At 35.7% G+C, this 144,179-nt stretch overlaps 2 protein-coding genes, 3 non-coding genes and 1 pseudogene across 10 annotated transcripts; 5 read left to right on the forward strand and 1 right to left on the reverse strand.

Annotated features, from left to right (window-relative positions):
• Positions 1-2,811: 2,811 nt before the first annotated feature.
• Positions 2,812-2,916, forward strand: LOC113853370. The gene has a single exon (XR_003502543.1). It is a non-coding gene; the product is annotated as a small nucleolar RNA R71 (small nucleolar RNA).
• A 19,467-nt stretch (positions 2,917-22,383) lies between these two features.
• LOC113853362 lies at positions 22,384-22,491 on the forward strand. The gene has a single exon (XR_003502535.1). It is a non-coding gene; the product is annotated as a small nucleolar RNA R71 (small nucleolar RNA).
• A 6,730-nt stretch (positions 22,492-29,221) lies between these two features.
• LOC113853355 lies at positions 29,222-29,327 on the forward strand. The gene has a single exon (XR_003502528.1). It is a non-coding gene; the product is annotated as a small nucleolar RNA R71 (small nucleolar RNA).
• A 26,649-nt stretch (positions 29,328-55,976) lies between these two features.
• Positions 55,977-63,710, forward strand: LOC113870518 (methionine S-methyltransferase). Of its 2 annotated transcripts, none has more exons than XM_027507089.1 (12): positions 55,977-56,312; positions 56,385-56,578; positions 56,650-56,856; positions 56,980-57,075; positions 57,533-57,721; positions 57,796-57,984; positions 58,076-58,312; positions 59,406-59,540; positions 60,675-60,995; positions 61,107-61,286; positions 62,069-63,037; positions 63,141-63,710. In XM_027507089.1, exons 1-12 carry the CDS (start codon positions 56,072-56,074, stop codon positions 63,462-63,464), a joined length of 3,282 nt encoding a protein of 1,093 aa, XP_027362890.1. In that variant the 5' UTR covers positions 55,977-56,071; the 3' UTR covers positions 63,465-63,710. The 2 variants fall into 2 exon arrangements, with proteins under 2 accessions (XP_027362890.1, XP_027362891.1); XM_027507090.1 differs by lacking the exon at positions 55,977-56,312 and having other exon boundaries at positions 56,438-56,578; positions 56,650-56,679; positions 56,811-56,856; positions 63,141-63,684.
• Positions 63,711-66,845: 3,135 nt separating this feature from the next.
• On the reverse strand, positions 66,846-78,551 carry LOC113851953 (annotated as a pseudogene).
• Positions 78,552-136,251: 57,700 nt separating this feature from the next.
• On the forward strand, positions 136,252-141,776 carry LOC113863123 (PHD finger protein Alfin1-like). Of its 5 annotated transcripts, none has more exons than XM_027496568.1 (5): positions 136,252-136,552; positions 136,661-136,693; positions 139,726-139,954; positions 140,995-141,124; positions 141,227-141,776. In XM_027496568.1, exons 1-5 carry the CDS (start codon positions 136,456-136,458, stop codon positions 141,497-141,499), a joined length of 762 nt encoding a protein of 253 aa, XP_027352369.1. In that variant the 5' UTR covers positions 136,252-136,455; the 3' UTR covers positions 141,500-141,776. The 5 variants fall into 5 exon arrangements, with proteins under 5 accessions (XP_027352369.1, XP_027352395.1, XP_027352388.1 ...); XM_027496594.1 differs by having other exon boundaries at positions 141,254-141,776; XM_027496587.1 differs by having other exon boundaries at positions 140,995-141,121; positions 141,242-141,776.
• The last annotated feature ends 2,403 nt before the right edge of the window (positions 141,777-144,179 follow it).

The following is a 144,179-nucleotide window of genomic DNA, read 5'->3' on the forward strand; positions in this document are numbered from 1 at the left end:
GAGTTGCCTCTCACAGAGCGCTTCTTTAACGTCACTAGCTTGACGTGCAAAGTGATTTACTCATGACAGGGGTCTTGGTTGAAGGAAATGATAGGGGAGTACACATCCACCTCTTCAATCTCCTCCAAGGGAACTGAGTTCTCCAAAAAATGCTTCAGGCAATGTCCATTCACTATGAAACATTTGTTAGTGGAGTCACTCTTGATTACCACTACACCATTAGGAAACACTTGTGTGACTATAAATGGACCAATCCACCTTGAGCGAAGCTTTCCAGGCATAAATTTGAGAGAGGAGTTGAATAGAAGCATCTTTTGACCTACACAGGACTCTCCTCTACCTATCAATTTATCATGATACTGCTTGGTTCTCTCCTTGTAGGTTCTTGAGTCTTCATATGCTCCTAAGTGCAGCGCTTCTAGTTCTTGGAGTTGTGGCTTCCTTTTCCTCTTCCTCTTCCTCTTCCTCTTTCTTTTCCTCTGAAGCTGCTTCACTAGTTCAGTCCCCTCTTTCAACAGAATTTTGTGCATGCACAGGAGAGGGCTAATACCAAGAATGTCAGCTAAAGTCCATCCAATAGCTCTCTTGTGCCTTTTAATTACTTCTAACAATAGCTCCTCTTGATCATCTTCAAGCTTGGTGGAAATAATGACTGGGAGCTTCTCATAATGTTCTGGTAGGGGCTTCAACTCCAATGTGGGAGGTTGCTCCACAGAAGGAAGTGATTTGGCACTTTCATTTGACAAAGTCTCTGCAATATTCAAACCAAAGGCGTTAGATTCAATTGTACTTGTTATACTCAATACATCACATTCTAATCCTATGGAATTTTCAGGTTCATCAACGTTGAAAGTAGTAGAATTTGCATTCAAATAATCAGAAATCTCAGCACAAATGTCACATAGAGAAGAACTATTACACGATTCACAATTGGAAGTATCTACACAATCAGAAAAATTAAGGAGAGAGTCTTCTCCTAGAAATTCAGACAAATTATCATCTATTAATTCATCAAGATGGTTAATATAGATAACAAAGTGTTCTTCATTTGGGTGCTTCATAGCATCAAGTATGTTAAAGCGGACAACACTGTCTCCAAACTCCATTGTAAGTGATCCGGCATACACATCAATCTTCGTTCTTGCAGTCTTTAAGAACGGTCTTCCCAAAATGATTGGTGCAACACTATCCATTGACTCTTTCATGTCAAGGATGTAAAAATCAGCTGGAAAAATGAGGTCATTCACCCTCACTAACACATCCTCCACAAGTCCAGCTGGATGTGCTGTGCTCCTGTTTGCTAGCTGGATGATGACACCTGTGGGCTGCAATGGTCCAAGAGACAAAGATATGAAGATAGATAAAGGCATAACATTAATAGATGCACCTAAATCAAGCATGGCATTATCTATCCTATTGTTTCCTATAATGCAGGGAATAGTAAACGTCCCTGGATCTTTGTATTTCTCAGGCATGGAAGTTTTCTGCCTCTCAAAAAGAGCTGATACATTCCTCCCCATGTTCACTCTTTCATTACCCTTTAGCCGCCTTCTATGAGTGCACAAGTCCTTAAGGAATTTGGCGTACTTTGGGATTTGCTTGATAGCATGTAATAAGGGGATATTGACTTCAACTTTTCTGAAAGTATCCAGAATTTCTTTATCAACCTCTTCTTGCTTCTTGCTGGGCTGAACCATTCTTTGAGGGAAGGGAATAGGAATGAACCTCTCCTCTTTGTCTACCACTTTTGGTTGACATGGTGTAGGCATAGGTGCAGGCTGCTCTTGGCTCTTAATCTCTCCTCCTTCACCTTCTGCAGCTAAAGTGCAACTAAGATCCTTCTCCTTAGGCATTTCTGGCTCTTGCATCACCTTACTAGATCTCAAGGTAATGGCACTCACATTCTTTGGGTTTGTTACAGTTTGTGCAGGGAGATTGCTTGAACCTTGAGATTGAAGTTGATTTAGGGATGAAGCAAGTTGACCCATTTGATTCTCCAAGATCTTGATACTTGCTTGAGTCTGTTGTTGGAAGGCCTAACTCTGTTGCTGGAAATTGAGATTACTCATGGTGAGTTGCTTCACAAGGTCTTCCAAAGGTGACTCATTCTTTTGAGATGCAGGAGCTAGTGAAGGGGATGTTTGGTGGTGTTGTTGAGATGAAGATGATGGATGGTGATGTTGTTGGGCTAAATATGGCTTGCTTTGTCCAGCTTGATGCGGTTGGAAATGGTTGTTGGATGGTTGGCTAGAGCCTTGATGCTGTGCATTTCCTCCTCACCTTAAGTTAGGATGGTTCCTCCAACCGGGATTATATCTATTGGAAGATAAATCCCAGCTTTGTTGTTGCTGTGGCTGCTGAAAAGGGAATTCATTAGCATAAATATTAGCAGCATAAGCTTGAGGATTACCTTCCGAAGATTCAGTTTCTTGCAACGTGGGGCAACTATCAGTGAAGTGATCCGTAGATGAACAAATCCCACAAAGCATTACTGGAATGGATGGAGGTGGAGGTGTATATGCAGCAGAATTCTTTTGGATGGATGCCAACTGTTTCACTATAGAAGCCAACTCATCTAGCTTATGCTCCAGCTTGTGTGAGTCTGAAGTTTGAATTTCATTGACACTCTTGGACATGAGAGAATTTTGCCTTGTAGCAAACTGTTGAGAGTTAGCTGCCATATTTTCAATGAGGTTTCTAGCGGCAGCGGGAATCTTGTCAACTAAGGCTCCCCCACTAGCTGCGTCGATCATGCTCCTATCCATTGGGTGTAAGCCCTCATAGAAGTATTGGATTAGGAGCTGGTCACTTATCTGATGATAGGGGCAGCTAGCACAAAGTCTCTTGAAACGCTCCCAATATTCATACAAACTTTCCCTTTCCAGCTGCCTAATACCACATATTTCCTTTCTTATTGAGGCAGCTCTTGAGGCAGGAAAAAATTTTCCAAGAACAATCTCTTGAGGGTGTCCCAACTTGTAATAGAGCCAGGTGGAAGATAATACAACCAGTCTTTAGCCAAATCCATAAGAGAGAATGGAAATGCCTTCAACTTGACATGCTCCTTCGGAACACCTTGAGGTCTCATGGTGGAACATACAATGTGAAACTCCTTCAAGTGTTTGTGAGGGTCTTCACCTGCAAAACCATGAAATTTAGGTAGAAGTTGAATTAATCCAGTTTTCAAAACAAAAGGGGCGTCCACATCTGGATATTGGATGCACAATGTTTGGTATGTGACATCCGGTGCAACTAGCTCCTTAAGAGTCCTCTCATCACCTGTCATTGCTTCAAAACTAGAGTCAAGTGAAAATGTAGAAGAGTAAATAGAAATTGGTGTCACAGATTGCAAAGATGCAGTAGGAGATGATGGTTCAGAGTGTTCAGAGTGATCCCTATGTGTTCTAATGTTCCTATGAAAAGTCCTATCAATCTCCTGGTCTAATGGATACAAATCCCCAGGGTTTGATCGGGTCATGCACTAGATATCAACAAACTAAATTGAAAGCAAATTGAGTAAATCAAATAACAAGAACAGTTTAAAATCTCTCTGCAGAATTATGCGGCAAAAGTGCAGAAAAACAGAGTAATATGCAGCAAAATGAATGCAGAAAATTGAAAGTGAGTGGTTGAAAAATTTGCAGAGAATTGTAAGACATGAATATGCAGAATTCTATTTTGCAAAAACTGCAAAATTTGTAAAAATGAAATGCAAACTTCTAAAACAATACAAAAAGCTTAAAATGAGTTAGAAAGGTGAGTTGCCTCTCACAAAGCGCTTCTTTAACGTCACTAGGTTGACGTTAAATGTTCCTCACTCAAGAGGAACTAATTTGACACATGAGATATTCCTTGTAAATTCCTCTCCATGATAGACTTTCAATCTTTGGCCATTGACCTTAAATTCTCTCCCTGTCTTTTGATCCTCAAACAAAATTGCTCCAAAGGGAGATGTTTCTTTTATCATAAAAGGTCCAGACCATCTTGATCTCAATTTTCCAGGAAATAGTTTCAGCCTAGAATTGAACAACAACACTTGCTGTCCAGGTTTGATTTCTCTTTGCAGAATGAATTTGTCTTGAATTCTCTTGGTTCTTTCTTTGTACAACTTTGCATTCTTATAAGCTTGCTGTCTAAACTCCTCCAATTCATGTAATTGCAGAATTCTCTTCTTTCCAGCACTTGGTAAATCAAAGCTCAGCCACTTTGTTGTCCAATAAGCTCCGTGCTCTAACTCTAAAGATAAGTGACATGCCTTTCCAAAGACTAATTGATATGGTGACATACCAATTGGAGTTTTAAAAGCAATCCTGTATGCTGATGAATCCATATTTTTACTGATATTTTAGCATAATTCTAGCTCATTTAATAAGAAAAATATATGAAGAAACCAGAAAAACTCAGAAAAAGAGAATGATTGAAAGTTTTATTTCAATTTGTAGTTATTTTTACATTTGTAGAATTTATGCTTAGTTCTTAAGGAATTTATCTTGTTTTCAAGGAATAAGCTGAGCAAAAGTCATGGAAATGGAGAATCAATGGAAAGGAAGAGGAAGAATGGCAATGTTGGACTCCAAAATACAAGAATTAAGGGTTGCAGCTTGGGCGTGATCACTATTGTTAGTGAAAGTGATCATTCCAGAGCCTAAAGGAGAAGAGGAGCCTGTACGTAATCACTTTTATTTACAAGAGTGAGCATTGCCAGTGTGCGTTATCACTTTCGCCAACGAAAGTGAACGTTCCAGAGAGACTTCATTCCTGATGAACTGCGCGTTGTCACTTTCGCCAACGAAAGTGAGCGTTCCAGAGGCACTTGTATCAGGCCAGCTTGCGCGTGGTTACTATTACTCACGAAAGTGATCACGCGCAGCCCTCGACCTCCTGCGTTGCCACTCTTATGAATAAAAGTGAATGTTCCAGAGGAGCCTTCAACTCTGCAAGTTGCGCGTGGTTACTCTTGCTCTTGAAAGTGAACACGCACACTACATAAAGCTTCTGCGTGGTTACTCTTGTGAAGAAAAGTGACAACGCGCAGAACTGGGTTTCTATAAATACATGATTGAAGCGCGAAACTGGGATCTTTTTGCTCATTTTCTGTTTTGTTAGTTAGAGTCTCGTTGAGAGAGAGTGGAGAGAAGATTGGGGTCGAAGCTTGAAGCTCCAAGAAGAGGGATCGGATTGGAGCTCGTGGCCATGGCTGCTCTGCATTCTTCTTCATCTTCTTCTTCTTCTTTCTCTGTTTTTGTTGCAATGTGTGCTTAATTTCCCATAGTTAGGGGTTTATGGAACTCGAATTGATGTATTGATTCTAATTTATCTTCTGAACTTTAAGTTCTTGGATTAATTGAGTTATTAATTCTGCTTTTCATGCAATCTCTGAATGGAAATTCATTTGATTAATCAAGAGGAATCTTTACCAATGGGAATTGGATTGTTTGCTCCGATCTGAATTGGCAACCAGAGTTTAGGGATTTCTTAGGGATAAGGAGACCTAATTCTGCAATCTTATAGTTCTAATTCTTAATGCAACCAGAAATTGAATCTCACCTAAGGGATTAGGGAGGTTTAGTGGATTGTTAGGGTCAATGAGTTAAGGAATTAACCTTTGGCTAGATATATGTGAAACTGATTGTCAATTATTCAATTGCTTGAATGTTCAGAGGATTTAATTGGATTGATATTGATATTCTTGTGAAGTAAATTCCTAACTATCCTTCATTGCTATTTCATTTCATCACAAATCTTATACTCTGTTTCTCTGCAAGTTCTTTGCTTTAATTGCTTTGGTTTATTGCTGTTATATGTTACAAATCTCCTTCAAAAATTCGTATGGCTCAAATGGTTATAATTCTGTGAAGTGGTACTTGAAACCTAAATTCCCTGTGGAGACGATATTCTGATCTTAAATTTACTCATCACTTGCTGCAATCCTAGTGCACTTGCTAGTGTTAGATTGCAAACAACATATGCCCATAGAGAGTCATCTTGCTTCTTTGACCAATCTTTCCTTGCATTATTCACTACTTTCTCCAAAATCTGGTTGATTTCTATGTTTGACACTTCCACTTGTCCACTTGTTTGTGGATGATATGGAGTAGCATTCTTGTGCTTCACACCATACTTCATTAATACTGTGATGATGCGAGATTTTGCTACTCGTTATGCACAAAGATTGTCGTTAATCCTCATCAAATATGCAAAGAAATGTATGCAATACTAGGGTGTTGTCCTAGGTTGTCTCCAAGGAATTTTTGGTTGGGAACATACATCGAACAAGTGTAAACATATATTTTAAAGCAAGTAAATTGGGGGGAGGTTTGTCAATTTTCAGATTTTAATCAAGAGCAAAATGTAAACTAGTAAAATTCAATCAATTAAGAAGAGTAATCCCTAGTCAATCAATGACTTCTATCACTATTCTTCCAAATGATTCAATAATCCCCTATTTTTTCCTTGAATTAAGTTAATCTAACAAGCGAAAATTAACTTTAGCATCCCAATTAAAATTAAGCATCTTAATGGGCTCCAATCTCTATCCCTAAGATTAAGCAATCTCAAAGATTAATAAAATTAAGCAATTTTGGATTAGAATTTCGTTTGGGTAATTTAGGGTTCATTAAGCAATGTTCCCCTCATGTAAATTTCATTTCATTCAGAGATTGGGGTTAATAAATCCAAGGAAATAAAGAGTAATATTGCCATTAAACCCAAGAATTCAAAAACTATGTGAGTTGACTAGGAATTACAAGAGAATTTAGCCCTTCATATGGATGGGCTTCACAAATGAAAGAAGGAAATGCAAAAACATAAGCAACATCAATGTAAAATCAATGAGAATCAAAGGGAAATTGGAAATTAAAAACCTATAATGGACCCCTGGCTGTCACCCAAAGATCCTAAGCTCTGTAAAATGCTCCAAAAGTGGCAAAAAAATCTAAGGAAATGTAAAAAGCTGCGTACCCTAATTTCTCAAATTCTATTTATAGTGCAGAAATTTTCGCCCAAAGTGACAACTATGGTTTCATAGTAATAATGCGCAGCGTTCCAAAGTGATTACGCACATTCCATAGTAATAAGGCGCAAGGTCTGTGATTTTGGCCTCTCTGTAGTTAGCACTTTGGCTTCATAGTGATAACACCCCAAAGTGATTACTCTCGCTTCATAGTGTTTACGCGCAGGTCCTGTATTTTTTCCCTCTCTGGAGTTGTCACTTTGGCATCAGAGTGATAACTTTGGCTGCTCCAGAGTGTCTACTATAGTTCCATAGTAGCTACGCGCAGGATCTTGTACTTTTTGGCCTTTCTGGAGTTGTCACTATGGGTTCATAGTGATCACTCTGGTCTACCTTTCTGGAACAACCTTGCTGTAGTGTTCACTATGGACTCCAAAGTGATCACTTTCACCTCAAACTTTCTCGAATGCTAAAAATCCATGGAAAAAGTCTAGAAACTCTTGCACAATTATTCAAATGATCAAAATTACAAACTATATCTATGTAAATCAATGTAAATTAATCTAAAATTAAGAAATCTATTATAAATTGACCAAAATGATATTTTTATGTTATTTACAACCCTAAGTTTACTTTTTTTCTATTAAGAAACATTAAAATAACAAGTAAAAATCCAATAAAATATGGATTCATCACAACCCCAAACTTAAACTTTTGCTTGTCCTCAAGCAAATCAAAATTCAATAAAGTCAATTGTAAGATGGTTGGATTTATCCAAAAATTTTCTTTCAAAATTTTCATTCCAAAATTAAACTCTAATTGACACTTCCAATGTTTCCACAATCATGGATTCATTCAACAAAGAAATCATGCCCAATTCAATTAATTCCAAGCAAAGTCCCACTAAATTGAGCCAAAAATCTTGCAAGGTTTCATGTAATCCACACAATGCAAAGAAATTATCTAACTCAAAAGATGGTGTTTCACTCTTCACTCATCCATATTTCAGGCTAAGTGTTTTCCCTCAGTTCATGCAGTTTGCCTCACCCTACCATATGCTTGCCCATGTTCTCAATCTCCTTTGCCTAGATACAAGGAACCACCTATCAAGAGGACTTCGTTGGTCACAAATGTATTAAGTTAGGTCAAAATGTTGATCAAGGAGGGTCAAAAGTTCAAGTGGGTTTTTAAGAGGAGGGAATTCCTTTAAGTGAGTGAGTACAATAACTAAGAGTGGAATGCATAAAATGATGCAGCAAATGATATTCAAGCACTCTTTCACCATATTTTTCATTTACTTTGCCTTATGTGGAGAATTCTTTTTCTATCAAAATGACTTGCTATATTTTTCTTTTTCTTTTTCTTTCATCATCATTTTTTTTAGACTTTGACAATTATTCTCTTCTTCAAATTCAAGCAAAAATTTTTTTTTTGACATGTAATATTGACATGTAAAATCCTCACCACCCCAAACTTGAGAGCTTGCTTGTCCTCAAGCAACTACAATCATAATCAGCACCCTAAACTTAATTTATTGCATTCACTCTTGATGCAACTCAAAAGAAATACCTCTATTAAGGGAAGGAAGATGTTTTTGCAGATTAAGTTTCGCAAAAGAAGGAATGTAAAACAAGGGAAGTTAGGTGTAAAGGTGTTGAAGGGTTGGTGGGTGCGTGCAAAGATGGCCTCAATCAGCTAGATGGAAGATTGCACAATGCATATTCAATTAAGAATTAGGGCAAGTTCTAGAAGATGAATGCAAATACACATGTAAATTGCACACATAAAGGAATTTAAAGGCTCAATTCTCTACCATGGTGAAAGGTGATAATTACTTAACAATATGTGATTGCAATACACCTTATAAGAAAATATGCGCAGCATGGTAGGAACGAAAATATTCAAAAACAGAGGATGATCATGAGTTGAATGGGAAGTGCAATCAAAATATAACTATGGAATTACAAAACTGGACTATATTAAAAGAGAGATAAGGAAAATATTTTTGTATTTTCATTTAACACTGTGCAAGAAAATTAGACTAAGAACAATGGAAACAGAGGTAAAGAGATCACCCCCTTTCATAGAAAGTAGAATCACAACTCAGAGGTCAAATTCATGCTCCTTTTGATGGAACTGAAGGCACTTTCTGCACAAATATACATAGAATTCAGTATAGGGAGCAAATATAAAGCCAGAAAATAGAAAAGATATATATAAACGAAAATGTTGGAGATGTTCAGATTAAGAGGAACAATAAGAAAATAAAGCAGTAAAGGTGGAAACTGAAATGTACGATATTTACAAGGAATTGATGGTTAGCAGTAAATGCAGGGAAATAGCAGAAAGTAAGTGAAAAGTGAGTGCAGTGAAAAAGAAAAAACTCAGACTAGATAGCATCTTCATCAGAGCTGGAAAAGGAAGAATCATCATCATCATCTTCTTCTGCTGCTGCTGGAAGGTCATCATCTGAGGTACTGGAGCTGTTGTCATCGGCTTCAGATCTAGTAGGGGCAGGTGGAGGAAAGGGTGGAAGGTCACTCTGGACTGCTGCTCGCAGGTAAGGGGCACTGAAAGTAGGAGCTTCATAAAGCTGTGTGGTAGTCATCCCCAGCTTTTTCCCTATATTCAGCAACATAGTGTCCATCAAAGTCATGAGGGCCTCCTGCCCAGCATGAAAGGAATCCTGCCTCAGAGCAAGCTGCTTCATCTGCTCCCTCATCCTCATTGGAGTATCCCTCCTGTAATCAGCTGGTAGAGATAGTCCTGGGTCAGCATTCTTTCTGGGTTTGAAGAAGTCCTTCACCATTGCAGTAGTAATAGGAGGGGCTGCTCTAATCTTCTGCAGGTAGTCCCCAAAATCTACCACAGCGTCTTGGCACAGCACGGTGATGATGGATGGGAAACCCATGGAATCTCTGCTTTTGCTCAAGATGTCCATAATGGCACTGCTGATTACCTCACCCACATGGATGGGCATTCCTGTCAGAATGGCATAAATAAGCTCTGCTCGCTTCACTGCTAAGGTAGAGGAGTGGAGGACTGACATGAAAGAACTGAGGATGAAGACACTCCAGATTTTTGCTGCAGGGATGAGGTGCTTGGTGGTCAAGTTCTTGGGTTGCATCTTGCAGTCAAACTCTCAATTCTCACCTTCTTTGCAAACAGTTTCAAGGATAGGCTTGTAGTCCTTATCCTCTTGGGTGCTGAAGGTTGTAAAGTTCAGTTGGCCAGCTGACTTATGCACAGCTGGGATATTCAGAACTCTTTGGATGTTGGAGGGGGTGAAGTTGATCAGTTTTCCCCTCACCATGCTGTGTCTGGGAGGGTTGCTTTTAATCATCATTGCGTTGGTGAAGAACTCTTGGGTGATTTCCTTCCACCCATTTCCAACACAGGTTGTAAAAAGGTCCCATCCTCTTCTCTGAATCTCCTCCTCAAATTGGGGATAGGTGCCTTCTTGAATCTCAAAGTTACGGTCCTGTACCAGCTTCCTTCTCAGGATATTTGTTTTAAAATATTCTTCATGTTCCAAGGACCTAAACCTCGGGTCATGGTTAGGAGGAGGTGCAGAGGAAAAGGCACCAGCTGTTTTGGCCCTCTTGGACCTTGGAGTGCTCTTCTTTGGTGTGTTGACCATTTTTGCTGCAGAGAAAAAGAAAATCTGTGTGAGATATTTGCAGCAACGATGTATATCAAACAAAATAATATTTAACTAACTGAGACAGCAAACCAGAACATCAGGAATAGGATACAATGCAAGGTGATCACATTATGGTTCAGGCAAAACAACATTAAGACAACCAAATTGGACATAGGCAATGATGCAGCAAACTAAAATTAAGTGCACATGAAGCAAACAAGTGGTAACAGACCATTCTGTATGGCAGCAAAATGTCAAGAACTATGCAGACAAATACAAATAACGAAATATGCATGGGGGTAATCTAATTAGCCACTTTCTATTAAAGTAATGTGCACAACAAAATGAAAGTGATTAATTTGGAGCAGCAAAGATCAGCAAAGTGTGTTCAGAGTGTATCAGAGGTGAAGTAAGTTTAATAGAGTGCAGTCAGGGCCAGACATGCATTAACATAATAGCACAGCAATGCAGAGAATGAGAGTATGTAGTAGATATGCATACGCTACGTATGTCAAAGTAATACAGAGTGAATGAAGGGCATTTCATGGTTGTACACTAATGGCTGTAGTGAACTAGTGAATATCATACAGGCAGAAAATTAAATTAATCCTTATTGTATTAAACATGCAAGATAGTCACTACTAAAAATGGAAGTAGGCACCCTATGATGCAGCAATAGTACAGAACACATATAACCAAAGTAACAACGCTCAATCCCTTTTGATCAAACAAGTGTCGTTTAGAATTGTCAACACAATTGTTATGCATACAAGGTTCAAGCACAGGAAGGGCAATCTTTAAATTCTAGAATGCAGAAATGAAATAGAAATACGTGGGTGTGCAAGAGTGAAAATGGCATTCTGAATTTACCACTATGCAGTAAGGCACAGTGAGAATTATAACAGAAGAATTGAAAATTTGGGGATGCAAGTATGCATGGTGTGACAGTTGTTAAAGTTTGGCAAATGGGAGTATAGAACAATTGTAACAGAGTGTTATTCAAGGCAATGTATACACAGGGGAATGAATCATTAAGTAAGCACAAAAATTTAATTCCTTTCTACAAATAATTCAGATTGCAAATAATAAAGTGTTAAAAATAATTTCAGTGCAAAAGCTCAAAACAGAATTCCCAATTTACAGTAATTATCCATGATAGGACTTCAGACCTTGTGCATGTGAGCATAGCTAAAATCAGTGGATTACAGGCCTAGAGTGGTTGCCACTACATCAGAATTCACAGTTATCTATAATTTCGAACAAGAGTGACTACCCTAGGGGTGATAATGGTGGAACACCGAATATTTCCCAATTGAAAGTACCCCAACCCCTTCAAACACATAATCATGATCAAGTTGAAAGTATTTTCATGAAAACCCCAACAAACGAGAGTTAAAATCAAAGTTTCCAATTGACAGGGAGCAAGTTAGGGCTAGAGCAATGGTGAAATGTACAATTCATCACAATTAAGCACCCCTAAACCCTTTGAATCAGTAATCCTACATCAACTAATAGGATGCACGCAAAAATTTCAAAGTATATAATCCCAGATCAAAATCCCCCAAATTATGCATTATAAACCCTAACACAGAAAGAGATGAAATTGGAAAATTTACCTGGATGGAAGTTCGATATTGTTGTAGAAATGCAGAATGGAGTAGGTTTGAACACAAAATAACAAAGGGAAAAGGGGAAATCAAGGGTGGGGGGAGATGAGAGTGAAAGTGAACACTTTCAGTTTAGAGAGGGTGAGTGCGAGAGTGAACACTTTCAGTTTATATAGGTTTTGAGCGTTATCACTTTCAAACCATAGTGAACACGCGCATTTGTATTTGGCAAGTGAAGTGGTGCGCGTAATCACTATGGCGTGAAAGTGATAACTACAGAGAAAGGTTTTGGTGAAGTGGCTTGTGCGTAGTTACTATGAGATGGGAGTAACTATGCGCATCAACGTTAGTCTAGGAGGTGCCTCTGTAGTTATCACTATGGAACCAAAGTGATAACTACAGAGAGCCTTCTATATTCCAGTCATTTGCGCGTGTTCACTATGAACTGGGAGTGATGACGCGCAAACCCATGACCCAAAAACCTCTTCAAAGTGATCACTATAGGCTGAAAGTGAAAACTACAGAGAGTAGATTCACTTACCTTAGCATGAAAGTGACTACTATGAAATGGAAGTGGACACCTTGGATAGGACTAGGTGCATAGGGACTTTCTATGGTCTCTGCATGAATCAGATTCAAAATTTAAAACTGTCCACTGTGACAAGAATGAAGAATATGTAATAGAATCATGTTTAATGCATCTCAATTCACAGCTCAATCATAAAAAATGCTTATTGGATGAAAAGAACCATAAAGAATAAAAGTAGAAATAAAAATAAATACAAAAAATTCCTAATCAACTTGTGAGTTGCCTCTCACACAGTGCTTCTTTGATGTATGAAATTATTTATGGGAGCCAAGGAATGGAATGGAGGTTGGTGCATGGTGATATCAAGTTAATCTCTTCAACTTCTTCCAAGGTAGCTGAGTTTTGCAAGAATGGCTTCAAGCGGTGCCCATTCACCATAAAACTTTTGGTAGTGGAGTCACTTATGATCTCCACTGCACCATGGGAAAATATCTTTGTAACAGTGAAAGGTCCAAGCCACCTTGATTTGAGCTTTCCAGGCATGAGTTTAAGACAAGAATTAAACAAGAGAACCTTTTGACCAACATAGAACTCTTTGCTTGAAATCTTCTTATCATGGTATTGTTTGGTCTTTTCCTTATAAATTCTGGAATTTTCATATGCCTCTAGACGTAACTCTTCCAACTCTTGCAATTGAAGCCTTCTTTGCTCGCCAGCTGAGTCATAGTGCAAATTACAAGCCTTCACTGCCCAGTATGCCTTGTGCTCTATCTCCACTGGTAAATGGCAAGCTTTGCCAAAGATTATTCTGTAAGGAGACATGCCCAAGGGTGCTTTGAATGCAGTCCTGTGTGCCCATGAGGAATCATCTAGCCTGCGGCTCCAATCTTTTCTGTGTGGTTGCACAACTCTTTCAAGTATTTTCTTAATTTCTCTGTTAGAGAGTTCGGCCTGGCCATTCATTTGCGGGTGGTAGGCTATGGAAACTTTGTGCAGAATTCCATATTTTCTCAGTAGATCTTCCATTGTCTTATTGCAAAAATGACTTCCTTGGCCACTAATGATGGCACGTGGGATGGCAAACCTGCAAAATAAATTGGAGCGAACAAATTCTGCAACAACTCTAGCATCATTACTCTTGGTAGCTTTAGCTTCTACCCACTTTGAAACATAGTCAACAGCAAGTAAAATGTACAAGAAACCAAAGGAAGAGGGAAAGGGGCCCATGAAGTCAATACCCCAGACATCAAAGATGTCACAGTATAGGATAGGTTGCTGAGGCATTTCCTGTCTCTTGGTGATCATTCCTCCTGACTTCTGGCAGCTCTCACAGACAGAATATGTTCGCCAAGAGTCTTTGAAAATGGAGGGCCAGTACAATCGTGAGTCCAACACCTTTCTTGCTGTTCTTTGACTTCCAAGGTGTCCTCCCATAACCGAATTGTGGCAAAACTGCAATATGGATGGGATCTCTTCATCAGGGATGCATCTTCTGATCACTTGATTATTACAGAACTTCCATAAGTAAGGGTCGTCCCAAACATAGTGCTTGGCATAGCTCTTGATCTTGTCCCTTTGAATTTTTGATGCATTTGTAGGGAAAACTCCTACAACTAAAAAATTAACCAAATCAGCATACCAAGGTACATGTGATGTGCACAACTCTAAAAGTTGTTCATCAGGGAAATCATCCTTGAGGGGAATGAGTTCAAGGACTCCCTCTATTCTGCTTAAATGGTCTGCTACCAAGTTTTGTGCTCCACTTCTGTCTTTAATCTCCAAGTCAAATTCTTGAAGTAAGAGCATCCACCTTATTAGCCTGGGTTTAGAATCTGTCTTTTTTAGCAAAAACTTCAAAGCAGAATGATTAGTGAACACCATAACTTTTGATCCTAACAGATATGATCTGAATTTATCTAATGCAACACTATGGTCAACAATTCCTTTTCAGTTGTGGTGTAATTGGATTGTGCAGTGTCTAAGGTCCTAGAAGCATATTAAATAACATGAGGGACCTTACCAACCCGCTGTGCAAGGACAGCTCCCACTGCATAATTTGAGGCATCACACATCAGCTCAAAGGGTATTGACCAATCTGGAGGTTGGATAATTGGTGTGGTGGTTAAGGCTTTCTTAAGGAAGTTAAAAGCCTCCTTGCAGTCCTCATCAAACTTGAATTCAACATTTTTTTGCAGCAGCTTTGAAAGAGAAATCGCAATCTTGGAGAAATTCTGGATGAACCTCCTGTAAAATCCTGCATGGCCCAAAAAAGAACGAATCTTCCTCACGCATGAGGGGTAAGGAAGCTGTGAAATAACATCCAATTTTGCAGGATCAACCTCAATGCCTTTTTCAGAAATTATATGGCCTAGAACTACACCCTGCTCTACCATGAAATGGCATTTCTCAAAGTTAAGTACAAGGTTAGTTTCAATACACCTCTTCAAGACTTTTTCTAAATTGACTAAACATGAATGAAAGGATGTGCCATAAACTGTGAAATCGTCCATGAAGACCCTATGCAATGCTTCACTAAATCAGAAAAAATACTCAACATGCACCTCTGGAATGTGCCAGGAGCATTCATAGGCCAAAAGGCATTCTTCGATAAGCGAAGGTGCCAAAGGGACATGTAAATGTGGTTTTCTCCTGGTCCTGAGGGGCAATACATATTTGGAAATAACCAGAGTAACCATCTAGAAAGCAATAGTGGGACTTACCTGCTAATCTTTCAAGCATTTGATCGATGAAGGGTAGTGGGAAGTGGTCTTTCCTTGTTGCCTGGTTCAGCCGCCTGTAGTCTATGCAGACTCTCCAGCTGTTCTGGACTCTTGTAGGTATCATTTCATTCTTCTCATTCCTTACCACAGTAAGTCCAGATTTCTTTGGGACCACTTGCACAGGGCTAACCCAGGTGCTATCAGAGAATGGGTATATGATCCCAGCTTGAAGCAACTTGGTGACTTCCTTCTTCACCACATCTAGGATGATGGGATTCACCCTCCTTTGAGGTTGTCTCACCGGTTTAGCATCCTCTTCCAACAAAATTCTATGCATGCACATGGAGGGGCTAATTCCTGGTATATCAGCAAGTGTCCACCCAATGGCTCTTTTGTGCTTCTTGATCACTTCTAGCAACTTCTCCTCTTGATCAATATCAAGCTTGGTGGAGATGATAACTGGGAGCTTCTCATTTGGTTCCAAATAAACATATTTCAGATGCTCCGGTAGAGGCTTTAACTCCAATATGGGAGGTTGCTCTATAGATGGAAGTGATTTAGCATTTTCATTTGACAAAATTTCTGCAACATTCAAATCAAAGGGGTTAGATTTAACTGTATTTGCTAAATCCAATACTTCACATTCTACCCCTATGGAATTATCAACTTCATCAACACTAAAAATTTCAGAACTTTCATTCAAATAATCAGAATTTTCAGCACAAGTATCACACAAAAAATTTTCATATGATTCACAAACAAAAGCCTCTACACAATGGAAAAAATTAAGGAAAGAATTTCTCAAAATTTCGGTCCAGCTCTCATCCACTAATGCATCAAATACATCAATCTGGAAGACAGAATGTTCTTCAATCGGATCTTTCATGGCATCCAATATGTTGAAGCGCACAATGTTCTGCCCGAATTCCATGGTGAGTGAACTGCATGTACATCAATCTTCGTTCTTGTAGTCTTCAAGAACGGTCTTCCCAAAATGATCGGTGCAGAATTTTTGAGTGACTCTTCTTCTTGCATGTCAAGGATGTAGAAGTCAGCTGGGAATATGAGGTCATTCACCTTCACTAACACATCTTCAACAAGTCCAGCTGGATGTGTTGTGCTTCTATTGGCCAACTGAATTACTACACCTGTGGGCTGCAAGGGACCAAGAGATAGAGAAGAAAAAATAGACAATGGCATAATATTAATGGATGCTCCTAGATCTAACATTGCATTGTCTATCCTATTATTGCCAATGATGCATGGAATAGTAAATGTTCCTGGGTCTTTACACTTCTCAGGCATTGTGGTTCTCTGTTTCTCAAAAAGTGCAGAAACATTCCTACCCATGTTGACTCTCTCATTACCCTTCAGACGCCTTCTATGTGTACACAAATCTTTCAAGAAATTGGCGTACTTGGGTATTTGTTTAATTGCCTCCAGCAAGGGTATGTTTACCTCAACCTTTCTGAAGGTGTCCAAGATTTCTTTGTCACTCTCCTTAGCTTTCTTACTTGGTTTAGTGATCATAACCCTTTGAGGAAAAGGTGGTGGAATTGCCCTTTCAGCTTCTTCTATCACTTCTTGAGTGGTGGGTGCATTTTCTTCCTCCCTTTCATCAACCAAGAGGCGTGGGATCTCCTTTTCCCTAGGCATTTCAGGCTCTTGCATTACCTTCCCAGACTGCAAAGTAATTGCACTGACATTCGTTAGGTTTGTGACTGTTTGTGCTGGGAGGTTGCCTGAACCTTGGGACTGAATTTGATTTATAGAGGAAGCCAACTGTCCCATCTGATTCTCAATTGTTCTGATACTTGCCGCTGTTCGCTGTTGACAATTAATGTTGCTCATGGCCATTTGCTTCACAAGCTCCTCCAATGAAGGCTTATTCTTCTGACAAGAAGAGGTTTGGGATGAGGACGCTTGCTGCTGTTGGTGGGGCTGTTGCCCATGTTGTTGATCATTCCATTGGCGTGGCTGATGTGGCCTGCCTTGACCAGCTTGGTAGCTGTTGCTTTGCTGATTTTGCTGGTTGGAATTTCCTCCCCACCTCAAGTTTGGATGATTTCTCCAGCCCGGGTTATACCTGTTTGAAGAAAGATCCCAGTTTGGTTGTTGCTGCGACTGCTGAAAAGGAAATTTGTTAGTGTAAATATTTGCAGCATAGGCTTGGGGGTTACCTTCAGGAGTGTCTGACTCCTGCAATGTAGGACAGCTGTCTGTGTAATGATCCGCAGCTGAGCATATTCCGCAAAGTGTAGCTGGAATTAGTGGTGGAGGTGTTGCAGAGACAACACTCTTTTGCATTGCAGCTAATTGCTTTACCATGGAGGCTATCTCATCAATCTCGTGCTCCAATTTGTTTGGTTCTGTAGCTTGAACTTCATGCACACCTCTAGTAACACAGGAATTCTGTCTAGTTGCAAATTGTTGGGAGTTGGCGGCCATGTTCTCAATCAAGTTGCGAGCTGCAACCGGAGTTTTGTCAACCAACGCCCCTCCACTTGCAGCGTCTATCATGCTTCGGTCCATAGGGTGCAGTCCCTCATAAAAGTATTGTATCAACAATTGATTACTAATCTGGTGATGGGGGCAGCTAGCACACAACCTCTTGAATCTTTCCCATTATTCATAGAGGGTCTCTCTTTCAAGTTGCCTTATCCCACATATTTCCTTTCTTATGGACGCAGCTCTTGATGCTGGGAAAAATTTCTCCAGGAAAAGCCTTTTCAAGTTGTCCCAACTAGCAATGGATCCTGGAGGGAGATAGTAAAGCCAATCCTTGGCTGCATCCATCAAAGAGAACAGAAAAGCCTTTAATTTGACATGCTCCTCAGGCACACCTTGTGGCCTCATGGTTGAACAAACAATGTGGAATTCCTTGAGGTGCTTGTGCGGATCTTCACCTGCAAGGCCATGAAATCTTGGCAACAAGTGTATTAGTCCAGTTTTTAGAACAAAAGGAGCATCAATATCAAGATACTGTATGCATAAAGTTTGATATGTTACATCCGGTGCAGCCAATTCCTTTAATGTTCTTTCATTGTCAGCCATTTTTTCAATTTCAAATTCTAATGAATGGGGTGATGAATAGATAGATGAAGGAGATGAAGACTCCTCACAATGTTCAGAACTATTCCTATGTGTTCTAATGCTACTATGAAATGTCCTATCAATCTCTGGGTCAAGTGGATACAAGTCTCCGGATTCGATCTGGTCATGCACTAGAAACTAATTATAAGGAATGAAAAGAAGTAAGCTAGATGAAACAGCAAAAATGCAGAGAAAATCAGATGACAAATATGCAGAAAACTAATGTCTATGTGTAGTAAAATGAAGCAAAGAAGTTAAGCAACAAAAACAGAAAAGAAATTACAACTAATTGCAAGAAAACGCAACACAAGCTAACAAATTCTGCAGAAATGTGCAGCAAAAATCGAGTAATAATGTAGAAAAACAGAAAATAGAGCACTAAAACAGAGCAACTAACAAGTTCAATGCAAAATTCACATCAAACATTCCTCGGCAACGGCACCAATTTGATGATGCGAGATTTTGCTACTCGTTATGCACAAAGATTGTCGTTAATCCTCATCAAATATGTAAAAAAATGTATGCAATACTAGGGTGTTGTCCTAGGTTGTCTCCAAGGAATTTTTGGTTGGGAACATACATCAAATAAGTGTAAACATATATTTTAAAGCAAGTAAATTGGGGGGAGGTTAGTCAATTGCCAAATTTTAATCAAGAGCAAAATGTAAACTAGTAAAATTCAATCAATTAAGAAGAGTAATCCCTAGTCAATCAATGAGTTCTATCACTATTCTTCCAAATGATTCAATAATCTCCTATTTTTTCCTTGAATTAAGTTAATATAACAAGTGAAAATTAACTTTAGCATCCCAATTAAAATTAGGCATCTTAATGGGCTCCAATCTCTATCCCTAAGATTAAGCAATCTCAAAGATTAATCAAAATTAAGCAATTTTGGATTAGAATTTCGTTTGGGTAATTTAGGGTTCATTAAGCAATGTTCCCTCCATGCAAATTTCATTTCATTCAGAGATTGGGGTTAATAAATCCAAGGAAAGAAAGAGTAATATTGCCATTAAGCCCAACAATTCAAGAACCATATGAGTTGACTAGGAATTACAAGAGAATTTAGCCCTCCATATGGATGGGCTTCACAAATGAAAGAAAGAAATGCAGAAACGTAAGCAACATTAATGTAAATCAATGAGAATCAAAGGGAAATTGGAAATTAAAACCTATAATGGACCCATGGCTGTCACCTAAGGCTCCAAAGCTCTGGAAAGAAAATGTCCTAATTTGGCAAAGAGAATGAAAGAAAAATAAATGTTCAAGTCCCTGTACCCTAATTCCTAAAATCTATTTATTGTGGGGGATATGTCAGCAAAGTGTCCACTTTTGCCTTTGAAAGTGTCCACTTTGGGCCTTGAAAGTGCCCACGTGCATATTTACGTAAGCTTGCCAATTCTCTGGAGTTGCCACTTTTGGACTTGAAAGTGGCGTCCTAGAGCTTTCTGGGGTTGCTACTATTGGACTTGAAAGTGGGAACTTTGGATGCGCGTAGCCACTATGAAAGGCAATAGTGGCCACGCGCAAAATGCTTCTCAAATGGCATCCCTGAAGCTCTCTGGAGTTGCTACTTTGGAGGTTGAAAGTAGCTACTTTGGAACCTTTAATGCCCAGACTTGCTGTAGTTGCCACTTTTACTCCTGAAAGTGGCTACTTTGGGGGCAACTTTCATCCAAGGGCCAAGATATCTCAGAATTAACTTGGGGACTCTGCAAAATTATCAAGATAATTAAAATTGCAATCTATATCTATGTAATTAAATGCAAATTAACCAAAAATTAATAAACCTATGATATTTACTCAAAATGTGATTTCTATATTATTTGCACTATCTAAGTCCATTTTTTCTATCAAGGAGCACCAAAAAGGCAAGTAAAAATATAATAAAAAGTGGATTCATCAATTTTGATCTTCTTTGATTTCCTTTTTCAGCTCTTCTTTAACTGATTTTTTTTGCAGGATTTAGAATTGGTAAGGCTTCTAGTTGCTGCTCAATTTCCATCATTTGTTATGTTTTACAAATCTCAGAATTTGTATTTCCTGCAGCTATGGTTTCTCTCAACACAGAATTTTCATCAAATTCATTAATAGGATAGTGTGTAATAAGAGAATCCAATATATCTACTCTCATACATGAATTATCTTCAACTGGATATTTTAATGCTTCAAACACATTAAACACTACCTTCTCATCTTGAACTCGAAGCATAAGTTCTCCTTTTTGCACATCAATAAGAGCTCTCCCTGTTGCAAGAAATGGCCTTTCTAGGATCAAAGGTATGTTTGCATCCACCTCCATGTCCAGAATTATAAAATCTATAGGAAAAATAAACTTATCAACTTTAACCAATAAATCTTCAACTCCATATGGATAAGTGTATGATCTATCAGCTAGCTACAGTGTGATGTTGGTAGGTTTCACTTCTTCTATGCCTAGTTTCTTCAAAGGCATCAAATTTATGCTTGCTCCCAAGTCACACAATGCTCTTCCAACAGTGCACTATCCTATTTCACATGGAATGCTAAATGATATTAGATCTTTTAGTTTTTGAGGAAGCTTTCTCTTGAGAATGGCACTGCACTCCTCTGTCAAGGGTACTGTTTTGTCATGCTCTAGCTTCCTTTTTTTGGAAAGTAGTTCTTTCATAAATTTTGCATATGAAGGCATCTGCTCCAAAGCTTCTGTAAAAGGAATGTTAATCTGTAATTTTTTAAAGACATTCATAAACCTTTCAAATTGTTCCTCCTATTTAGGATTTTGGACCCTTTGAGGATAAGGTAGCCTCTTGTATTTTTCTGAATCTATTGGCTTGCAAGCATCTTCAAAGAGTTGTTTCTTGGTTTTCCTCTCAAAATTCATAGGAACTTATACTTTTTCTTCTGAATGATCTTTCTTCAATAGCTTAAAATTTCTTTGTTGCAGATCTTGTTCAATTCTCCTTTCTTTTGCTGCATTATTAACTTTCTTTTCTGCAATTTTTGGACTTTCAACTATAGCTCCACTCCTTGTAGTGATGGCTTGACATTGCTCCTTAGGATTGATCACTATATTGCTTGGAAATCTTCCTTCATCCTTACTGGATAATTGTTCAACTAACTGTCCAATTTGGGTTTCCAACTTCTTCATAGAACCTTCTTGATTCTTGAAGCTTGTTTGGGTCACCTTCATAAATTACAGCATGGTTTCCTCTATCTCAGTCAACCTTTCATTCATAGGTTTGGAAAATTTCTAAGTTCCTTGAGGTTGAGTGGATGGATTCCTCTGAAAATAAGACTGTTGTGTTGCTGGACCTATATTAGAAAAAGGTAAATTGGAGTTAGAATTCTTTGCAGCAGAATATTGATTATTCCAATTAGAATACTATTGATTTCTATTATTCAAAAATTGAAATCCAAGAGGATATGAGGATTGTTGTCTCTGAAAATTGTTCATATAATTCACTTGTTCCTGTGGTTCACTTGTAGATGCATCGCATGCACCATTTGCATGGTTTCCTCCACAGAAATCACAATTTAGCTGACTGATAGGCATACTCCGTACTTGAAGATTGCTGATTTGTTGAGTTAGAGCAGCTATTTGTTCTAAAAACATCTGATTTTGTAGCTGGTTCTGTGCAAGAAAGGTTTCCAAAACCTTAGCTTCATAACCAGAGTTTCTTCCTTAATTTCTTAAGTTTGAATTCTGGTACATTGATGATGCCATCATTTCAATAATTCTCTGGGCTTCTTCTAAAGATTTTGTATTTAAGGAACCTCCAGCAGCAGCATCAACCATTGTTCTTGTTGATGTGTTCATTCCATTGTAGAAAGTTTCCAATTGCATCTAGTCTGGAATACAATGATGTGGACACCTTCTCATCAATTCTTTGTATCTTTCCCAAGCTTTATACAAAGATTCTCCTTCTTACTGCACAAAGGATGTAATTTCTCACTCTCAGCTTAGCAGCTTTGGATGGAGGAAAGTACGTGGTTAGAAATTTATTCATAGCCCTGTCCAAGTTGTGATGCTTCCTTGTGGTTGAGCTTGTAACCAGCATTTGACTCTATCTCTCAAGGAAAAAGGAAATAATCTCAGTTTGATGGCTTCTTCACTAACCCCATTCATTCTTATGGTATCACATAACTGCAAAAAGTTTGAAATATGTAGGTTAGAATCATCAAAATTTCCACCAGAAAAATGATCCTGTTGGACTAAGTGTAATAGGGCAGGTTTAATCTCAAACTGGTAAGCTTCGATAGTTGGCCTAATTATAGAAGAATTAAAACCTTGCATGTTAGGAATAGCATAGTCCCCTAATGTTCTAATTCTATTTTGCTCTGCCATCTCTATTTTTGGATTTGGTTGTCTCAAAGATGTAGGTGTTCTTTTTACTCTAGGAGTATTCTGAATTTCTGGAGAATAGACAACTTCTACTTGACTATCACTTCCTATGAATTTTTCTGCTCTAGCCTCTCTTCTTAATCTTCTTAAGGTTATGTCTATGTCAAGATCAAAGACCAGAATTGATTTATTTTTGTTTTTACCACACATAAACAAATCAAAATGCAACAAGATTAAACTACAACTCGATATTCAGAAATGCACAACAAAGATTATGCAGAACATATCAGCAAAAGCATATAAAATTCAAGTCTAGCAACTACAAAATTATATAGAATTCAATAGAAAATGATGCAGAGAAATGAAAAATGAAATTATGCAGAAAAATGCAAAAAATAACATAAAATAGTGCAGAAAACTACACAAAATGTATAAAAGAAAATCATGCAGAAATACTTAAAAGCAAAACAACAAAAATAAATGCTCAATCTAGCTACCTCTCTACTACTAATGATATTGAAACACAAATTCCCCAGCAACGGCGCCAAAAACTTGTTTACAATCTCTAAACACTAGCAAGTGCACTAGGAATTGCAGCAAGTAATGAGTAATTTTTAAGATCAGAATATCGTCTCCACAGGGAATTAGGAAATCAATTATCACTTCACAGAACTATAACCATTTGAGCCATACAAAATTGGAAGATTTGTAACATTCAGAAGTCAAGAATAGGAACAATTAAAAGGTAAGTGATGATTGCCGTACTCAGTCAAAAATATTGCAATTAAATGCAGCTAGATGTCGACCTAGATTGTCTCCCAAGGAACAACGGATTTGGTCAAAGATTCAACAAACCAAAATTAAAAACGGCAAACATAGGGGGTTTTATCAAAAATTTTAAACAAAACTCAAACAAAATTCAAATCACACAGTTGTTGGCAAAATTGAATGAAACACTAACAAATCTAAAAATGCAAGATATTGATTTACTTAACAAGATTACGAATTGCTTGCACCAGATTGACATTAATTAATTTCATTCACTAATCTTGCTCCTCAACTCAATCCACTAAGCGAGAATTAAATTGAGAAATTACAATTAAACATTGCATAAGCTAATCCCGGGTTTAATACATGGTTTTACCAAAACAACATTTACTAAGCATAATTATGAATTCGATTTCACCATGAATCCAACTGAAATAACATTCTGATTCATTAAGCAAGATTTAGAAAATCAATTAAGCATTAAATCAAGAGATTAACAACAACAATTGGTGAAGCAAAACAAGATACAATCCGAGCATACAATTCATAATCCAATTAGTGAATCAACTCAAAATCTACTCCATAGCTAATCAATTAGAACCGGAATATAAACAAAATGTAAACTTACAAATTCAAAAACTAGAATTTATAACCAAGAGATCAAAACAGCAATATAACCCAAAACTATAATCAACAAGCAAATCATTAAATAGCAAGATTCAAAGATTTGAAGGGAGCAAAAATCGAAAATGGAACCAAGAACAAAGAACAACACCCAATCTAAAAAAAATGAAAATATTTAAAGCATAAATTGAAGGAGGAAGAAGAGTTACGCGAGCATAAATTGGAGAACCTGAATTGGAATTAGAAATAAAATTTGAAAATTATCCAAGAAAAACAAGAAGAATCCGAGAGCTATCCATTCTCATAGAGAAGTTACGTAAGAAAAATATCTGGTGAGTGTGCCCCAAAAAAATGTTGCTGCGCTGGCACTTTTTTCAATTAGGGTTATTCCCCCCTCAAAATCTGGACCCACTTATTGGATCTTCTAGAAGCATTCCAAATTGGGCCAAAACTAAAAATAAAATATGACAAAACAAAACCCAAATTCCGACATGTGCAAGGCAGATTCCGTGGTGATTTTTCGACCTCAAGTTTTGCCATCTTCCAGTTGGATTTGGATGATACACGTGAGAGAGACATTTATAGCTTTGCCCCTTAGATTTACAACGCATTTGGAATCGTTTGATTTGGAGTCCTGTAGCTCCAGATATGTCCTTAGCACTGAGCAAAGGTCAAACTGCCAATAAACATGAAATTTCATTAGTTTTGCAATTAAGTCCACAATTCAAATGACAGTTAACAAACATTAAACTACCACAAAATTAAGCTTAAATGTGACAGTAATTAGGGCCATAATGATATGTAATTACACAATAAAATATGTCCCATCAGTAAGAAACTTGCAGTAAAAATAGAGTATGAAAGTTGTGATAAAATGAGATAGGAATGAAGAATAGTTAGGAATTTATTTCACAAGAATGTCAATATCAATTCAATCATGCCTTTGAAAATTCAAGTAATTAGTTAATTGCCAATCAATTTCTCTTATTAATAGTTAAAGTTTAATTCCTTAAATCATTAACCCTAACAAGCAACTAAACCCCCCTAATCCCTTAGGTAAAGTTCAATTTCATGTTGCATTAAGACTTGGAACCTTAGAATTGCAAAATTAGGTCTCCTTATCCCTAAGAAATCCCTAATTCTGATTTCTAACTCAGATCAGAGAAGCAAATCCAACTTCCATTGGTAAATGTTCCTCTTTGATTAACCATGCGAATTTCCATTCACAGATTGCAATAACAGTAGAATTAACAATTCAATTAATCCAAGAACTCAAATTTCAGAAGCAAAAGTCAAATTAATACATCAATTCAAGTTCCATAAACTCCTAACTATGGAGAATTAAGCAAACATTGGAACAGAGAAAGAGAAAGAAGGAGAAGAAGAGAAGAATTGCAAAGAAGCCATCTCCACGAGTTCCAATCCAATGCCTCTTCTTAGAGCTTCAAAATTCGACCCCAATCCTCTCTCTCATTGTCTCCCAACTAGAATCTAACAGAAAAAATGGAAAATGAACAAAAGACCCTGAGTTCTGAGCTTAAAACATGTATTTATAAAAATCCCGATTTTGTGCGTTATCACTCATGCTGATAAGAGTGGCTACGCAGAAGCTCATGTGGTTTCTGGAAACTGGAACTATCACTTTCGATGCTAAGAGTTGCAACGTAGGAGGTCGAGTGGTTGCGCGTGATCACTCCTCTTTGGAACATCCACTTTCACTGGCAAGAGTGGTAACGCAGAGCTCGCTGAAATTTTGCCTTCTCTGGAACACTCACTTTCGCTGGTAAGAGTGACCACGCCCAGACTCCCTTCTTCTTTGAAGCTTTGGAATGATCACTTTCACTGGCAATAGTGATCATGCCCAGTGTGTATTCCTCTTTGATGTCTGGAATTGCTACTCTTCTTCTTTCTTTCCATTGATTTTACATTTCTATGAACCTTACTCAGATTATTCCTTCAAAACAAGATTAAATTCTTAATTTCTAATCAATCACACCAATGTTGAAATAACTACAAATTGAAATAAAACTTTCAATCATTCTATTTTTCTGAGTTTTTCTGCTTTTCTCATGTATTTTCCTTATCAAATGGGTTAGAAATATGTTAAAATATTAGTAAAAATATGGATTCATCACCACTTCCATTCCTCTTGCTGAAATCTTATGTCCTAAGACTATTCCTTATTGTACCATAAAATGGCACTTTTCCCAATTAAGCACAAGGTTTGAGTCTTGGCAACGCTGCAAACTAAGAGATAAATTAACTAGACACTGATCAAAATAATTAGTCATCCATAAACACTTCTATAATTCTTTTAATCATATCAGAAAAAATGGACAGCATACACCTTTGAAATGTAGCTGGAGCGTTGCACAGTCCGAATGGCATCCTTCGGTATGCAAAAACTCCCAAAGGACATGTGAATGTTGTATTTTCTTGGTCCCTTAGGTCGACTGCAATCTGGTTGTAACTAGAGTATCCGTCTAAAAAACAGTAGTAGTCATACCCAGCTAATATCTCCAACATTTGGTCAACAAATGGAAGAGGAAAATGATCCTTTCTTGATGCATCATTCAATTTTCTATAATCAATGCACATCCACCATCCAGTTACTGTTCTAGTAGGTATTAACTCATTTCTCTCATTTGGTACAACAGTTATACCTGCTTTCTTAGGCACTACATGAACTGAACTGACCCATTGACTATCCAAAATAGGATAAATAACCCCTGCATCCAGTAATTTCATCACTTCTTGCCTCACTACCTCTTTCATGGTTGAATTAAGCCTTCTTTGAGATTGGACAACCAGTTTGCAATTTTCTTCAAACAAGATTCTTTGCATGCAAAAAGATGGGTCTATACCTTTCAAATCAGAAATATGCTATCCTAATGCAGATTTGTGCTCTCTCAATACTTTCAAGAGCTTTTCTTCTTGATCTTTCTTCAGATTGCCATTTATTATTACAGGTTTGTTATGCCCTTCATCAAGAAATGCATACCTCAAGTTAGAGGGTAGTTGCTTGAGTTCCACCTCGGGCTCTTCTTTCTTCTCTTCTTCTTGATGTAATTCTTCCTTAAGTTGGTTTAGTGCTTTAGTAACACATGGAAGAGAATCTAGTTGCAATATGCATTCTTTGACTACTTCATCTTGTTCCTCCTGAATACAACATTTTGCTGTAGCTATTATGTCTTCCAAGACTGCACTTTCATCATTTTTCTCCAAAAATGGTGGTATCACAACATCTATTACATCAATTTTCATGTAGCTCATATCATCACTTGGATGTTTAATGGCTTCAAATGCATTGAAAATGAATATTTCCTCTTGGACTCTTAGCATCAATTCACCTTTCTGCACATCAATCAAGGCTCTCCCTATGGCTAAGAATGGCCTTCCTAGAATGAGAGGCATATCAACATCTACCTCCATATCAAGTATCCCAAAATCTGCAGGGAATATAAATTTGTCTACCTTGACTAACAAGTCTTCCACTACTCCATAGGGATATGTATATGATATGTCCGCTAATTGTAATGTTATCCCCGTTGGCTTCACCTCTTCAATTCTCAGCTTCTTCATAATGGCTAAGGGCATTAGATTTATGCTGGCCCCCAAATCACACAGTGTTTTCCCTACTGTGCAATTTCTAATTGAGCAAGGTATGCTGAAGGACCTTGGATACTTCAACTTTTGGGGCAGTTTTCTCTATAAAATTACACTACACTCTTCAGTAAGTGGTATTAATTTCTCCATATCCAGCTTCCTCTTTTTAGACAAAAGTTCTTTCATAAATTTTGCATAAGAGGGCATTTGTTCTAATGCCTCTGCAAATGTAATATTAATTTGGAGCTTCTTAAACACATTTATGAATCTTTCAAACTGCCTTTCTTGTCTAGGATCCTATACTCTCTTTGGAAAGGATAGCCTCTTAAATTGCTCTTCATTAATAGACTTGCAAGCCTGTTCAAATCTCTGCTTCTTTCCCCTCTTTTCTTGTTTGTTATTGCAGTTTTCTTTCTCTTTTCCCCTCTTCAACATGGTATGTTTTCCACTTTCAAAGTCTTCTTGTTTTAACTTACTCTCTTCATTAGAATTGGGGACTTCATTCTTCTTTCTTGGGCTAGAAACCACTACTCCACTTCTTATGGTTATGGCTGGACATTGCTCATTTGGATTCATTATTGTATTACTAGGAAACCTTCCTTCATCTCTGTTAGCAAGCTGCTCAGCCAACTGTCCAATTTGTGTTTCTAACTTCTTGATAGAGCTTTCTTGATTTTTGAAATTTTTTTCTGTCACCTTCATAAACTGCAGTAATGTTTCTTCTATTCCATTCACTTTCTCACTCAAGGGTCTTGAATACCCTTGATTTTTCTAGAACTCCCTTGGAAATATTGTTGCTGTGCTTGAGAAGCTACACTTGGAAAAGGTGCAGAACTTGCATTTCCTCTTGCATTTGAATTCTATGGGTTCCACTTGTAGAATTGTTGTCCTCTATTATTATTAGGCTGAAATCCAGGTGGATAAGATTGTTGTAGCCTTTGGTAATTGCCTATATAGTTGACTTGATCAGATTATTCTACAACTGTGAGATCACAAGCTACATTCACATGGTTGCCACTACAGAAATCACAACTCAATTGTGAAGTTGGAACAACACTAGTCTGCAGATTGCTTATTTGTTGATCAATGCAGCAATCTGTTCAGAGAATTGTTGATTCTGCAGTTGGTTTTGAGCAAAAAAGGCTTCTATGGATTTGATATCATAACCTCCTCTCCTTGAAGCTTGTCTTTCATTCAAATTCTGATACATTGAAGAAGCCATCATCTCTATAATTTGTTGGGCTTATTCCAAAGTTTTTGAACTCAATGAACCTCCAGCTGCTGCATCTATCATAGTTTTGGTTGCTGCAATCATTCCATTGTAGAATGTTTCAAGTTGAATCCACTCTAGTATGCAATGATGAGGCACTTCCTTAATAGTTCCTTGTATCTTTCCCATACTTCATATAATGGCTCTCCATCTTGCTGAACAAAGGATGTGATTTCCCCTTTTATTTTTGCAGCTTTTGAAGGGGGGAAATATTTTGTTAAGAACATGTTCACCAAATCAGCCCATGTTGAAATGCTACCTTGTGGCTGAGCTTGAAATCAGTGATAACTACGTCGCAATGGTATCAAACAAACTAGATTTTCTTAACAATTTTGCAATAGAAGGAGTAAACCTATGTCATCTCACAAGGACATAAAATGCATTCTGTTTTTGGTTCCATCATATAATTTTAAATTAGCTTAGGCAATGATTGTTTTGAATTAAATTGTAAATAACAGAAAAAGAAAAGAACAAAGAATAATTCCAATCAAATATGAAGTTCAAACAATTCAAAATCTCAATCACTACAACGTAATTCTCATTGTTACACAAATACAATTCCAACGAATTTCCAATCAACACTAATTCAATACGACATTAACAACCCGAAATCTAAATCTAGATTATGAATTCCATCAAAACAAGAACTGCAATTGCAAATCCAATGCTCTAACAAAATTCAGAACAATTGATTGATTGAATTAGGTGAATTCCTTTGTTTCAAATCTGAAATTCTCATTCTTTGTTTAGAAGGCAAACGAAAATTCAATATCCTGAAAAACATAATTATTCTAATTAGAAAAGAGGAGGAAGAGAGAGAATTCGATACAACCTAATCCGAAACTCAAATGCAATGTAGTTCTTGAAACCTTGAACCGATTGATGGATTAGCCTTGCTTCATGATCATGCTTGCTTCGGCCAAAACCAGAAAATACGAAAAGATGAAAGGTAGAGAGATGAAAATAAAAGAAGAAAGAATTTAAAATAGAGACTTCTTTGATTCCTAAAAAAATTGCGGGAAAAGAAAAACAAGGATTCGTACATGGAGTCATAACCTCTACTTAAAGATAAAATAATTGGGCTTAAATAAGGCCCAATTCCCTAATGAGGTTCCTAAACACCTAACTAAGTAAAATCAACAATAAAATTAAATTCTGAAAATTTCAGTGTAGGGCGGCAACATTGTGACGCAATTTTGGACCTTATCTTTTCAGGGACACCAATTTTGTCCAATTCCGAGTAGTGTAACTCCAAATATGGTCTTTGCAAGAAACTGTGTCAAAATAAGAATTTATGGCGGTAATTAAGAAAGAATTGCATTTAAATCCTAAATGACATACTAACACAAATCTAAACTAACACATCAAAATAGTGCACTAATGAAGCTTAATTTAAACCAAAAACATGGAGAGAAAGATGTACTAAAATATGATTTAGAAACATCTACTGGGGTAACTATATCTGCTGCTGCACTTGCAACATCAACATTACAAACAACACAAATAGATGAATTATCACAAGTACATGATGGGTTAGTGGAATCTGTGAAATCAGCAAATAAATCATTAAAATTTGTGCAGTTCTCAACAAGCAAATCAATAACATCCAAACTGAAAATAGAATGGTTCTCTGTTGGGTGTCTCATTGCCTCAAAAATGTTGAACTGCACCAAATTGTCACCAAACTCCATAGAAAGGATTCCTGCATGCACATCTATCTTTGTTAGTGTCGTCCTCAAGAATGGTCTCCCAAGGATCAATGTAGCATGGCTGGGTTGGTCGTCCTCCATCTCTAGAATATAAAAATCGGCAAGAAAAAGGAGGTCCTCAACTTTGACAAGAACATCTTCCACGACACCATGTGGCTGCATAGTGCTTTTGTTGGCTAGCTAGACTACAATTCGAGTAGGAATCAAATCTCCAATCTGCAATAATCTAAAAACAGATGCAGGATAACATTAATTGAAGCACCTAAATCCAGCATAACATTTGTAAGAACTTCCTCTCCAATGGTACAAGGGATGGTGAAAGTTCCTGGATCTTTGCACTTCTGTGGTAACTCAGGGAGCAAGTCTTGTGGAATGATTGCAGACACATTCTTATTCTGGAGAAGTGCAGAACCATTTCTCCCCATACTCACTCGCTCATTACCCTTCAGCTTCCTCTTGTTAGTACATAAGTCCTTTAGAAACTTTGCATATTTTGGAACTTGTTGGATGGCATTAAGGAGAGGAATATTTACTTCTATTCTGCTGAACATGTCCAGCAACTCATTATCCGACTCTAGTTTTTTTCTTGCTACTACTGGTCTGTTCGGGAAGGGCAGTGGAACATGTTTCTCAGTGGCTGCATGACTATTGTTTTCAGAATCTGGTGTTGCAGCTGCAACTACTAGTAACTCTTTTCCACTTCGCAGTGTAATAGCACTCACATTTCCTTTTGGATTCATGACTGTTTGGAAAGGCAGATTACTGGAACCTTGAGACTGAATCTGACTCAATTGAGTTGCTAGCTGTCCAACTTGAATCTTCAAATCCTAAACAGTTGCTTGCATGTTTTGTTAAAACTGCAGATTGTATGTAGCCATCTATTGCATCATCTCCTAGAATGATGGCTCACTGCTTTGTGCAGGAGGGGGTGGTGGAGGTGGCTGTTGCCTGAATGGAGGCTAATATTTGCCTACAGCAGGTTGAAATGAAGGTTGTTGACTTTGTTGCTGCTACTGCTGTTGCCCCCCCCCATTTCAGGTTTGGATGATCTCTCCAACCTGGATTATATGTCTGGGAGTATGGGTTATAATTCTGATGCTGCTGAATTGGAGATCTATATTGCTGCTGTTGGTTGGTGTAGATTCCAGAAACATTCGCATCTGTCTCTTGCAATGTAGGGCATGAATCCGTAGGGTGTTCAATGGAAGTACATATGCCACAGATTCTTACTGGTTGCTCACTTACTGCACTTACTTGTTGTTGACCAATTGCCAAATGCCTCACCATGGTCGTTAACTCGTTGATTTTGTTTTGCAGCCTCTGATTTTCCACACCATAAACAACACTAGTACCAGCACCAAGTGCTATCTCATTCACTTTCTTAGCAGCTCCTCTAAATTTGAATTGTTGAGTGTTGGCTGCCATGTTAGTAATAAGTTGCCTTGCAGCCTGTGGTGTCTTATCCATCAATGCTCCTCCACTTGCCGCATCTATCATACTCCTGTCCATTAAAGTTAGTCCCTCATAAAAATATTGAATTAGTAATTGCTAACTTATTTGATGGTGGGGATAGGTAGCACACAACTTGTTGAATCTCTCCTAGTAGTCATATAAAGTCTCCCCATTCAGCTGCCTTATACCACAAATCTCTTTCCTTATTGCTGCAGTTTTGGAGGCAAGGAAGAATTTTTCCAGAAATAACTTCTTCATTTGATTCCATGTAGTGATTGTTGAAGGTAGGAAGTAAAGCCAATCTTTTGCAACACCATCCAGAGAGAAAGGAAACGCCTTCATCTTGACATGGTCTTCAGGCACTCCCTGAGGTCTCATGGTTGAACACACCACATGGAACTCTTTTAAATGCTTATGAGGATCTTCACCTGCAAGTCCATGAAACTTTGGCAACAAATGTATAAGTCCAGATTTAACCTCATAGGAAGTTGTTTCATCTTCAGGATATTGGACACACCATGACTGATACACAACATTAGGTGTGGCCAATTCCTTCAAAGTTAACTCAGGGTTATCAGTCATATCCTCAATTTCAATCTCAGATTCACTAACAGTAGGATTAACAGTTTCAGAAACACCAAGTACACTACCATTATTTTTGCTAGCTCTTATCCTACGAAGTGTTTTTTCTATCTCAGGATCAGGTTGATTCACTACACTAGGGTTGGCCCTGGTCATGTAAGGTTAGAACCAACAAGAATAACAAGTACTCAATGAATGCACAAAGTAGGTTTACAAAGCAAGTACCATCCAAATGCAAGATATGAATGAAGTGGGACCATGATAAATCTCTTTTTGGTATACGAAAACACCATAAAAAATTTCAGATTTTTTTGAATTGATTTACTATGGAAACTAGAAGCCTAAAATCAAGAAAAATAGGTCAATAAATGATAAAAAAAAACTTTTAGAAAACAGGCGATTTTTGAAATTCTAGGCAGCCTCAACCAACAAAGTGGGTTGCGTTGGATAGGAAATTTTTTTCTACCCCAAATGCATATGCAATATGCTCAATTCTGAGTTTCCTAGGAAAAGTTATGCCAGTTTTAAGTTTCACAAAAATTTTCTTGGCCACCACAATGTATCTCTTTTTCTATTAATGATTTTTACATTCTACTAACTCTAAACACTAATAGACACTAAAAGAAATGCAGACACAAAAATTCAGATCAAAATTCGATCTCTAGTTATTTTTTTGGAATTTTTCAAAATCTAATGAATAGTGCATGAACAGTAAAATTTGATGGCAAAATATGCAGCAACTATGTTTTCTATTCCTACTAGTCCTCTGTTTTTTGCATGCTGCAGCCACACACAATGGAACCAAATCACACACTCAATTGCAAATTGAATTACAATGAAACAATGGAATAGACAATCAAAGGAACACCACTAAACACTAAGACACGAATTGATCGACACACACATACGAATTGAATTGCAAAACTGAAAAAAAAAACACGAAATATAGAGATGAATCTGAATCAATTATTGAATGACAGAGTTTGCAAACGAACACAATATGCAGAACGGAATTGAGCTCAAACACAAACACAGAGACACAGAATCAGTTAGTACGCATGATGAAATACAAAAAAAAATGACTTATGTCCCCGGCAATGGCACCATTTTGATAACCACGTCGCAATGGTATCAAACAAACTAGATTTTCTTAACAATTTTGCAATAGAAGGAGTAAACCTAGGTCATCTCGCAAGGACATAAAATGCATTATGTTTTTGGTTCCATCATATAATTTCAGATTAGCTTAGGGAATGATTGTTTTGAATTAAATTGTAAACAACAAAAAAAGAAAAGAACAAAGAATAATTCCAACAAAATATGAAGTTCAACCAATTCAAAATCTCAATCACTACAACGCAATTCTCATTGTTACATAAATACAATTCCAACGAATTTCCAATCAACACTAATTCAATACAACATTAACAACCCGAAATCTAAATCTAGATTATGAATTCCATCAAAACAAGAACTGCAATTGCAAATCCAATGCTCTAACAAAATTCAGAACAATTGATTGATTGAATTAGGTGAATTCCTTTGTTTCAAATCTGAAATTCTCATTCTTTGTTTAGAAGGCAAACGAAAATTCAATATCCTGAAAAACATAATTATTCTAATCAGAAAAGAGGAGGAAGAGAGAGAATTCGATACAACCTAATCCGAAACTCAAATGCAATGTAGTTCTTGAAACCTTGAACCGATTGATGGATTAGCCTTGCTTCATGATCATGCTTGCTTCGGCCAAAACCAGAAAATACGAAAAGATGAAAGGTAGAGAGATGAAAATAAAAGAAGAAAGAATTTAAAATAGAGACTTCTTTGATTCCTGAAAAAATTGCGGGAAAAGAAAAACAAGGATTCGTACATGGAGTCATAACCTCTACTTAAAGATAAAATAATTGGGCTTAAATAAGGCCCAATTCCCTAATGAGGTTCCTAAACACCTAACTAAGTAAAATCAACAATAAAATCAAATTCTGAAAATTACAGTGCAGGACCGCAACATTGTGACGCAATTTTGGACCTGAAGATGCTCGAACTGGGATTTGCTCAAAACAGAGAAGTTGTAGAACTTTGTCTTATCTTTCAAGGGACACCAATTTTGTCCAATTCCGAGTAGTGTAGCTCCAGATATGGTCTTTGCAAGAAACTATGTCAAAATAAGAATTTATGGTAGGAATTAAGAAAGAATTGCATTTAAATCCTAAATGACATACTAACACAAATCTAAACTAACACATCAAAATAGTGCACTAATGAAGCTCAATTTAAACCAAAAACATGGAGAGAAATATGTATTAAAATATGACTATCACCCAACACTTGGCTTTATCTCTCAATGAAAATGAGAATAATCTAAGTCTAATTGCATCCTTACTTACCCCATTGATTTTGATTGTGTCACAAAGTTGTAAGAAATTTGCAATGTGCAGATTTGGATCTTCTGAATGGCCTCCTGCAAATTGATTTTGCTACACTAGATTTAAGAGTGCTGCTTTTATCTTAAAGTGATTGGCCTGGATTATAGGTCTCAAGATAGAAGAGCTGAACCCTTGTAAATTAGGAACTGCATAGTCTCCTAGTGTTCTCAGTCATGGTTGTTCTTCCATCTCTATTTGTCTTGGAATTTGACTAGTTTGAGGTGAAGGTGTAAAACTCTCTTGCTCCTCTCTTTGAATTTGTTTAACTCTTGCTTCACTTCTCAACCTCCTTAGAGTTTGGTCAATGTCAAGATCAAATACCAAGGTGGATTTATTTTTGTTTTTCCCTCACATATACAAATCAAAATTAAACAAAATTAGACTACAAATCAATATTCAGAAATACACAAAAAAGATTATGCAGAAAAATATCAACAAAAACATATAAAATTCAAGTCTAAACAATTGCAAAATTATGCAAAAATCCCCACTATTATACTAAACTTATCTATTTAAAGGTAAAACAGAGTAATTTCTATGTGATACCAAATTGAAGAGAAAAATTCAGAAAACAAAACTCAATCTAGCAATTTTCCTGTTACTAATGTTATTAAAACTCAAATTTCCTAGCAACGGCGCGAAAAACTTGTTGTACAATTTCTAAACACTAGCAAGTGCACTAGGAATTGCAGCAAGTAATGAGTAAATTTGAGATCCAAGTATCGTCTCCATAGGGAATTAGGAATTCAATTACCACTTCACAGAGCAATACCTAGTTGAGTCATACAAATTTGGAAAGGTTGTAACATATAAAAGCAATAAACCAGAACAATACAAAGAATAAAACTTGCAGTAAAACAGAGTATGAAAGTTGTGTTGAGATGAGATACAAATGAAAGATAGTTAGGAATTTATTTCACAAGAATATTAATATTAATTCAATTAAACCTTTGAACGTTCAAGCAATTGGTTAATTGACAATCAGTTTCATATACAACTAGTCAAAGGTTAATCCCTTAACTCATTGACCCTAACGATCAACTAAACCCCCTAATCCCTTAGGTGAGATTCAATTTCAAGTTGCATTAAGAATTAGAACCATAAGATTATAGAATTAAGTTCCCTTATCCCTAAGAAATCCCTAATTCTGGTTGCTAATTCAGATCAGAGAAGCAAATCCAATTCCCATTGGTAAAGGTTTCTCTTTGATTAATCAATTGAATTCCCATTCAAAAATTACGATAACAACAGAATTAACAACTCAATTAATTCAAGAACTCAAATTTCAAAAGCAAGAATCAAATCAATACATCAATTCAAGGTCCATAAATTCCTAACTATGAAGAATTAAGCAAACATTGTAACAAAGAAAGAGAAAGAAGGAGAAGAACGCAGAAGCAACATCTTCAATGATCCTCAATCCAATTCCTCTTCTTGGAACTTGATGTTCGTCCCTAATCCTCTCTCTGAATGGATAAAATGAAGTGAAAACGAAAAATGAGAAAAAGATCCTGAGATTTGAGCTTGCTCTGGTATTTATAGGAATTCTCGCCTCTACGTGTCATCACTTTGCTTCACAAGAGTGGCCACACAGAGGCTCATATAGTTTCTGGAAGACTGGAACATTCACTTTCGCTAATAATAGTAGCAATGCAGGAGGTCGAGGAGTGCGCGTGTTCACTTTCATGAGTAAGAGTGGTCACGCGCAACTTGCCTTAGTACATTTAGAGAAATCTTCAATTATTATATTTTTATGAGTTTTTCTGCTTTTTCTAACATATTTTCCTTATCAAATGGGTTAAAACTATATTAAAATACTAGTAAAATATGAGTTCATCAGTAGCCAAAGCACACCTGAAAAATCAAACATTTATCTGCTGCGTATTAAGAGAGGATGAAGGTGTAGGGATTTCTTCCAGTAGTAGAGTTTTGGCTAGAAAATTAGCAGCTCGTGAATTTGGTCATCAATGGACAAGGAGCTAAGAGTAAGTGAAGTATCTTTGGTAAGTGGGATTTGAGAATAGCGGCCTTAGTCTCACAGTACTCTCAGTGTTCTTATAACAAGGTGGTAACAAAAGAAAATGGGACATGATGAGTTAAGTGCCTATTCTATATTCGTACCCTTGTACTTAGAGGTCTATCTACTTGGTCAGTATTTTCCTTCTCTATTTTCCAATTGAAATATCACCTTTCATGACGAGTCAGGATGAGCAATAGCCACCTAATTAATGCAATAAATGCAACTACGTCTTTCTCTCCTTCCATTAGAGCTTTTTGAATTTGGTGACTCTCTAATGTGTTAATTCTATGTAGTGTAACTCTTGGTCCAATTTCTGTCCAGCATATTTGTTCGTAATATAATCTAGTGGAGTGTTGTTAGCAATCTATACTAGCAAGTGCACTAGGATTGCAGCAAGTGATAAGTAAATTTAAGATCCAAATATCGTCTCCACAGGGAATTTAGGTTTCAAGTACCACTTCACAGAATTATAACCATTTGAGCTATACGAATTTTGGAATGAGATTTGTAACATATAACAGCAGCAAACTGGAACAATTAAAAGTAAAATGAACTTGCAGAAAACAAGACAATGAACACACAGTTATGTGATAACAGAGGGAGAAACCATAGCTAGGGAATTGCTTCACCAAAACTCCAATGTTTAATCAATAAAGTTCTGAATTAACAAGCAATTGGAAAGAATGACAATCAGTTTCACTTTATACTATTCAGAGGTTAATTTCTTAACTCAGTGAACCTAACATTCAATTAAACCATTCTAATTCCTTAGATCTAATTCAATTCAATGTTGCTTTAAGTGTAAGAAACCAAAAGATTGCAAGATCAAAGTTCCTTATTCCTAAGAAAACTAAAATCTCGGTGATTGGTTCAGATCTGAAGAACAAATTCAATTTCCATTGACAAAGGTTCCTCTGGATTTAGTTAATCAAATTTCCATTCAATTCACACGTGAAGTTCAGAATCAATCACTCAATCTATTCCAAAGCTTGAAATCCAGATCCAAATCAATTCAACATGTTCATTTCAGATCTACAATCCCTAACTATGAACGAATTACACAGCCATGGCAGCAGAAGAAGAAAAAGAAAGAGAAGAAGAGAAGAAGAAACTCAGAAACGCCATGGAAGCTTGCTCCACTCCAATTCCTCTTCGTGAAGCTCCAAGATCTGAATCCCCACTCCTCTCTCTCACTTCCTCTAACCAGAAACTAACTAAAAAAACTGAAAATGAACAGAATCCCTATTTTTCGGATCGCTTCTGGTATTTATAAAATTTCCCAGATTTTCACGTTATCACATTTATGAGAAATAGTAGTTACGCAGAGAGTTTTTGGTTGCGCGTTAACACTTTTCCCAGAAATAGTGGCCACGCGCATTTTTCTGATATTGAGAGCTCTCTGGAACTATCACTCTGGATGATAAAAGTGACAACGCAGAGCCAAGGTAGTTGCGCGTTATCACTTTTTCTGATAAAAGTGACTACGCGCAGTTCGCCAAGTTGAAGACTGTTGTTCGCAATCTAACACTAGCAAGTGCACTAGGATTGCAGCAAGTGATGAGTAAATTTAAGATCAAAATATCGTCTCCACAGGGAATTTAGGTTTCAAGTACCACTTCACAGAATTATAACCATTTGAGCCATACGAATTTTTGAAGGAGATTTGTAACATATAACAGCAATAAACCAAAGCAATTAAAGCAAAGAACTTGCAGAGAAACAGAGTATAAGATTTGTGATGAAATGAAATAGCAATGAAGGATAGTTAGGAATTTACTTCACAAGAATATCAATATCAATCCAATTAAATCCTCTGAACATTCAAGCAATTGAATAATTGACAATCAGTTTCACATATATCTAGCCAAAGGTTAATTCCTTAACTCATTGACCCTAACAATCCACTAAACCTCCCTAATCCCTTAGGTGAGATTCAATTTCAGGTTGCATTAAGAATTAGAACTATAAGATTGCAGAATTAGGTCTCCTTATCCCTAAGAAATCCCTAAACTCTGGTTGCCAATTCAGATCGGAGCAAACAATCCAATTCCCATTGGTAAAGATTCCTCTTGATTAATCAAATGAATTTCCATTCAGAGATTGCATGAAAAGCAGAATTAACAACTCAATTAATCCAAGAACTTAAAGTTCAGAAGATAAAGTCGAATCAATACATCAATTCGAGTTCCATAAACCCCTAACTATGGGAAATTAAGCACACATTGCAACAAAAACAGAGAAAGAAGAAGAAGAAGATGAAGAAGAATGCAGAGCAGCCATGGCCACGAGCTCCAATCCGATCCCTCTTCTTGGAGCTTCAAGCTTCGACCCCAATCTTCTCTCCACTCTCTCTCAACGACACTCTAACTAACAAAACAGAAAATGAGCAAAAAGATCCCAGTTTCGCGCTTTAATCAGGTATTTATAGAAACCCAGTTCTGCGTGTTGTCACTTTTCTACACAAGAGTAACCACGCAGAAGCTTTATGTAGTGTGCGTGTTCACTTTCAAGAGCAAGAGTAACCACGCGCAACTTGCAGAGTTGAAGGCTTCTCTGGAACATTCACTTTTGTTCATAATAGTGGCAACGCAGGAGGTCAAGGGCTGCGCGTGATCACTTTCGTGAGTAATAGTAACCACGCGCAAGCTGTCCTGATACAAGTGCCTCTGGAACGCTCACTTTCGTTGGCGAAAGTGACAACGCGCAGCTCATCAGGAATGAAGTCTCTCTGGAACGTTCACTCTCGCCAGCGAAAGTGATAACGCACACTGGCAACGCTCACTTTCACTAACAATAGTGATCACGCCCAGGCTGCAACCCATAATTCTTGTATTTTGGAGTCCAGCATTGCCATTCTTCCTCTTCCTTCCCATTGATTCTCCATTTCCATGACTTTTGCTCAACTTATTCCTTCAAAACAAGATAAATTCCTTAAGAACTAAGCATAAATTCTACAAATGCGAAAATAACTACAAATTGAATTAAAACTTTCAATCATTCTCTTTTTCTGCGTTTTTCTGCTTTCTTCATATATTTTTCTTATTAAATGAGCTAGAATTATGCTAAAATATCAGTAAAAATATGGATTCATCAAAAGTGCGACCCAAAAACTTGTACCTTGGGATTTTGAAAGTTAACAACGATTTCCTGATGCAAGTCCAAAATGCACAACAAGAAGATCAACATTTGCAAGACATGATACAGTAGAAGGATAAGGGCAAGAACTCGAAGTTTCATTGCGACATAAGTGGACTTATAAGATTCAAGGAGAGGGTATGTGTTCCCCAAAATGAATAGCTGAAGCGAATGATATTGGAAGAAGCACATACGAGCAAGTTGAGTTTTTACCTAAGGGCAACAAAGATGTATCAAGACTTATAGAGAAATTTCTGGTGGTATGACATGAAAAAAGAAGTAGCTGAGTATGTTGCAAAATGTTTAACTTGCTAGAAATCCAAGGCAGAACATTAACACCTACCGAGAGAGTTATGTCACACTTTCTTTACAACTGCTGTTGCAATGAAGGTAAACTGACTAGCAAGTGTACTAGTGTTGTTGTAGCAAGTTATAAAAAATCTTAGAATCAAATTGAGTTCCAAGTATCGTCCTCAGGGAATAAAGTTCTCAATTACCACTTCACAAGATCACAATTAGTTGAGCTTTACAAATTTCAGATGGAATTGGCATGAATGTATCAAAAACGAAATTAGAAAGTAAAATAGAACAGTTAGTACAAAAGTATATAGTAAACAGATGTAGAAATAGTAGTTAGGAAATTGTTTCACCAAAACTTCAACATTGAATCAATAAAGTTCTGAACTTTCAAGCATTTAGATGGAATGACAATCAGTTTCACGTTGTATTAATCAAAGTACAATCCCTTGCCTCAATGAATCTAGCATCTAATCAAATCACTCCAATCCCTTAGATCTAATCCAATCAAATGCTGCATTAAGTTTGAGAAACCAAAAGGTTGCAAGATTAAGATATCTTATCCCTAAGAAACCAATAACCTTGGCAATTAATTCAGATCTGAGAAACAAATTCAATTCCCATTGATAAGAGTTTCTCTATGATTAGTTGATCAAATTTCCATTCAATCACTACTTTAACAGCAGAATCAATCACTCAATCCAATCCAAAACTCAAAGTTCAGATCCAAAATCAATTCAACATTTCCATTTCAGATTCACAGTTCCTAACCACAAAGAGTTTAAGCAAACATTACAAAAAGAGAAGAGAAGAGAAGAAGAAAAGAGAATGAACAAAGAAGAAACATCTTCAAGCCAATCTCCAATCTGATCCCTCAAGAAATGAAGCTTGGTGTTCGTCCTCAATCTCCCTCTCTGACTCTCTCAACAACAAAAACAAATGGAAAATGAAAAATGAACAAAAAACTACAAAATTCTTGCGCTAACTGCCTTTTATAGAACTCCTGCTCTGCTGGCGTGATCACTTTTTCCAGCAATAGTAATCACGCGGAGGCTAATTCTTCATTTCCACTTGCGCGTGTTCACTTTTGCTGGTGATAGTAGCCACGCGCACTTCAAAGTGTTCACTTTTGTTGAAAATAGTAGCCACACAGAAGCTTCCTTTGCTAATGTCATGCGCGTGTTCACTTCTGCTAGAAATAGTGAACACGCAGAAGCTGCTTTCTTGCGCGTGTTCACTTTTTCTGATAATAGTGAACACGCGCAGCTACTCTTCTTGGAGGACTCTCTGGAACGCTCACTTTTTCCAGAAAAAGTGATTACGCAGAAGCTCTTCTCATTGCAACCTCTCTGGAACGATCACTTTTGCCAGCAAAAGTGATTACGCAGAAGCTCTTCTCCATTTTATGGTTCTGGAGTGATCACTTTCACCAGCGAAAGTGATCACTCAGAGGCTGTTCTTCAATTATCAACTTCTTTCCTCCAATTTTTGCTACTTTTCTTCTATTTTTCCTTTGATCATCCAATCCTCATGAACTTAGCTCAGAATTCCCTATAAAAGCATACTTGAAATGTCACTTTTTACATAGAAAATCAATGAATTTTAAAATAACTATGTTTAAAAGTGACATGCAACATTTTATTATTTTTTTAAGGGTTTTCTACTATTTCTAGCATGTTTTCTTTATTAATTGTACTAAAAACTATTGTAAAATACTAGTAATATATGGATTCATCAAGTTACAACCATTGGAGATTCCCGAATGGAAATGGGATAGTATCTCCATAGACTTTGTATTTGGATTGCCAAGAAAAAAGAGAAATCACGAGGCGATATGGGTGATTATCAACATGAGGTACAAATTGGAGAAATTGGCAGAAGTGTATGTCAATGAGATAGTCAAGTTGCATGGGGTACCTTTAAGCATCATATTGGATAGACATTCAAGGTTTACATCAAAGTTTTGAGAGAGTTTACAAGGAGCCTTGAGAACTAAGTTGAAGCTTAGCTCATCATATCACCCCCAAACTGATAGGCAGATGAAGCACACCATCCAATCACTCGAGAATTTATTACGAGCTTATGTGACGAAGCACACCTTTTGTTAGAAGTCACGTACAATAATAGTTATCATTCGAGTATCAGAATTGCACCATATAAATCATTATATGGAAGAAAGTGTCAAACACCTATATGTTGGTACAAAGTTAGAGAAGCAATTATGTATGCACCTGATGTAGTATAGAGACAGAATGACCAAGTAAAGGCAATTAAAGAAAAGATAAAAGTTGCTCAAGATAGATAGAAGAATTATCATGATCAACGTAGAAAGGCATTTGAATTTGAAGTTGGTGACCATGTGTTCTTGAGAGTCTCACCCATTATTGAAATCAGTAGGGCATTGAAATCTAGAAAACTATATCTCAAATTTATTGGACCATTTCAAATTTTGAGTAGAGTGGGTCATGTGACCTCTCAGATTGCTTTACCCCAAGTCTTTCAAATCTACACCCTATGTTCCATGTGTCTCAACTAAGGAGATATAATTCAGATCCCTTTCATGTGATTGAACTTGACCCTTTCCAAATTTGAGAAAATTTGTCATATGATGTACTTCTTGTGAACACTACAGATCATCGAGTCAAGAAACTAAGGGGTAAAGATATCCCATTAGTAAAAGTGATCTAGAACATAAGTGATGAAGGAGATGTCACTTGGGAGACTGAGGATAAAATGAGGGAAGCATACCCTCATCTCTTTCTAAATCAATGAATTTTGAAGCGAAATTCCATAAAAGGTGAGAGTGTTGTAACACCTGTTTTTCATTTAATAAATAAATTGATGAAGTATTTGGTATTATATAGTGTTAAAGTGTATTGAAATGATTTATGGGTGTTTTGGTGGAAGTCTGGTGCAGGGGATCTCGCTCAAGCGAGACAGATGTCGCACAAGCGAGACTAAGTGCCCAGAACCACATAATTTTAGGGTAATCTCGCTCAGGCGAGATAGGATAAATTCAGCACAACTATCACCTCGTTCAGATGAGAGGTGATCTCATTCCAAACCTCACGTTCTTTTCTTATTTTCTTTGAGCTCTCCTTTTCTCAAATAAAACTTCTTCAAACTCTGATTACTCTTCAAATTCGAGCTAGGATGTTAAATCCAAACGACTCTATTAAGTTCCTCTAGATAAAACTTTGTTTTCTTCAATTGTTTCTTGTATTTTTCATACCTCACACCTCTTGGCACTTAGGAGAACTTTTGTGATTGAACACAAATCTTTGTCAATATCTCTCTACATACTCCAATTGAGGTAGAAAGACTATTACATAGAGATTTTTTGAAAATATGTGTTTAAAATATATTATGTCTGGAAGTGTTTTACTAAGCACCATCTTATGAGTGGAGGAAGGAATGATTTTTGAATTGCTTATAAGTGTTGAATATGGAATGGATCTAGTGTGAATAGTTACAGAGATACATTAGGGGTATAGAGTTCGGAGACGATAGAAATTTGGGAGAGACGTACAATGGTAAACATTCATGTATATGATGTACACACTCTTTTTGAGAACAAATGCACCACATGGTCTCACACTCTTTTCCTGACTAGACTCCTAAATATACCTTTGCTAAGAGGCCCATTATTATAAACGTTGTATCCATGTTCATGTACTAACTGGCAACTATTTACCTAGTTGAACAAGACCTCAAGAAATGCTGGAGGCATCGTTATTTGTGATCACAAGGCACTGAGAGTGCATATTTGAAAAAGAGAATTGAATAAGTTATAATATATTATTGAATTGGGCATGTGTGACTATGATTATAATGTGAATTGGTTATGGAAATGATTATGTTTTCCTTATATTATAATTGTGATCTTTGTGACGTAATGATTTAAAATGCTCATTTTTACTAAAGTTTTCATGGAATCAGGGTAATGGCGCCTCAAGAAAGAATTAGGTTAATAGACAGATATGTACATAATAACTTAATTATGTATTTAATGAGTACCAGAGGACATGCCACTGATAGCATGCATTATTTGTGCACATTTTCAATCCTTTAGAGTGTGTAAATTACCTTTCATGTTCCCTTATTTCACAAATTATGGCATTTCCTAGTTAATTGGATGATAGGAACTCAATTTCAATTAATGTCTAAATTCTATTTTTAGACCTGCACTCACTGTTTTGATCATAACTTTTTCCACAGATGTCGGTTCAGTCTGATTCAAGTTGCGTTGGATTCCTCATTTTCTGGGCTATAAAATTCATATGCAGATCGTCCAAATTGGAGCTTTTTTCTATTTTCTATGAACTTTTGAAGTTAGGAAAATTGTGCAGGAATTTTTGTATTCGAATTTTGTTCTTGTAATTTCATTTCATTTGTATTAACATTTCATTAGCTTGTAATTTGGGCTGTTTAATCACACTTGTGGGCCCTTCCTTAGAGGCTCCACTTTGCAGAGGTTTTTGTTTTTGTTTTTTTTACACATTTTTAAATTCGGTTTTGGCTCCTAAAATTCTCTCTCGAATTCTCTCTCTTCTCTTGGTGTGACTTTTCGTTTTCTTCTTTCTTCTTCTCTCTTCTTGACTTGGCTGAGCATTGGATTCAATGGAAGGCTAGGCTTCTTGGATTGATACACAAGGAATAGGGAATTGCAAGGAAGATTCAGAGTGGCTCCAAGTTTGAATTCTCTTTTCTCCTCTTCTCTTTCGTTTTCAAGATATTGATAATGTTTGGGGATAGGAATTGAATTGAATTGCAATTGTAGTTTGATTCATGAAATTGAATTAGATTGATAGATCTAATAGTCAAATTCGTAATCTAGTTTGTTAGCAAATTTGATTGAATTAGTTAATGGATTAGATGTTTAAACTAGGGAAACAATGAAGGATGTTGTTTGCATGAACCTATGACTTGTGGATCAATTAATTCTCATTTGATTTCTCTTTTATTCCATAATTTTATGCATTTGATCAGATTATTCTTAAACTTTCAAAATTCTCCAATCTTTTGTTTCATTTTAACAATTCGGCAAAGAAGAATTAGATACAAACGTGTCCTCGAGAATTCGACCTTGGTTGACATTATTCTACAAATAATTGCGAAAATCTTGTGCATTTGATAAGTGTTCGATAAAGCTATATCAGCGCCCTCTCCCAACTTTTGAAGAACCCATTGAGGAAGAAAGTTTTGAATCAACTTCACAAGAAAACAACGGGAGAGATGAGAGCAGCGATGAAGAAGAGGAAGAAAAGGAGTAGATTGGACTTCATTGCTTACAAGCCACTATTTTATTTTTTTTAGAATAGTTTTCTTGCTTTTTAGTTAGGAGTATATTTGGTTATATTTTACAAACATTTGTGTATTTGGGCTGTAAGCAAGGTTTAAGAATTTGATGTTTAACTGAATTATCTTGGAATTTTTGTCTTGATGCAGATTTACTCCCTCAAATTCAAAGAGTGGGGCACATGGGTCTTGGTCTATGAGCAACCGCCACAACAGGGGAGTGAAATTCTTTAATATCCCTTTTGCATAATATGACTAGATTGAATTTGCCATATTGGGTACAAGACAAAAGAAAATTTGAGTTTCATTTAATTCTGTAATATCCAGGATATAGTTTATAAATAACACAGCTGATTGCACTTGGCACAAGTCAAAATTGCATATTAAAATTTACCTCTCATTCATTTTGTGCTTGCATGTTTGTTTTGTGAAATATGGAATTGATTGGATGACGTTATCATGAATTCCCAATAGCAAGATTTGAGCTATGCATGAAATAAATTCTTTCTTGTGTGCTTAATCATAGCTTGTTTTGCACTCTAGAACTTGCCTTGTATCTTGGTTGAATATGCTAAGGTCCAGTGTTATATACATGATGGAGGCCATGTTGCAATTGTAGCTAGCTAGCCTTAAAAAAGCCTACCAGAACATTGTCCTAGTTAACCCTTTTGAGCCTAAATACCCTTTCTTTTGGGATAGTCACATTACAAGCCTTAGTGAAAAACCATAATACCTAGCCAAGGTTATAGAAATTAATTGAGTTTCGTTGAGGATGGGTATAAAGCTTAAGTTTGGAGTGATTCCAAATATTAAATTGCTTGAGGACAAGTAAAGTTCAAAGTTTGGGGTAGGGAACAACAAAGCTGAATTTGAAAAAAAAAAAAAAGAAAAATGGAGAATGCAGGCTGCAAAGTGTTGTAATAAAATTTGTGTGAAAAAAAAAATCAGCAAATAATTCAAAGATTCAAAAGAAAAAAAATAGCAAAAAGTTGCATGTAAGAAAAATAAAGAAATGGAAAAATGAAAGAGAATCATGCAAGAAATGAATCAAAGTTCAAGTTTGGGGTACAAAGGGAATAAAAGTGGGAAAGCAATAATGATATCAAACAAAAAACTAAGTTTTAAAGCTCATCCACTCAATTAATTTTGTCCCCTTGGAATAAACTTATTTGTTTCTTTAATTGATTGTGATCCACACCTAACCTTAGCCTTAATTTAACCTGTAAAAGCCCTCTTGATATATGATTATCTGTATAAGTGCAGAGAAGGTTGAGATTATGGGTAAGCATATTGTAACGCCCTGAGTTTTGTATTATTAATTAATCGTGTATTTATATATATATATATATATATATATATATATATTTATATTCATATTTTTATTTTGTGGTGTGTTGATTGATTTGATGGTGATATGGATGTAAGGATGTGCCTTAGTTTAATGGGAATGTGTGTGTGAATACAGATATATGCAAATGTATGTATATATATGTGTGTGTGATTGGAATTTGGATTGAAAGAAATAAGTTAAGTTCTGATACAGGACATTTTCACTGTAGCGAGATAATTCTCGCTCTAGCGAGAGATCCCTGGGAGGAAGGCATGCAACTGTCGCCTTCTCGCTGTAGCAAGAGAGCGACAGTCTAGGGTGCATTTCTGGGTGCAGTCTCGCTGTAGCAAGATTCTGCAAAAATCAGAGTGCAGTTTTCTCTGGTTTTTTCGCTGTAGCGAGGGGGCGTGTCCCCTTGCTGTAGCGAGAATATCTCGCTGTAGCGAGAGTGTTGCGATTAGAGGGGTTTTAAAAGGGGGTTTAGGGATTTGAGATTCATTTCTCAAATTCCCTCCCAAATCTCGTCAATCCTCTCGACCCAGAATCCTTGTCCACCGATTAATTGCCTCCAAAGCCGTTCGGGAGCGAGATTGGAGTTCAGATTTGTGTGGGGAACGCTTGGAGGCCAAAAATCATGTGGGGAGCATTTCTGTGATTGAGTTCGCGTGTGGGTCTTTAATCCAAGGTAAGGGGGGACTCTACCCTACTCTTTTATGTGTAATTTGCTGTTATTCTGTGGAATGTTGTGATGTGGCTGAGTTAGAAGATAGGAAATTGCTGAGATATGTGATGTGAATTATGTATTGAATGTTCTGAATGGGCTTGGGCACTCGTGCCATATAATTGAATGAATATTGTGTGAAATATGGGCCTGAGGGCCGTGTAATATGAATGGAAATAGGCTAGGGGCTGTGTGTCTTGAATGAATTATAGGCTATGTGATGTGTATGATGTGAAAAATGAAATGTGGGCCTAGTGCCGTAACTGTTAAATGTGGGCTATGTGCCGTATATTGAAATGTGTGTATGACTAGGGCGTGCAACGCCGTTGTAATATGCTATGAATGGTTCAGCGATACACTAGAGGTGTAGGAGATAAGGACGGTAGAAATACCTTGGGAAAGAGGGAGTGGTGGTGACACCGACTGTGGAACGGGTGTACCACAGGCCACACACTCTCTTCCTGACTAGACTTATGACCATTACCTTTGTTGAGTGACCCGTGACTGCCCACGTGGTATCCATGAGGTGGGGGTTACCGGCGACTATTCATGGTGTGAATCTGTTATTACAGTGTCAATGTGAGTGTGGCTAGCGTGCGTATGCATGGGTTCATGATTTGTGCTTGTGGATGTGATAATGTTGCCTGTGCCTGTATTTGTTTAATGTATTAAAAATGTGTTAGAGGTGAGACTCTATACTTAATTGTATGTTTTGGTAGTGTAGAGTACTCACCCTTACATTCATTTTTCAGGTAATCAAGACGATCAGCACCGGACTCAGTGAAGGGACGGATGGACTGCTATAGGATTTAGATTTTGTTTTGAAATTTGTTGTAATTGAACTAATCCTATAGCAGTTGCGTGATATTAATTTGTAACCCTTCACTTATTTCGAAATCTTTTATGAAAATCTGATTATCCAATTTGTGAAATTATTATTTAATTGAATTTAAATTTAAGGTGTTACACATATGGTAGGGTGGTGCAAGTTGTTGATTTTTGAGTGTAAACACAAACTCCATATACTGCTGAGAGAGAGAGAAACACTTCCATGGGAGCTTTGGTAACATCTTTCAATTTTTATTCATATGGAACATTACATGTGCAGGTCCAGAGTTGTATGAGTCTGAAACTATTCTTTTATCATGCAAGTTGCCAATGTGATTAATGTATAAGAGTTACGTTGAAAAGAAGAGAAGAAAGAAAGTTGCTTTCACCTAAATTAGGAGTTTTTCTAGGCTGGGTGAACCACTAATGGATTTAAATTTAAGTTGCTTGAGGACAAGTAAGATTTTAAGTATGGGGTGGTGATGAATCCAGATTTTGTTAGTGGAAAAATAGATAAAAAGGTCCAAAAATACTTGTAAATAGTTTAATATTGAATTAAATGGAAAAGTCAATAAATTTTGTGAATTTTAGTTGATTTCAGTTGATAATTCATATTTGTGGCTTTTGTAGGAAAGTCTCAATCATTGGGCACAATTAGAACTTATTTGGATAAGTTGGATATCATAGTAATCACTTTTGGAAAGCATAGTAAACACTCTTTCAGCAAAAATTTGGAGCATGAGGCATGGTGATCACTATTGCAACTCATAGTGATTACTACAGGGAGCTTTGGAGATGCTCAGGGGTATAATGATCACTATTGCAACTCATAGTGATCACTTCAAAAGTTAATTTTGGTGCAGGAGCTGTTAGGCAACACTATCATTGTAACATCCTATATTTTGATTTACATAAAATGAGGTTTGTTAAAGTATAATTGGAATAGATTTGGATAGAATTTATTTAAAAAAAAAAAAAAAAAAGTGAACAGTAAAACCGCCTATGAACAGTGTCGATGAACAGTAAACCGCGTATGAACAGTGAACCGCCTTTGTACAGTACGATGACGTCATCAATGACATCAGCATGACGTCATGGCTGACGTCACAGTATGCGTACAATCCGTGTACAGTACGTGTGCATAGTGTTTTCCGGCGTGAACAGTACCGCGAAACAGTGTTTCCGGCATGAACAGTAAGGTGGTGAACAGTGTTTCCGGCAATGAACAGTAAATTCCGGCGGTGAATAGTAACTTCGAAAATTTTCTATAAAAGGGGGTTGCAGACGAAATTTTCATTTCTTCACTCCTATCCAAGGTTCTCAAAGGTTCTAAAGTCATATCTCGCCATTTTCTCCCATACTAAACCTCCTAAACTTAGATTTTTCTTCAGATCTGTGATTCTACGTTCGATCTAAAGGATTACAAGTAAGTTTTTCTAAGTTTGAAGTTAGATTTACCGTTCGTTTCTCTTCTTCTTCTTCTTCTTATAGATGTTCATGATGTTCTTAGGAAAACCTCCGTTCTAGAGTTAAACCTTCGGTTAAATCCTTGTAAAAGCTCTGTTTTGAGGTAAGGGGGGCTCTACTTTATCATTTTGTTATGTTTATTACTTGTATTCTCATTGATTTTGTCATGTATGTGATTATATGTGGAATAATCCTTGCTTTATGAAAAATAATCGGTGAATAGTGAGAATAATTGGCTGTTTATGTGATTTATGATGAATACATGGTGAAAATGTGATATTATGTCCAAATAAGGCATGATAAAGTATATTGAAGATGGTTGATATGATTATATGATTTTGTGATATGAAATATACAAAGAGATGGAAGTTTTATGTTTGAATATATTGTGTTTCATGTAAAAATGATGTGTATTGTTAATATGCCATGGTTTGATGTATATGATGAAAAGTATGTGGAAATATGATGAAAAATATGTGTGAACATGAGAAATGGCATATGTGAACATGTGAATATACTCGAAAGAGCATGGAAAAAGATATGATGTAAATAGTTACAGAGATACACTGGGGAAGTGGAAGATGGAGACGATATGGGATATCTTGGGGAAATGCAGGGTGGTGAGTGACATTCGGGATTGTGCACGGAATATTGTGTTCGAATGCACCACATGGCCACACACTCATTTCTCGACTTGACTCCTGACCATTACCTTTGCTAAGGGGCCGTCTATTGCATGCGTTGTATCCGTATTGCATTGGGCCATCCGGCGACTATTTACATGAATGTGTAAGACCTCGAGATAGAGGCATCGGATAACTGTGGCCACAGGGCGCGGTAAGCGCGGATAAAAGTAAAAGAAATTGTGAATCTATGTAAAGTAATGCGCGTTGAGATGAGAATATGCTTTATATAACCTTGTGATATGTAATGTCATGATGTTTTCGTTAATCGTGATAAGATGTGTTTTGTGAAGAATGTATATGTTATGTATGAGTGGCAGGGTAGGGACTCACCCTTACACAACATTTTTCAGGAAACCAGGACGAATAGTACCAGGCTCACAGTGCATGGATGGATGAGAACTGCTATAGGACTTAGTTATTTTGAGTTATGTAATGAATATTTTCAGTTCTATAGCGTTCTTTTGAAAATGTTGTAAAACTACTATTCCTCTTTATTGCTGATGAAAACTTTAGAATCTTTGTTTTCCTAAAGTACTTATGAATTAATGAAATTTTACTCTATGAACCTTATATGATTTCAATGTCTTTTCCTTATTAGAAAGTTTGGAAGGAAAATTTACTTTACCATATTAATTTTTATGAAAATTTATCATGTATTGAGGAAAGAAATATAAGGTGTTACAATCATTCTTCATAGTAATCACTTCAGTAGCAAAATACAAGTGCAGGAGCTGTTAGTGTTGCGCGTAATCACTATGGTAATTCATAGTGATCACTACAGGAAGGGAAGTTGCTACTGATGCTGCACGTGATCACTATGGTTTTTCATAGTGATTACTATGGCAACTGCAGAATTTCTATAAATAGATCCCAAGACGCGGAATGTAAAACTTTTTTTTCTCATATTTTTACATTTTTATTTTTAGTTCTTAGCGACAGAGAGAGAGAGGATTAAGGGCAAATTTCGAGCTTCAAGGAGAGAGGAATCCTGCTTGGGGATTGAAATTGCTATGGATTCTTGGATAATTTCTTCTTCATCTACTTTTTCTTTTTCTTAGTTTTCTGTAATACATTGCTAAATCTCCTTGTAAGAGTGATGGATCTGAATTGACTGTAATTAGTTAGGGTTTAAACTCTGTATTTCGTTGGATTAATTGAACATTCAACTCCTTTCTTAATGTTTTCTTTGAATTAATCACTCATTGAATTAAACTTGGAGGAAATTCATTAATGGAAATCATGCTAATTCTCTGATCTGAGTTGAATGTCAAGATTGTGATTGACTTAGAGATAATCATAATTAATCTTGTGGTCTGATAATTTCTTGAACCTAATCTAATGGGAATTTGAACTTCACCTAAGGAATTAGGGAATTTAAATGAACATTAAGGTCATATTACCAAGGGATTGGGATTTGACTAACTTAGTGAAATTGATCTTCAATTATTCAATGAAATTGAGTTTGAACCTAACGGATTGCTATTCAAGGAAGTGAAATCATTCCTACCTTACACCATATACTTTCCAAATTTTACTCTGTTTTTCTATGAATTGTTAATTGCTTAATTCTTTGCTTTTATCTTTAATGCTCAAAACTTGAATCTCGATTTGGCTCAACGAGTGATTTAATTGTGAAGTGGTAATTGAATCAAAATCCCTGTGGAGACGATACTTGGATTTAAAATCTGCTTATTGCTTACTGCAATTCCTAGTGCACTTGCTAGTGTATAGAAGATGTCCAACAAGATCCACTTAGTAAGTTAAATTCAAAATATGCCTAATAACTCTATTTGATGTGAATGTTATAATAATTGTTATTTTATTCTATGTTTAGTTGGATACCATCACAAAAGGGTCTCTACTAGGTGACAGATACCATCAATAAGATGTTTGATACGCTTTACGCAAGATGTGCAAAGGTACCTAAGGATACAAAACTGAAATGGTTTAAAGATTGGAGGTTAATAACAGTCAATTAATTAGATATTATTTCTTGCACCTATACTAATTACTTTATATTTATGTAGAGTAACTTCTCCATTTTCCTAAGACGAGAAGATGATTTTCAAGGCATGGAAGAATTGCACTGCAAAACGTCAAAAAGTGAAAGGTGTCGATGCGACTAAGACAGATGTACATTGAGGCTCGTTAGAACCCATCATCTACAGATTGGATAGCACCCAACTCCTTCATGCCTTACAGAAGTATTAGAGTACGGAAGAGTTTAGAATTCTCCTTTAATTACCTTTACTGTCCCCTCTAACACATATCAATGCAAGGACACAACCTATACCCAAGAGTCCTCAAGTAGTGGAACATTAGGAATTTATGTCATGTTTCTCTTTCATGTTGTAATACACTTGCTGGTAGTTTGTTTATTTATACCTTAACTAATATATTTCTTAAAATACTATGAACAAATGTAATAGGATTTACATGCCCTTAGTTATGCCTTGTTTAAGTTTACATGGATAGGAATGATGCATTGAGTATGTATATATGTATAATCTTATAAACGTCCAAGTTGTCTAAGTTGATTCATTCAAGTGTATTAGACTAGTGAAGGTTTTTTTTTAATGGCCAACTAAACTAATAGAATGGACAAGAATCAAATATATGCTTGTAAGTTTTAATACAAACAGGTTAAAAAGATTCAAATTCATTTACAAGATGGCTAAGTGACAAGCATGATAGCTTAAGTGGTGTAAATGGAACTTAAGCAGTTTTCTTGAAAGGAAAGCTTATGAGTTGATATTGAAATGTTTATCAGTTACCTAAAGGATTAAACTCAAGTGACCCCATGATCACTAAACATGGGATATAAACATCAATTTTTCCTTTTCCATGTGGCTGTCTAAGATTTTCAAATGTAAATCAGGTTGTAGACTCCGATATAATGGGAACAAAAATAAAATAGAACTAAAATTGGTACCTAAGAAGTTAAGGCTAGAATGTAAATGACCCTTTGAGGTGATATGCAATTTCTAACACAATTACTAAACTATGACAGAGTCATGACTTCTACCAGCATGTTGCATCTTTAATTCTTAACATTCTATCTTTGATTGATTTTACCATAAACTTCACTTAAACTAGTGTCGAAATTTTAAATTTAATCAATTTTCTTTCTAGAACTGAGAAAAACATCACTAAATCCAAATTTGAAGTTGTAGAATATCATGTTAATTCAATTGTTAATGGAAATAAAAAAGAATGAAATTTCAATTGGGAGATGATTCACTAAGAAATAGAAGAAGGTAATAACAATTGATTCAGTTGAAAAAACTAAATTTATGATTTTTAATAAATATTGAGCAAAAGAGAATTGAAGGGTGTGATTTAACAAAAGAGTATTAAATTTTTTATAAAAATTATCCCTTTTGTTTCAAATTCATGTCTATTCATAAACAAAGGTTTTGATTGTAAAAGAAATGAAAGATTGGATATAAATTAAGTGGAGATTACAGCTTAAAAATTATGACCTTTCAAGTTACTCTCAATTCAAATTTTTGGACCTTTTCTTCCTCTTTCTACACTAAAAAATTATGAAATAACAAAAAAAAAAAAGGAAGAAAACAAAAAGAGTAAAGAGAAAAAAAAGAGATAGTTAAAAAATTCATCAAAATCACTATATTTTTGCTAGACTTCGTAAGGAGAAAAAATAAATAATAATTTTTTTAACAAAATTAATATGTTTATGAAAAATAATATATTTAAAACAGTTTTGTAAATTAGAAGACTTAAATAAAAATAAATAAATAAAAAGATCAAACTAAAATAAAATTAAAAGTTAAAGGATCAAATTATTAATTTAATCATTTATTTATTATTAGTAGATTATGATTAAGTATTTGAAAATTAAAATAGTCCTTAAAAGAATTTATTTACAATTTGGTTAAATTTTAAAATAAATTTAATTAATTTAGTAACAATGTAATTCTTTTTATACTATCATGTAATTATAAATTATTATATCAACAAAATTATCAATTTTATAATAATTAAATTAAAAATAATACTTATTATATATTTTAATTAGTTGAAAACACATAAACAATATATTAGAATTAAGCTTTATTTTAAATATCTTCATAAAAATTATTTTGATGCATAATAATATATTTTACGATAGATTTTCTTTAATGTATGTTCATATTCCAAGTAAATTTGAGGTATAATTTATGTTGTTTTACAGTCGGATTACCACTCTTCTGCAGCTAGGACATAATTAAAGTTGTTACTCTCATTTAACATTATTATTTTGTATTATTTTCAAATTAATATTTCAATTGGTGAGGTTTATTATCACTAATAAGGTATGTTTCTTTTATTTGTTTACTTTTTATCCATTATGCTATTTTTATTGTTTATTCATTTTTATTGTTTTTGGAGAAAATGTGATATTTAATAAATAAAAATATTATATTGAAACATAAAATTATAATAAATCTTACTTACTAAAAACTAATATTTTTATATGCTTAAAATTAGTTTTATACGTTGAGATTAATAAAATTATGAAATTAATTATATATATTTTCTTTAATTTTTTAAATAAAAAATACTATTTTTTAATATGTATTTTGTATTATATAATTAAGAAATATTAAATTTTAATTAAAAATATAGTATTTAGAGATATTAATATAAAAAGTTCTGTTGTATTTTTTGAAAAAAAATATTATAAATAAATTATTACTATTTTTATATATAAGTGTATGTTAAAAAAGTTGAAAAGGAAGTAAAAAATCTTCTCCGAATGTGAGAATAAAACAGCGGAAACGTGATTTTGAAATTAAATTAGGAAAAGATAGTCAAAGGAGGAAAACGAAAACATCATTTTCCAACAGGCTCCAATAAAGAAGGGGGATAGGAAAGAAAAGGTCGCGAGTGCTGAGTCTCACAAATCAGAATCTTTGTGGCCTCTAACGAACTTCTCTCTCTCTTCTGACTTGACTTGGGATTCGTTCTCTCTCACTGAATGCAAGCAATGGGGTGGACGACGGTGGATGAGTTTCTGGTGCAGTGCAAGGAGTCCGGCGACGCTGCCTATGCCTGCTTTCGGTCACTGCTGGAGCGCCTTGAGAATCCCGAGACCCGTTCGCAGGCTCGGATTTTCCTTTCCCACCTTCAGAAGCGTTTTCCCACCAAAGACTCATGCGATCAATGCTTTCAAACCTATCATTTTCGCATCGAAGACGTTCTCTTGGGTCAACACGAGGGTATGCCTTTTCCTTTGTCCGCGCTGAACTCAATGAATGCAGATAACTCACTTCTTCGCTTTTCCAATGCAGGAAACCAAGGCAGAAGCAAATTGACTATGATGGTTATTCCTAGCATTTTTCTCCCAGAAGACTGGTCCTTCACTTTTTATGAAGGGATTAATAGACACCCGGATTCCATTTTCAAGGACAGGACTGTCGCCGAGTTAGGTTGCGGAAATGGATGGATATCCATTGCAATAGCTGAGAAGTGGTTGCCTTCCAAGGTTCCCTTCAACCCACTCACCTCATTTCATTTTTCCCATTTCCCTTCTCATGACATCACTATTTTCTGCAGGTCTATGGCCTTGATATCAATCCCAGAGCGGTAAAGGTTTCCTTGATAAACTTATACCTGAATGCTTTAGATGATAATGGCCAGCCCATCTATGACGCGGAGAAGAAAACTTTGCTGGACAGGGTAGAATTTCATGAATCTGATCTTCTATCCTATTGCAGGGAAAATGACATTCAACTTGAAAGAATTGTCGGATGCATACCTCAGGTAATTCCACCACCATTACTTGTGTTCACACACTTGTCATTAGGGGTACCAATTCCATTCATTTATCCACCAAACATCCAACCCATCCAATTATAAAATTACAAATTAGATGCCTCCCCGCAGATTCTTAATCCAAATCCAGATGCAATGTCTAAGATGATAACAGAAAATGCAAGCGAGGAATTCCTTCATTCATTGAGTAATTATTGTGCACTTCAGGTACACAAGATCATGTTTTCATCTATTTTATTCTTCATTTGCTATTTACTTGGAACTTGACATTTATGTCCTGCCTGTCCTGTTTTCATGCTAAGCACCAAATCTGATCCTCACCAATTCCAAAAGATATGGTAAATGAAATAGAATAAGCATTTTTTTGTTGGCACCATGATTCGTAATTTCCTGCCAGCCTGTTATGATATTCTTTCCTCAGAGTTACTTTTATGTCTTGTTCTGGTAACAGTTAAAGTTTTACCTCTTACTCATTTCATGATTTGTATGTGTGAAGCTACAAGAATAACTTTGTTATAAATATAGCACTTCTACCTGCAAAAATTGTCCCTGATTCACCTGATGATTATGGCAATATATAGATGTTTTTTATTGATGTGTTGTCTGCCTATTTGTGACATGAATGCAGCATTTTCTCGTTTATTTTGTCTTTTGTTGTGTCTAGGGTTTTGTGGAGGACCAGTTTGGCTTAGGTTTAATTGCAAGAGCAGTTGAAGAGGGGATAGCAGTAATCAAACCAACAGGAATTATGATTTTTAATATGGGGGGCCGCCCAGGTCAAGGTGTTTGCAAACGATTGTTTGAACGTCGGGGTTTTTGCATTACAAAACTTTGGCAAACTAAAATAATTCAGGTTAGTAAACATGTGTTTGACTATATTTCGTTTCTCCAGTGGAAGTATTATGTTACTGAGATGTATTGTTAAAGGCTGGCGACACAGATATTGCAGCCTTAGTTGAGATTGAAAAGAACAGCCCACACCGTTTTGAGTTTTTTATGGGACTTTCTGGAGATCAACCTATTTGTGCACGGACAGCATGGGCTTATGGAAAGTCTGGTGGCAGCATTTCCCATGCTTTATCAGTATACAGTTGTCAACTTCGTCAACCTAACCAGGTGGGTACTTCACAAAATCTTGTTAATTCAATCTAGACTATTAATTGCCCTGGAGAAAACTTGAAGCGCAATGGCATTTCTATACTGACAGGTTAAGGTTATTTTTGATTTTCTAAAACATGGATTTCAAGAGGTCAGCAGCTCTCTAGATTTGTCTTTTGATGAAGATTCTGTTGCTGATGAGAAGATTCCTTTCCTTGCTTATCTTGCCAGCACTTTAAAAAATAATTCTCATTTTCCATATGAACCACCAGCTGGAAGCAAACGATTCCGCAATCTCATTGCAGGGTTTTTGAAGACGTATCACCATATTCCACTCACCGCTGATGTAAGAAGAATAGAGTGCTATATTAACTTTGTACTGAAGTCTACTGTAAATATCTTCTGTAGATGGGCCATCATGTAAATACTGTTCTTTATTGCTGCAAGCAAAATTCAATACAATAATGAATGAACAGGTGTAATATATGTGATGTGATGCAGGAGCAGTAGAAAAGTAAATTTTAAGTAGCAGGGTTACTTTTATAATTTTCATAAAATTTAATTAATTCTTTTACCTTCTGCTTATGTGTGGTATTTTGGGCCAGATCAATGTTATTTAAGAATTCTAGTGTTTTATTTGTAAGTTCCAAACATTTGTATGGGCATGGATTAGTAACTTATTGGTAGGACGTTTTAGTTTAAACCGTAACTTGGACTTCCTAAAAAGGTGTGGGACAGTGGTCATGTAACCTGAAAGTCCCTTTAGTTTGCACTACAAAAAATAAGCCTCAGCTGTTGTATGGAAGACCTTTTTTCCTGAATCTTAAATCCATAATTATCCAAAAGAACTTCCTCTATTGGTTTGTTACACTAGAAGGACCAATAGGTGGGCCAGTTATCATTTATGGTTCAAGTGCTGTCAAATCCTGCATACCCTTCCGATGTAATATCTGTTTTAAATTTAAGCACGAGATAATTAAGAGGATATGATGGTGCTAGTTTATATGAATGCCTTAAGAAGACATCTGTAATCCACAAAAAAATAACAACAAAGCCAAAGATGGAAAACTAGATGAATATGATTTTTTTTCCTTTTTAACTTGGTCTCTTGGTAGAGTATAGATGTTTCCCACTTGAAGTAACAAAAAATTTGTTCAACATTCAGTTTAAAGCCAAGAGTTTCGGGGTCAGAATTCTTTCTATTATTGCAATGGGATGTATGCCTGTACCTGCTGTGGCTCATGGGTGCAAATTTATCAACAACAGAAAGTGAAAATATATGTAGTGCTGTCTTTAAGTTGTTTAATTTTGTCAATAACATGTTACGTGTGAACCATTCCCCTTGAGCTAGTGTTTGGGAACTACATGTCCTATATTATATTTGTTCGGTCTGTATAATGTATTACCATATTGACTTCTCTATTGAAATCTTGTGCAAGAATGTTGTCATTTTTCCCTCAAGGACTGCAGCCATTGAGAATGCTCTTCGCTTGTTCTCACCTCGCCTTGCACTTGTTGATGAACATCTGACTCGGCACCTACCTAGGCAGTGGTTAACATCTTTGGCACTTGAGGTATGGAATAGTCATGCCTTGGGACTTTTAGAATTTGATTAATATTTTGTTGTGTTCCTGTAGTCTTATCTCATTGTGTTGGAAGAAATTCTATTATGTGAGTAGTTGTCCTTGATGTGGTATTTTTTCTAGAAAAACGCTCTTAATAATGGGAACACATTTTGGAAAGAAATGCAACCCTGTGCATATTTGAATTTTTATGTGACCTTTTTTGCTGACCTCTTAAAAAGTTTTTTCTGTCAGAAAACAAGTTGCTTTTCGTTTGAACAGTTTTGGCTAGTTTCTAGTGGAAAAACTTGCATGGGCATGTAGTTCATGTATCCACATACGGATCCAATCTGTACAAGATTGACAGAAGGATTGTTTAGAGCGAAATATTCTGATTCTAATTTCTCATGCCAGCAGAAGCTTTGAATAGCTATTTTTTTTTTTACAAACTAAAATAAATAGATGCTACTTAAAAGCAATTTTAGGTGATGACCTAACATTACTAAAAATTTTCAAAAATTCTTTTATTAACTGAAAATGATCGAGAGCTGGGTGTGCATCATTCACTTCGTTAAAGTAGAGTAAGATCTGTTGTATTCAGATTTATTTCTTGATGATATTTCCATGTCCCCACGTGCACACCATCCCATTTTTGGGGTGGACTTCAAATCTGTGAGGTGGTCTTGACAGACATGACTGAATTTCGTAAAATGAATTTAAACTGTCGTTTGTTAACCTGTGTATTTACAATCAATCTTTAAGTTTTCTCAGAATAAGGCAAGTCTGAACATCACGCATCACATATGCCAACATTTATCAATGGATGAAAACAGATGATCTTGGTGAGATCATCTCCAGAAAGTTAGTTGCTTATTGTTTGCCATTAGGAAGTTGTAAATACTTAGTATATTGTGGTGTCTAATATTATCAACACTCATCTATCGGTTGCTATTTTGAGTGCTTCTCATGGAGTTAGAAATTGTATCAAATGACAAGAACTAACTTTACCCATAGTAGTATGTGGTTCTGAAACCTTGGATTCCATATGTTGAAAGCATGACAGAATGATTTTCATGTGTAACGTGTTGATACCAATTAGGTTTGATTTTTGCATTTTCATTAACAATATTTTTATCTTTCAAGTAGAGCACCGGAACTATTGACTCTTCAGATGATGCAATTACGGTAATTGAGGCCCCTCGACAATCAGACTTAATGATAGAACTAATAAAGAAATTGAAGCCTCAAGTGGTGGTAACTGGGATTGCTCATTTTGAGGCCGTTACTAGTTCAGCTTTTGTGCACCTCTTAGATACAACACGAGAGATTGGATCTCGTCTTTTCTTGGATATATCAGATCACTTTGAGTTATCCAGCCTTCCGGGATCAAATGGGGTCTTGAAGTATCTTTCAGGAACTCCTTTGCCCTCTCATGCGGCAGTTATATGTGGACTGGTAAAGAATAAGGTAATATTCCCTTTTAACTCATTGGCCTACTACTAAGTATGTACGTTCAACTTTTGTTTTGGCTTGATATTAACATATCTTATTGATGGTGCTGATATTCATGCTTTACAGGTTTATCCGGATTTAGAAGTAGCATTTGTCATTTCGGAAGAAGAATCCCTCTTTAATGCATTGTCCAAAACTGTCGAATTACTAGAAGGCAGTACTGCATTAATTAGTCAGTACTATTATGGCTGCATTTTTCATGAGCTTCTTGCTTTCCAGCTTGCCAGCCGGCATGCACCTGCAGAGGTCTGTCTCTTCTTTTTATTTGCCTCTAAGCTTAAGTTGCTTTTATTATGTAAAATTGTTTCTTATATATATTTTTGGTTATTTCCTTTTTGGATCCAAATGTATTTGGGCTACATAAGAATTTTGTATTAAGAATATGTAAAAAAACTTGAAATAGAAACCTACTTTTACTAGCGAACTTCCCATTTTCCTCTTATCCTTTGCCTCTTCCTAAATTCATACAAAGAATTGTGTCAAAGTCATTCATGGAGTAGTAGCTGCCTAGCTGGATGTTATCACCTATTGAAATGAGACATTAGGGTCTGAATTTTGCTAATAGAGGACCAAACAGCTTGTCATCTCCTAATGTCTACTTAAATAGGAAAAAGGGAGAACCCACATTTCATACCAAACTGACTTTTTTGTCCACGACATTAGTAATTGCTGGGTTAGTTAAGATAACATTATCTTCAGCATAATGATCTAGGTTGATTCATCGCTAATGACCTATTTTATAAAAAATCATCCACCAAATTACATGCTTTAATTGTTGGGTCTGCCAAAGTTGAAGATTGGCATCTGACAGCAGAATACGCTGCCATAAATTTTCTAGTTCTTTGCATTTTGATGACTATTATTTGCAAGTTCCTTATTGTTGCTTATGAGGAGGGAGCATGCCATGAATCAATGTAAAGATATCTCTTCTATACAATTATATATGTCATGCACGACAGTTGTCCATACACTAGTTTATTTCCCATATTAAGTTTTCTTATCACTTCAATTTTAACTGCTGCCTTCAGAGAAACTGTGAAAATGTTGAATCAGCTGATATGATAGGATTTGCCAGATCGGCTCTATCTGTCCTTAATAATGCTGAGTTATGTATTGATCGGGTGGAGAATGGGTCGCTGATCCACATGGATGTTGATCAAATCTTCTTGCCTGTTCCTTCGCCTGTTAAGGCAGCTATTTTTGAAAGTTTTGCTAGACAAAACATGTCTGAGTCTGAAACGGATGTCACCACAAGCATCAAAGGATTTGTCAAGAGCAATTATGGTTTTCCGACAGATAGCACCACTGAATTTATATATGCTGACAATTCGAAAGCTCTTTTCAATAAACTGGTCCTCTGCTGCATCAAAGAAGGTGGCACCCTATGTTTTCCAGCTGGATCAAACGGGAACTATGTTTCTTCTGCCAGATTTTTGAAAGCTGACATAGTGACAGTCCCCACCAATGTTAATGTAGGTTTTAAGTTCACAGTAAAGACTCTCACTGGATTCCTTGAGACACTGAAAAACCCATGGGTGTATATTTCTGGTCCTACAGTCAATCCCACTGGCTTTGTTTATAGCAACAATGAGATGGTAGAGATTTTAAGCACTTGTGCTAGATTTGGTGCGAGAGTTATAATTGATACTACATTCTCTGGTTTGGAATTTGACTGTGAAAGCTGGGGTGGCTGGGATTTAGAGGGGTGTCTGTCTAAGCTGAATTCTTCAATCAAGCCATCGTTCTGTGTATGTCTTCTTGGAGGATTGTCTTTAAAGATGCTCAATGGTGTTCTCAGATTTGGGTTTCTTATTCTAAACCAGCCCAATTTAGTTGACACATTTTATAGTTTTTCAGGATTAAGTAAACCTCATATTACTGTTAGATATGCTACCAAGAAAGTGCTGGAGCTTAGAGAGCAGAAACCATCAAACCTTTCAGATGCTATTTTAGAGCACGCAAAAATATTGAGAAGTAGGTCCAAGTGCTTGAAAGAGGTAATTTCTGATCTGCTAAACATTTCTGTTCGAATTTTGTTTTAGTTTATTTGTTATTTCATGGTTGTATTTTTTTCTTTATCTTCTTGTGTTATGACCGTAGGTTCTTGAGAAAAGTGGGTGGGATGTGCTTGAATCGTGTGCTGGTGTGTCTGTTGTGGCTAAGCCCTCTGCCTATCTTAACAAGACTATTAAGCTGAAGATTTCACCAAAAGGTGAAGGCAGCCACGGAAATGCCAGTGAGGAAATAACGCTCGATGACTCTAATATTAGGAATACCATTCTCAAAGCCACCGGATTATGCATCAATAGTGGGTCATGGACTGGAATTCCTGGATACTGTCGATTCAACATTGCACTCGAAGAAAATGATTTCAAGAAAGCATTGGACTGCATTCTAAAATTTAAAGAAGTCGCATTGGGTTAAAACATATGTCGTTGGTACACATTGTTCTTAGCGCAGGAGTTTGCATGTCATTCTTTAAGCTTTTTCTTTTCCACTTCTTTGGGGCAAGCTGGTTTTATTCTTCCCATATGCCATGATTGTTCAATTGTCATCTGACCATGCAATAATGATTTGTGATGTGAACTTTCTTAGTTGAAGTTAAAACGAGAGGTCTGATAAGATTCCCTCTTTAATTTCTTTTTTAATATATTCTTAATTATTAATTTTTTAAAAATTATAAAAGCACAAATGAAAGTTATTAAGTTGAGTAAGATTTACGTAATTGGTAAAATTTAGCATAAATTTTAATCAATAACAGATGATGAATCTAAAAAAAGTATTACTAATATTTCCTGGAATTATTGTCTAATTTTTTAAAACATCGATGCATCTAGCATGGCGACAATGGATTATGATTTTAAGAAGTTAAAACATATCTTGTTACATCGAGAATTATGAATTCTCTAACCTTTGTAAATTTTGGCTATTAATTTTAAATTTAATGGTAAAAAAATTCACCTATTTTTTTAATTTTTTTCAAAATATATGGAAAAATCTTGATCATCAAATTTGAAATCAATGGCTCAAACTCATTTAAAATTAGTAAATTTTTGTCACAAAGTTATGCAATCTAAACTCATAATCTTGCGATCAACATCCAAATTATACTTAAAAAGTTTCATATTTTATTACCTTTTGTTAATAAATATTTTAAGAACACTAATTAAAGAGTTAATAAATAAAATGCTTTTAGTAAAAATTGCAATAGAATTTTAATAGAAATTATAGTACTTTTCTATTTTATAAAATAAAATTATTCTAGCTTCGATTTTTTCATTAATTTTTTAACAAAAAAGAATTTTGATCTCACCTCAATTAACACATTTTTAAGGTGTGTAATTGAACCGATTATTTGAAAAAAATAAATTTGAACCAATAAAAAGTAATTGATTTGATATGTTTGATTTCAATAAGATTTCATCAATATATGAACCAAATCAATCCAAGGGTACTTGGGTTAGTTTGGTTTGAGTATTATATTTCTTAACTTTTAAAGGTTTGAATAAGTTGTTGGTCTCTAAAAGTATCATACTTTTTTTTATTGTAGTCTTTGTAGAATATTTATTTGATTTTAGTACCTAAAATCACAAAACAATATGTGATTTTAGTCCTTAAAGATAGACTAAATTCACATGCTTTGTTATATATAGGGGTTAAAATTGAATAAAATTTTTATAGATTAAAATCAAAATACATGATATTTTTAGAAATTAATAACTTATTTAAGCCATTTTAAAACATAGATAAAATATAAGAAAAATTAAAAAAATAGCGTGACTTAATTACTATAAATTTATTTATATTGTTTATGTCTCATGTGAATTATTAATTAACCACATGTCTAACAAAATACATATAACTTAATTACAAAATAGGTCTCAAAATCAAATATACAAGTGTTATATGCAATTATATTAGTGAGACTTAAAAAAGTGATATCTTCATAAACAATAACATATGGTGTAAAAAGAATACAAAGTTAAATATGATTTTGCATATAAAAAATAGGTAAATATAAATTTAATTAGAATATGAAATGAATAAATTGTAAAAGCTTTACTAAAAGGTACAATTACTTCAATTATATTATCCTCAAATGTTGTATTGCTTTATGAGTATTAGAAAAAGAAAAATACCATACAACAAATTAAGCTTATATAAATTTTAAGAAGTACATAATTAGAAAACTAGATATATAATGGAAAAATGTCTAATTGAATTTTCTCTTATTTAGCCAAGTAATTTTGTAAATTATCAACCTTTATTAATTATCTTTAACAAGCTAAGTGTTTAAAATAAGCCCTCAATATGGTAGGATGGAATGAATTATGATATTGTAACAACCTTTTCCTAAATACAACAATGCTAACTTTTTTCTTTTAAACTCAAGTTAAATTGATTCTTAGTCTTATCTTGGTAAATCCATACTCACACAATTTGTCATATGTATAGTTTAATTAAGCAAACACACTTTTAATTACAAGCAGCTTGCAAGACTATCCTCTTTGGTAGTCTTAGAGACTGACTTAACATTTGGACAAGGCATAAGACGCCTCATACCACTTTATACCTTGTACTCCAAGGATTTAATGCGTCCCATACCACACCAGTTCACAAGGTAAATGTTAAATCCCTAACTAGTATCATACCAATTTAGTAAAATCCAACATCAAAGAATTACTCACTCATTGACTCAAATAACCCTATATAACCTATGGAATTCCATATGTGCATAGGAATCCCCTTGTGCGACCATGATCTGACGGACACAACTGTGTTTTTGGACGTAGCAATTCTGCTAACAAAATCTTGTTATAATCGTCGAGTATACTTGTGCCCCTGGACACAACATCAAAGATTTACAAAACAAAAATAAAAAAGAGGGGTGAGACTTTTCAAATACTCATAAAAGTAGTTAGGACTTGAAAGGAAGGAAATAAATAAGCAATAGAAAGTATAAACTCATATAAAACCTTAATTTTCTTAAAAATTAACTTAGTCAAAACCTAAGGATTGTTTTGCAAATTCTGAAGGAGAGACAGTTATACGCAAAGTTTTCCAAGTGCGAGTTTTGGCTAACAAAAATTTAGTTTCTGGGACACATAGTATCAAAGGAAGGAATAAGAGTGGACCCTGCAAAGGTGGAAGCAGTAGTCGATTAGCCGAGACCGACGAATGTAACTGAGGTCCGTAGTTTTCTGGGGTTGGCAGGCTATTACAGGAAGTTTATTGAGGGGTTTTCTAAAATAGCTCTGCCTTTAACGAAGATGACCCGCAAAGGGAAGGAGTTTAAATGGACCAAGGGGTGTGAGGCTAGCTTCTTGGAGTTGAAAATAAGGTTGACTTCAGCACCAGTGTTAGCTCTACCCGACCCAGAGCGGAAGTTTGATGTGTACTGTGACACATCTGGGCACGGACTTGGGTGTGTTTTGATGCAAGAAGGGCAAGCGGTTGCCTATGTCTCAAGACAGTTACGTCCGCATGAATTTAATTATCCGACTCACAACTTGGAGTTAGCCGCGGTGGTATTTGCTCTCAAGGTGTGGAGGCATTATCTCTATGGAGCGAGGTTCGAGGTGTTCAGTGACCACAAGAGTCTGAAGTATCTGTTTGATCAGAGGGAGTTGAACATGCGACATAGGAGATAGATAGAATTCCTCAAAGACTACGACTTCACATTGTCTTACCATCCTGGCAAGGCAAATGTGGTAGCCGATGCGTTAAGTCACAAATCATTGCACGTGGCAGCGATGATGGTGAAGGAGATGGGGTTGATTGAGAAATTTCGGGATATGAATTTGGCTATGAAGGTGAGACCAAAGAGTTTGTATCTCGGAACAACGACGATTCATAATGACCTTCTAGTGTACGTTCGGGAAGCCTAGCAGGGAGACGATTTCCTGCAAAAAGTGATGAGGCAAAAGGGTGAAGGTAAAAACCTGGAGTTCCACTGCGATGAAAATGGAGTGATTAAGTTTCAAAACCGAGTGTGTATTCCCTAAGTGGACGAACTAAAGCAAATAATACTTGAGGAGGCGTATAAGTGATGAAACGATATTTGGGCTACTCGTCATGCAAAAGATTGTCGTTAATCCTCATCAAATATGCAAAGAAATGAATGCAGTACTAGGGTGTTATCCTAGGTCGTCTCCAAGGAATTTTTGGTTAGGAACATACATCGAACAAGTGTAAACATGTATTTTAAAGCAAGTAAATTGGGGGGAGGTTTGTCAATTTCCAGATTTTAATCAAGAGCAAAGTGTAAATTTAATGAAATTCAATCAATTAAAATGAGTAATCCCTAGTCAAGCAATGAGTTCTATCATTATTCTTTCTAATGATTCAATAATCCCCTTTCTTTCCCTTGAATTAAGTTAATCTAACAAGCGAAGACTAACTTTAACATCCCAATTAAAATTAAGCATCTTAATAGGCTCCAATCTCTATCCCAAAGATTAAGCAACCTCAAGGATTAATCAAAATTAAGCAATTTTGAATTAGAATTTCGTTAAGTAAATTAGGGTTCATTAAGCAATGTTCCCTTCATGCAAATTCCATTTCATTCAGAGATTGGGGTTAATAAATTCAAGGAAAGAAAGATTTGTATTGCAATTAATCCCAAGAATTCAAGATTTATGTGCATTGACTAGGAATTACAAGAAAGTTTAGCCCTCCATATGGATGGGCTTCACAAATAGAGGACCCTTGGCTGTCACCCAAGACTCCAATGTCGTAAGCAATTATCCCAATTTGGCAAAGGAAAAATGTGTAAAGTGTCAAAAGTCCCATACCCTAATTCCTAAAATCTATTTATAGTGGATGACATGTCACCAAAGTGTCCACTTTTGCCTTTGAAAGTGTCCACTTTGGGCCTTGAAAGTGTCCACGCGCAGAATGGAAGGAATGCCGCTTCTCTGGAGTTGCTACTATTTGTGCTGAAAGTAGCTACTTTGGTGCGCGTAGCTACTTTGAGAGCCCATAGTAACCACGCGCAGGAAGGCTTCAAAATCAGCATCCTGGAGCTTCTGAAGTTGCCACTTTTGGTCTTAAAAGTAGCTACTTTGGATGCGCGTAGCCACTTTGAGAGCCCATAGTGACCACGCGCATCATGCTTCAAAATTGGCGTCCCTGGAGCTTCTGGAGTTGCCACTTTTGCTCCTCAAAGTGGCTACTTTGGGACCTTTAATGCCCAGGCTTGCTGTAGTTGCTACTTTTGCTCCTCAAAGTGGCTACTTTGTGGGCAACTTTCATCCAAGGACCAAGATTTCTCAAATTTAACTTGGGCATTCTGCAAAATCATCAAGATAATTAAAATTGCAATCTATATCTATGTAATTAAATGCAAATTAACCAAAAATTAATAAACCTATGATATTTATTCAAAATGTGATTTCTATATTATTTTCACTATCTAAGTCCATTTTTTCTATCAAGAAGCATAAAAAAGGCAAGTAAAAATATAATAAAAAGTGGATTCATCACAACCCCAAACTTAAACTTTTGCTTGTCCTCAAGCAAATCAAAATTCAAGCAAAACAAATGAAGAGGGTTGGAATTATCCAATTTTTTTTTTATTTTTTTATTTTTATTTTTAAGAGATTTTCATTCCAACTTCATGCTTTAATTAGCATTTCCAACATCTTCACAACCAAAGACTCATTCAACAGAGGAATCATATTCATGTCAAATATTCCATGCAAAGTCCCACTAAATTGAAACAAAAGAATCAAGCAAGGTTTCATGTGACTCTCATAATGCAAAGAAACTATCCATCTCACAAGGTGGTGTTTCACTCATCACTCAACAACATTTAGGCTAAGTGTTTTCCCTCAATCCATGCATTTAGCCTCACCCTACCATAGACTTGCCCATATTCTCGATCTCCTTTGCCTAGATACAACGAACCACCTATCATGAGGGCTTTGTTGGTCACAAATGGGGTTAGGATAGGCTCAAATTTTAACCAAGGAGGGTGACAAGATCAAGTGGGTACTCAAGAGGAGGGAGTTCTTTTGAGTGATTTAGTGCAACAACTAGAGTAGAATGCCTTAGATGATGTAGCTTAAGAGGTTAAAGCATTCTTTCACCACATTAAATTTTTTTTATTTGCCTTATGTGGAGATCCTTTTTCAACTCAAATGCCTTGCTATATTTTTCTTTCTTTCTTTTCTCCTTTTTCATTCATTCATATTTTTGTGATATCAAGGACTTTGACAATAAAAAAAAAAATTTTTTTTTTTTGACATGTATTATGAACATGTATGCTGTCCACCACCCCAAACTTAAGACATTGCTTGTCCTCAAGCAACTACAAGCATAATCAACACCCCAAACTTAGTTTCTTGCACTCAATCTTGAGGCAACTCAAAAGAAATATCTCTATTAAGGAAAGGAAAATATATTTGTTGACTAAGTTTGGGAAAAGCAAGAAGTGGGGAACAGGGAAGTGAAGTGCAAGGGTGGGGGGAAAGGTATGTGCAAAGAAGGCCTCAATCATCTAGATGAAAAATTGCACAATGCATATTGAATTAAGAAACAGGGCAAGTTCTAGAGGATGAATGCAACAATACATGTAATATGCACACAGAAAAAGAAGTAAGAGGCCCAATTCACTACCATGGTAAAAGTGATAATAACTTGCAAAATGAGAGCACAATTCACCCGACAAGAAAATATGTTCAAAATGGTAGGGACAGTAAATATGTACAAAAATGAGAATGAGTAGGAGTTAGATGGGAAATTCAATCAGAGCATAAAAGCAAAATATGAAAGAGAACTAGATTAAAATGAAAAGAGAAGAAATGAAATAAGGAAAATATATATATATTTTTTTTATTATTATTAGTACTGTGCAGGAAAAGTAAGCTACAAATAAATGCAAAATAGAGACAAAGAGTTCACCCCCCTTTTATAGATGGTGTATTCAAAGTTCAGGGTAAAATGATGCTCCTCTTGATGGAACTGAGGGCATCTCTGCACAATGATAACAAGAGTTCAGAAAAAGAACGAAAAGGGAGGTAACATAACTGTTTGAAGGAAAATAACATAAAAGCAGGAACGGAAAGACAATAAAAGGACAAGTGGTTCCTAATTACTTGGGAAAATAAAAGAAAATAAGTACAAGCAGAGAAATAAAAGAAAACACGAAAAGTGGACTAAATGGCATCTTCATCAGAGGTGGATGAGGTGGCGCCTTCATCTTCTTCTACTTCTTCTGCTTCCTCTGAGGAACTGGAGTTGCGGACATCTCTGGGAGCATTGGGATTGAATGGGGGCAAGTCATTCTGAACAGCAGCTCGGAGGAAAGGGGCAGGGAAACAGTGGGCCTGATATATCTGGTCTGAAGTCATCCCCATCTTCTTGCCAATGTTCAGCATCATGGTCTCCATGAGGAGGAGCATGCTGGTTTGACCAGAGTGGATGGCAGACTGCCTCTGTGCTATTTTCTGCAGCTGCTCCTTGATTGTTGCAGGGGTCTCCTTCTTGTATTCGGGTGGCAAGGTGAGACCGGGGTCTGAAGACTTCTTTGGCTTAAATAGGTCCTTTACCAAGGCAGTGGAAATGGGAGGAAGTGCTCTAATTCTCTGCTGGTAGTCTCCAAAATCAACACCTGCATCCTGGCACAACATAGTGATTAGAGAGGGAAAAGCTAAAGAATCTCTGCTCCTTTTAAGGACTTCCAGCATGGCGCTGCTGATGACCTCCCCAACATGGATGGGCATGCCAGTGAGAATAGCATAAATGAGTTCTGCCCTCTTTACTACAATGGTGGAGGTGTGGATGACTGGCATGAATGAGCTGACAACAAAGATACTCCACACCTTGGCAGGAAGGAGAAGGTGTTTAGTGGTCAGATTCTTGGGCTGCATTTTACAATCAAATTCCCAATTTTCTCCTTCAATGCAGATTGCTTGAAGTATAGGCTGGTAATCCTTTTCCTTTTGTTTGGAGAATGCAGTGAAATCCAATTGGCCAGGTTGCTTTTGCAGAGGGGGGATGTTTAAAACCCTCTGGATGGTGGCTGGAGTGAAACTAACTTGCTTACCCCTGACCATGGTGTGCCTGGGAGGGTAAGTGTCATCTTCCAGGCGCAGGAAGGCATTAGCATAGAATTCCTGGGTGATGTCCTTCCACCCATTGCCTGCACAAGAAGTGAAAAGTCTCCAGCCACGTCTGTCTATCTCCTCCTGAAACTGTGGAAATGTCCCTTGCTGGATTTCAAAATTCCTGTCCTGAACGATCTGGCGCCGCAGGATGTTCTCTTTGAAATATTGTTCATGCTCTAGGGACCTAAACCTTGGGTCATGAGTAGGAGGGGGTTGTGATGAAGAGGCTTCAGCTGTCCTACTCCTTTTGGTTCTAGGTGTGTTCCTTCTAGGATTGCCCGACATTATCTGCAGAGAAGAGAGAATATGTGAATGAATAGTGTAGGGGCTGCAAAATAATTTGATATCATCTTAAGTGATGTGTGTGCAAAAGGGTGTATAGTGCTACATATGACCCAGAGGGCAATCAATTTCAATCATAGCCTACAAACATAGAGCTCAAATGGGATAGACAAGAGCAATTAAGCACAAAGAATGGTGTGACATACGTACACTATGTATAGCAATCCAATGGATAGTAGAATATGACTTTTAAGGCTTTGAAGCTCAAGGATCATAATGCAGCAATTAATGAAATTAAAGTCATGAAAAGCATGTTCAACACCCAGAAAGAGCAACAATTATGGTTAATTTTGTAATATGCATGAGAATCAAGTGCAGCAAAAGTAAAATGGCATGAAATTGAAAAGCAAAACAGCAAAATGGAGGGGCCAAAACTAAATGGAAATAGGCACGAACCAAATTTAGGCATTAACACACATGAACAAGAAGTTTAAAAGCACTATTGGCATGTTTAGAGCATAAAAATAAGGGAGGGGAGCATAACAAAAACAACAAATGAGAGTTTTGGCAAAGAGGGAGTGGGCGTGGCCACTATTGGGGCCAAAAGTGGGAACGCTCACTTGAATGGGATTAATACGCTCCTTTGGGTACAATTTAGTGACCTCTCCCTCTCTAATTCAAGTAAGAATGCTCAATTGTACAAGAATTACACCTCAATTTCAAGAAAAAACAAGTAAAATTGAAAAGCCCCAAATTGGGGAATCTATGAACCCTAACCATAAATGGAGAGAAATTGAGAGAATTACCTTGTTTGAAGCCTTGGGTGTGGTGAGGGGAGGTGCGTTTTGGGCTTAGGAGTGAGTGGGTGTGAGTGGGTGTGAGTGAAAATGGTGCGTGTTGGGTGTTGGGCGGTGTGAATGCGTCGTGAATGGGAGGAGCGTGTGTGAAATAGTGAGCATGTTCACTTTGAAGGGAATTAGTGCCTACTATGGGTTGGGCCAAAGGGGAATAGTGCAAATGGTGTACGTGCCTACTCTAAACAAGTAACGTGGGGCACCTAAAAAGCTAAAATTTGGTTCCAAATTGCGCGTAGCCACTTTCATCCAAGAAAGTGACAACTACAGTGAGGGTGTGAGGCATGCGATTTGCGCGTGGCTACTTTGAAGCTCCAAAGTGGGAACTCCAGAGAGGCATCTTTTGTGGAGATTTGCGCGTGGCTACTTTGGTTCTCCAAAGTGGGAACTCCAGAGAAGGCTACAATGCAAAATGATTTGCGCGTGGCTACTTTGAAGCTCCAAAGTGGGAACTCCAAAGAGGCATCTTTGCAAAGAGAATTGCGCGTGGTTACTTTGAGAGCCCATAGTAACCACGCGCATCATGATTGAGCTCCTGGGCGCCAAAGTGGTCACTCCCACTCTTAAAAGTGGGAACTACAGAGAAGGAGTTGCTTACCTTGAGCCAAAGTAGCCACTATAGCCTACGAGAGTGGCCACTTTCATGAAGGATGAATTGCATCTAGCAAGAATGAGTGCCCAAAGTGGTGCTGCTGCTAGAATTCCTACAAAATTGTGCATCCACAAAGAATTATTTACACAAAATTGAAGCATATCAGAAATTGCTTAGCTCATTACACCTCAAATGAAGACAAAAATGTAATTGAAAGAATGCAAAGGAGAAATAATGAAAAGACAAAATTGCTTATCCACTTGTGAGTTGCCTCTCACAGAGCGCTTCTTAAACGTCATTAGCTTGACGTGTGAAGTGATTTACTCATGGCAAGGGTCTTGGTTGGAGGGAATGATGGGACAATACACATCCATCTCTTCAATCTCCTCCACAGGAACTGAGTTCTCTAAAAAATGCTTCAAGCGATGTCCATTCACTGTGAAACATTTGGTAGTGTATTTACTCTTGATTTCCACTGCACCATTAGGAAACACTTGTGTGACTATAAATGGACCAATCCACCTTGAGCGAAGCTTTCCAGGCATGAATTTGAGGCGGGAGTTGAACAAGAGCACTTTTTGACCAACACAAAATTCTTTCCTGGCTATCAACTTGTCATGGTATCTCTTGGTTCTTTCCTTATAAATTCTGGAATTTTCATATGCCTCTAGACGTAACTCTTCCAACTCTTGTAATTGAAGCTTTCTTTGCTCTCCAGCTGAGTCATAGTGCATATTACAAGCCTTCACTGCCCAGTATGCCTTGTGCTCTATTTCCACTGGTAAATGGCAAGCCTTGCCAAAGATTATTCTGTAAGGAGACATGCCCAAGGGTGCTTTGAATGCAGTTCTGTGTGCCCACAAGGCATCATCTAGCCTGTGGCTCCAATCTTTTCTGTGGGGCTGTACAACTCTTTCAAGTATTTTCTTTATTTCTCTGTTGGAAAGTTCTGCTTGGCCATTTGTTTGTGGGTGGTAGGCTGTGGAAACTTTGTGCAGAACTCCTTATTTTCTCAGCAGGACTTCCATTGTCTTGTTGCAAAAATGACTCCCTTGGTCACTAATGATGGCACGTGGGATGCCAAACCTGCAAAATAGGTTGGAGCGAACAAATTCTGCAACCACTCTAGCATCATTAGTCTTGGTAGCTTTAGCTTCTACCCATTTTGAAACATAGTCAACAGCAAGTAAAATGTATAAGAAACCAAAAGAAGAGGGAAAGGGACCCATGAAGTCAATACCCCAGACATCAAAGATGTCACAATATAGGATAGGTTGCTGAGGCATTTCCTGCCTCTTGGTGATCATTCCTCCTGACCTCTGGCAGCTCTCACAGACAGAATATGTTCGCCAAGAGTCCTTGAAAATGGAGGGCCAGTATAATCCTGAGTCCAACACCTTTCTTGCTGTTCTTTGAGGTCCAAGGTGTCCTCCCACAACCGAATTGTGGCAGAACTACAATATGGATGGGATCTCTTCATCAGGGACGCATCTTTTGATCACTTGATCATTACAGAACTTCCATAAGTAAGGGTCGTCCCACACATAATGTTTGGCATCGCTCTTAATTTTGTCCCTTTGAATTTTCGATGCATTTATAAGGAAAATTCCTGAAACCAAAAAATTAACCAAATCAGCATACCAAGGTACATGTGATGTGCACAACTCTAAGAGTTGTTCATCAGGAAAATCATCCTTGAGGGGAATGAGTTCAGGGACTCCCTCTATTCTGCTTAAGTGGTCTGCTACCAAGTTTTGTGCTCCACTTCTATCTTTAATCTCCAAGTCAAATTCTTGAAGTAAGAGCATCCATCTTATCAGCCTGGGTTTAGAATCTGTCTTTTTTAGCAAAAACTTCAAAGCAGAATGATCAGTGAACACCACAACTTTTGACCCTAACAGATATGATCTAAATTTATCTAATGCAAATACGATGGCCAACAATTCCTTTTCAGTTGTGGTGTAATTGGATTGTGCAGTGTCTAAGGTCCTAGAAGCATAATAAATGACATGAGGGACCTTACCAACCTGCTGTGCAAGGACAGCTCCCACTGCATAATTTGAGGCATCACACATCAGCTCAAAGGGTATTGACCAATCTGGAGGTTGGATGATTGGTGTGGTGGTTAAGGCTTTTTTAAGGAAGTTGAAAGCCTCCTTGCAGTCCTCATCAAAGTCGAATTCAACATCTTTTTGCAGCAGCTTTGAAAGAGGAATTGCAATCTTGGAAAAATTCTGGATAAACCTCCTGTAAAATCCTGCATGGCCCAAAAAAGAACGAACCTCCCTCACGCATGAGGGGTAAGGAAGGTGTGAAATAACATCCAATTTTGCAGGATCAACCTCAATACCTTTTTCAGAGATTATGTGTCCTAGAACTACACCCTGCTCTACCATGAAATGGCATTTCTCAAAGTTAAGTACAAGGTTAGTTTCAATACACCTCTTCAAGACTTTTTCTAAATTGACTAAACATGCATGAAAGGAGGTGCCATAAACTGTGAAATCATCCATGAATACCTCTATGCAATGCTCCACTAAATCAGAAAAAATACTCAACATGCATCTCTGGAATGTGCAAGGAGCATTACATAGGCCAAAAGGCATTCTTTGATAAGCGAAGGTGCCAAAGGGACATGTAAATGTGGTTTTCTCCTGGTCTTGAGGGGCAATACAAATTTGAAAATAACCAGAGTAACCATCTAGAAAGCAATAGTGGGATTTACCTGCCAATCTTTCAAGCATTTGATCAATGAAAGGTAATGGAAAGTGGTCCTTCCTTGTGGCCTGGTTCAGCCGCCGGTAGTCTATGCAGACTCTCCAGCTGTTCTGGACTCTGGTGGGTATCATTTCATTCTTCTCATTCCTGACCACTGTAAGTCCAGATTTCTTTGGGACCACTTGCACAGGGCTAACCCAAGTGCTATCAGAGATTGGGTAAATGATCCCAGCTTGAAGCAACTTGGTGACCTCCTTCTTCACCACATCTAGGATGATGGGATTCACCCTCCTTTGAGGTTGTCTCACCGGTTTAGCATCTTCTTCTAACAAAATTCTATGCATGCACATGGAGGGACTAATTCCTGGTATATCAGCAAGTGTCCACCCAATGGCTCTTTTGTGCTTTTTTATCACTTCTAGCAACTTCTCCTCTTGATCACTATCAAGCTTGGTGGAGATGATAACTGGGAGCTTTTCATTTGGTTCCAAATAGACATATTTCAAATGCTCCGGTAAAGGCTTTAACTCTAATGTGGGAGGTTGCTCTATAGATGGAAGTGATTTAGCCTTTTCATTTGACAAAATTTCTGCAACATTCAAATCAAAGGGGTTAGATTCAACTGTATTTGCTACATCCAATACTTCACATTCTACCCCTATGGAATCATCAATTTCATCAACATTAAAAATTTCAGAGCTTTCATTCAAATAATCAGAATTTTCAGCATAAGTATCATACAAAGAATTTTCATATGATTCACAAACAAAAGCATCTACACAATGGGAAAAGTTAAGAAAAGAGTTTCTCAAAATTTTGGTCCAGCTCTCATCATCTAATGCATCAAATACATCAATATGGAAGACAGAATGTTCTTCAATCAGATGTTTCATGGCATCCAATATGTTGAAGCGCACAATGTTATCCCCAAATTCCATGGTGAGTGAACCGGCATGTACATCAATCTTCGTTCTTGCAGTCTTCAAGAACGGTCTTCCCAAAATGATAGGTGCAAAATTTTTGAGTGACTCTTCTTCTTGCATGTCAAGGATGTAGAAGTCAGCTGGAAATATGAGGTCATTCACCTTCACCAACACATCTTCAACAAGTCCAGCTGGGTGTGTTGTGCTTCTATTGGCCAACTAAATCACTACACCTGTGGGCTGCAAGGGACCAAGAGATAGAGAAGAAAAAATAGACAATGGCATAACATTAATGGATGCTCCTAGATCTAGCATTGCATTGTCTATCCTATTATTACCAATGATGCATGGAATAGTAAATGTTCCTGGGTCTTTACACTTCTCAGGCATTGTGGTTCTTTGTTTCTCAAAAAGTGTAGAAACATTCCTACCCATGTTGATTCTTTCATTACCCTTCAGACGCCTTCTATGTGTACATAAATCTTTCAAGAACTTGGCGTACTTGGGTATTTGTTTAATTGCCTCCAGCAAGGGTATGTTTACCTCAACTTTTCTGAAAGTGTCCAAGATTTCTTTGTCACTCTCCTCAGCTTTCTTACTTGGTTTGGCAATCATAACCCTTTGAGGGAAAGGTGGTGGAATTTCCCTTTCAGCTTCTTCTACCACTTCTTGAGTGGTGGGTGCATTTTCTTCCTCCCTTTCATCAACCAAGGGGCTTGGGATCTCCTTCTCCCTAGGCATTTCAGGCTCTTGCATTACCTTCCCAGACCGCAGAGTAATTGCACTGACATTCTTTGGGTTTGTGACTGTCTGTGTTGGGAGGTTGCCTGAACCTTGGGACTGAATTTGATTTATAGAGGAAGCCAACTGTCCCATCTGGTTCTCAATTGTTTTGATACTGGCCTCTGTGCACTGTTGAAAATTAATGTTGCTCATGGCCATTTGCTTCACAAGCTCCTCCAATGATGGCTCATTCTTCTAACAAGAAGAGGCTTGGGATGAGGATGCTTGCTGCTGTTGGTGAGGTTGTTCCCATGTTGTTGATCATTCCATTGGCGTGGCTGATGTGGCCTACCTTGACCAGCTTGGTAATTGTTGCTTTGCTGATTTTGCTGGTTGGAATTTCCTCCCCACCTCAAGTTTGGATGATTTCTCCAGCCCGGGTTGTACCGGTTTGAAGAAAGATCCCAGTTTGGTTGTTGCTGCTGCTGCTGAAAAGGAAATTTGTTAGTGTAAATATTTGCAGCATAGGCCTGGGGGTTACCTTCAGGAGTATCTGACTCCTGCAATGTGGGGCAGCTGTCTGTATAATGATCTGCAGCTGAGCATATTCCACAAAGTGTAGCTGGAACTGGTGGTGGAGGTGTTGTAGAGACAGCACTTTTTTGCATTGCAGCTAGTTGCTTTACCATGGAAGCTAGCTCATCAATCTTATGCTCCAACTTGTTTGGTTCTGTAGCTTGAACTTCATGCACACCTCTAGTAACACAAGAATTCTGTCTAGTTGCAAATTGTTGTGAGTTGGCAGCCATGTTTTCTATCAAGTTCCTGGTTGCCACAGGGGTCTTATCTACCAAAGCTCCTCCACTCGCTGCATCGATCATACTCCTATCCATTGGGTGTAATCCCTCATAGAAGTACTGGATCAGCAATTGATCGCTAATTTGGTGGTGGGGGCAGCTTGCACATAGTCTTTTAAACCTCTCCCAGTATTCATAGAGAGTTTGTCTTTCTAGCTGCCTAATTCCACAAATCTCCTTTCTTATGGATGCAGCTCGGGAGGCCGGAAAGAACTTCTCTAGAAAGAGTCTTTTGAGGTTGTCCCAACTTGTTATTGATCCCGGTGGAAGGTAGTACAACCAGTCCTTTGCAGTGTCCATTAATGAGAAAGGGAAGGCCTTCAATTTGACATGCTCCTCTGGGACACCTTGAGGTCGTATGGTGGAGCAAACAATATGAAACTCCTTCAAGTGTTTGTGAGGGTCTTCACCTGCAAAACCATGGAATTTAGGTAGAAGGTGAATTAATCCAGTTTTTAAAACAAAAGGGGCATCTACATCTGGATATTGGATGCACAATGTTTGGTATGTGACATCCGGTGCAGCTAGCTCCTTAAGAGTCCTCTCGTCACCTGCCATTACTCCAAAACTAGAGTTAAGTGAAAATGGAGAAGAGCAAATAGAATTTGGTGTCACAGATTGCAAAGATGCAGTAGGTGATGATAATGATTCAAAGTGTTCAGAGTGATCCCTATGTGTCCTAAGGTTCCTATAAAAAGTCCTATCAATCTCCTGGTCTAATGGATACAAATCTCTAGGGTTTGATCGGGTCATGCACTAGATATCAACTAACTAAATTGAAAGCAAATTGAGTAAATGAAATGACAAGAACAATTTAAAATTTCTCTGCAGAATTCTGCAGAATTATGCAGCAAAAAGTGCAGAAGAACAGAGAAATATGTAGCAAAACGAGTGCAGAAAATTGAAAGTGAGTAATTGAAAAATTGCGGCACTAGAATGAAGGGAATGATGCAGAAAATCATGCAATGATAATGCAGAAACAGACTATAAAATTCGTATGACTATCAACACAATACAAGAACTCAAAATGAAACAAACGTACTAACATGCAAAACACAAAAATAGAGTACCAAGCATGTTCAACATAAGTTCAGCACCAAAAACTCCCTGGCAACGGCGCCAATTTGATGAAACGATATTTGGGCTACTCGTCATGCAAAAGATTGTCGTTAATCCTCATCAAATATGCAAAGAAATGAATGCAGTACTAGGGTGTTATCCTAGGTCGTCTCCAAGGAATTTTTGGTTGGGAACATACATCGAACAAGTGTAAACATGTATTTTAAAGCAAGTAAATTGGGGGGAGGTTTGTCAATTTCCAGATTTTAATCAAGAGCAAAGTGTAAATTTAATGAAATTCAATCAATTAAAATGAGTAATCCCTAGTCAAGCAATGAGTTCTATCATTATTCTTTCTAATGATTCAATAATCCCCTTTCTTTCCCTTGAATTAAGTTAATCTAACAAGCGAAGACTAACTTTAACATCCCAATTAAAATTAAGCATCTTAATGGGCTCCAATCTCTATCCCAAAGATTAAGCAACCTCAAGGATTAATCAAAATTAAGCAATTTTGAATTAGAATTTCGTTAAGTAAATTAGGGTTCATTAAGCAATGTTCCCTTCATGCAAATTCCATTTCATTCAGAGATTGGGGTTAATAAATTCAAGGAAAGAAAGATTTGTATTGCAATTAATCCCAAGAATTCAAGATTTATGTGCATTGACTAGGAATTACAAGAAAGTTTAGCCCTCCATATGGATGGGCTTCACAAATGAGAGAAAGAAATGCAAGAACGTAAACATCATTAATGTAAACTTAACAAAAATCAAAGGAGAAATTGGAAATTAAAACCTATAGAGGACCCTTGGCTGTCACCCAAGACACCAATGTCGTAAGCAATTATCCCAATTTGGCAAAGGAAAAATGTGTAAAGTGTCAAAAGTCCCGTACCCTAATTCCTAAAATCTATTTATAGTGGATGACATGTCACCAAAGTGTCCACTTTTGCCTTTGAAAGTGTCCACTTTGGGCCTTGAAAGTGTCCACGCGCAGAATGGAAGGAATGCCGCTTCTCTGGAGTTGCTACTATTTGTGCTGAAAGTAGCTACTTTGGTGCGCGTAGCTACTTTGAGAGCCCATAGTAACCACGCGCAGGAAGGCTTCAAAATCAGCATCCTGGAGCTTCTGAAGTTGCCACTTTTGCTCCTCAAAGTGGCTACTTTGGGACTTTTAATGCCCAGGCTTGCTGTAGTTGCTACTTTTGCTCCTCAAAGTGGCTACTTTGTGGGCAACTTTCATCCAAGGACCAAGATTTCTCAAATTTAACTTGGGCATTCTGCAAAATCATCAAGATAATTAAAATTGCAATCTATATCTATGTAATTAAATGCAAATTAACCAAAAATTAATAAACCTATGATATTTATTCAAAATGTGATTTCTATATTATTTTCACTATCTAAGTCCATTTTTTCTATCAAGAAGCATAAAAAAGGCAAGTAAAAATATAATAAAAAGTGGATTCATCAATAAGAGTAGGATGAGCTTTCACCCTGGTGCGACAAAAATGTATCAGAACCTCCGGAAGAGTTTTTGGTGGAATGGAATGAAGAGAGACGTGGCTGAATACGTAGCTAGATGCTTAACTTGCCAGAAAGTGGAGGTAGAACACCAGCGTCCACCTGGATTGATGCAACCGTTGGAGATCCCTGAGTGGAAATGGGATAGTGTTCGGAGGGCAAGTGTACCCATCAAGAAGTAATAAAAGGTTCTTAAATTAAGTTCCCGAAAATATCGTCCCACAAGGATTGATTTTCAATTACTAAGAATTTCCTAATTCAATTATTTAAGCTTCAAAGATACGAGATTAATTAAAAACAAGAATTTATAAAATCAATTATAAAACTAAAAGCAAGAATACACTGCACGTCTTGGTTAAACTTATCAGAGAGGAACCTAGGGCATATGGGTTTTCTCATTCAATTCTTTATGTTATTTTTCTGTTTAACTCTAAATCTAATTTCCTTGTGATTACCAATCATTCATACAAATATTATTAATACCCAATGGTCATGCAATATTAATATTCTTTTCTCTAAATTAATATCCCCAATGGTCATGCAAGACATAAATTTAAGAAAGCTTAAGGAACTTATGAACTTGTTAATTTAATAACGATTATAAGAGAAAGATTAGTTTGATCCACCTAATCCTTTGTCTCGTTTTATCCTATAGATCTATTAATTAATCGAGGTATGGTCGCCTGACGATATAATTAATTAGGATTAAGAAAGAAGCGCAATAGGATAAAATCTAATCACATAACGGAAATCAAATTAAGATTCAAACATCAAAATCTCATAAATTCATAAACAATAGTTCCCATAGCCCTAGCTATGGACTTAGTTACTTATGCTAAAGAAAAGAACTAAAACATTCATGAATAAAGCCATAAAGAAAAGAAATAGAAAAACTAGAGTGTGATGAGTTCCAAGTCTTCAAGTACGGTCGCTTGAAGCTCCAAGTCCCGCCAAGAGTGTTCCAAAGATCCCGTGCAAGAGAGACGAGATGAAATGTATCCCAGAGCAAAAGCCAATAAGATCTTCCCTTTTATAGGATTTAAAAACCCTAAAAACTCTTCATAAATGGGCTTCCCGCAGATGAGCACGGCTGTGCAAGGTGTTGTTCGCAATCTAACACTAGCAAGTGCACTAGGATTGCAGCAAGTGATGAGTAAATTTAAGATCAGAATATCGTCTCCACAGCGAATTTAGGTTTCAAGTACCACTTCACAGAATTATAACCATTTGAGCCATACAAATTTTGGAATGAGATTTTTAAATATAACAGCAATAACCAAAGTAATTAAAGCAAAGAACTTGTAGAAAAAAAAAGTATGTAATAAGATGAGATAGGAATGAAGAATAGTTAGGAATTTACTTCACAAGAATATCAGTATTAATTCAATTATGCCTCTGAACATTCAAGAACTTGGTTAATTGACAATCAGTTTTGCATAGCAATAGCCAAAGGTTAATTCTTAACTCATTGACCCTAACAAGCAACTAAACCACCCTAATCCCTTAGGTGAAGTTCAATTTCAAGTTGCATTAAGACTTAGAACCTTAAGATTGCAGAATTAGGTCTCCTTATTCCTAAGAAATCCCCAAATTCTAATTGCTAACTCAGATCAGAGAAGCAAATCCAACTTCCATTGGTAATTGTTCCTCTAAGATGAATCAAACGAATTTCCATTCATAGATTGCAAGAAAAACAGAATTCACAATTCAATTAATCCAAGAACTCAAAATTCAGAAGCAAGAGTCAAATTAATTCATCAATTCGAGTTCCATAAACCCCTAACTACAAGAAAACTACTCAGACATAGGAGAAGAGAAAGAGAAAGAAGAAGAAGAAGAAGAAAAACTCCAAGAAGCCATAGCCGGAAGCTCCAATCTGATTCCTCTTTGTGGAAGCTTCAAGACTTGACCCCAATCTTCTCTCTCAATCTCTCTCAACGACAATTTAACAGAAAAACGAAAAATAAAACTAAACTCCAAAAAATCTGCACGTTTCTGTTATTTATAGAATTTCCCATATTTGCGCATTATCACTTTTATGAGAAATAGTAGCCACGCAGAAGGTTTATGGTTGCGCGTTAACACTTTTATGAGAAAAAGTGTCCACGCGCAACTTTCCTGATATTGAAGGCTCTCTGGAACTATCACTCTTGCTGATAAAAGTGACTACGCAGAGCTCAAGTGGTTGCGCGTGATCACTCTTATGAATAAAAGTGATTACGCGCAACTCGCCAGGTTGAAGGCTCTCTGGAACGTTCACTTTCGCTGATAATAGTGGTTACGCAGAGCTTTTCCTGATATTTGCCTCTCTGGAACGCTCACTTTTACTGATAAAAGTGATAACGCCCAGGCTTTCTTCTTCTTTGAACTCTGGAGTGATCACTTTTACTGACAATAGTGATCACGCCCAGTCTGCACTTTCTTGGTCTTGTGTTTTTGGAGTCCAGACTTGCTTCTTTCTTCTTCCTTGTCATCAAGCCTCTATTTTCATGAACCTTGCTTGAATTATTCCTTCAAAAACAAGATTAAAAACTTAATTCCTAAGCAAAAATTCCACAATTGCTAAGATAACTATAATTTTAAAGAAAACTTAAATTCATTCTCTTTTTCTATGTTTTTCTGCTTTCTTTATATATTTTTCTTATCAAATGTGTTAGAATTATGCTAAAATATCAGTAAAAATATGAATTCGTCACAAGGCCTTAAGCACGACTATGCATGGGCTCGAAGCACCCCCGTGCTTATTGAATGGGTTTGGGCGTGCTGACTGCTGTGAAGCTCTAATCTTCCATCAATTTGGGCCCAAAATGCATCCAAAATTCACTTGCGGCCTCTGTATACAAAACTGCACAATTAATATATAAATTAGTGTAAAACCCAAATAAAATAAAGATTGAATATGAATATATGGCTTATAAAAGAGGGCCTAATTACAGACTTATCAGATAGCATTTCTATGGACTTTGTTTCTAGATTGCCGAGGACCAGAAACAACCATGATGCCATTTGGGTGGTAGTGGACTGGTTGACTAAGGCCGCACACTTTCTTCCAATCAATATGCAGTACAAATTAGAACAACTTGCAGAACTGTACGTGAGGGAGATAGTTAGGCTGCATGGAGTGTCAGATAGAGACCCGAGGTTTACCTCGAGATTTTGGGAGAGCCTACGAGGGCGTTGGGCACTAAGTTGAAGCTCAGTTTGGCGTATCATCCGCAAACTGACGGCCAAACCGAGCGGACTATCCAGTCTCTAGAAGATTTGCTGAGAGCTTATGTGCTCGAACAACAAGGGACTTGGGAGGAATGTTTACCATTAGTGGAGTTCACATATAAAAACAGTTATTATGCCAGTATTGGGATGGCACCGTTCGAGGTTTTGTATGGGCGAAGGTCCAGAACTCCATTATGTTGGTATGAGGACGGAGAGGCTACTTTATGTGCACCCGATATGATCCAGAAACAGACTGAACAGATCAAAAGGATCAAAGAGAAAATGAAGGCTGCACAAGATAGGCAAAAGAGCTACTCCGACAAGAGAAGGAAACCCTTGGAGTTTCAGGTGGGTGACCATGTAAAGGTTGCTATCACCGAATCAAACAACTAAGGGGTAAAGACATTTCATTGGTGAAGGTAATATGGAATGCAAATGATGAAGGAGATGCTACTTGGGAGCCTGAGGACAAAATGAAAGAAGCATACCTCATCTTTTCCTAAGCTAGCAAATTTCGGGGACGAAATTCTTTAAAAGGTGAGACAGTTGTAACATCCTTGTTTTTATATTTATTATTATAGCATTGAATATTGGTTGTATTTACGAAGTTATTTGAATTTAAGAGTTTAAATTATGTAAGTTGCAGGATATCTCCTGTAGTGTAACGCCCCGAGTTTTGTATTATTAATTAATCGTGTATTTATATATATATTTTTATTTTTATTTTGTGGTGTGTTGATTGATTTGATGGTGATATGGATGTAAGGATGTGCCTTAGTTTGATAGGAATTTGTGTGTAAATACTGATATGTGTAAATGTATTTATATATGTGTGTGTGATTGGAATTTGGATTGAAGGAAATAGGTTAAGTTCTGATGCAGGGCATTCTCGCTGTCGCAAGAGGTCCCTAGGAGGAAGGCATACGACTGTCGCCATCTCGCTGTAGCGAGACACGTCTTGCTATAGCGATAGAGCGACAGTTTAGGGTGCATTTTTGGGTGTAGTCTCGTTGTAGCGAGATTCTACAGAAACCAGAGTGTAATTTTCTCTAGTTTTTTCGCTGTAGCGAAAGGCCGCGTCCCCTTGCTACAGCGAGAATATCTCGCTGTAGCGAGCGTGTCGCAACCAGAGAGGTATTTGAAGGGGTTAGGGCTCGAAGAGTGGGGCATTTTCATGATTTTTCCCTTCCTTCTTCCACGATTCTCTCCACCCAGCCTATTCTGACTGTTTGGGACCCCTCCAAGACCGATTGGAAGCTAGATTGAGGATTGAGGATTGAGGATTGAGAACGTGTTTGGAGCTCTTGAAGGTAAGTTCTATGGTTAGGGTTTCGGTTTTGGTCCCTCTCCTTCATTTTCTGAGGTTTCCCCTAAGTTTCCTTGGGATTTCTGTGTGCTTTAGGGACGAAATTTGTGTGGGGAAGCGATTCCATCAACGTTTCGTGTCAGATCTTCATTTTTTAGGTAAGGGGAGTACTTTACTTTAGTTATCTTTGCTAGGAATGAGTTTATTTGAATGAATATAGTAATGTGATAGAAATAGGAGATGAGGTTATGTGTATTGATGAATTGTACGAATTGGGTTGAGTCCGGATGTGTTCAACCTCCGGCATATTGTATGAAATTGTGTGATGTGCTTGTATTGGGTGCCATTGGATGCAAGGAAATGATGTGAATTATGTATTGAATGTTGTGAATGGGATTGGACACTTGTGCCGTATAATTGAATGAATATTGTGTGAAATGTGGGCCCGAGGGCCCTGTAATATGAATGGAAATATGCTATGTGCTGTGTGTGCTGTGAAAATGAAATGTGGGCCTAGTGTCGTATACTGAAATATGTGTGATTGAGGCATGTAACGCCGTGTAATGTGTTGTGAATGGTTCAGCGATACGCTGGGGGTGTGAGAGATGAGGACGGTAGGAATACCTTAGGGAAGAGGGAGTGGTGGTGACACCGACTGTGGAACGGGTGCACCACAGGCCACACACTCTCTTCCTGACTAGACCTCTGACCATTACCTTTGCTGAGCGACCCGTGACTGCCCACGTGGTATCCGTGAGGCGGGGGTAACCGGCGACTATTCATGGTGTAAATTTGTGATCACAGTATCAATATGAGTGTGGCTAGTGTGCGTATGCATGGGTTCATGATTTGTACTTGTGGATGTGATAATGTTGCCTGTGCCTGTATTTGTTTAATGTAATAATAATAATGTGCTGGAGGTGAGGCTCTATGCTTAATTGTATGTTTTAGTAGTGTAGAGTACTCACCCTTACATTTATTTTCAGGTAATCAAGACGATTAGTACCAGACTCAGTGAAGGGACGGATGGACTGCTATAGGATTTAGATTTTGTTTTGAAATTTATTATAATTGAACTAATCATGTAGCAGTTGCGTGATATTAATTTGTAACCCTTCATTTATTTCGAAAGTCTTTTATGAAAATCTGATTATCCAATTTGTGAAATTATTATTTAATTGAATTTAAATTTAAGGTGTTATGTGTAGTGAGATATCTCTCGCTGTCGCAAGAAAGAGCATCCAAAAATCAGGCTCTTTGATGCTCTCTTGGTGCAATGAGGATGCTTTCGCTATAGCTAGAATGATAGACAGCAAAGTGCAATTTTGTCTGGTTTTTTGCTGTAGCCGAGAATGTCACGAGTCAAGGGGTATTTAAGGGTTTTTAAGTTAGAATACTTGAATTATAATCCAAGTTTCGAGCTCTCCCCTATTCTCTCGACCTCTAACCCTCACTTTTCTGAAAATATCTCCAAAACCTCAACTCTATTTTAAATCCAAGCCCAGGAACTTCACCAATCAACTCCAACTAAGTTCTTGGAGCTTTGTTCTTTTTTTATGGTTTATTTTTCTAAGTTTTTCCATTCTCAAAATGTTCTCTTTTGTGATATCTAGGAAGATCTTGGTTCTTTCACCAAAATCCTTCACAAACCCTCTTTCAAAACTTCATTTCAAGGTAAGTGATTCTTATTATTTTGTAACCATAAGAGTACTTTATGTATGTGTTTTTGTCTGATTCTTATTATTGATTGACGTTGGATTGTTATGAAGGATATGTTTGGTTGATTTTGGGTGTTAATGTCATGTTCAAGTATTATACTTATTTGGAACTTAGTTTGGAAGTGCTTTACTAAGCATGATCTTTTACTTGAATGACAAATTTAGTACAAAAGGGAGTATGGGATAAGTGTAAAAAATGGAATGGATCTAGTGTGCATAGTTACAAAGATACACTAGGGTATAGTGTCTGAAAACGATAGGAAATCTGGAGAAAATGTAGGGTGGTGAGTGACATTCGCTCATGTGTACACTGATGAATCCACTTTTTATTATATTTTTACTTGCTTTTTTGGTGCTCCTTGATAGAAAAAATGGACTTAGATAGTGCAAATAATATAGAAATCACATTTTGAGTAAATGTTATAGGTTTATTAATTTTTGGTTAATTTGCATTTCATTACATAGATATAGATTGCAATTTTAATTATCTTGATAATTTTGTAGAGTCCCCAAGTTAATTTTGAGAAATCTTGGCCCTTGGATGAAAGTTGCCCCAATGTAGCCACTTTCAGGAGCAAAAGTAGCAACTATAGCAAGTATGGGCATTAAAGGTTCCAAAGTAGCTACTTTCAACCTTCATAGTAGCAACTCTAGAAAGCTCCAGGGACACCATTTGAGAAGCATTTTGTGCGTGGTCACTATTGTCTTTCATAGTGGCTACGCGCACCCAAAGTAGCCACTTTCAACCTTCATAGTAGCAACTCCAAAAAGCTCACGCCACTTTTGGAAGCAATTTGCGCGTGGTCACTATTGCCTTTCATAGTGGCTAGGCGCATCCAAAGTAGCTACTTTCAACATGAAAAGTGGCAACTCCAGAGAATTGGCAAGCTTACGTAAATATGCGCGTGGACACTTTCAAGGGCCAAAGTGGACACTTTCAAAGGCAAAAGTAGACACTTTGATGACATGTCCTCCACTATAAATAGATTTTAGAAATTAGGGTACGACGACTTGAGCATTTATTTTTCTTTCATTCTCTTTGCCAAATTAGGACATTTTTCTTTCCAGAGCTTTGGAGCCTTGGGTGACAGCCATGGGTCCATTATAGGTTTTAATTTCCAATTTCCCTTTGATTTTCGTTGAGTTTACATTAATGTTGTTTACGTTTCTGCATTTCTTTCTTTCATTTGTGAAGCCCATCCATATGGAGGGCTAAATTCTCTTGTAATTCCTAGTCAACTCATATGGTTCTTGAATTCTTGGGTTTAATGGCAATATTACTCTTTCTTTCCTTGGATTTATTAACCCTAATCTCTGAATGAAATGAAATTTACATGAGGGGAACATTGCTTAATGAACCCTAAATTACCTAAACGAAATTCTAATCCAAAATTGCTTAATTTTGATTAATCTTTGAAATTGCTTAATCTTAGGGATAGAGATTGGAGCCCATTACGATGCTTAATTTTAATTGGGATGCTAAAGTTAATTTACGTTTGATAGATTAACTTAATTCAAGGGAAAAATAGGGGATTATTGAATCATTTGAAAGAATAGGGATAGAACTCATTGATTGACTAGGGATCACTCTTCTTAATTGATTGAATTTCACTAGTTTACATTTTGCTCTTGATTAAAATATGAAAATTGACAAACCTCCCCCCAATTTACTTGCTTTAAAATATATGTTTACACTTGTTCGATGTATGTTCCCAACCAAAAATTCCTTGGAGACGACCTAGGACAACACCCTAGTACTGCATTCATTTCTTTGCATATTTCATGAGGATTAACGACAATCTTTGTGCATAACGAGTAGCGAAATTCGTTTCATCATACACATTCTTTCTGATAGCGAATGCGCAACATGGCCTCAGAATCGTTTCCAAACTAGACTCCTGACTATACCTTTGCTAAGGGGCCCGTTATTGTATACGTTATATCCTTATGCATGGGTTAACTGGCTATTATTTACCTATTTGTGTAGGGTGGTGAGTGACATTCAGGATTATCCACGGAATATTGTGTTCGAATGCACCACATGGCCACACACTCGTTTCCTGACTTGACTCCTGGCCATTCTTTGCTAAGGGGCCGTCTATTGCATGTGTTGTATTCGTATTGCATTGGGCCATCCGGAAACTATTTACATGGATGTGTAAGACCTCGGGATAGAGGCATCGAATAACTGTGGCCACAGGGCGCAGTAAGCGCGGATAAAAGAAAGTAAAATAAATTGTGAATCTGTGGAATACAATACGTGTTGAGATGAGAACATGCTTTATATGACACTGTGATATGTGATGCCATGATGTTTTTCTTAATTGTGATAAGATGTGTTTTGTGATGAATATGTGATATGTATGAGTGGTAGGGTAGAGACTCACCCTTACACAACATTTTTCAGGAAACCAGGATGAATAGTACTAGGCTCACAGCGCATGGATGGATGAGAACTGCTATAAGACTTAGTTATTTTGAGTTATGTAATGGATAATTTTAGTTCTATAGCATTCTTTTGAAACAGTTGTAAAACTACTATTTCTTTTTATTACTGATGAAAATTCTAGAATCTTTGTTTCTCTAAAGTACTTATGAATTAATGAAATTTTACTCTATGAACCTTGTATAATTTCAATGTCTCTTTTTTATTAGAGAGTTTTTGAAAGAAAATTTACTTTACCATTTAAATATTTATGAAAATTTATCATATATTGAGGAAAGAAATATAAGGCGTTACACATAATTACTTAGTCATTTTATGCAAGGCTGAGTTAGTACTTATATTACACATACTTAATTATTTGCAGAGTCTTACATATAGTTTACTGGTTGAGGGTTCCCATGAAATCATTATGAGGAGAAATACAATTTACTCTTGTATATCGTAGTTCAATTTGGCAGCACCCCTTTTTCGTAGTGATTGTATGCTCAATTACTTAAATTAATATTCGTATCATGTAGAATTAGGAATCAACTTGTATGAACTTGTATTATTACTGTACATAATTCATATACACATTCTAACTTAAGCCCTGAAGCAGTAAGGTTCACATATATTCCAAAAAGAACAAGTGGCTAGTTTTAGCATGACCAATCTCAGGTGTAGGAAAAATCAACATGTTCACTCTACACCTATGTTTCAGTACAGAGGGAATGTCAGTCCATACACTGCACACAAATTTAGCAATTACTATATACAATATTATCATATTTAATAATTACTACATACAAGAATGAAATTCATCTTTACAACTATTTATATTAGAATTCAATTTAACAACATTTATTTTGCATAAAGATTTGGGTACTCAGCTACCTAAAACTAATCCTTGTATCATATTAAAGCAACTATCAATTCAAGTTAGTAGTTCCATCATACAGAAATGAGATTAGTGCATAATCAATATATATATATATATATATATATATATATATATTAATACTTGCAAAAAACAAGGTTCACATATAGTTTATAAAGACATGTGGTCCTTGATGAAATGAATTTAGCTACTCGTCATGCAAAAGATTGTCGTTAATCCTCATCAAATATGCAAAGAAATAAATGCAGTACTAGGGTGTTGCCCTAGGTCGTCTCCAAGGAATTTTTGGTTGAGAACATACATCGAACAAGTGTGAACATATATTTTAAAGCAATTAAATTGGGGGGAGGTTTGTCAATTTTCAGATTTTAATCAAGAACAAAATGTAAACTAGTGAAATTCAATCAATTTAAAATGAGTAATTCCTAGTCAATCAATGACTTCCATCATTATTCTTTCAAATGATTCAATAATCCCCTTTCTTTCCCTTAAATTAAGTTAATCTAACAAGCGAAAATTAACTTTAACATCCCAATTAAAATTAAGCATCTTAATGGGCTCCAATCTCTATCCCTAAGATTAAGCAACCTCAAAGATTAATCAAAATTAAGCAATTTGAATTAGAATTTTGTTGGGTAATTTAGGGTTCATTAAGCAATGTTCCCTTCATGCAAATTCCATTTCATTCAAAGATTGAGGTCAATAAATTCAAGGAAAGAAAGATTTGTATTGCACTTGATCCCAAGAATTCAAGATTCATGTGCATTGACTAGGAATTACAAGGAAGTTTAGCCTTCCATATGGATGGGCTTCACAAATGAAAGAAAGAAATGCAAGAACATAAGTAACATTAATGTAAATTCAACAAAAATCAAAAGGGAAATTGGAAATTAAAACCTATAGAGGACCCTTGGCTGTCACCCAAGACTCCAATGTTCTGGGGAAAAATGTCTCAATTTTGCAAGGGAAAATTGTGTAAAAGTGTGAAAAAAAAGTCTTGTACCCTAATTCCTAAAATCTATTTATAGTGGATGACATGTCAGCAAAGTGTCCACTTTTGCCTTTGAAAGTGTCCACTTTGGGCCTTGAAAGTGTCCACGCGCAATTCTCGTTAGTTTGTCAATTCTCGGGAGTTGCCACTATTGGACTTGAAAGTGAGAACTTTGGATGCGCGTAGCCATTTTGAAAGGCAATAGTGGCCACGCACAACATGCTTCAGAGAGTGGCGTCCTGGGCTTCTTAGAGTTGCTACTATTGGACTTGAAAGTGAGAACTTTGGATGCGTGTAGCCACTATGAAAGGCAATAGTGGCCACGCGCAACATGCTTCAGAATTGGCATCCCTGGAGCTTCTGGAGTTGCCACTTTTGGACTTGAAAGTGGCTACTTTGGAACCTTTAATGCCCAGACTTGCTGTAGTTGCCACTTTTGCTCCTAAAAGTGGCTACTTTGGGGGCAACTTTCATCCAAGGGCCAAGATTTCTCAAAATTAACTTGGGGACTCTGCAAAATTATCATGATATTTAAAATTGCAATTTATATCTATGTAATTAAATGCAAATTAACTAAAAATTAATGAACCTATGATATTTACTCAAAATGTGATTTCTATATTATTTGCATTGTCTAAGTCCATTTTTTCTATCAAGAGGCACCAAAAAGGCAAGTAAAAATATAATAAAAAAGTAGATTCATCAGTCCTCAACAACATAAGTACTTTAGGTATGCACACACACTAAAAGTCAGCATTTATGTCCTTGCCTTTCCCTGATTTGCACTTTACTAGTTTGAAGATATTAGTTTTTAACACAAATCTTGTTAGCACATTAGTATCAGACATTGTTATACAATTTTTATGTCAATGACTCTTCAGTTTATACACTGTTATCACATCTACTAAGTGATAGAGAACACATTTAATTATGACTAATAACATATGGTTCCTTTTATTATTTTCATTTTACGATTCTTACCAAAATTAAACACATGCAGCCCTGTGTATTTACTTACTAAGCTGAAATTTTGCCTTGCATTTCCTTAGTTATTCAGGTTTCTAATAATTATTTTATATTAAGATGAATCTTGGCACATACACTACTTACATATACCCAACTTATGATTTTAAAGTCATTAGATGCATGATGAATCCACATTTTATTGATATTATCTTTTTCATACATTTTTAATGGAAAAATGCACTTAGAAATTGTATATACCATAAAAATCTTAATGGTGTCAATTATTCTAGCTTTCTTATTTTTTATCCAATTTACACTAATTTTGTAATTACTTTTTACAATTTTGCTTACTTGAATAATTTTGCAGGAATTTCTAGACAAAATCTATGGATATTAGGCTCTTGGGAAGAAATGAAGTGAAAATAACCACTTTCAGTGCCCAAAGTAACCATTATAGCAAGCTATTTCCAGGGGTCAGGTGAAAGTAGTTACTCCCAGCAGTGAAAATAGTCACTACAGAGCTAGACCTGAGGTGCAGAGTTGTACGTGTTCATTATAGTTGACTATATTAAACACTACAGAGAGCCCCTACTACAAGAAGGTTACGTGTGTTTACTATTGTTAGTCATAATAAACACGTGCATGCATATCCAAACCCACGAAGCTACGGGTAATCACTTTCGCTAATGAAAGTGAACACTACAGAGAGAAGAACTTGCCATGGAGCTGCCCGTAAACACTTTCAACAGTGATATTAATTACTTTAGGAAACGTTAATTTTACTATAAATAGGATTTTTACCTTTTTCGATTGGATCTTTTTACCATTTTGATACTTTTCCATTTTAGAAATACTTTTCCAAATTAGGGTTAATTTCTATTTCTTCTTGCTTTCTCTTTCATTATTACTTTAATTTCCTTGAGTTTCATTGGATTTTATCTCTTGTAATGTTGAAACTCATTCTCACAGAGGGCTAAATTTTGCTATTAATCCCTAGTGAAGTTTATATGAGTTCTTGAAATCCTAGGTTTAATGTTAATACGAGTCCCTTTCATGAATTTCAGTTTCCCCAATCGCTTGAAATTTATTTAAAGATTAAATGGAGGTTGTTGCTTAATCAAACTCAATTTCGTTTCTAGCAAGGGTTTAAAACTTGGTTTGCTTAATTCTGGATTTAATCCTAAGGTTGCTTAATCTTAAGGATTAAGGATTGGAGCCAATGTGATTTGCTTAATTTTGCAAAGGAATTTAGGGTTGATTGACGCTTGTTCTAATTAACCTAATTCTAGAAAAGGTTAAAGTATTTAATTCTAAGAGGATTTATGATGGAACTTGTAACATCCTGTACTTTGATTGAAATAAAATGAGGTTTGTTAAAGTATAATTGGAATAGATTTAGATAGAATTTATATTTTAAAAACAATTTAAAAAAATTGTGAACAGTAAAACCGCCTATGAACAGTGTCGATGAACAGTGAAACCCCCTAATGTACAATGACCGATGACGTCATCAGTGACATCAGCATGACATCACATATGCGTGCATAGTATTTTTGGCGTGAACAGCAAGGTGGTGAACAGTGTTTCCGGCTATGAACAGTAAATTTCAAAAATTTTCTATAAAAAGAGGGTTTCACACGAAATTTTAATTTCTTTACTCCTATCCAAGGTTCTCAAAGGTTCTAAGGCTATATCTCACCATTTTCTCTCATACTAAACCCTCCTAAACTTAGATTTCTTTTCAGATCTGTGATTATACGTCCGTTCTAAAGCATTTCGAGTAAGTTTCTCTAAGTTTGAAGTTAGATTTACCTTTGTTTCTCTTCTTCTTCTTTTTCTTATAGATGTTCATGATGTTCTTAGGAAAAACTTCGTTCTAGAGTTAAAAACTTTGGTTAAATCTTTGTAAAAGCTCTGTTTTGAGTTAAGGGGGCTCTACTTTATCATTTTGTTATGTTTATTACTTGTATTCTCATAGATCTTGTCATGTATGTGATTATATGTGAAATAATTCTTGTTTTATGAGAAATAATCGGTGAAAAGTGAGAATAATTAGTTGTTTATGTGATTTTATGATGAATACATAGTGAAAATGTGATATTATTTTCAAATAAGGCATGATAAGGTATATTGAGGATGGTTGATATGATTTTATGATTTTGTGATATGAAATATACAAAGAGGTGGATGTTTCATGTTTGAATATATTGTGTTTCATGTAAAAATGATGTGTATTGTGAATATGTCATGGTTTGATGTATATGATGAAAAGTATATAGAAATATAATAAAAAATATATGTGAACATGAGAAATGACATATGTGAACATGTGAATATACTTGAAAGAGTATGAGATGGAAAAGGATATGATGTAAATAGTTACAGAGATACACTAGGAGAGTGGAAGATGGAGACGATATGGGATATCTTGGAGAAATGCAGGGTGGTGAGTGACATTCGGGATTGTGCACAGAATATTGTGTACGAATGCACCACATGGCCGCACACTCGTTTCCCGACTTGACTCCTGACCATTACCTTTGTTAAAGGGCTGTCTATTGCATGCGTTGTATCCATATTGCATTGGGCCATCTGGCTACTATTTACATGGATGTGTAAGACCTCGGGATAGAGGTATTGAATAACTGTGGCCATAGGGAGCGGTAAGTGCGGGTAAAAGAAAAAGAAATTGTGAATCTATGAAATATAATATGTGTTTACGTGTTGAGATGAGAATTTGTTTTATATGACACTATGATATGTAATGCTATGATGTTTTCTTTAATCGTGATAAGATGTGTTTTGTGATGAATATGTGTTATGTATGAGTGGTAGGGTAGAGACTTACCCGTACACAACATTTTTAGGAAACCAGGACAAATAGTACCAGGCTCACAGTGCATGGATGGATGAGAACTGTTATAGGACTTATAGTTATTTTGAGTTATGTAATGAATATTTTCAGTTATATAGCATTCTTTTGAAACAGTTGTAAAACTACTATTTATTTTTGTTGCTGATGAAAACTATAAAATCTTTGTTTTTCTAAAGTACTTATGAATTAATGAAATTTTACTCTATGAACCTTATATCATTTCATTGTTTCTTTCTCATTAGAGAGTTTTTGAAAGAAAATTTACTTTACCATTTAAATTTTTATGAAAATTTATCATATATTAAGGAAAGAAATATAAGACGTTACAGAACTAATATGGATAAACTAGGGGTTTATACATCTTATCAATTGAACGTCCCAAATTAATTTCTTGCTTGAGTGATTTGAATTTGAAAACAACAAAAATTCCCCTTGCTTATTTTCTGGACTTATTACTCATAACATGTTTGATGTGTGGTCCCATACTCGATGTTCACAAGAGGACGACCTAGGTTAGCACCCTAGTACTGCATTAATTGGGTTTAAATTTTAATGAGTGTTAGCAATAATGATGAGGACATCCAGGCCCAAGCCCAAGGAAGAACTTGAAGACTTATGCGGGCCGATGACAAGGTCAAGAGTTGAGAAAGCCCAAGAAGCATTAGCACATCATGATATCAAGGAAGATCCATCCATGGAGTTGAAGCCCATTACTTGTTTTGTTCTTGCTGATTTTGAAGGACACACGCCCATTGATTCAATTTGAAGTTTTATTTATTCTTTTTCTTTCTTTTCAGTCCATGATTAAAAATATACATATATATAAAGTCTTTGTAGCAAGATTTGAACCTAGGTACTTGTGGCTAAGTGTTAAGTTTTATTTATTCTTTTTCTTTATTTTCAGTCTATGATTAAAAATATACATATATATAAAGTGTTTGTAGCAAGACTTGAACCTAGGTACTTGTGGCTAAGTATTAACAATGACAACTAGGCCATTTTAGTTTACTTGTACTAATGGTGCTTTTCTTTTTCTCTTGTTTGAATTTGATTAAGAAAACTCTTAATTTCCATTGTACTAAAAACACTTGGATTGAATGGAAAAGGGAAATTCAGATTGAAATCAAATTAAAGTGAGTGTTGTGCCCTACTAGGGTTCTTCCTTGTAATCTTCGATCTTATCAAGATTTCATCCATTCTTGTGGCAATCGTGTTGGCTTATTAAACATCATCGTTTATGGCGCCTTCTCCATCATATTTCCTTCCTCTTTTTCATTTAGAAGGTAAGAATTTTGGTTTCCCCAATTTTGAATTTTAGGGTTCATAACATTCTCTTCCAAACAAACCCCAATTTGTACCAAAAATAACTTTAATTCATATCTCATGATTTATAACTCCAAATTAAGTTATTCTTGAGCCAAAATCATAGTTCACGACGTGAACTTTCCTGTCGTTTTTGAAACACTCCATTCTGAGGTCTGTAGCTTGTACATCATAGTCCTAGTTAGGTCCGAAATTCAAGGGGCTTAGAATAAACCTCATCATTTGGTATCAAAGCTAATTAACTAGGGCTAGTAAGGAACACTAGGAGGGAGAGGGAAAGTGAAAACAACAAAGATGGAGAACATTGGGAAGAGACTTTGAGAAGGGAGGAGCGGGTGAAATGGGTTGAGGTGCCGTACTTTAGGGGGACGATCTACAGAGTGGAACGCAATTTCGCGATAAACAGAATCCTTGAGGCAGAGAAGATGGACATGGCAGTGGTGTGTTAGGAAGGAAGGGCATTGAATTGGTACCAAAGGTGGGAACCTCAGATGCCGGCAATTACTTGGCCAATATTTCGGCAAGCCTTTCTTGGTCGATTTCAGATGTCATCTTCAAAGAATCCATATGAAGTTTTGATGGGTTTGAAACAAAAGGGCTTAGTTATTGAGTATAGGGAGCAGTTTAAACTCCACTCTACTCTGCTGCGTTTTGTGGATGAGGAATTCATGATAGGAGCTTTCTGGAATGAATTAAAAAATGAAATCAAAGCAGAAATGAGGATGTTAAAACACAATCCATGACCATCAGAGTACCAAAACAAAGTTCATTACAACCAAGCTACCAACATAAAATATAAAGTATTGAATTCTCCACCATACAACAAGTAGAGTCCTCTAGCAGCAGACAATAAAAGAAATAACTAAACATCGATCAAGACTCCTTGGAAGGGTCCTTCTCTATCTCCTTGATATCTGAAGGATCCTTTTCAAATTGAGCTCAACGTGGAGAATAAGAAGGAGAAAGGTCATCCTTAAGATTTGTGAAAACTATGAGAAAATGTCCAACACCACAACATATTTCAACAAAGAAAAGAAGGAGTGAGATATATTTTCAAGTAAATATCTTTCAGAAAAGAAACAAAACAAAGTATGTACAAGTATACATCACATTAATACAATTGCAACTTTTACAATCTAACAAAATGCAAGTCTAATTACATCATGCATGATTAATGCAAATGATAACTCTTGGTTTGGCAAAATCTCATTTTTATGCTTTTGTGACTCTGGATCCATAACAATCCTATTGTTCGGAAGTTGTTAGGAGTTTCACTAGCTAGCCTACATTTCGCATGTATGGTGGGGACTTGAACCTCCACTGACCGATCTAGCTAGACCAATAAGATAAGCCTCAGGAGAAGGTTAGGATAAAGGAGCATCGCGTGCAGACTTCCAGCCAGAGTTTTGGGACGTAGGACACTCATAGGGCTATTGGCAAGTCACACAACTCCATTAAATTCCCTAGATGTCGAGGTCCTCCCTATCTTTCACCAACAACAGTTATAAAATAACCTCGTGACTTCCTTCACAGGGGAGTGGGATTTCGCATACATTTGCCTTCTGAATAGTCATACACATTTTTGGAGTTTCACTTCCTTAATCACGCACATAGGTGCTGGCCAAATTTAAGATTTCACATCATTTCATTAACTATTTAGAACCATATATATAAAGAATTGGCAAGTACTTATATCCATGCCTCAATGCACTTTCTTTAACACTAAACTCAGGAACTCTCTTTCTCTCGCAGCATAAACATGAGGTGGAAAGAACTTTTCCAAGAAGCTATTCTTGAATACCTCTTAAGTAATAGCCTCATTGCGAGCCTCTAACATAGTACGGGCTCTCTACCACCGCATCTTCGCATCTCCCACTAGCATATATGTGACATAAATAACCTTCTTATCCTCAGCACACCCTATAGTGAGAAATATTTTCTCAATCTCTTAGATCTAGAGCTCAGCTGCATCTGGTCTGTCAATTCCAGTAAACTGAGGGGGTTCACTCTTTCTTCTACTTTCTCTTCTTCAATCCTTATCCTCAAGACTTTTACCTTAGAATCTCCTGCAAAACTAACAAAATTACATCAGAATTCTATCAAATTTACATAATTTGAATTACTAAAGACAACAATTTACTTTATTGAACATTTTATATATTTTTGTGTAGTTTTCACATTCCAAATTACATTTTCTATCAAAAATAACCTAGAAAACTACATAAAAACCTAGTAAAATCTGCATTTATCAGCTAATCCATGGCCATAATTACATCCAAGCTCGACATAGAGATACTACTAAGATTAACCCTAAACTCCCGTCCCTCAACTACTATAGGGCATCCAACGCAATCTGTCGAAGTTATTATTGAATTCAATGTGGGTGTCGTCACCACTAAATCGCATCTCAAATTGCTAACAGACAATTTCAAATCTTTCACACAAGCATCCACAATAAAGGAGTGTGTGGCTTTGGAATAAAAAAATACAGAAAGGGATGTATCTGTCATAACTCCTGCCCCTTGAAAAAGGTTTGTAGCTTAAGCAGCTTCTGTTCCAAAAGTAGTAAATACACGGGTTTCAACTCTAGGCCTAGTCACTTATGAAGCTCTAACTGCTCTGGGTCTCATGGCATGTAAAGCACTAGCAGTGGGTGATGTTGCTCCAATGCGAGAAATAGGGCAATCCTTAGCCAAATGCCGCAGCTGTCAACATGAAAAATAGTTAGCCTGCTGACATTGATTCAAATAGTGTGGTCCCCCACACCTAAAGCATTTCACTGTCATAGGGGCTAGAGCCCTAAAAGATGGTGCACTTGCTCCCCTAGGCTAGAGAGCGGAGGTACCAGTTCCTGCTGGTCTAAGAGCTGATTATGTCGCTCCCTTAAACAGGGAAGGTCGAAACTGGGGCAAGCGATATGGTCTGCTATAAGGGCCACTCCTGGCACCCTTGTTTCCTCCATAATTACTAGCTTGTCTGCTAGACTGAGCTTTTCCTACTCCCCCAGCATCTTCTAAATTAAGGCTCTCAATGATGGTGGCTTGATCCACCAGATCAGCAAATTCTGTAATCATTAAGGAATTAGAGTTCTTTTAATATCAATCCTCAGCCCATCAGAAAACCTCTAGCATCTCCATTCCTCAGAGGTTGGATGAGAATAAAATCAATAAATCACTCGAATTGAATGGCATATTCATACACAGATGAGTTCCCTTGCACTAAACTCAGGAACTCTCTTTCTCTTGCAGCACAGACGTAAGGTGGAAAGAACTTTCCCAAGAAGCTATTCTTGAATACCTCCCAAGTAATAGCCTCACTGTGAGCCTCTAACATAGTACGGGCTCCCTACCACCACATCTCCGCATCTCCCAGCAGCATATATGCGGTATAAATGACCTTCTTATCCTCAGCACACCCCATAGTGAGAAATATGGCGGCTGCCATGGCCTCCATAGCGTGAGCCATCTAGTTCACATCAGGTGGAGGAAGATTTGAAGCAGGTCTCATAGGTGGTCTTGCCATCTTTAACACAGAACAAAACCAACTTAGAATATTTATAGCAATTCACATCTTAATTTAACTATTTAGCCACCCAACTAATCTACTTCAACAAACATATTTACAACAAAATATACTTCATCAGATATCAATACAGCACATGCATAAGCTCAACATATAAAAGCAAACTTGTCAAACATTTCAACTCATCCAGCACAGCATCACGTTATCATTTTTAGTTTAATGCAAACAACAAAACACAACTTATTTGACCATTTCTCATAGCTCAGCTTAGTGACATCTTACTCAGCCACCCAACCTGCCTATAGCTCACCCAAGTCTCATAAGCCAAAAATTCCTGACATCTATCATGCTAGACAACACAGGTGATCAAGCTTGTTCTCTCACATAATCAGCAGATTAAAAAATGTTGACATATAATTCACAGCTAAAACTCCTTACTCAGAATACCAAATCCAAAGCCTAGTAACCTCACCTCATAGGTTTACCTAGAACATTGCTCTGATACCACTAAAATGCTTTTATAGAGAATCAATGACATTTCGCATTACTCTTCTTAATTTTCTTATTCATTTATTAGATATTGCATACATGAGTCTGAGAGTATAAACTTATCGTAATTTGTAATTTTTACATTCACTTTGATAAAATAACAACATATATAACTACCTTTGTATAATACCAAAAATTTACATAAATTTATATATTTACAACAAAGATTCAGCTAGGGATTCAAAATACCAGTGTTTGATATATAATTACATTCGTTAACAAATTAGTAACCCAACACACTAGACCTAATACTCAAATCTAGACAAACAAATGATTAACTCCTTGCTCTTTCAAAATGCTAGTTCAAATGTCTCTCAGCCTGATCTTTCAGCTTAAGAAGTAGATGACTGATGAATCCACAATTTATAGATATTTTGTCTAGTTTTTTTATAGAATTTTAATATGAAAAATAGACTTAGAGATTGTAAATAACATAAAAACCTCATTTAGGCCAAATATTATAGCTTTCCTAATTTTTGTCTTATTTCCACTAATTTTTGTAAATATATTTTGTAATTTTTGATCATTTGAATAATTGTGTAGGAAATTCTAGACAAATTTCATGGATTTTTTGTTCTGGGAAAAATATGAACTAAAAGTAATCACTCTTAGGAACCATAGTGATCACTCCAGGGAGCTGATTCCAAGGGATAGGCTAAAGTAAACACTTTCAGAAGTGAGAGTGATCACTCCAGAGATGCCCAGAATGAAGGGACCTACACGTAAACACTTTCAAAACTGAGAGTAATCACTCCAGAAAGCTCCAGAACCACCAGACCTGCGCGTAAACACTCTCAAAAGTGATAGTAATCACTCCATAAAGAAAAAATCTAATGTTGCTGCGCGTAAACACTCTTGTTTACAGAGTAATCACTATAGGGCCATGTTAGACTTAGTATATATAGATTTTTAGAAATTAGGGTACGGATCTTTCATAATTTTAGAATCTTTTGCCATTTTGGGAGCATTTTTGCAGAGCTTAGGGATCCTTGGGTGACAGCCAAGGGCAATATTAGGGTTTGATTTACAATTTCCCTTCACTTTTCTTTAATTCTTGCATTGATGTCATTGAATTCCTTTATCTTTCATCTTAATTTTGTAAGACCCATCCTCATGGAGGGCTAAACTTTCTTGTAATCCTTAGTGAGTTCATGTATTCTTGAATTCCTGGGTATGAATGTCAATATAATTCTCTTTCCTTCATGAATTTATATTCCCAACTCTTTGAATTGAATTAATGTTCGAATGAGGGGGACATTTCTTACTTAACCCTAATTCGTTTTAATGAAATTCTGAACTTGGTTCGCTTAATCCTAAGTTAATTTCTAAGGTTGCGTAATCTTAGGGAAAAGGGTTGGAGCCCATGTAAATTGCTTAATTCATATGGGACTTTAAGGTTAGTTCATGCTTTTTGAGCTACCCTAATTCAGAGGAAGAGGAAAATTATTGAATCTTAAGAGGGATAGGGATAGAATTACATGAACATACTAAGGATTGCACATTTTATTGATTGGATTCATTAATTTCATCACTTGCCTGTACATTAAAATTGGAATCATACAAAACCCCCTTGTTTTAATTGCTTTCATAGTAAATGTTTACAACATGTTCAATGTATGTTACAAACTAAAGTCATTGGAGACAACCTAGGTTTGCACCCTAGATACTACAAATTTTTCTGCATATTTTGATGAAGGTTGACGATAAATCTTTATGCAAAATGTGAAAATATTCCGTTCATCATCAAATTGCCGCCATTGTCGGGGACTTTGGTGTTAATTTTGCATTGAACTTGTTAGTTGCTCTGTTTTAGTGTTCTATTTTTAATTTTCCTGCACTTTGTTCTGTTTTTACTGTATAATTCTGCAGAATTTGTGCTAGTGTCTTGCATATTTTTGTGCCATATGTTTGCAACTTCTTTCGATTTTGTTGTTTAGTGTTAATGCGTCATTTTACTGTACATAGACACTAGTTTTCTGCATAATTGTCATCTAAATTTTTCTACATTTTTGCTGTTTGATTTAGCTTACTTCTTTTCATTCCTTGTCGTTAGTTTCTAATGCATGACCAGATCGAATCCTGGAGACTTGTATCCACTTGACCCAGAGATTGATAGGACATTTCATAGTAGCATTAGATTACATAGACATAATTTTGAACATTTTAAGGAATCTTCATCTCCTTCATCTATCTATTTATCACCTCATTCTTTAGAATCTGAATTTGACAAAATGGCTAACAATGAAAGAACATTAAAGAAACTGACTGCACCGGATGTAACATATCAAACTTTATGCATACAGTATCCTGACATTGATGCTCTTTTTATTCTTAAAACTGGACTAATACACTTGTTGCCAAGATTTCATGGCCTTGCAGGTGAGGACCCGCACAAGCACCTCAAGGAGTTCCATATTATTTGTTCAACCATGAGGCCACAAGGAGTGCCTGAGGAGCATGTCAAATTAAAGGCTTTCTCGTTCTCCCTGATGGATGCAGCCAAGGATTGGCTCTACTATCTCCCTCCAGGATCTATTGCTAGTTGGGATAACTTGAAAAGACTTTTCCTGGAGAAATTTTTCTCAGCATCAAGAGTTGCATCCATAAGGAAGGAAATTTGTGGGATAAGGCAGCTTAAAAGAGAAACCCTTTATGAATATTGGGAAAGGTTTAAGAGACTATGTGCTAGCTGTCCTCACCACCAAATTAGTGATCAATTGTTGATCCAGTACTTCTATGAGGGACTGCACCCTATGGACTGAAACATGATAGCCGCCGTAAGTGGAGGGGCATTGGTTGACAAAACTCCAGTTCAGCCCGAAATTTGATTGAGAATATGGCTGCCAACTCCCAACAATTTGCAACAAGAAAAAATTCTTGTGTTAGCAGAAATGTGAGTGAAGTACAAGTTGCTGAATCTAGTAAGCTGGAACACAAGCTTGATGAATTGGCATCTATGGTGAAGCAATTGGCTTCTATGCAAAAGAGTGTTGTTGTATCTTCACCTCCTCCACCACCCATTCCAGCCATGCTATGTGGCATTTGCTCAGCTACAGATCATTACACTGATTGCTGTCCTACATTGCAAGAGTCTGATACTATAGAAGGTAATCCTCAGGCTTATGCTGCAAATATTTACACTAATAAATTTCCTTTTCCAAATTCATAGCAGCAGCCCAATTGGGATTTATCTTCTAATAGATATAACCCAGGCTGGAGGAACCATCCAAATTTGAGATGGGGGAACAATTCTCAACAGCAGAACCAGCAGCACAACACTCCATATCAAGCACATCATGCTGGCCCAAATAGATTCCATCAACCACAACAAGTCCAGCAACATCACCAACCATCTTTCTCACAACCAAATGCATCCCAGAAAAATGAACCATCACTGGAGGAGCTCATGAAGCAATTGACCATGAACAACATCACTTTGCAGCAAAGAATCGAGGCTAGTATCAAGACTTTGGGAAACCAAATGAGATAACTAGCCTCATCTCTGAACCAGATGCAATCTCAAGGTTCAGGAAACTTCCCTGCACAAATTGTAGCAAATCCTAAAAATGTGAGTGCAATCACTTTGAGGTCTGGAAAGGTGATGCAAGAGTCTACAGTGTCCAGAGAGAAAGAAGACCCAAAATGTGATTCATCTACAGTTGATCTAAATGGAGAGGAAAAGGTTTAAGAACAACTAGAACCTACATCTGCTCAACCAAAGGTGGCAGACAATATTAAAAGGGCAATCCCTCTCCCATTTCCTTAGAGAGTAAATAGCCAAGCAAAAAGATTGAAGAGGCTGAGAAAGAGATTTTTGAGACCTTCAGAAAGGTAGAGGTGAACATACCTCTACTAGATGCAATCAAGCAAATACCCAAGTACACCAAGTTCTTGAAAGATTTATGCACCCATAGGAGGCATCTTAAAGGTAATGAGAAGGTAAATATGGGTAGGAATGTTTCTGCACTCTTTGAAAAACATAGGTCCACAATGCCTGAGAAATGTAAGGATCCTGAAACATTCACTATCCCATGCATTATTGGTAATAATAGGATTGAGAATGCCATGCTAGATTTAGGAGTATCTATAAATGTCATGCCATTGTCCATTTTTACTTCACTGTCTCTTGGCCCTCTGCAGACTACAGGTGTGGTTATTCAGTTAACCAATAGAAGCATAACAAACCCAGGTGGGATTGTTGAAGATTTATTAGTCAGAGTAAATGATCTCATCTTCCCAGGCGATTTCTACATTTTGGACATGCAAGAGGGAGAATTACTGAAGGGTGTTGCACCAATCATTTTGGGAAGACCGTTCTTGAAGACCGTAAGAACGGAAATTAATATGCATGCCGGGAAACTCACTATGGAGTTTAGGGACAGCATTGTGCGCTTCAACATTTTGGAAGCTATGAAGCATCCATTGAAGGAACACTCTGTTTTCCAAATTAATTTGTTGGATGATTTGATAGATGATCAATTTTCTGAATTTTTAGAAGAAGATTTTGCTCTTAATTTTTCTGATTTTATAGAACAACTCCATTTGTGAATACTGTAATAATTCTTCTGTATGTGATAATTGTATTTCAGACTTCTTGAATATAAATTATGCAACTTCTTGAATCTAACCCCTTTGACTTGAATGTTGCAGAAATTTCTTCTACTAAAAGTGTCAAGTCACTTCCCTCTGTGGAGAAGTCTCCTACACTAGAGCTTAAACTATTGCTAGAGCATCTGAAATATGCCTATTTAGAGGAAAATGAGAAGCTCCCAATGATAATCTCCACCAAGTTGAATATTGATCAAGAGGAGGAACTCCTAGAAGTGATAAGGAGGCACAAGAAGGCTATAGGCTGGACTCTTGCTGATATTCCTGGAATCAGCCCCTCTCTTTGCATGCACAGAATATTATTGGAGGAGGGTGCTAAATCAGTGAGACAGCCTCAGAGGAGGGTAAATCCCATCATTTTAGACTTGGTGAAGAAGGAAGTCACGAAGTTGTTGCAAGCTGGGATTATCTATCCTATATCAGATAGCACTTGGGTCAGCCCGGTCCAAGTGGTTCCCAAGAAATCTAGACTCACTATGGTGAAGAATGAAAAAGATGAGTTGATACCCACTAGAGTCCAGAACAGTTGGAGAGTCTATATAGACTACAGGAGGCTTAACCAAGCGACTCGGAATGATCACTTCCCATTGCCTTTCATTGATCAGATGCTAGAAAGGTTGGCTGGTAAGTCTCACTATTGTTTTCTTGATGGTTTTTCCGGTTATTTTCAAATTTGCATAGCACCTGAAGATCAGGAAAAAACTACTTTTACATGTCCTTTTGGCACTTTTGCCTATAGGAGAATGTCCTTTGGCTTGTGCAATGCTCCAGGACATTTCAAAGATGCATGCTTAGTATTTTTTCTGATTAAGTGGAGCATTGCATAGAAGTCTTTATGGACGATTTCACTGTGTATGGCCCATCTTTTTCTTCATGCTTGGTTAATTTAGAAAAAGTTTTGAAAAGATGTATTGATACTAACCTTTTACTAAATTTTGAAAAATGCCATTTCATGGTAGAGCAAGGTGTAGTATTAGGCCATATCATTTCTAAAAAGGGAATCAAAGTAGATCCTGCCAAACTTGATGTTATTGCACAACTGCCTTACCCCTCTTGTGGTCGAGAGGTTCGTGCTTTTCTTGGCCATGCAGGGTTCTACAGGAGATTCATCCAGAATTTCTCCAAGATTGTCAATTCCCCTATCTAAGCTGTTGCAAAAGGACGCTGAGTTCAATTTTGATGAAAAATGCAAGGAGGCATTTAATATGCGTAAGGAATCTCTAACCACCACACCCATCATCCAACACCCAGATTGGACCAAACCATTCGAATTGATGTGTAATGCATCCAATTTTGCAGTGGGGGCTGCGTTGACTTAGAGGGTTGGTAAGTTTCCTTACATCATCTATTATGCCTCTAGAACCTTAGATCCTACACAGTGTAACTACACCACAACCGAAAAAGAACTATTGGCCATAGTATTTGCATTGGACAAGTTTAGGTCATATCTGCTAGTGTCAAAAGTTGTGATTTTTACTGATCATTTTGCTTTGAAGTATTTACTGAAAAAGACAGATTCTAAGTCTCGGCTTATAAGATGGATGCTTCTACTTCAAGAGTTTGATCTGGAGATCAAGGATAGGAGCGGAACCCAAAATCTGGTAGCTAACCACCTAAGCAGGATAGAGGGAGTTCCTAACCTAATTTTAGATGACTTTCCTGATGAACAACTCTTAGAGTTGTATACTTCACAGGCACCTTGGTACGCTGACATTATCAATTTTCTTGCTGCAAGAGTTTTTCCAGCAGGTGCACCAAAAGCTAAAGAGGATAAGATAAGGAGTGATGCCAAACACTATATTTGGGATGACCCTTATTTATGGAAATTCTGTAGTGACCAAGTCATTAGAAGATGTGTGCCTGATGAAGAGATTTCATCCATACTGCAGTTCTGTCATGCCTCAGCTGTAGGAGGTCATCAAGGACCCTAAAGGACTGCAAGAAAAGTATTGGATGCAGAACTGTATTGGCCTTCCATTTTCAAGGATTCATGGCAAGCATATTCCACCTGTGAAAGATGCCAAAGAGCAGGCAGAGTAATTACCTGGAGACAGGAGATGCCCCAGCAACCCATCCTGTATTGTGACATCTTTGATGTCTGGGATATTGATTTTATGGGACCATTCCCTTCTTCTTTTGGTTTTCTGTATATACTTCTTGCTGTTGATTATGTCTCAAAATGGGTGGAAGCCAAGGCCACCAGGACTAATGATGCTAAAGTTGTTGCAAATTTTGTCTATAGCAACTTGTTTCGTAGGTTTGAAATCCTTAGAGCCATCATTAGTGATCAAGGAAGTCACTTCTGCAATAGGACTATGGAAGTCTTGTTGAAGAAATATGGAGTTGTGCACAAAGTTTCCACTGGCTACCACCCACAGACAAATGGGCAGGCTGAGTTCTCTAATAAGGAAATCAAGAAAATACTTGAGAGAGTAGTGCAGCCCCATAGAAAAGACTAGAGCTATAGGCTTGATGATGCTTTGTGGGCACATAAAACTTCGTTTAAGACACCCTTGGGAATGTCACCATACAAGGTAGTCTATGGAAAAGCCTGCCACCTACCAGTTGAGGTGGAACATAAAGCTTACTGAGCAGTAAAGACTTGCAACATCCATTATGACTCAGCTGGAGAATAAAGGAAATTACAACTGCAAGAGCTGGAAGAGCTACGTCTTGAGGCATATGAGAATTCTAGAATTTACAAGGAAAAGACTAAACAATACCATGACAAGAAGATTTCAAGCAAACAATTCTATATTGGTCAAAAGGTCCTTTTGTTTAATTCTCGCCTCAAACTCATGCCTGGAAAGCTCAAATCAAGGTGGCTTGGACCCTTCACTGTTACAAAAGTATTTTCCCATGGTGCAGTGGAAATCATAAGTGACTCCATTAGCAAAAGCTTTATGTTGAATGGACACCGGTTGAAGCCATTCTTGCAAAATTCAGTTAACTTGGAGGAAGTTGAGGAGATTGAACTGCACTCACCATGCACAAATCTCTCCTACAACCTATGGCCTGAGTAATTCACTTCATACGTCAACCTAGTGACATTAAAGAAGCACTGTGTGAGAGGTAACTCACAATGATCTTAGGAATTTTAGTTATTTTTCTGCAATAAATGCTGGTCTTGCATTTGAGCCTTTCTATTTTGATACTTCCTTATCTTGCTACCTTGTTGCATCAACTAACATGGTTTTTTTTCTAAAAAATTCCCATTTTGGCAGGGTGAGATTGTGATTGTGGGGGCTAAATGCTGCACAAAGTCAAGGAAGTTTAGATGCAGTAGGATGAGAAATATTTTTCAGGCTTAAGGCAATCCCTTTGGTAAGAAAATAAAAGATCATCTTGAAAGTAAGCACTTTCCTAATTAAAAGTAATCACTTTTAATTCTAACTTGCATATTCACTCTCTGTAGTGAGCACTCTCACATTTAATAATGATTACTGTCATTGCATGTAAGCCCAAGGTGATGCGCGTGTTCACTCTTAAAAAGTCATAGTGAACACACCCAAGCACTTTAGCACAGTGCCCAGGTGAATCCTCTAGAGTGTTTACTCTTGTAAAGTTGACAGTAAACACGTGCAGGCTCATTCCTATTTTTGAACTTAGGTGCCTCTGGAGTGTTTACTCTTGTAAAGTTGATAGTAAACACGCGCAGGCTCGTTCTTATTTTTGAACTTAGATGCCTATGGAGTGTTCACTCTTAAAGAGCAGAGTGAACACACATAGCTCATATACACTAAACCTTGTGCGCGTGTTCACTGTTAATTTTTTAGAGTAACCACTCTGGCCATATATATATATATATATATAGTGCTCACTCTCACACACACTCTTACCCCATTTCTGAACGTCTTTCACTTCCATTCTCAAATTCCTCCCCTTCCCTCATTCGTATTTGGTTTCTCGCACCAAAGGTTTAGTTTGCTTACATCTTTGTTGCAATTCAGGTAATTCTTAACTTTCAATTTCTGGAATTAGGGTTCCTTGCTATGAAATTAGGGATTTCAAATTCGCAATCTCCTGGACTATAATTGTATGGTTTAATTTGTAATTCCGTAAGTATTTCTGCAATTAAGACTTAATGGAACCAATTAATTGCATTTAATTACTGAACTTTAGCCATTTTAAACCCTAGGGTAGTTGTCCTGTGCGCCCAGAGTACTCACTTTGGATGTCCTAAATTGGGAACTTTTGGACTGAAATTGTTAAATTGCAGCAGTCATTACCTGGACGTTTAGGTGGTTGAAGGATGAAGGGGGCATTTCATTTGATTGTTTTGCTTAATTTAGAAGTGTTGCCCTAAGAGTAGCCACTCCCATTTGCAAGAGTTCTCACTTTGAGTGTTTTGTTGTGCTAGTGTTTAACATAGTTCAACTAGGATGTGTAATTTTTAATTTTTGATGCATTTCCTAAATTTACAGCTAATTGCCTAGTTCCTTTTGTGATTTTGGTTGACTTGGTGACAAATAAATTCCCATAGTGTTTACTGGCTTATGTAAAGGAACCTATTTTGTCTGCACAACAAAATGTCATTTTGGAATTTTCTGATGCTTTGAATGTTGAAAGACTTTATCATTTGCTGCACTTTTACTATACACATTCAATCAATCTTGAGCACCTCTTTCATATTGTTGGAAACCTGTATGATCATACACTGCATGCACCTCATTTTTAATGCTTTGCACATTGAGAATGGTCGCTCTCATGTCCACAAATATGCCCTGTCCATGTGTACAGTCTCTGAAGCTAGAGTAGTTATTTTGTACTGCATTTCATCTGCTTGAACTCATTGTTTTTGTTACCTGTTGTACCTATTCAACCTCTAATAAACACATTTTTCTGCATTTTCATTCACTCCTGTCAATTTCCATATTGCCACACTATGTTGGATTGCTGCTGAGTAACACTTGATAGAGTTAAAACTCAAAGTAGCTATTGTCTATCATTCTTCATATTGGGCATTTAGGTGCATAATCATAATTTTGCAATTGCATAACACTGTCTGTTCACTCTCATGCCCAAATGCATTAACTGACTATGTCTGAATTTTATGGAGCCTGAATAGTTACTTTGAACTCTAATTCACATGCTTAGCCTAGTTATTTTTGAAATCTGCTGCATAATACTTGCCAAGACTAGGTTCCAAAGTGATTACTGTGTGCCATAATCACCATTTTGCACTGCTCTTTACTGCATATGTATAGCATATCTCCCACCACACATGCATCAATTGTTCTACACACTATTTCTTATCAAGTCTGCCCTTTTGAACAGATTTACTTTAACTTTTCTGCATCAATTGTTTGCTGCCCTGTATCCATAGTAGTTACTATCATTCTGGATAGTGAACACTTTGGCAGCACAAAACCTCACAGTGCACACTCTGATATCCATTTAAACTGTGAATCTGATAAGTCAAATTCAATGCTTGTAGTTGTCTCTTTCTATAACCAACTCACTATTTCTCTCTATTTTCCAGTAGCAACATGGCAAATACACCCAGGAAGACCACTCCTAAAACCAAGAGAGCTAGAGCTGCTGGAGCTTCATCATCTAGACCCCCTCCTGCCCATGACCTGAAATTTAGATCCTTGGCTCATGAAGAATACTTCAGAACCAACATCCTGAGAAGGCAGATAGTGTAGGATCATAATTTTGATATCCAAGAAGGTACATACACTCAGTTTTAGGAAGAAAATTAGAGACGGAGTTGGGATCTGTTTACCACTTATGCTGGAAATGGGTTGAAGGAGATCACCCAAGAATTTTATGCTAATGCAATGAGGGTGAAAGGAGACCAGCTGGCCCTTAGACACACTATGGTGCGAGGTGTGGAAATTGATTTTTTCCCATCCAACATTCAGAGGGTTCTGAAGATACCTCCAATGGAGAGGTGAGCTGGACAGCTTGATTTTTCCACATTCAGCTATTTGGAAGAGAAGGACTACAAGCCCATACTCCAGGCCATCTGTAAACCAAGAGAAAATTGGGAGTTTGACATGCAGCTCATGCCCAAGAATCTGACTACCAAACACCTCCTTCCACCAGCCAAGGTGTGGAGCATCTTCCTTCTAAGCTCCTTCATGCCAGTACGTCATTCGTCTACATTGGTTGTCAAGAGAGCTAAACTTCTATATGCCATCTTCCCTGGTATGCCCATCCATGTGGGAAACATTATCAGTAACTTCATCATGAGAATTTTAAGTACCAAGAAAGGCTCCCTTGCTTTTCCTTCCATCATCACCATGCTCTGCCAGGATACTGGAGTAGACATGGGTGAATATTAGCAGAGAGTCAAAGCAGCCCCTCCCATCACTACTGCCATGGTGAAGGATCTTTTTCATGCTAAGAAGAAGATTGCTAACTGATGAATCCATATTTTTCCTGATATTTTAGCATAATTCTAACACAATTAATAAGAAAAATATATGAAGAAAACAGAAAAACTCAGAAAAAAAGAAGGAATTGAAGTTTGTTTACATATGTAGTTATTTTAGCAATTGTAGAAATTTTGCTTAGAAATTAAGTTTTTAATCTTGTTTTTGAAGGAATAAATTGAGCAAGGATCATGGAAATGGAGGCTTGAAGACAACGAAGAAGAAAGAAGCAAGCAAGTCTGGACTCCAAAAACACAAGACCAAGAAAGTGCAGACTGGGCGTTATCACTATTGTCAGTAAAAGTGATCACTCCAGAGTTCAAAGAAGAAGAAAGCCTGGGTGTTATCACTTTTATCAATAAAAGTGAGCGTTCCAGAGAGCCTTCAACCTGGCGAGTTGCACGTAATCACTTTTATTCATAAGAGTGATCACGCGTAACCACTTGAACTCTGCATAGTCACTTTTATCAGCAAGAGTGATAGTTCTAGAGAGCCTTCAATATCAAGAAAGTTGCGCGTGGTCACTTTTTCTCATAAAAGTGTTAACGCGCAACCATAAACCTTCTGCGTGGCTACTATTTCTCATAAAAGTGATAACGCGCAAATCTGGAAAATTCTATAAATAACAGAAATGTGCAGATTTTTCAGGGTTCAGTTTTATTTTTTCGTTTTTCTGTTAGATCTCGTTGAGAGAGATTGAGAGAGAAGATTGGGGTCAAGTCTTAAAGCTTCCACAAAGAGGAATTGGATTGGAGCTTCCGGCCATGACTTCTTGGAGTTTTTCTTCTTCTCCTTCTTCTTTCTCTTTCTCTTCTCCTATGTCTGAGTAGTTTTCTTGTAGTTAGGAGTTTATGGAACTCGAATTGATGTATTAATTTGACACTTGCTTCTTAATTTTGAGTTCTTGGATTAATTGAATTGTGAATTCTATTTTTCTTGCAATCTATGAATGGAAATTCATTTGATTCATCTTAGAGGAACAATTACCAATGGAAGTTGGATTTGCTTCTCCGATCTGAGTTAGCAATTAGAATTTAGGGATTTCTTAGGGATAAGAAGACCTAATTCTGCAATCTTAAGGTTCTAAGTCTTAATGCAACTTGGAATTGAACTTCACCTAAGGGATTAGGGTGGTTTAGTTGCTTGTTAGGGTCAATGAGTTAAGGAATTAACCTTTGGCTATTGCTATGCGAAACTGATTGTCAATTAACCAAGTTCTTGAATGTTCAGAGGCATAATTGAATTAATACTGATATTCTTGTGAAGTAAATTCCTAACTATTCTTCATTCCTATCTCATTTCATTATATACTCTGTTTTTCTGCAAGTTCTTTGCTTTAATTGCTTTGGTTTACTGCTGTTATATGTTACAAATCTCATTCCAAAATTCGTATGGCTCAAATGTTTATAACTCTGTGAAGTGGTGCTTGAAACCTAAATTCCCTGTGGAGATGATATTCTGATCTTAAATTTACTCATCACTTGCTGCAATCCTAGTGCACTTGCTAGTGTTAGATTGCGAACAACAAGTTTTTGGCACCGTTGCCGGGGAATTTTTGTATTTCAATATCATTAGTAGCAGAAGAGTAGCTAGATTGAACATTTATTTTTGTTGTTGTTCTGCTTTCAAGTTTTTCTGCATAATTTCTCTGCATCTTGTGCAGATTTCTGCATAAGTTCTACTGTCTTTTGCATTAAGTTTTTGCATTCATTTGCATTTTTTGCATAATCTCGTTTTTCATGTTTCTGCATAATTGTAAACTTCATTCTGCATAATTTCTATGTTTTCTGCATTCATGAATTTCTGATTCTGATAGAATTAACACTGTATTTTCTACATAAATTTGTTTTTCATTCTTCTGCATAATTTTAATTTTTGTTCTACATAAATTTCTGTGTTTTCTACATATTTTGTTTTGTAGCTTTTCTATTTTCTGTTGCATTTTTCTGCATAATCTTGTTTTTTATTTTTCTGCATAAATTTCTATATTTGTTGCATGTTATGTTTTGTAATTTTCTGCATAATTTCATATTTCATTTTTCCTAGTTACAAGTTTGATTAGACTTTTGTTTTCTTTCTTTTTGTATGCAAGGAAAAACCAGAAAAATAAGTTGCTCTATTGTTTTATGGCAACCATCATGTATCAGAATTTTTATCAAAGCCAAGTTGCAAGAACAGAAGCTTATGAACCAGATACTCTTAATGCTTTGATTAATAATTTTCAAGCTAGAGTTGCCCAAACTAACCCATTGGTGTGTGATTTTTACAGTTAAAATGATTTGAATGAAACATATGATGTGGCTGCACCAGAATTTCAAGAAGAAATCAATTTTGGAGGAAATTTTCAAAGATCTGAATATAACTTTCCTCATGAATATCAATATCAAACTCACATGAGTCAGTCATATTATGATTGGAATCAACAAATGTCAGCTGCAACAACACCTTGCTCAAGTCCTCATTCTTCACAGCCTTACTTTCAAGTGTCATATTCTCAACCTCAAGGAGGACTGCAGCCTTCACAGACTTTTCCAAAAAGAATGAATGAACTTGAAGAAACTTTGCTCCAATTCATGGAATTTACTCAGTCAAGTTTTAAGAATCAAAATACATCCATGAAGAAGATGGAGAAGCACATAGGACAAATTTTAGAGCAATTGTTAAATAGGAATGATGAAAAATTACCTAACAATACCATTGTAAATCCAATAGAGCAAAGCCAAGTTGTCTATACAAGGAGTGAAGTGGAAGTTTCAAGTCCTAAAGCTGCTGAAAAAGAGGAGACATTAGATAAATCTAAAGAAAAAAAGATTCAAGATAAGCAACAAGAGGATTGCAAGGAAGAGCAGTTAATGATTTTAAAGAAAGAAGAACCAAAGGACATCAGCAAGACACAACCAAAAAAAAACAAAAACCGTTTGTTTGAAGATGAACCTGAGCCAATAGATGAAGCTAAACATAAGAAGTTTCGATTTCTTCAAAGAGTGCAGAATTTCAAGCAGGAAAAACAGAAGGATGATTCTGTTACAAGAGAAATACTTGCTGCAGTAACACATAAAGACAATGAAAAGAAGGGAAAGAAAATTAATAAGTATATCAAGTTGCTAGAAGTTCCTCCACTATTATTTCAACCATGTTCTGAATTAAATGAAAAGCTGCAAGTTGATAAGAAAAAGGGGAAATGTGTAAGTATAGAGCAAGAGCCATTATCTGCAAAATCATCTCTTAGAATCAAATATTAATAACGTCAAGCTAGTGACGTTAAAAGAGCGCTTTGTGAGAGGCAACTCACACTTTTTTTTTCCCTTTTATTTCTTTTCAATTTCTGTTTTTAGTTTTAATTTTCTGCATGATCTGAGTTTCTGATTGCTTTGCAATTGCTCTTGACAGTGAAACTAGTATTTTGCTGGAACTTCCACTCTGAGGCTAAAAATGAGGGAATGAGCTACACAGAGAGTGAATTTTGAGGTAATCCTCTAGAACAATCACTTTTACTGATAAGAGTGATCACACAGAGGCAGATGGGGAAACATCAGTTCAAGAACGCTTCCTCTTATTGGCAAAAGTGACTACGCACAGGTAAGTATAACCTAGACCTCTGTGCGTTATTACTTTTATTAGCAAAAGTTGCAACATAGCTGCGCGTTATCACTTTTCCCAGCAATAGTGATAACGCGCCCCTTACTCTGAAAAATACACTCTCAGGAACTTTCACTCTTATGAATAAAAGTGATAACGCTGGGATTTTTTTTTATCAACATAACAATCACTTTTATTCTTAAAAATAAGCACATGCCATGCGTGACCTTAAATGAAAAAGAAAGTGTACATGCATACACATTTTACCCTAAAATCATTTTTCTTTCTAAGTTTCCTCTGCGCTCACATTTCCTCTCTGGTGTCAACTTAGCAACAGCTACCCATTCCCTCATTTCTCTGCACTTTCTCTCAAGGTACGTAAACCCTCATTTCTCTGTATCTGTAAATAGTTTTTTTCTGTGGTTAATGTTTTCAAAAATTGTATGGGGGTAATGGTGCATCATTCTGATTCCATTTGAGAGGAAATTGTTCTAATAAGATTTATCTGTCATGCATTTTAGGAGATTTTAATCTACATTGTACTTTCATCTTACTAGAATAGGGTTTATAGTGTATCTCTGCATCACCAGCTGTGCTTTAATAAGAAAAATGCTATTTAGGGGTACTGTTAATTTCATTCTGAGGGTAAGGAGAACTATCTTGATATTATCTTCTTCAATCATGTAGAAAATAAAATGTTGAATAGGATTCTCTGATTGTGTATGATAATCTTGATGGATAACTGAACTTGCACTGCACGCTATATGTACCACGTTTCTACAGCATTTTAGTTGACTTAAATAGAATTGTGTGAATTGGTTGATTGGAAATTTCTGAATACGACTATTTGAAATTACCTGCTGTTATGGAATCACTTCTACATTATTCTGAAAATTACAATAAGTGAGTTGCAGCAATATTTTTGAAAAATTAGATGAGACCTGGATGATTCCTCTACGTTAACCTGATATGTTTTGAGAGTGCCTACTCTGAACTTATATATAAGGATTTAACATACTTTGACTGTGAATGCTTAAGTTTGTGCAGTTGTGTGTTGGTAGTTATGTGTTGATTTATCTTGACAATAGACTGCATGTTATATATTGTTAGAAGAATTGAATTCTGTTTGATTGAATTTTCTTCAGTATAGAAATCTATACTATAACAGCTGGATATTACAATATTAAAATGTCCAATTGCTTCTTCATTTGCAGAAACTGAAAAATGGCCAGAACCTCTATGAATACACCAGTTGGCTCCTCCAGGAAGAACCAGGCTGGATCTGCTAGCAACACTCCAAGAAGGAGATCCAGCAGAAACATCCAAGCTGGATCAACCAGAAATACTCCAACAACAAAGAAGGCCAGAACAGATGAGCCAATATCCTGAGAAGGAAAATTGTCCCAAACAGAGCCTTTCAGATAGTTGGGGACAATTATCCAAAATTCACAGAAGAATTTTAAAAGAGGAGCTAGGAATTCTTTTGTTTAGTAGCTGGCCAAGGATGGAGGGAAATAGCCCAGGAATTCTATGCAAATACCCACCTCTTGGGAGCTAAAAAAATGCATTGTTACCAAATAGCTGCTACCATTTGCCAAAGTTTGGAGCACATTCATTCTAAATTCTTTTATGTCAGCCAAGCACAACTCAACACTGGCAGTAAAAAGGGCAGAACTTCTTTTTGCTATTGTCAATGAGATGTATATTGATGTGGGAGAGGTCATCAGTGAATGTATCCTAAATAATTTGAAAACAAAGAAAGATTCACTAGCCTTCCTTTCATTAATAACTTTACTTTCTGAGAATGCAGGGGTAGAGTTTGGAGACTATCAAGAGAGGATCAGATTTGTTCCCTCTATTTCTGTATTCATGGTGAAAGAGATCTATGCCACCACCTCCTGCACCTCAACAGCCACCATCCTCTCTCAATTCAAGAAAGACAAGCCAATAAAGATGAAGGACACTCTAAATTTGATGGCTGAAAGACAAAACCAGCTGGCTGAGAGGCAGAATGAACTCCATAGCAGTGTCAAAGCTGTAATCATGCTGCTAGAGTGTGTTTTACTGAACGTTGGTCAGAAAATGGGAATAACCAAGGATAAGATGTACTATACTCCAGATTTGGCAGAAAATGCTTAGTGCCTGCGCTCCTTAGTTTTTAAAAACCTGCCAATCTATAAAACTCATTTCCCATAGCCAGCTGAAGTAGAGAAGAATAAGAAGAAGAAACCTTAGATGAAGATGAAGCAGATGAATAGCTTAGGACTTTTAAAATTTCTGTCATTTAGAATTTGTGTAGATAGTTGTAATTAAATATCAGACCTTTGGGGATGTAATTACAATTTGGTACATTTTGGTTTAATTTTCACATTTTTGTTTTGAATATCTGCTAGTTTTCCAATTAATTGCCTTTTTACTTACTAATTGATAAATTTTTGGTGTTTTGTGCAGAAGTTGTCACTTTCACACAGCACTCACACACAATGGATGATGACACTTGCACAAGCTTCCATGAAAGGGGGGTTTTATTCTCTACCTCTTATTCATGTGTTAGCTTCACATTACACTGAAATTATTTCTGGAAAACACCAAAATATTAGAATAAGATATTAAATTGCTGGTTGTGAATCAAATGAAGCTAATTGATAATTCTGTGAATTCGGTTTGAAATTGTTCTTTTTAAGTTATTTTTCCCATTCTCAAAATGAAATCACACTTGTATTTTCAAAATGAGGCCGTCTTACCACTAGGTGCATATAATTCTGAAAAGTGAATTGGGAGTTCATTGATTAGCATGTCACTTACAAATCCCTAGTGAGACTTGAGTTGCATCCTTCTTTTTATGTGTGATTGATCATATTTTGCTGCATTCTCTAGAACTTGCCTTGTTTCTTGGTTGAATATGCAATTTACAGTTTTCACATATATGATAGAGGCCATGTTTGATTATACCTAGTCAGCCTAAATGCCTTCCTTTATGATTGAATGTCTTAGTTCACCCTTTTGAGCTTAATATCCCTTTTCTTGAAATTACCTCATTATAAGCCTTGCTGAAAAACCAATTTTTACCATTCAATTAATCAGAGGCATAATGAGTTTAATCAACTCAATCATTCTCTGTTTTGTAAATAATTACCGTTTCTACCATACTGAACATAGTTTCTTGTAAGGTGAACTGTACTCACATATTGCTAAGTAATTATCATCTTTTACCATGGTTGAGAATTGAGCCTTAAATTTCTTTTCTGTGTGCACATTACATGTGTTTTTGCATCTATCCTCTAGAACTTGCCCTGTTTCTCAATTGAATTCTGATTATGCAATTTTTTATCTAGATGATTGAGGCCTTCTTTGCACATACCCACCCTAGAACACCTGATGATGGGTTTTTCCTTGAGGTGGTTAAAAGATTTGTTGCAAATCCTCATCAAAATTTAAACAACTTAATGTAGTACTAGGGTTACCCTAGATTGTCTCCCGTGAACATTGGCTATTAATCTTTATTAAACATGTTGAAGGCATTAATTGAACAAACAATTAATATGGGAGGTTTCGTGGTTTCAAATCAAAATAAAGAGCAACGAGCGAACAAGTTTAATTAATTCAAACAATAGAAAGCAGCAATCTTTAGTTTATACACAAAGATTCTATCTTCATTCCACTCAAGATTTAACATTCATCCTCTCTCCCATGAATTAGGTTAATTTAACAAGCGAAAATCAACCTTATGATCCTAACGAAATTACGCAATTTGCTAGGCTCTAATCTCTCATCCCAAAGTTACGCAACCTTAGAATTAAACCTAGGATTAAGCAATCCCTAGTTTAGAATCTCCTTAAAACGAATTAGGGTTAATTAAGCAATATCCCCCTCATTTACCATTAATTCAATTCAAGAGACAAGGAAGAAGTAATTCATGAGAAGAAAGGAATTATGTTATCATTAAAATCAAGGAACTCAAGAATCCATGTGAACTCACTAAGGATTACACAAAATTTAGCCCTCCATGGAAATGGGGGTCAAAAACGTAGTTAGGAAATGCAGAAAACTCATTAGCATTAATGTAAAAGCAAGAGAAATAAGAAACCAAATCCTAGGTTGGACCCTTGGCTATCACCTAAGGTTGCCCTAAGCTCTGAAAAATGTCCTAAATTTAGTAAAGAAGAGAAAAGGTTCAAAAAATGTAAGAACTCCCTACCCTAATTTGGTAAAAATCTACTTATACTAAAGCTGGTGCCCTCCAAATTAATTACTTTCATTCTTTCATAGTAAACACGCGCAACATCAATTGGATTTTGCCTCTCTGGAGTGATTACTATGAATTTTCATAGTAACAACGCGCAGCATTAGGACATTTTGGACTCTCTGGAGTTGTCACTATGAACTTTGATAGTAACTACGCGCAGCACCTTCAATTTTGCATACTCTGGAGTGATTACTATGAACTTTCATAGTGACCACGCGCAAGTTTAGTGGATTCTGGGCTGCTGTAGTTGTCACTTTAAGCTTTGAAAGTGATCACTTTGGTCCCTTTGCTGGAAGTGGCTTGCTGTAGTTGTCACTATCAATCTTGAAAGTAGTTACTTTCACCTCAAATTCCTCAAAATCCAATAATTCTTCAAAATAAGCTTGAGAATTCTTGCCACATTACTCAAATGATCAAAACATGTAAAATAAACTATCTAAATCAATGTAAATTAAACAAAAACTAAGAAACCTATATTATTTAGCCTAATTGGAATATTCATCTTATTTACACTATCTAAGTCTATTCTTTTCTATAAAAAGTAATAAATGATGTTTAAAAATTTAGTAAAATGTAGATTCATCAACACCCTCCCACCAAATTTTCCTTGTTTTACACACCCTTCTTTTTCTAAACTTAGTCTGCAAACATAATTTCCTTCCCTTAAGAGAGGTATTTCTTTTGAGTTGCGTCAAGAATGATTGCAAGAAACTAAGTTTGGGGTGCTAATTGTGGCTATAGTTACTTGAGGACAAGCAAGATTTTAAGTTTGGGGTGGTGAGCATTATACATATCAATATTACATGTCATGAAAAAAAATGCTTGAATTTGAAGAAAAGAATGATTGCCAAAGTCCAATAAATTACAAAAATGAATGAATGGAAGAAAAAGAAAAAGAAATAGAAATACAGCAAGGCATTTGGATAGAAAAAGAAATTCCCATATAAGGCAAAATAATGAAAAATATGGTGAAAAAAATGTTTAAACCTCACAAACTGCATCATTTAATGCATTCCATTCTAGTTACGGTACTCATTCACTCAAAGGAATTTCCTCCTCTTATAAACCCACTTAAGCTTTTGTCCTTCCTTGATCAAAATTGAACCTAACCTAACCACATTCGTGACTAACAAAGCCCTTATGATAGGTGGTTCATTGTAGGTAGGCAAAGGAGATTGAGAATATGGGTAAGCATATGGTAAGATGAGGCAAAATGCATGAATTGAGGGAAAACACTTAATTTGAAAAATTAATGAGTGAAGAGTGAAATACTATACTGTGAGCTGGATGATTTCTTTGCATTGTGTGAATTGCATGAAACCTTGCTGGATTTTTGTTTCAGTTTAGTGAGACTTTGCATGAAAATAACTGATATGAGTGTGATTGCCTTGTTGAATAAATCCATGATTTTAGAAATTTTGTAAGTGCCAATTAGGGTCTAATTATGGAATGAAAAGTTTGAGGAAAATTTTTGGATAAATCCAACCCTTTACCTTCAATCTTCTTGAGTTTTGATTTGCTTGAGGACAACAAAAAGTTTAAGTTTGGGGTTGTGATGAATCCACAATTTAAATATATTTTATCTAGTTTTTTTATAGAATTTTAATATGAAAAAAAGACTTAAAGATTTTAAATAACATAAAAACCTCATTTAGGCCAAATATTATAGCTTTCTTAATTTTTGTCTTATTTCCACTAATTTTTGCGAATATATTTTGCAATTTTGATCATTTGAATAATTGTGCAGGAAATTCTAGACAAATTTCATGAATTTTTGGTTCTAGGGAAAATATGAACTGAGAGTAATCACTCTCAGGAACCATAGTGATCACTCCAAGGAGCAAATTCCAAGGGATAGGCCAGAGTAAACACTTTCAGAAGCAGCAGTAATCACTCCAGAAAGCTCCAGACTCAAAGTGCCTGCGCATAATCACTCTCAAAAGTGAGAGTGATCACTCCAAGAAGTGAGAGTAATCACCTCTAGAAGTGAGAGTGATCACTCCAGAGACGCCCAGAATGAAGGGACCTGCGCGTAAACACTCTCAAAAGTAAGAGTAATCACTCCAGAAAGCTCTAGAACCACCAGACCTGCGCGTAAACACTCTCAAAAGTGAGAGTAATCACTCTAGAAAGAAAAAAATCTGAAGTTATTGCACGTAAACACTCTTGTTTACAGAGTAATCAATATGAGGCCATGTCAGACTTAGTATATATAGATTTTTTGAAGTTAGGGTACGGATCTTTCATAATTTTAGATTCTTTTGCCACTTTGGGAGCATTTTTGCAGAGCTTAGGGATCCTTGGGTGACAACCAAGGGCAATCTTAGGGTTTGATTTACAATTTCCCTTCACTTTTCTTTAATTCTTGCATTGATGTCATTGAATTCCTTTATCTTTCATCTTAATTTTGTAAGACCCATCCTCATGGAGGGCTAAACTTTCTTGTAATCCTTAGTGAGTTCATGTATTCTTGAATTCCTGGGTATGAATGTCAATATAATTCTCTTTCCTTCATGAATTTATATTCCTCAACTCTTTGAATTGAATTAATGTTTGAATGAGGGGGACATTGCTTAATTAACCCTAATTCATTTTAATGAAATTCTTAACTTGGTTTGCTTAATCCTAAGTTAATTTCTAAGGTTGCGTAATCTTAGGGAAAAGGGTTGGAGCCCATGTAAATTGCTTAATTCATATGGGACTTTAAGGTTAATTCATGCTTTTTAAGTTACCCTAATTCAGAGGAAGAGGAAAATTATTGAATCTTAAGAGGGATAGGGATAGAATTACATGAACAAACTAAGGATTGCATATTTTATTGATTGGATTCATTAAGTTCATCACTTGCCTTTACATTAAAATTGGAATCACACAAAACCCCTTGTTTTAATTACTTTCATAGTAAATGTTTACAACATGTTCAATATATGTTACAAACTAAAGTCATCGGAGACAACCTAGGTTTGCACCCTACATACTACAAATTTTTATGCATATTTTGATGAAGGTTGACAACAAATCTTTATGCAAAACGTGAAAATATTCCGTTCATCATCAATGACCATGTACCTTCTGCTCACGTACCATCGTACAATCATTGCAACACATGCATACCAACACAACAAAAGGCAAGGGTGAGTTTATAATAATTGACAACATCATTAAGGAAATATGAATGGATATAGGTAAAATTATTTAAATAGCTCATAACAATCAGCACATAGTGTTACACCGCTTCAATAAAACAATGCAGTATGTCTAGCTCATTCCCAGCCCATCTAATGCAAATGCAGCAATTTAGTTTCCATCTAGTTTCACAGCTTAAGTAATCCAAAGGAACTATTTTCCAGTCTGGGAGCGACCCATTCCAGTATCTGGATCTAGACATAGCACAACTCAATATCCTAGGCAGCTCTAGGATGGTAACGATGAATGTGATATATTATAGCTAAATCAACATATTACAGCACAACAATTCTTTCATTTTCAGCTTTAGCAGTAGAGCAAAATACACAATTTCATCCAACTTTAACAACTTAGCCATATATACATTTTCACAGCAAAACTCAGCATTTCAATATATAGCACACAATAAAAATTAAATAGCTCAAAATATTAATTAAATATTCTAGCATATATTAACATCCTCAGTTCATTCATTACAACAGTTCAGCACATCATCTTTCACCACAACATTCGAAGCATTTATCTTACAGCAAGAAATATATTCATCCGATAATAACAAAATTTGCTTGACTATATAGGTTCTGGGTTCTAGCTCACGATTTAACTTATGCAGCTCATTATTCTCAATTAAAATGGAATCATTTATATAAACATCTTAGCGTAACCTAAACAGACTAGACTAGATCAGGTAAGCTCCCCTTACCTGGAATAAGTTACAAGATCGTACTCCTAATAAGTCCTGCATAGATAGATCAACTGTTTGGGTTGGAAATACGGCTTGATCGGCTCAGATCTACTCAAAACAACCAGATAAATAGGCCTCTACGAATTTATCATTTAACAAGCAAAAGCAATAAAGTGTAGAAATCTGAAAAAATACAACAAAATAGAACTACAAATTTGGTAATGGAATGATATGTAAATGATGTTAGGAATGATTTCACCTCTTTATCAATTGCAAAACTGAATGAGATCTGAACTCTAAGTTCCTTAATTGATTGATGGTCAATTTAACTAGATTAATCAAAGGACAATTCCTTGCCTCGTTGATCCTAATATCTAACTAAACTACCCTAATTCCTTAAGTGTAATTCAATTAAACATTGCATTAGGCATTAGAAATTAAGAGATCACAAGATCATGAATTCTTATCCCTAAGATATCTGTAACCTTGACATCCAATTCAGATTTGAGAAATAAACTCAATTTTCATTGATGAAGATTCCTCTAAGTTCAATTGAATGAATGATTAGTTCACGATTGAATTAAGGATAGAATTAAACATTTAAGACAATCAATGTCTTAAAATCCATATCTACAATCAATTTATAATGTCAAAATTGGATCCATCAATCCTTAACAAAAAGAAATCATAACATGTTCTTAAAAGAAAGAAAGAGTAGAAAAAGAGGAGCTACAAAATTTCTTCATGACTCCAATTCCTTACCTGATTCCTCAAGGTCCAGAACTTGGAAGTCGCTCCCAATCTCCCTCTCTAACTCTCCTAAGGTGTAGAAATGAAAAAAATGATAAAAACTTAGAAAAGATTCCAAATCTGAACTTCCAACCACTTTTTATAATTTTTCCCACCTTCTTCCATGTTAACACTTTAATCACTGAGAGTAATAACATGGAAAACCTTCCAGAAGCTTCTAAGGTTGAAGTAAGAACTTTAAATGCCCAAAGTTTACTCTTAAAAGCAATTTTCCAAGTTATGATGTTTTGCGTAAACACTTTCAGTGGTAAGAGTGTTTACGCGAATCTGCGTTTGGCTACTCTCAGTAGCTAGAGTGAACACGCACAGGCTGTATGGTCAATTTAGACTTGGGCGTAGCTACTCTCAGCAGTAAGAGTGTTTATATGCAGGCTTTTCATGAATTCTGTTGCTGGAGTGTTCAATTTCAATACTTAAAGTTGTTACGCACTTGATCTTCATAAATTTTCTTCTTCAAAGTGTTAACTCTATGTATCCAAAGTTGCTACGCCCAGCACATATCACTTGATTCTTGACATTTTAAGCTCAATTCTTCCACTTTCTTCAATTGAATCTTCTTCAATCCTTATCCTTAAGAATCTTAACTTAGAATTTCTTACAAAACTAACAAAATTACATCAGAATTCTATTAAATTCACACAGTTTGAATTATTAAATATTTTATTAAATATTTATATATTTTGTGCAGTTTTCACCTTCCAAATTACATTTTTTATCAAAAACAACCTAAAAAAACTACTTAAAAACCTAGTAAAATCTATATTCATCAAGAACTCAGAATATATGTGCACAGTAATGGTTAACTTAGCACCTTTGCACTCCTAGTATGCTTATTCTTCATCCTAAAAAATTTTAAAAAATTAAATAAACAAAAGGGAATAAAATTAAAATGAAAGATACATGTTGCTTCCTGCGAGCGCTTGTTTAAAGTCACGAGTGTGACGTCCTGTTAGATTATAGTGAGAAGAAGGCATGAGTCTCTCAAAGGTAACTCTCTTAAATGTATTTTTGCAATTTAAATTTAACATTAAAAATAAAATTAAGCGAATTAACGACTAAATATTACAAATATATCTCAAATCGTTATTTATAGTAAACTTTATCAAACCTTTTAAGTACCTAAATTTGACATCAAATTATTTGCATACTGAAATCAATTTCTAACTAAGACTTAATCATCCTTCATTTCAATTTCTAAAAAATGGTTGTAAGGGTGAGTATTCACCGCCCCATTAAATCCTTTATTTTATGAATAAAACAAGCAATATAAAAATATCCTTAAATACAATATACATCAAATAATACTAGTTTGCATAATATATTAATAAATTTATAGTAGATCAACCATCATAACAAGCACATCATTAATATTTCAAGACATACACTAAGACCATGTCATTCATACATTCTTACATCAATCAATATCATAATACGTGAGTTTTAATCATATTAACTAATGCATTACAATACATGCATTATAATCATACCCGTCGACGTATTACAGTACCTGTATTATAATCACACAAATCAATCTATTAAAACACACATAGTATAATCACAAGATAACTGTATTATAACACAAATATCACAAATTTATTGCCCCTGAGATCCCTTGAGGTCGTCATAGTATAGATAGTTGCTGGTTAGCCATAACAGATACAACGTTTGCCGACCTAGCCCCTTTTAAAAAAAGTATGGTCAGTAGTATAAGTCAAGAAATGAGTGTGAGGCATGTGATGCTTTCATTCTCAGTAGTTTGTGTGCAATTTAAAAGAAAGCATTCACCACCCTTCATTTCCCTAAGTTTTCTCGAAATTGACTTCATCTTTTGTAACGTCCCTAATACAGACTCAAGGGCCCACATGGGCGCCTCGCACTTTCATACGTGAAGTGACATCTATGCATGCTTAGCTAGACATTTTACATGTGGTGAATAAGTGAATTAACGTACATAACACATTTACACTAAATAAAACATCTTAATATTCATACATGTAAAGTATATATCTGTTGTATTGATATGTAATACTTGGTCATAAATCATAAGACACATATATATGTGTACTTAAAAATTTTTAGTATCAAAATACATTGGAAATTCCTTTTTCTCAAACATAACCATGGTTTGAAATAAATAGCATCATAAGTAATTACATAAATGATAATTTAATATCAAATAATCCTATTTAAAAAAAATACAGCAATTTATATTTATAAAATAAAGGTACAATTCAAAATGGTTATTAACTCTATTTGAGTCTAAGAGCAGTCCTAACACTATAATTGTACAAAGATGAGAATTACAAAAGAAAATAATCAGAGTAAGTGCGTCCCTCTGAAGAATTCAACCATGCGTCTTGGAGGACTTAATAAGTTGTACTTAAGGACATTAATACACAAAGATACATTGTCGCGAGGCTGGATTGTAGAACCACATGTCTTCCTTTGATACTAAGGTCCACACCTTGATTTAGTCTCGGCTCATCTACACACACACAGAGCAAACAAACAAAGACACAAAACATACAATAGGGTGAGTCCATGTAACAAATAGAACAAGTGAAGTCACAAAATAATCCATACAATGGGTTTATTCTTAATCACGTCCATAACCTAATACCAATCAACCCAATAAATCAAACAACATAACATAGCCAAACATATGCTGGATGATGCATGATGCAAGTTCCTTATGAAATTCACTCTTTATTTAGTCACATGATGCAATGCATGGGATCCCAGTCATTTGGAACATCATCATCATCATTACAATTTTTTTTTTAACGTCAGAGGCGATCAGAGGACTCCATTCCTTACTCCACATCACATCACAGCACAAGTTTTCATAAAAAAATAATTGTTGACAACCAACGCTTTAAGAGCGTTTTTTGGGAATGGACCTACCACGACCCTGGTAATGCTTGCTCACGTCAAGATTAGTGAAGGTTTGTTGGCGATGTATCCCGGTCACGGTAGCTACTTCATGTCATTAGGACAACCCCCCTTCACTACCCTCAAGGTTCTCCCTTGAACCTGAACACCCAACACCCCGCAGTTGTGCCAAACTGTAGCCTCGACAACTTCCTCATAACATGTCATGATGCATGAACAAACAAATTTAATTAGCCTTCCATATTTCATCATTACCATCATGTCGTTCAACTTCCTCTTTCTCACAGAGGATATCACATTCACGCACATAATCACCCATGTGGGTGACAGTTATCACACACTTCTTTGTCGACAATCAAATACATTCACCACCATCCATTTCATATTGATGTTTTCCGTCCTTGTCACAAATCCAATGATCAAGTCCATAACACATAGAATGAATTGGAAAAAACACAACACTTTCAACATCTCTATTGAGTATTAAATCATACACAAGTAAAAGGAACCAATCATTCCAAAAGTAGATTGTGGCTCAAGCAATTGCAAATATCTATGTATACATGTGTATGTATTTACAATCCAACCAGTGGTTCAAGAGCTAATAATATTCTGCATATTTCACCGAGTTGAGTTTGATACTTTAAACATGCAACTTCAACATAATTTTTGTAGAGATCTTAAACTATCATCACACTAACTTAATAAATTAGAGATAGATCAAATAATTACATTCTTTCAATTCAACTAAGAACACCAATCAAGCAATACCAAAAGGACATTCATTTTCACGATGCAATGTAGAAGTTGTATAAATTTTAGTGCAAAAAAAATTCCCTTTTTATGCAGAAATAAGTGGATGCAATAGTATGCTGAAAATGCTTCTCTTTTGATATAGAATTTGACATATAATGTGCATTGGAAAGGTTTGTTCTTGGGGTAGGATTACATATATACATAATGTAGAATAATATGAGAACAAGTCATTTGATGCTAAAACAGTTAGGTAATAAGGTGCAGCACACATAATGCTGTAAAGTGTTGATTAACTTATTCTTTCATGCCAAAAATAGTTATGCATTAAGGTGCAACATGCAAAATGCACTAGTATGCTAAATAGCTCATTCTTTCATATTAGAAATAATAAAGCAGTAGGATGTAATATGCATATTGGTATTCCTTTTTGATGTAGAAATAAGTGGGCAGGAGAATGTAGAATAGTAACAATGTTGAAAGTAGTGTTAAGTTCAAAGGATAACAATACAAAATTATATAGAAAAATAATAGCAATTTTAGAAAGAAAGAAGTATAGAATTTCGTAGAAAATAGCGACTAGTTTAGAGGATAAAAGTACAAAACAATATTTTCCCACATTTTCAGTTAATATATAGAAATGTGTACAAAATCTCATGAATTTCTAAATAGGAAAGAAGGTACAACATTTTGCCTATAGGAATGATTTAAAAATTGCACAATAAATAGAGAACACATACAAAAAATCATGCATTGGGTTATAGTTTAATATCCTTACAAAGGTGATAAGATTCATATATTTATTCAGATATGACACACTGCAGAACACTAAAATAATACAAGATATGGACACCAAAGAATAACGTACTCATAAAATCAACCTTAGGACGAGGGTAACCGAATTCTCAATGTCAACAATACTCCAATCAGATCCATTTACAAAAATCAAAGGTTCTACTGAGGAAGGAAGGAAGTAGAGTCGCATGCAATCAAATTAAACACTCAATCATATTTCATACACTCACCAGAACACTTCCCAATTCATTAATTCACTCAAGGAATAAAAGAAAATAAGGAAGAATTCCATGCATGCACACCAATCATTGATTTAAACAAGGTAATCAACCAAACATACACACAATTACATCATCACAGTCATAGAGCAAGTCATTTTCATGCAGGTTGATCAACAAGTTTTAATGAAATTTCACACACCATTCAAAAATCCACCAGAGCACCCCTTTATGCACCCTCCCCAACTCATTTATCAATAGGAAGAAAAATTAATGTTTTCTAAACATAGCCAGGAAGTCAAGTAGAGGACATAGAGGCAAGAAATACAATAGTTGTAACATACAATAAGATTTTCATTTTGATCGGCCACTATGGAAGCAAATCGAAGCATACTTTATTTAGCAAATGATTCAAAAATTTGTGCCTTAATCTCCAGGGCTAAACTGAAAAGGAAAATAAGATGGATTTAAGAAAAACAACATGGATTACGGTTTCGTTTAGTAACATTTATCACAGCCAACAAGGGAAGCATATTCACATAGGTAACATTGAAATAAGAAATCATTGGTGACATGCAATGAACTTTACCCACAATCGCACCCATGCAAGCATCAAAACATCATTCAAGAGTTAGGTTTGATCAAAATATTGAGGGATGAAGAGAAAATTATCATGCAGGTAGTTTTCAATGGCATCCATGAGTGGAGCAAGAAGGAAAAAGAACATGCAACAAACAATAACACACATTCAAGCACAAACACATGGACCCCCCTTACCTCGAATTTAGTTGCATGTAGAAGCCACAAGCTAGTGCAATTTGTAGAAGCTCCCCTCCATCAAGTTCGTATCTTCTTTTCTTTGAATATGGCAAAAACGTAGCAAAGCCTCGAGTTTGTGGTTCTCGTTTTGGAGGAAAAGGCCAAAGAAAATATCTTGAGCGTGCCAAAGATTTAAAGGGAAACGGTGTTCTAAGATTTTTTTTGTAGAGGTGTTATAGCAACAATTTGAGCATCAAGGGTTTGTGTAAAACTCTCAACTTCTTAGAACGTAGGGTAAAAGACAGAGGTACAGTGGTTGCCCCTCTCTCAGTTCTGGTTTCTCTCTTTTTCTCGTTAGAGAGAAAATGACAGCAAAGGGGTCAAGTTCCTTCATATATATATGCGTCATTAAACAAAGAGGCCATTACATTTAATCCTCATCGCTTCACTCCCTTGCATTAGGTAGTGTCTCTCTCCTTCCACTATAGCACTTCACATACCCATTCATCTTCCACTACAAGTCCTTACGCCCTTCGTTCTTTACTAAGACAACTAATGCCATATAAGAATTTCAATCATTCAAATACTCCTTGAGGATTTCATACCAGTCTAGTTAAGAAGAATGATAATAATTGAATGTGGGATTAATAAGAAAACCTATGGAAGTGGATTGGTCACTATGCATTGTGCATCCCCTGAGATATTCAGATGCAAGTGGTTGATTATAACTACACTTAATTAATAGTGAATAATCATGTCCCCCTTTCTCGAGCCTCCCTCAAAATTTAATGCAGTAGGTAAGAGTCATAATAAGTAGAGGTTTTTAATGGGATAATGAACAAAGCGTGTAAGAGAGATTAATTAGAGGATAATGGTGCATGGGGAGATGAAAAGACGACGCCTAGTGTACTTTGGAAAGGCAAGGACCATTTAAAAGTAAAACAACCACTTAATAGAGGTGTCTTCTTTATGGAGGTAATTAAAAGTCATTAATACGGTACCTAAGATGAAGGAAGTGAATTATGGTCTTGTCTCTTAGAATTCTGACGTGTATTTCTTAGACACTAATGGAAAGGAAAATTTTTGAATCATATTTCGAAGATGAAGGAGTTGAGAGAAGCGTGTTCTAAGGGTCAGACATGCATGCATCTTGATTGGTCAAGAAAAAGGTGCAATTAATAAGGGCGACTAGCATTAAAATCCCACTGAGGTTCTATGTCTTCCACTTTCTCTCTCTTCCTAACTCGATTGTCTCTTTATATTCCCAAAGTCATTACACACTTGTCTCTCTCTCTCTCCTAGAGTAATGGCATGGAGATGAAAGGGTGTCATTAAAATGACATTAAATGAGAATAATGGTGCTTAATGGATGTTCTATTCAAGAGTTTCTCTCTCTTCTCTCTTCATAACTCAAGTTGGTGGGTCACTAAACATCCTTAATGGCTAGTGTCAAGGTGTTTCGAGTCGCATTAATTAAGAAATAAATGAGTTCTAATGGCAATGCTAGTGGAATATTTAGAGGCAAAGAATCTCAAAAGTCTTTAAGGAAGATAAAAAGGGTACACAATCAATCATTTTCACACTTTCTTAACAATTCAAACAACACTTTATACAAATTCACGCCTCTAGACTCAATTTGTATAGTTAAAGCATATTGAAATTAAATCGCATACTATAGTCACATTGTCAGAGATCACACTCTCTCAGTCTTTAATAAAAATATTTATCCTAAAGTTAGCCTTTTTGCCAATTCATATTGTTCATGATAATAATTCACAATATCAACCGTACATACATAACAATCAATAGCAAAATTGTAGAAACTTCTTAAAACATGTTTTATTCATAACTTTTACTATGAAATTTTGTTTGGGTAATTTCGGAAACAAATCATAGGTTTTCATGCCAAAAACCTATTTTTAACAATGTAGTTTTAGGAAAACATTAGAGCTCTACTATCTAAAATAGGAAAAAATTGAGCTTTTGAACTAAAAACATATAAATAGGAGTTAGAGTTTAGATTGATAACCACGTCGTAATGGTTTCAAACAAAACTAGATTCTCAAATAATTATGCAATATAGGAAGTAAACCTAGGTCATCTCACAAGGACACAAATTCATTCTATTTTCAATTTTAAACATGCAACAATGGTTATATTGGCGGGGGTTTACGATTTTTTAGAATTTAAACAAAAATGTAAATTGGCAACAAAGAATTGAATGAAACCCAAAAAAAAAAGCAGTAAAACAAATTGAATTGAAATTGAATCAAATAATTGAAGTAAACTCAGAAAGGAATTAAATCTAGAAAACGAATTGAACTTTAGAAAACAAAAATGAATGAAACCCAAATCACGAAAACAAATTTCAAACTCAGAAAATGAATTGAAGGAAGAACAAAAGCAAAAACAAAAATGAAAATGAAACCGAAAACGCAAATTGAAAATGAAAACAAATTTAAAACGAAAACAAAAATTAATTTAACCCAGAAAAACAAAAATGAATTGAAAACAAAAAATAAATTGAAAATGAAATGAATAGAAAACAAAAAATAAATTGAAAATGAAACAAAAAACAAATTGGAAACAAAACCCAGAAAAACAAATTGAAAACGAAAAGGAAAATGAAAGCAATTCGAGAGTAAAATAAATGCAGATTAAAATGAATGAACGCAATTAAAACCATGAATCACAGTCACGAATTAGGTTTACTATACCGAATTTGTCTAAATCTCAAATGCAAAAGAAATCAATTTATCAATATTACACTCAAGAATAAAAATCAAATTCAATCGAATTATGCATCCACCAATCTTAATAAAAAGTTGAGAGAAAGTGAAAAGACAAACTCGAAGCGATCAATCGATCTTATAATCCACGCTTGAGATAAGATAATTCCATTAAAAAGAATAATTGAGAATCGAAATAGAATCACAAATTAAATTTGTTACAGAATCTTAAAAGGAGGCAATAATGGTAACGAAAAAGGTTTTCTCTCAAAAATGGAAAAAAGTCTTACAAAAATGAAAAAAAAAAGAGGTCAAAAATCAACTTGAAAATAAATGGGCTAAGGCTGCAGCAAGTAATTAAAATAAAAAACCTAAATATAAAAGGTATATTTTAAGTCTGAACTTCAAAAATTAATTTAAAAAATAGCTTCGAACTCCAAACAGCATGATCCATATGTCCATATTGAAGCCCAGGAAGGAAGTCAGTAATCCATTGCAAAAAGAATCAGCCAAAAAGGAGATCTATAGAAAAAGTTATGGCCAAAATAATAGACAAAGGTCAGTATAGCAAAAATATGAAATATAAAGTAAAGATAACAAGTATTCATGAAAACTCCAATTTAATGCTAGAATTGCAAAAACATGCTAAATGAAATAAATAAAGAAGGAAAGATATTTTGGAAGATGCAATAAGGCTATAAATGTAATTACAAAATATGAATCATCAGGGATCAATTCCCTTTACTTAGAAATAGGTCTATCACAACTAAAGGGATAAGAGATGGTGTCTCTAAGATCAAAATGTCCTTAGAATTCACAGGGAAGTGCAACATTTCGAAGGAGATGTTATTCAAAAACCAAATTCTTCCTATACATTATGAAGTGGAGTACTTTTGAGAAAAGAGAAAACAAAGAAATATAGAAATGAGATTGAAAGATTATGCCCTAAAGAACTTACTCGAGATTGAGAGGAAAGGAAATTCAAGCTCAAATTTAGAAGTTAGTTTGAAAGGAGTTTCTCTAAGAAAGGAAGTGAGAGAACAGAGAAAGAAGTGAGTGAGAAGTTCCTTGACTTATAATACAAGTTTTAAAGTGAAAATCCCTTAAATACCCTTTAAAACTCGCAAATTTTCGCTTGAGCAAGGCCATTCTCACTTGAGCGGGGCCATTCTCGCTTGAGCAAGAAAACTAGACAAAAATTACTACTCTTTTGTTGATATTTTTGCTCGATCGAGGGTATTTTTGCTAGAGCGAAAACACAACAGTGAGCTATTTATTTCTGTTGCAAATTTTTGCTCGAGCAACAAATTTCTTGCTTGAGCAAGAGTACAAGTGAGAAAATCCGATCTTTTTTTGCTTGAGTGAGTAATTTTTGCTTGAGCTAAAAGGAATATTCTATTTTTTTTAAATAAAAATCTTCCATTTTAAAAATAAGGAAATGCATATAAAAATTAGGATGTTATACTTGATATGTAGTTGTCTTTCCAACAGCTTCTTCTCCATAACACCTATCACATCAGAAAGGTTAATCATAAGAAGGGAAAGTATAAAAATATTGGATAAGTAGTTGCTCACTAATTTGGTGATTATGACAGCTTAAACACAATCTCTTAAATCTTTTCTAGCACTCATAAAGTGTTTCCAATCTCTTGAATCTTTTCTAGCACTCATAAAGTGTTTCCTTGACCAACTACCTTATACTAGAATTTTCTTTTCTAATTGAGGTAACATGAGGTAGGGAAAATTTTTCTAAAAATAATCTCTTTAAGTTATCTTAATTGGTAATGGACCTTGGTTATCAATAGTACAATCAATCTCAACTGTACAATCAGCAAAGGGAAGGCCTTATGTTTGACATGTTCTTAGGAACTCAAGGGGGCCTAATGGTAGAACAAACAATATAGAAGGCCTTCAGATGCTTATGGGGCTCCTTTCCTGCAAGACCATTAAACTTAGATAACAAATAAATTAGTCTAGTTTTGAGTACTATAGGAGCTTCTACATTAGGCTACTAAATGAATAAAGTCTAATATGTAACATCAAGTGCAACAAGCTCCTTTAATATTCTTATATTGTATCTATTATAAAATTAGAGTCAACAATAATCTTAGAATCAACAAAGTCAAAATTAAAATAAAAAATAGAGCCTAAAGTAATAGTGAATGCAGGGAACAAAAGAATATCAGTACCTACAAAGCATGGATTACCTAAATGCAAGAATGCTCTAAGGTTCCTACTTAATGTCTTATCAATCTCAAGATCAAAGATATGCAAAGGGATCACACCTAGTCATACACCACAAATAGCAATGCAATTCATGCAATATTGATAAATAGTAGATTTACCAAGCAAGTATCATCAAACTAAATGCAATGAATGTGAAAGTGGTGTCAAAAGTTTCCTAAAATCACAAGAGCAAAGCACAAAATTTTTTAGAACCAAATACCTACTCTAACTACTCTAAGTGCTTCAACTTCATATCTTTAACTCATATTCTGTTTGAGATCCTCAACCATCTCAACTTAATTAAATACTACAACTAATTCAACAGTTAAACTAGGTAGTTTGACTTACAAATAATATATACATTATGTTTGATTGAGAGATAAAATATTAAAGAAAGAAATAGAAAAAAAAAATAAGAAATATATTAGAAATATATATTATTTAGATGAATATAAATAAGAAAGGAAGAAATCTTATTTTGTATTATTTTTTATTTTCTAGAATCAATTTTATTCGAGTTTATTTTTCCTTATATTTAAAATTCTTTATAATTTTAGCCTCTCACTTTTTTAAGTTAATTAAGTTGTTAATTTTTAAAATTATATAAATTTAGCCCCTTAATATTTTTTTCCTAAAATCCTCACATTTCTTAAATAAATTTAAGGAGATTTCTAATAAATTGAAATATAAAATAATTTCAAGGTTTAAAAGTTAAAAATTTAAGAAAAAATTGATTAACATAAAAGATTGTACTATATGTCAAATTAAGATTTGAAGAGTATATATATATATATATATATATATATATATATATATATGAAATTTGATATTTTAATTGATAATTTTTTTAAAAAAAGAATTTAATGAATTTAATGAACTTCTATGTCAATATTAATTATTAAACTAGAACATTTAGGAGTTAGAACGAAGTATCTTTATGATTTGGGTTAACTTGATTTTTATGAAATAAATTTTCTAAACTAAAAATAAAAATTACATAGAATTCAGTTTGATTATAATAAAAAATGAAAACTAAACTAATATTTTAAAATTTAATTATTATTTTTATTAAATTATTTTTAAATTTATTTTATATGAAATTTATTTTAAATTTTATTTTATAAAATAAAAGTAAAAAATTAAAATAATTTTTTTGAGAAGATAAAAAAGGAAAAAATGTTAATTAAGATGGTAAAATTATAAAAATATGATAAATTTTTTAATAAAAAATATTCAATTAAAAAGACATGAGTATAGGTGATGCACTATATATTTAATTTGATAAAATATTTTTATATAAAAATATGATATATCATTAAAAGGATTTATTTATAATAATGAGAACAAGAATTTCAATCAAATTATTATATAAAAACTATATTTTTAGTTTAATTGTTTAAAAATGATTTGATTTAATTTTAAATATTCTTTATTAAGTACTCATTTTTAATTCAATATTAATTTAAGATTAAAATTTCATATTTTTAATTTAATTTTTTATTTAAATTTATTTAATATGAAAGATGAGTTTTTCTATTAATAATTATAATATTTAATTTTTTAAATTTATAAATAGTTATAAAATATATTTTGATTACTTATTTAACAATTTTACTATCTACAAATTTATATGCAATGCAAGAAAATGTCACTAATTTATAAAATTTTTTAGAAGAAACAAAAGTTTAGGATAAAAATATTAAGAAAATACCTAAGTGATTATAATAAAATTTAAAAATTTAAAATTATTCATAACATAATCCAAGTTAAAAGAAAATATAATTAGACTATTATTGTGGAAAATATTCAATCAATTTCATTATATTTAATTTTGCTTTGTCATCCATAAAATGTCCAACTATATGTGTAGATATTTTTATTTCTTATGTTATTCATTTTATCAATTTTGGATAACACAAGCCCGTATTGGTTACCAAATCTGGTTAAAAACAAAACCCTAGGCTTTAAATCCAGTTTGTTCGTCTGGGTCAAAAGTGGTCGAACCGGGTGTTTCTTTCTTTCCTTCTTTTTTTTTTTTTTTTTTTTTGGGTGGATAAAATCACCTTTTTGGTACATTGGTTAGATAGTATCTAATTGCAATTGTTGGGTACTAAGAATCACAATGGAAAGCATTCCACACCCAATTCCCAGAACAGTTGAGGAGGTTTTCACCGACTTTAAGGGTAGACGAGCGGGATTGATCAAAGCCCTCACTACTGGTACTACTTCGATTTTTCCTTCTATTTTTCAATTTAATTAAAAATTCAATTTCTCAAATTTTGGGCGCTGAATTGTTCTTCTGGGTTTTGCTGTTTTTGATGTTACAGACGTTGAAAAGTTTTACCAGCAGTGCGATCCTGGTTAGCTTTTTCATACGTTTCTTTTTTGTTGTATTTATTATGGGAATTTGATCATGATTACGCCTTGTTTATTATGCTTTTATTCTTACAAGTGCAGACCATACTCTGTAATAAATGTGTTTTCAACTACGCATTGAGACCCGTCTGTTTTTATCTGCTGCAACTTTACACGTCTAACTGCACAATTTAGGTTAAGTTTTCGTTCTGCTTGGGAAGCTTTGTTTGTTGTTCTCCAGCATACTGGGTAATGCCGTCACCATTCATCCGATGCTTTTGTCTCCATTCAGAATTGTCGCTGCATGGAGCAGATTTGGTGTTTTCTTCTTGACAAGAACACTTTGAGAGTATTTTCCCAGCATGGTAGGCATATATTTCAAGCAATCAAGCATCTGTATGGGTCGATAACTATGGTCAGAACAAAAAATGGTGTCATCAGTAATTTTCCTGTAACTATAGGATTGTTGTACCAAGAGTCAGCTTGGACTCTATCTCTGTACCTTAATCTTGGATGTTCTTATTGAGTATAAGCTAGAGCTAGGGTCATGATATTTGCTTCTTGCAATCGAGCTTTGGAAGATCATGACATTCACTTTGGTAGAAATAAAACAAAATAAGAGTTTGAGAACCCTAACGTAGAGTGTAAGACCTGGAAAGCATACCTTACAACAAGTCTTGCAGTTTAAGTAGCTAGGATCCATCATACATGATTATGGATAAATGGAGATATATAAACCATAGGATTCAAGTGATCCGGATCGATGAGTGCTTGAGTATTCTTTGTGATGAAAAGGTACTACTCAAGCTTAAAAAAATAATTTACCACACAGCTATGTGTTGTATGATGTTGTAGGGAATTCAATGTTGGTTGCTTAAAAGTCATCAAGAGTATAACTCAATGTAGTAGAGATGAGAATGTTGTACTAGATGAATGAACGTACTAGACAAGATAAGATCTGAAGTGAATGCATGAGGGAAAAATTGGGGTAGCATCTATCACAGAAAAGATGTTAGAACCTCCGTTTTTGCCTTAGGTTGTTTGGTAGGCATGTGTGGAGAAGTAGAAACTCTCGTTAGAAGAGTAGATCAGATGGAGGATAGCCTACTTAGTAGTTGAGGCATAAGGTGAACAAGAAAAATCAAAGGGACGACAATTAAGAAGGATTTTGAGGTCAATAATTTGTTTATAGGCATGATTTACTAATGGAGATTAGCCTAGTTAGTTTAGAAGCACAAGGTGAACAAGAAAAATCAAAGGGACAACAATTAAGAAGGATTTTGAGGTCAATAATTTGTTTATAGGCATGATTTACTATACAATATTATGACGTCATTAAATCTATATAGCGAATCCCACCTGGTGGAAAAAGGATTTTGTGGTTGTTGTGTTAAGTTTATTTTCACATACTTGGGTATGCATATCGGGCTTATTTACAAACACTTGGCTATTGCATGTCTACGAAAGAAAGGGATCTACGACTTTTGCATTTTTTTTTATGAGCACCCATGAATCCTTGTCCACATGAATTTGATATTACATAATAATAGGGTGCAAGTGTCATAAGTTTTGCAATTGTAATTGTTAAGATGCCCCACATTAGTTAAGAATATGGCTAGAATACTCTTTTTAATGCTTGAGCAATCCTACACCTTTAAGCTAGCTTTTAGAAGTTACTTAAACTCAGTCTCTTTCTAATATAATGTTGGAGCCAATCCAGTCTTATTGTTGGACTATTGACAGATTATCTAATCTTGTAAACTTCACTCACTAGATGTTCAGTCTTAGGCGTGAGGGGTGTGTGTGAAGGTGTCCTGCATTAGGAATGTAACTATAATATTCCTTACAAACTTGGACAATTCTATTTGCTTGAGTTGCTTTTAGGAATGAATTAGAGCAAGTTTGTTTCTAATATGAATGAGATTCTTTGGTTGATTTTGAACTGTTTGGTTATCATTTTTTTCCTCTTCCACAAATGATTTGGTAAGCTTGGTATGTTTGATGTGATTTAATCATCATTAATATACCTATTATACTATTTTGAATTTGATTATCTTTTATTTGGACACAATTTTGTTTTAACATAAAAGCATAGTTGTGTATCAAATGTCGATTTGAGGCTTGTTGTTTTATCTTTGGGTTAGTTAATTTTAGTGAAATTTGTCTTTCGTTAATAAACTACTAAGTTCTATGTCAACCATGGTTTAATTTAAAAATATCAACTACTGTCTAAATCATGAAAACAATGAAATTTTGATTTCATAAAGTATTGTGTTCTGTGCCAAAAAATCAAATCCATCTGAGGCTTTTTGTTTTCTCTTTCGCTTTGTTAATTTTGATTTAATAAAGTACCATGTCCTGTACCTTTTTGTATCTTTCGCAATATTTTCTGGCATTCTTTTACAAAGTACATTTTGGAGTTTCACTATGTACATAGATCTGTTTTTCTTGTTAGTCGTGAATATATTTGCAAATTAAAGCTAAATGTAACACTTGGAATGTGGTTCCTTTCAAAGATGTGTTATGTCAATTTTCTTCTGAAGTTCTGATAGTTTTATTTATTATAACAGAGAAGTTACATGAATTCCTCACAGATAAGACTTGGTTTTTGTTGTAGAGAAGTTACATGAATTGTTGATTCCTGTTAGATGCTTCTTTAGCTCAATTAGCAATTCTGGATGGTCCAAATTACCCATTCCCTAAAAGAGGAATGTAATATTTTTTGACAATTCAAAATCTGTTTATTTGTTAATATGTTGTGAGAAGTTATAAATGCTTGGTGGTTAATATCTTACCATCATTACTGTTATTGTTTTGGTTTGACCTTTGAAACTTTTGCTTCCAGCCTAAAACACTAAAATCATTGCAGACACTAAATAGATTTTGCTATAGGTTATATTGGTGGTTCGAAAATCTATTGTTTTTTTATCATACTTTCAGTTTGTTAAGATGGGGTGGAGAACTTGATGTTTGATTATATTGACCAAGTGTTATATAAATTGTGTTATTTGTTAATATTAAGCTGTTCTCATTGAAGAGAAGGAGAACTTGTGTCTGTATGGATTTCCAAATGAAACATGGGAAGTGAATTTGCCTGTTGAGGAAGTGCCTCCTGAACTTCCTGAGCCAGCATTAGGCATAAACTTTGCTAGGGACGGAATGCAAGAGAAAGACTGGCTATCACTGGTTGCAGTTCACAGTGATTCATGGCTGCTTGCAGTTGCTTTCTATTTTGGTGCCCGATTTGGATTTGGTAAGAATGAAAGGTAAGAATACACTGTGTTTCTTATTCTTATCAACCTTAGAAAATTGTTTTGCTATTCTTTAAAGCTTACCATTTTTTCCCCTCAACTTATTCCTGCCTGTTGTTTTCATTTTTCAAAATTCAAATAATTATTTGGGTTTACTATGGCCCTCTTGTTTTGGACTTCTTTGGAACATCTAGGGTGTAAGAGATCATTTATTTCAAGCAGTGCACAATTTTGAGTGAAAATTAATGATAACTTTAGTCTGTTAAATTTGCAACAGCTTTACTAAATTCTCTTTTATCTGTAATCTATTATTAAGGCTATGTTTCATGAAACCATGTGTACTAAATGAAAAACTAAGCTTCTTTCTTTTATGTGTGTCGTTGATTTTGAGTTTTCTTCTTTATTTTATTTGTTGGTCCTTGAACTATTTTAGGTTTTTTAAATAAATCTGTACTCAACAACTTTTGTACTTAACTGGTGGATGTGACTCAGTGACATGTATATTGACTGCTTTTGCTTCATTTCTGCCAACAGCATCTTGATATGAAATATTGAATGTTTTATTGTGGCCTGACATTAATAAGTCTCTCAAGAAGCTAACTGATTTTTATGTTTTTAGGCTAGAGTTTGGCCTTTCCATTACCCAGTGAAAAACTGTTTGCCTTGCTTGCAGCTTCATTGTGTACCAATTATATCTGATTTATATTTATCCCAAATTGTTTAGATTAAAGGCAATCTAATTCTGGGATAAATTCCAGTCTTCCACTGATTCCCTTTCTCAATATAATCGTCATGATTCCATTTGAATATCTAAAAGGAATTAAGCATGTATCAGATCAAAGAGCATACCTGAAGTATTGGGGGTGATAAGTGGTATGATTTTTTGGCTAAAATGAGGAAGAAAGAAGAAATTAGAAACGAAAAAGCCATATTTGTTAAGGAGCCTTGGAGGAAAAGTATATTACTGGGTTAAATCCTGAGAATGTTGTGTTCAAAGTTTGTATGAGAATATTTTTAGGAAGTGTTATAATTTTGGTTCAAATGGATATTTACAGGAAAAGACTTTTTCAGATGATAAATGATCTGCCAACTATCTTTGAAGTTGTCACAGGAAGTGCTAAGCTATCGAAGGATCAATTAGCTGCTCCCAACAATGGCAGCAAAAGCAAATCAAGTGGAAAGGTGGTATACTGTCTTCAATTTCTTGTTCCTAGTTTATATTTGTTATCATTGACAATATTTTTAAGTCACTTGGGGTCCTCCTGTTTGGATACTGTCTATTAACAGTCCCGCCAATCTGAGTCTCAGACCAAGGGAATGAAGATGTCTGCACCACCCAAAGAAGAGGATGAAAGTGGAGAAGAGGAAGAAGATGATGATGAACAAGGTGCTACATGTGGGGCTTGCGGTGATAACTATGCCAATGATGAGTTCTGGATTTGTTGTGATATGTGTGAGAGATGGTTCCATGGCAAATGTGTTAAAATCACTCCTGCAAAGGCTGAGCACATCAAGCAATACAAGTGCCCAAGTTGCAGTAACAAGAGGGCCAGGGTTTAGAAGATCTGAGCCTTTTTGGATCAATCACCAATCAAACATTGGACAAGGTTTAGAATGTTTTATTTGATAACAATTTATAAGTGGAAAAAGTTGTTTGCCTGGTCTAGTCAATGAACTTTTAATGAAGATGGAATTTGAAGTTTTGCTAGTGTTCATTCCTATTGTCTAGTCTTTGGAATTGTGTTTTAAAGTAGACATTGGCAATGAAGATATAATATTAATATACTCTGCAGTTTTGATTATTTTTCGCCATGACTCGATTTATTTATATGATTCCACAGGGTGCATAAGGCTGTTGCTGTTATTGTTTTTTACGTATTTCTGCATCATTTTCTGTGGGGGTGGCAAAGAGGGTTGAAAAATGGGTTGGTCTGCCTCTATTTTTGAAATTGGGTTATTAGAAAATTAGCCAAACCTGTTTAAGTAAAGACCAGCAGGCTTACCCAACAAAGAAAATGGATCCAAATTATCTCCGGTTGTGTAGGAAGTGGATGTTCAGTTCTTTCTTTTGGCTTAAACAAAAGTTAGTCCACTTAAGTGAATTTTTCAATTTTAGCTAGAGCGTGCATAAGATTGGTTTAAGCAACAAAAATACTTTAGTTTAAGCGAATTTTAAAGCAAATATAGGATGATATTTTTTGTACTTTCTTAAGCAAGTTTACACTTAAATAAGTTTAAATAATGTTAAGCGAAAGAAAGACAAAGTACAAATTTATAGACATGTCAACTCGCTTAAGTGATAACTAATTCTACTTCACCTAAACGACTATTAAATAACATAAGCAAAAATTGAACAATGAGTACAAATTTATATATATGCCAGCTCGCTTAAGCAACAATTAATTTGCTAAAGTGTGTCCTACTTTGTTTAAGCGACCTTTAAATAGTTTAAGTTAAAATTTGATTTGCTCAAGTGAATAATGAATGACTTAAACAAAAATTGGATAGCGAGTATCATTTTTCACATATCTTATTTGTTTAAGCAAATATTGAGTTGTTTAAGCAAAAATTGCAAAATTGAGAATAAAAAACATAAATTGGTCATCTAAGTCAAAACATAAGTAAATACAAACAATATATTATATACATAAGATGATTTTGGAAAATACATTTACAATGTTTACATGATTACTATAATCATTGAACAAAGTATAAAAGCTACAAAATTTATCAAGATTGATCAAAGATTGAATGAGTTGTGTTATCCAAAGGTTCTTACAAAAAGAATTATAATTGAATAAAATATTACACAATTAAGTAAGAAAAAATAACTTTTTAATTTTATATTTCATGAATTTTGTATAAATAATGTAGTAAATCTGAATCGATTGTTGAAAGTGTGAGGAGAATGATAAGATGAAGACATTGAATGGTGGACATCACAAGGTTCAAAACGGGTGAGTTGATATTCCTTAAATATTTACAAATTATTGCACACAAGATAAATAAGAATGGAGAAATTGACTTATTTATTAGTAAATGCATTAATATATGTACCTCAAAATGATGGCTTTGGGATTGACCTTTTATTGGATCATTTTTTTTTCCTTTTTCCTTATAGCTCAACCCAACTTTTGAATCGTCTATACCTATTCCTTTTCATGCATGGGTAGATTGTGTACCATTATTGATAATGATGACTGATGCAGGGTGTCATTATTGCAACTCTCACTATTTTGTTCTTTTAATCAAAGTTATGTGATTTGATGAGACACCGCTTTTACACATTCATCTACCAAATGAGAGTATTATTCTGAACTAGATACTTTAAATGCGAGTCTAATCATTTTAGAAGCTAATTGTTGATATCGTCTTGTGATAACAAGTTTAAGAACCCTTGATCTTAATCCTGTATTCCTTTGATGTAACACCCTTAATTTTAATTTTATAATTATTGTATTTTATGTTGAGTGATTGTGAATATTGTTTAAAATTAGGAGTTTGTATGATGTGAGTTGTAGGAAATCTTACTCAAGCGAGATGAATCTCGCTCAGGTGAGATAGGATAAAGTTGCCTCAACTGTCCTCTAGTCCACGAGAGATAGAGCTCGCTCAGGCGGCCTTACAGGAAAACTTGAGTAGCTCTCTGGACTTCTTCTCGCTCCAACGAGAATATCAGAAAATTGCAAAAATTCTCTCTGTTTGATTTTCTTGCCCTAGCGAGAAAGGGCTCGTCCAAGCGAGAATGACCTCGCTCAAGCAAAAGCATGCAAGATTTGAGGGGTATTTAAGGATTTTCAACTCAGAAAACTTACATTACAATCTAAGAAACTTTCCCTAATTTTTCTCTCTAAACTCTCTCTTCCTTTCCTCTCAGAGAAAACCCCTAAGCTCTAAACTTGTCCCGAATCTGAGCTTGAACCTTCTTTCTACTAAATCTTTAGTAAGTTTCTTGGAGCTTGACTAATTAATCCCATCTCTATTTTCTTCTATTTTCTCTTTTCTCAAAAAGTACTCTTCTATGTAATATATGTAGGAAGACCTTAGTCGACGATCTCTTCCTCTAATCTCTTCATAAAATCATCTATTTGAGGTAAGGAGAGTTCTATTCCATTAATAAGAACATGATGTGTTTTGACCATGAGAATGTTATTGAGCATTTCTTGTTTATAAATATATGTTTGAATGAAATCGTTGATGAAATATGTTTCCTTGTCCTTAATGACTTGAATGATATGTG

The sequence above is a fragment of the Abrus precatorius genome, unplaced genomic scaffold (genome assembly GCF_003935025.1).
Source record: "Abrus precatorius isolate BTA unplaced genomic scaffold, Abrus_2018 Scaffold10, whole genome shotgun sequence".
In the NCBI taxonomy this organism is placed as follows: Eukaryota; Viridiplantae; Streptophyta; class Magnoliopsida; order Fabales; family Fabaceae; genus Abrus; species Abrus precatorius.

Coding starts and splice junctions, on each gene's coding strand:
- LOC113870518 (XM_027507089.1), top strand. CDS start 56,072: ATGCAAGCAATGGGGTGGACGACGGTGGATGAGTTTCTGGTGCAGTGC. Junction 56,579..56,649: donor AGAAGTGGTTGCCTTCCAAG/GTTCCCTTCAAC, acceptor TATTTTCTGCAG/GTCTATGGCCTTGATATCAA. Junction 57,985..58,075: donor AACTTCGTCAACCTAACCAG/GTGGGTACTTCA, acceptor CTATACTGACAG/GTTAAGGTTATTTTTGATTT.
- LOC113863123 (XM_027496568.1), top strand. CDS start 136,456: ATGGAAAGCATTCCACACCCAATTCCCAGAACAGTTGAGGAGGTTTTC. Junction 136,694..139,725: donor TTACCAGCAGTGCGATCCTG/GTTAGCTTTTTC, acceptor TTCTCATTGAAG/AGAAGGAGAACTTGTGTCTG. Junction 141,125..141,226: donor GCAAATCAAGTGGAAAGGTG/GTATACTGTCTT, acceptor GTCTATTAACAG/TCCCGCCAATCTGAGTCTCA.